General features: G+C 36.2%; 2 protein-coding genes across 3 annotated transcripts in view; one reads left to right on the top strand and one right to left on the bottom strand.

Annotated features, from left to right (window-relative positions):
* Pat1 (Protein interacting with APP tail-1) overlaps positions 1 to 14169 on the bottom strand; it is a 49136-nt gene extending 34967 nt beyond the window's left edge. For both annotated transcript variants that reach the window (XM_081770898.1, XM_081770899.1), the window contains exons 1-4: positions 13948 to 14169; positions 4151 to 4264; positions 1090 to 1213; positions 309 to 432 (exon numbers count right to left, since the gene is read on the bottom strand). In XM_081770898.1, the coding sequence (XP_081627024.1) occupies positions 309 to 432; positions 1090 to 1213; positions 4151 to 4264; positions 13948 to 14082 (497 nt within the window). In that variant the 5' untranslated portion in view covers positions 14083 to 14169. The remainder of the gene's footprint in view (positions 1 to 308; positions 433 to 1089; positions 1214 to 4150; positions 4265 to 13947) is intronic.
* A 21976-nt stretch (positions 14170 to 36145) lies between these two features.
* On the top strand, positions 36146 to 125162 carry LOC145694564 (uncharacterized). The gene is made up of 3 exons (XM_081770897.1): positions 36146 to 36265; positions 104596 to 104699; positions 123923 to 125162. The coding sequence occupies exons 2-3, from the start codon at positions 104598 to 104600 to the stop codon at positions 124346 to 124348; spliced, it is 528 nt and encodes a 175-aa protein (XP_081627023.1). The 5' UTR covers positions 36146 to 36265; positions 104596 to 104597; the 3' UTR covers positions 124349 to 125162.
* The last annotated feature ends 18645 nt before the right edge of the window (positions 125163 to 143807 follow it).

Genomic DNA, 143807 nt, shown 5'->3' with positions numbered 1-143807 from the left:
GACACGGTGTTGATGATAATGAACGAAGTGCTGATCTGCTGGAATGAAGAAAGTGGGAGCAAACAGGAATCCCATGTACACGATGTTTGTTCACCACAAGGTCTACTTCACGAGAGATGAGATCGAAGCAGGGACCTCATATACTGAAGGTGAGCGCTCTATCACTGACCCACTGCGGCCTCCTCATTCTATTCATGATGCACTTGAATAGTAAAGCATTAACTTCATTACTGACGTCCACAAATCACACTTCATCTCTAGAAATTACATCCAATCCCAGTTATGTTATTTTTCTAAAAAATACTTACTTGTGGCAACACTCCAGTATCTTCCTCCAATACAAAGGATTTTCTTCACTTTTACACAGCTCCAGGCACGCCAACAGTATTTTCTCGCTGTCAGCAAACCATCCAGCATCGCTTAAAAACCCACCTGTAATCCAAACACAACGAAGTAAAATGCACCTAAGTTTACTAATTTATCTGGCATTTACAATTCAAAAACTAGATATCTGAGGAAGAACCGAAAAAAAAAATTAAGAAAATTGTATACCTCACGCAATATTATTTAAATTTTTCAGCTGATATAAGTAAGAGTAACTTTTCTATGTCTTCTATATCACTCACTGTAGCTTTAACACCTTGCGCCCCCCGTCGTAGTACTACGAAGGTATTTAAATCGCATGTCAGGGGTACGTATACGAATGAATGCGCGACGAAGTTTAAACTTTTTTTGAAGGACCTAGCAATGATTAATTCCGTCACAAAGAAAAAAAAATCGTCGTGTGTTCATTCTTCTCAATGCCGTGCGCCGGACATATGATTTAAATGCCCTCGTAGCACTACTGCCGGCATATGTAGCGTGTTAAACTATCGATTCGATTTTACTTTTTGTTTATGAAGTGACTTCATTAATTAAAGGATTACATGATGAAATTCTAGTTGCAATATATGGGATTTGTGAAAGGGAGAAAGTGCATGCACTGGTTTATTATTATTTACTTTGTAATTCCACATACTACGGGTGTGGTCAAAGAATTACTCACTGCATATACGTATTTATAAGCTCATATTATGGCCATATACTTACCTATTCTCAAACCTATATCCGTAAGCTTTTCTTTGGCAGCTGCATCCAGGGTTGATTTGCTACATCTTCTAACATAACGTATAGCTAAATCATTTGACACGTGGGCACCATGGTCCATCAAAGCCTAGAAGGGAGAAAAAAAAGTTTGGGAAAATAGTTATTTACCAACCTTATCTAAAGAAGATATTATTAAGACTAAATTACAATGCATGCTCGAGAACAAAATTCGATATATACGGCTAGTCACAGTAGCATTGTAGGTAAGGACCCCTGAGTTCGATGCCTGGTGGGGTAGAAAACTTTTTCTTGCTACCCTTGTTCCAATGCGTCTCCCAAGTTCTTCCAGCCTCTCCAAACTGAACCTGGAGTAACCTGGATGTCCAAAAGCGTGGCGCTAACATCATCTCCTTAAGAGCCGAAGTCGCCATCTTACCCTCATCCAAGCCATTAGGGTTTGTCCTGAAAGCAACAGAACTGATACGGGCAAATTCAATTTATTGCAGGGGCCGCGGTGGCCCAGTGGTGGAGTGCTTTTTCTCTGGTGCATAGGGTCCTTGGTTCGATCCCAGCTCGCGCCAAGTGAACTTTGTGGTGGACAAACACCATGTGCGTGAGTTTTCTCGGGGTTCTCCCGTTTCCTCCCACTTTCTTCATTACACTATTTCATTCATTTCTCATCATTACCGTCTCCTTTAGCCTACCCGGCATAACCGTGGGGGCGTGAAATTTAAAGATTTCATTTATTTTTTTTTTTTCAATTTATTGCAAAAATAAGCAAATATATTTAATTTTGTTTAAAATAAGTCCCTTGTACATACAGACAGCGCTCTCAGCGATGTTTCCGTTTTTGGTATGCCTTGAACTCCAGTTGGGGAGATTCCTCATCACAACCTCTTGAACATCTTCAGCAGTCGCGAATCGGTATATTTTCATGTCTCTTTTCAGTCGACGGAACGAAAAGAAGTTGTTGGTCAGAAATTCCTTCAATCATCATCACGCTATGTGGCACACATATTTTTATGGTGCAGGATTCAGTTCTCGGAGATCACGGGACAGAAGTGAACGATGTATTTTCCGAAATCTTGCCACCATTTGGACGTAAAACGCTGCATTCACTGTCGTTCCAGGGGAGCGGGGAATAAACTCTTTGTAGACGAGCCCTTTCGAATCGTGGAATAAAATAAGTTGTTTTCATCGTAGACTTACTCGTCTGCCATTCGGAACTTTTGTGTTTTCTCTCTGGATTGTTTTCAAAGAGTTACGATTCGTCACAAAACTTGATGAAGTACCGCCGCTTGGCCGTTACATTTTTTTCTCGCGACACGTTACTTGCTTGCACAAAGGTTCACTAGATTCAAGACCCACTCACTCCCACTGTTTGGAGCTAATCGCGGTTGCTTGCAATGTTCTTCAAGATACCCCCTACACTACCCCACCATAGGTTTTCCCCCACCCATCGCGCCAAAGTTAGTTTGCTACTTACAGAACAACCCCACCATAGGTTTTCCCCCACCCATCGCGCCAAAGTCAGTTTGCTACTTACAGAACAACCCCTGTATGACATGTCCCGAAAAGAGGGAATTATTTTTTTTAAATTGCATATGTCATTCTTTTGGACACAATGAGCTTAACAAGATATAACTTTACGATAATAATATCGGACTAGCGGGGACTCAAATCCTAATTTCCAGCTTGCAGAGCGGTTGTTCATCAACTGAGCTATTACAAACATAGTAAGCCGCTTTTCATATTTTACCGCTTTATTCATTTAACTTCTACAGATAAATTATGCTAGCGATTTCCAAGAACCAATGCTACATAGTGGGCATTTCAGTTTCACAATCAAAGAAAATAAATTACAATGCATACATTGAATGACGATGCTTCCTGAACTTAAGTATTCACAGCGTTGGACTGCTATTGCAAATTGCTAGTAGATATAGGTCAGAAATAAAAGTAAACCGCCAAAATACAAAGCGAACTGTTCCATTATTAGCTCAAATCCCTGAAACAATTACCCAGTCGCACATTTTTCACTCATTAAATTAAATTCAAATTCAACTATAGTAGTAAAAGAATAAATAAAAACGTACAAAATAAATAAAAAAGAACCAAATAAAAAGTAAAAAATATCACTTGTCGCATGTATTTCTTTCTTTCCTTTTCTCTCTCTCTCTCTCTCTCTCTCTCTCTCTCTCTCTCTCTCTCTCTCTATATATATATATATATATATATATATATATATATATATATATATATATATATATATACAGGTGAGGCAAAACCTACTTGCAAACTTCAACTGTAAACAGCGGGTGCCTTACTAGTGAGGAACCCAAACGGTTGGACAAATTCTACCATTATAGATTAGAAACAACCCATTTCTAACTACTTTCCTCTCTATCCATTCTTTCGTATCTTAACTCACAACGGAGTTGGCTTATAGCTCCAGGCTTTGGATACACCCTATACATATCCAATGTAATTTCAACCCTTCAGCAGAAATAAATAAATAAATAAATAAAACAATCAACTATTGCCTGCATAAGAAATGCAGTGTGTGAAATTTGTAAGTTTTCGCAATTTAGAAGCTTTTCGATACACTAGACTCCCCAGTATCCGGTCTAATGTGGCGGAAGGGCATGCCGGTTAGGCCGAAGTTCTATGAACTCATTTATTATTATTATTATTAACATTAAGCATACCCGAAGAATAATTTACGAATACAGTACTGTACAGTTAAAATCAGGAACAGCGGCAAGTGTGCTGTATTGAGGTCAGTTACACACTGACGAAACAATGAACAAGGAGCAGAATGCTGCTCTTTTCCTGTCACAGCTTGTATTTTGCACATGACACATAGGGGGATCGTAGAAGACGCCCGCTTCCAATGACTTGGCAAAGTTGTCAATGCAACGTCTTGCCTTCCTCATTTAATTACGGTAAAAGAAAACTAGGCCGGACAGTCAGGAGCCGGATACTCGGAGTCTACTGTATTTTTATTGTCAACTTCTTCTTCTTTTAAAATATAATCAATACGATAAAGTATTCACATAGTTACCTGAAAACTGCGAAGTAATAACAATCTCTTGTTTGTAACTTTCAGTACTCGATAAAAGATGTCAACATCACTAAACTCTATTCCTAGGGGACACAACCTATTAGACTCATAGAGCTGTAACAAACAAAAGTGAAAATAGTCTTTAATTCAAGTACTTTATTTAGCATATATAGCACACAACAAATTTACAATTATAGAAATATGAAGTATGAAAAAAAATATTAAACAAATTATTATTTGTAACAAATTTAGAAATATGAAGTTCGTACAACGTTCTAGGATATTTAATAATAATAAAATAAAGAGGTTTTACAATTTTCGATAACTCTCAATGTGTCATATTTAACACAGGGAACACATAACATATCTGACAGAAATAACTAACAATTTCTGTTCCAATTTTAAACTCTTTGTAATAATTGCAATAGATGGATGAAGTACGACGTACTAACATCATTATTTGCTTCCGGTAGGTTAGAAAGAAATGTGCTATATATGGAACTTATAATAGTTATACGCACTTTTTTATTTACTGCATGTAATATTTGAAGGCTTGAGTTGGATATGGTCTCAAGTCCATTGTTTACATTTTACATGGGAGAGGATTTTCTGTTACAGGATACCTACATGTATTACAGCAATGGTATGTAGTATCTGTGAAAGGGCTGTCATACGCAATAAGCTGGGCAGATAAAATTAAATTTTGAAATGTTTATACTTCGAGATATAAATCGAAAAGTGTCAAATTTTCCCCCAAAAATGAGGGTTTACCCAAGAAAACAATAGGAAATTGCATGGACATAAGGCTTTGCCAATCAATATGTATCACATGAACATTTTCCTAAATGGCTTGTAGAAAAGCAAAGATTAGATTGGGAAGGTATGTCTTTTCCCATAAACTCAAACATCAGTAAAAAAAAAAAAAAAAAAAAAAAAAAAAAAAAAAAAAAAAAAAACTTGCATGTGTGGCTTTATCTAAAAAACCTTATGTTTTGTTTGTCACATTGGTCTCGTAACATATAGATGGGGCTTTCTCCACTGTCTGGTTTCTTATTTGAATAAGGTCTCATTATTAAGATTGCTAGATATTCACTTCAGCTTCTGTCCATAGATGAGGCCCTTCCCAAAGGTCCCAAAACTGCAAAAAAGTCATTTTCGCTAATTTTGGACATGAGGCCTTACCCAACTCAACCCTTCATTTAAGAACTATACATTTTCATAACAGAATAGTGCAAGAGAAATTCTGAGAAGGCAAGGGGATAGCAAGGAAGGTATCAGAGAACACCGGACAGTACAATTAATAGTACAATACATATCGAAGGCAGTAAATAAAAGAGTACTTTATGAATTATTATAACTATACGTCAATTCATACTTATCTCTGGATGCGCCATGCTTTTAATATTCCGCAATTTTCAAGAAGGGTTCAGTGTGGAGCGGTGACTTTGATGTGGTATCCCTGGTTCTATCCCACCTAAAGTGAGCTTTGAGCTCGACACACACCATGTATATGTGTGTGTGTGCATCTCTGGGCCCTAGCGTTTTTTCCCATTTTCTTTATTCCAACATTATCATCCATCTCATTATTACAGCGTCCCTTAGCATCGAAGCAAAATAGCAGGTGCCTTCCTCTTATCTTCTTCAGCAGCTTTGAAACTCATACTATAAACTTACATCATATTCTAGACAGAACAATGCCATTTTGTACTATTTACTGGTACTGTTCAGATGAAGAATAGTGCTGTGCCGCTAGTACTAGTTATCCATTATAATATAACAGATTACTCAACTACTAACATTGTCTCATCTTTCTTCCAATATTTCAGTGTCAGGGACGCACAATGGGAAGATCTCTTTCACAATATGATTTGCACACATTTTTTGTATCAACAGTGTTATTTTAAGACTTTCACGCAAATTTTGTTAGTACTGATTGTTACTTTCCTTTCTTAGTATACTGTACGTTACTCCCATTATTTTACTATATGCAACAATATACTATAAATATGTATGGAGGAAGATGAAGATAAATGGACAGAAAGAGTAACAAACGAAAACGTTTTAAAACGGATAGGAGAGAAGAGGACGCTTCTAGCCACCATCCTTCATAGAAAGGTCAACTGGACACATCTTGCGAAGAAATTATCTTCTTCATACCACCATAGGAGGAAAGCGAGGAGTAGGAAGAAGAAGAAGAAGAACAGAACTAATCGATGACTTAAAAAATAGAAGAAAATATTTGGAGTTAAAAGAGGAAGCTGAAAATCGAAAAACATGGAAGAAACATTTCCAGGCCCAAACTGAAATTTAAGAAAGAAAAAAAAAAAAAAAGAAGAAAAACCTTATTGGTTCCAGGACCTGCCAAACAATAAAATTAATGCACTAACCTATTGCCTATCATCTATGATCTTTTTAACACATTTTTCAAATATATTTACTAAGTTTCTTTCAACAAATAGATTCTTTTTAATTAGGTTCGTAGACCTAAACACTCGTAAGGACACTTCCGAATTTAAATCGACGTGTGCACACAATGTAGCCAGATCACACTATTATCCTACTTTTTGCAACAATGTTGATGAAAAATGATGTCAAGATTATATTGTAATAAAAGAGCCCAAGCTATTATATATCTCTGAGGACATGTGCGAGTATACATATATATGTATATATCAAGACTCAAAATATTGGAAGAAAAATTGAAGGAGTATTTTTTTTAAAGTTTCATCGACCCACGATTATACTCTGAGGCTAAAGGAAACGGTGATGATGATCATGAATGAAATAGTGGAACAAAGAAGGTGGGAGAATCTCGAGAAAACCCACGCACACTGTATCATTTCTTGAACGATGCAATCCTCATCTGAGCAGGGCAAGTAAATATCACAAGGTGGCATTATTCCATTATAGGATGTGATATAAGCTTCAAATAAGAGCTCCATCGTGGCTAAGCGGTTAGCGTATGCGCCTTTGGCGTGGGAGACCCCCGGTTCGATTCCCGACGGAAGCTTATGTGGTTCGGATTCCACGTTAATCAGTAGGTCCCGTCTCATATAGCCTCGCTGCTGAAAGAGACGTTAAACTCAAAATCACCACAACTCAACAGTAAGAGCGAACAATACAACTTGCTGAAATTATTATTACTATAAAGTGGCCATAATAATTAACTACTACAAATTTTCGTCATACCGTTGTGGTGGCCGCGGTGTAGTGTTCACCTCTGGTGTATGGGGTCCTTAGTTCGATCCCAGCTCGCGCCAAGTGAACTTTGTGGTTGATAAACACCTTGTGCGTGGGTTTTTCGGAATTGTCCCGTTTCCTCCCACTTTCCTCATTCCACCATTTTATTCATTTTTCATCATCACTGTCTCCTTTAGCCTAGCCGGCATAACCATGGGACGTAAAACTTAAAGATTTCATTTCATTTTCATACTCTCGTAATAAAGTTGTGATACATTCTGCAAGATCTTTCCCACAACCATCCTGATCTGAAGAAGACAGGAGGATAATTCTCGAAATGATCCCCGCAGAACGGTCTACAATTTCGATACAAGGGTACTTCTAAAGGATACAAGGGACTTTGATTTACATAATACACCAATTCAATTGTATTTCTAATTATACCATAAGTAGTTATTTAATTAGTGATTAATGGAAGAACAAAAAAGGAGTGCACAGTACAAATGTGAACAGCATAATCAAAAATAAGTTAACATTCTGATTGAGGTATTCATCATAAAGCTTTACCCTTTCATTACTAATTTAGAATGGAACAAATTATAAATATTCTCTCGGCTGAAAGGCTCATAAAACTGTGACAGTATCAACCACAGAAAATTTACTAATAAATAAATACATAAAAATACAGGCTATTAATTTTACTACTTTTGTCAGCTAGTGTTTTTTGCGCAATTTACATAATACGAATGTGTTTTTAATAATAACAATTACAGAACCCATTCCCCCTATAGTGATGATAGTATTTTAGGTGAGAGTTATAAAATCCCACTATTGATATAGAGGTAACTGAAACTGAATTATTTTTTTCTTGTCAGAGTAACGTACCATGTTTATGCCCTTTAGTGTAATGAAAATGAAAGTTTGTCCTTAAACTTCTGTACAATCTCACGGGAAATCGAACCTGGGACTAGGTTCACTATAAGTACATGAGCTAGCTACTAGACCAGTGAGGAGAACATGAAGAGCTAACAGATACTACACTGTGCTCTTGGGAACATAATTTAAATCTAAAAAGTAAGATGATGAGATACAGGGTTAATGTTCTTGCAATATGCTAGTTCTGTCCAGAAAAGTGATAAAGGACATAATTGTGGAAATAAGACACGACACTTTACGCAGCATATTTTACATAAAAAAGTAAAAGAAGCAAGAACAAGTTACGAAAATACTATCATAAATTGCCTAGGTACTATTCAAGAGCGTATATGAATGTACACACACATTTCGCAGAACCTCACATTAAGTGCAATGGTTTAATTTAATTTGCTTTACTTCATAATTTCTACGGATACATCACCAACTGCAGCGATAAATTAAGTATCTAGATGGTTTTAACATATGTGTATCAAAGAAATGGTAACTTGACGGTTAAAATGAATGATTACATATGAAAGAGGTGTGTATGAGATATTAACTTCTACCTGCTATGTTTCTGCACAATGTCAGAATGCCGTATTTATAATTAGATGAAGAATACAAATTTGAAACCAATACCATAATTGGCTCCTGGATTAGACCCGCATGAACCTGTTATCAACGCTGCGTTACTATTTATTTTGTCGTTATTTTAATATATATCACCTAGAATTACTTCTTTTTCCTTTCTGTGTTAACTGTTAATCATAAACTTTTTTTTTATTTCATGCTTCCTTTGTTCTGTATTAAATACGTATTCATCTGTATTGTATTACTGCGCAAAATGAATTTCTTACAAGTGTGAAGTGTTGCAAACTATACTCTTCAGAAATAACGAAAACAATGTATCATTACTTTCCCATGTTTCCAACCAACACTATAAACAACATTTTTCTATAATATTATAAAAATAAACTTTTAGAGGAACGATTGGGAGCGGAGCCCCCTACAAAATATATTTAAAAATTACAAAACGCATACGAAAATACTTCTTTTATGTACTAGTTTACCACACAAGGAGATACTTATGAAACATGACCTTTCCACTTTAGTTGTCATAGAAAGTGTTTGGTAAGAGAAGAGTTGCATTAATGGGTGCAGAAAGACTTTAGGCGGGCTAAACATAACTACAACGTGATCACATATGGCATAAAAAGTGTAGTGCATAAAACAATAATTAACTTAAACCATAAACCAACTTGTGCAAGGTGGCCATCAACAAGCACAAATGCTATCTAACAATCACAGCAGACGCGCAGCAGGGGGCCCGAGCGGTAACGAGGGGTGCATTCGTAGGGAGGAGGCGAATCAATGACGGTGAGTACACACATATAGGGGAAAAACATTTTATATGGCATAAAAACACACGCCTTGCCTGTGACACTTCTATGAACACTTTGATCATTGCATTCACACAGCACTTCTAGATTCTGTTATATTTTTCATTAGTTATAAAATAATATTTGTGAAATCACATAATTTATTTTTTCCCAGGGGTTTTTACAAATTTATGCCCCCATAAAACTGGACGACACCTGAACTTTTGCCCCATTTCGCCACATTTGATTCAAATGTAACTCACCTCTTATTAGTTTCCGCTCTAGACTTTTGTATTTCCTTGCAACATACACGTCCTAGGTTATTAATATGACAGTGGGTTTGAAATTCTGCCATATTATGTTCTATTGCCTGTTTATCTAATATCGCACCGATACGCGAACTCATGCAGTCCAGAATTTAACTTCGTTTTTCTCCCTAATTAATTACTCTACAGGGATTACCTATATTACCTTTGGGTTAAAGCCAGAGAATAGGTCAAGAAAAATGAAAAATACGTAAAATATACAGGAAAGAAATGGTAAATCGGTAACTTTTCTTGAAATTCATAGAAACAAAACAAATTTAATACGTTATTTCGACATGTTAAAAGTTGTGTCTTGATGGTACTATTTTAAGTGAGGGCATACTGACATCCGACTTAGGGTGTAATCAAGCAATTAGTTGAACGATGACAGTATCATATGATTGATGTGACATTTCGATTTTCAGTTGGTGAGGAACAGGAATTATTACGTTTTGTTAAGAGGCACGAATTATTGACATTGAGTAGAAGGAAGTCTGGCAAATGTAGGACGAAATAAACGGTGTGAAAAAAAGTGAGCACATAGAAGGTTATTTATCAAAGTACCTATTCAAGTTTTATTGCCACAACGTAAAGGCAATGAATGTGTTAAGAAAGCAACTAACCCAATGTAACCTAGAGTTTCTTGCGACATCCTCGTCTACGCGTATACACACCATTAGTAACGCGCCTGCTCCATACGGACACACCTTTTCGCTAGCATTTAGTCCTCCCATTGCGTTCCTGCCCTGAGTCGGTTAGATAGCATTCGTTATTTTTAGCGGACATCAGCACAGGTTTGTTTGTAGATTTATACTGTAGTTTCTTATGCCATATTTCCGGACGCTGCATTTACACGCAAAAAAGTAAAGTTTTCATAAAGTAAATGTGCACCAAGGGATTCTTAAGAATCATTTTCTAAAGCAGTGAATGTGAATTTCCTGATAAATGATAAAATTTTAACATTTTTACACCTGAAAATACTGGACCTACTTTGCAGCACAAAGTCCTCATTTCTTTATAAATTTTTGTAATTTGGGGTGCCATTTGTAGTAGTTAACCCCTAAAATTTTATTAAGTCGCATTAGTCCACATATATCGGTACCGGTACTCTTACATTATTTTCCTTATTGGATTGATTACAGTGTCTTATTATCACGAAATTACGAAAATTCATCGTGTATCTCCCACACGCATCTACATACACAGTAAAATACAAAAGTACACATAAGAAAACAGCAATGCAAGTAGCATTCCCATTTCCAGTTTGTGCCTTCTCTCTATGGGCGTATCCCTGCGCGAACCCCCAGCTTCACCCTGCTATAAACCGGAATGGATGGAAGTTCATTACACACAGCACAGGCTGGTGAGCGTTTTGCGCGTAAATAACAGTTTAAATTCACATTACCTATCTTTACCTAATTATTAGATCATATGCCAAGAAAGCAATCCTGCAGAAGGGTAACCTTTAGTGTTACTCCTTCGTTGTTACTGAAAATTTGGAAAATTTACAGAAGAAATGGAAACGAGGTAAAAATGGTAATTTGGAGTCCTCATATGATCTTTGGGTGTGTAAGCTGGGAAGTAAAGTTATGTTTAATATAAGAAATAATATGGAGAAGTTGATACTATTTGCAAGATGCGAAAGAATTCGATGCTTCAGCAGCAAAGTTGTCGTACAGTATGGCGAATAGGTGCATTGGATGTGATATTTCTGCGTTATATAATTCAGTTTTACTGGATTACATAATAATAATGAAAAGGATTAACTGAATTTCTGTGAGGTCACGGATTACTGAATTCGACAATACAGTACAGTGTGAATGTGAGAAGGAAGTGAAAATCAACAAGTGTAGAAGAAAATTATCGTTTTGACTATGGTGCAAAATATATGTGGAAAAAGGCGGCAATGAAGGGAACGTTTTTCGAAATGTCACTGTTACTTGTGGAGAAAGTGTTGTTCGTAGTGCTGTGTGCCTTCCAAAACGAGACAAACAGGCGTTCACAGACCATGAATTGAAGTTGTCCTCAGCAACAGTGGTTAACTGGAGTAATTCTTGTCGGGAAGTGTGCGTTGATTGAACGATAAGAAAGAAACGTTACTGAACATAATAAGGGATCGATTACTGGGAACAATCATATCACTTTTTTAAATCGTATAATTGTCTTTATTATTCAACTTTGTCCTGGAATACGCTATAAGGAAAGTCAAAGATAGCAACCAGGGCTTAGAGTTAAATGGTGTCCACCAGCGTATGCTGATGTAAATTTAATAGGGAATGATAGGACAACAATAGAAAGAAATGCAGAGGTCTTATTAAACGCTTGCAGGGACATCGGTTTAGAAGTAAATGCAGAGAAAACTAAATACATGGAAGTTCGTCGGGTCGGTATCATAATACGGAAAATTATGGATGCGTTAATAATCAAATAATTCTTTTGATAAAGTGGATACTTTCAATTATCTAGGATCAATATTAAGAGACGAAAACCACATTCACGAAGAAATTAAGTGTCGACTAAAAGCACCTCACTTCAAAAATCTCTTGTCGTCACGAGTTGTGTAGAGTAATTTGAATCTTAAAATATATAAAACGATAATCATGCCTGATGTTCTGTATGGTTGCGAAACATGGTCGCTTACTCGGAAGAACATAGATTGAAAGTATTTGAGAACAAGATCCTGAGACGAATATTCGTACCCAAGAGAAACGGGAATGGCGGAAACTTCATAACGAGGAATTACATAATTTATACGGTTTACCCAACATTGTTTGGGTTGTCGAATCTAGGAGGTCAGATGAGCAGGTCATGTAGCCAGCATGGAAGAAAGTAGGAATGTTTTCAAAGTCTTAACTGGAAGACCAACCGGAAAACGACAATTAGGAAGACCTAGGCGCAAATGGAAGGACAATACTAAGGTGGATATCGCAGAAATAGGAATACAAAGTAGATACTTGATCCAGTTGGCTAAGGACAGAAGTCAATGGAAAGCTTTTGTGAACATGGCATTGGACCTCCGAGTTCCATAGGTCACAGAATTAGTCATTATTGTCTTAATAATGAACGTTTCAGGTACTTTCGAGTGAACCAGTGTAGAATTTGTATGCACAGTAGCTAGGGGAAGTAAACGAGAAAATTTTTCGATGAGGAACAAGTGTCCGTTCACACCCTGGGAATCGAGAGCCGTTGGCGAAATATACGGTATTGCATACCTGTGATGAGAAAAAATTCAGACCACTTCGAAGGTTATTTGGCAGAATATTTGTTTAAAGAGAGGAGGCTATATCATCAGCTTGTGCACGATTTCTTCGTGGAAGAAGCGGAACTATACAAACCATACTTCTGAAGGCAATTGAAAGGTGACATCAAGTAACCAAACAATTTTTAACGTTTTAAGTACTTTTTTGTAGGTTTGAAACTGGAGGGACATCTCCAAAGTTCAGTGGAAGCTAACATAACCTAACAATTCTTAATATTTTAAAAGCCAACGCAACGTAACCTAAACTAACCTAAGAATTTTTAATGTTTTATGTGCTTTTTTCTAGGTTTAAAACTGGAGGGGCACTTCTAAAGTTAAGCCCCGCAGAATGTATTATGTTTATCTTTTAAAGCAAGAAAAAAATTAGCTTGGCAACATTCATAAAGATACACGTATTTGAAAATGCAAATATGTATAGTTCTATAAAAAGTATACGTAACTTCAGTTTCAAAAAACCTATTCATAGCCAGTTATATTTTGAGTTATGTGACAATACGAATAAATGGATAATTTATGTAAAATGAGTGGCCCACAGTGAAAGTAAGAACTTAGAAATTTTAAATAAGATGTTGATAAATACAACCTAATTACATCATAACTTCAAGTTGGCCACCGTTCGATCTACAAAGAATGTGCAACTTATAAAATATTAATACTGTACATTCAGTTTGTTTGATATATGACCAAAATAAACAGGTAGCTACTTCAACAGGATTTGCTCTACTTAATTCTATCAAGGAACTTCTAACTCATACGTGCCTTATAATATATGTCAACTTGCACAGTTGCCGGTAGAGTAGCTAATTCTTCTCTGAACCATTCGTAACACTCAACAACAGCCGAAACAGAAATATTATACAATGAGTCTACACATATCGGTCTTACTGCATTCATTTTAATTACTAAATACAAGCAATCATTTTACAATACAAACACAAGAACAGCTGTTTATGTGTAGCACAGGTTATAACCGACAGTCATATGCTTTTGTTTTCTTCTTCTACATAGAAGTCGTTGTGTACAGTTGTATTTATTTTTTACTGGTGCCTCATTCTGTAATGAAGCATCATTTTGTAAAGATTTGCGTCAAGGCAGATGCAGCAAGTAATAACTGCTATGCATACTACCAGAAACCAAAACACAAATTTTGCATTCATTGACGTAGATCGCTGAGGAATAAATTCCCTGTCAGTGGTTAAATAGGTTGGATAATAATAATAATAATAATAATAATAATAATAATAATAATAATAATAATAATAATAATAATAATAATAATAATACTGCTAGGCTTCAATTCACAATGGTATAAATGGGATAATCGGCAAGGCAGCTTGAATTGCTTATTTGATACTTGTATTGCGTTGGGATCTACAAATTTTGTGAAGACTGATAATAAATGAGACTCCAATCGGAGCATTTAAGATTTTATAATTTCGCGGAGTAACAAAAGTGTCACCAATAAAGTAGATAATACTTTTTTTTTTTTTTTTTTTTGAAGCTAGTGAAATTTCGAGACGGGTCATTTGTGTTAGATGCTTTGCAAAGAAAATTAAAAGTAATTTGGCAATTTAATATCTACATTGTTTTTTTTAAAAGCTTTATTATTGAAATGAGCTTTTTTTTTTAAAAAAAAAAATATATAATTCTTTCTTTATGATGGAAAGATTCTCTTTTCATTTCATATTTGAAGCGCTTACAGGATAAAGGTGTTATGTTGCATTTTTCGAAACGTTTAATTCTGGTTGTTCATGCATATGTTATATGTTAGTCATGCTACATAATGGGGCGTTTACACTTAGTCGATTTAGTCGCACGATTAAATCGACTCGCTGCATTTGCCACTAAATCGAAGCAACTAGGCCGAATCAGATTGATGGATGTGTTCAATTATTTCAACCACAGAAAATAGAACGTCTTTTAATTCAGTTGTCAGTCGATTAGTCGCCTTTGATCAACAAGCGATTAAGTTGAAGTCCCGTTTACACGGTCGATTAAGTTGAAAGTGACGTCAATTCAACTGAATCGAACGCAAATCGACTAAGTGTAAACGCCCCATAACACATGTAATGAGTCCTCTTCCTAGTGAAGAGATTTGGAAACAATGAAGGGTGTATGTTAACAGGCATATTTGTGAACATCAATTTTCCCGAAATATATAATTTGTTACACACCACCTTTATCCTCTAACCCAGCGTTTCCCAACCGGTGTGCCGCGAGTGGGCCGTTGGTGTGCCGCGAGGAAATTGAAACAAAATTATTAATCCTATAGCAACCAAATTGCAAGACATAGGGAAAAATGTATACTTGTATTTCACATTACTATGTACCTCTACTATGAATCTACAATTTTAAGTATCATAGTTGACTTACTTTTTTGTACATTTTTAACGTTGAAAAATGTATTTGTTATCATTGTTATGATCATTATTGCTTCTTTATTGTTGCAGACAATTTCGTAACTTGAAATTTTAAAATATCATTCAATCCTTTCGACAAAGCAAACGTGCATACAAATTACCTACATTTGTATTTTAAAAGTAAAAGAGATTTATTTGTTCGTTCATTATTTAGTGATCTTCCTTCTTTGTGAAAGGTTAGGTACAGTCTTCGAAAAAAAAATTGTATTTTTAGAAACCTGGGTCCTATATTTCATTACAATTGTTGTCAAGTTTTAAATTAGAATGGAAAATATGCATAATGATTTATCACGGTGGAAAACCAGTGATCGAGCTTTCTTCTCTGTGAGGAGATTAATAATCACAGAGAAAAAAATACCACTGTATTTTATATTTACAAATAATAATAATAATAATAATAATAATAATAATAATAATAATAATAATAATAATAATAATAATATCTACTGTATATGAGTGTGCCGCAAGAATTCAAGTTACACCTGTAGTGTGCCGCAAGTTGAAAAAGGTTGGGAAACGCTGCTCTAACCGCTTCAATTGATAAATGTCCCGTCGAAAGCCCGACTTTTCCATTTAAGTGTCTCTTTGGTTCTCAATAATACATACCAATCCACCATAGAGTAGACAGCTTATGCGTTGTGTCCAGCGTTGTATTAAGAGTCTGACTAATGAGTGATACTATAGATATATCACATTAGGCCTTATGCAGAGTCGTTTTGAGGTATGATTAGCGTCATACTTAAGGCCTAACTACTGCAGGGAACATACAGTATGTTAGTCGAACGCTTTAGTACTGTACTAATCACACTTCAGAATGACTCTGCATAAGGCCTTTGACTTGACACCTAGTCTTCTCTTCCAAGCGCTGCATCGGCTGGAGAAATTCCACTGCCTTTCGCTAAGGCTCTCTCGCTTAGCAACAGCTGAACTCTTATTGGGGCAACATGTGAGTATGTCGAGGACGTGAGCTTTACTTCGCATTTTTGACACGGCTGAGGACATTTTGGCAGCACTATAACTTCTGTATTTATAAACACGTTCATGGAGTTAATAACGATTTATATGGAAGAAGGCAAGCCACAAATTCTCCGCAGGTTTGTGTTGCACAAAGGGATGTTAAACTCTGATTAAGTAACTATTATCCTCTAAGTTGTAACAAAATTAAGAATTTAAAAGTAAAGTGTCTGAAGTGCCGCGACGGGAAATATTTATTAAGTAGGGTGCCATAACAAAATATATACAGTAAGGGGTTCATATGAATAAACTGTGTTCTGATTAGCAGGCTACTTCATTACTAGAAAATAGTTTGTTGATGGTATGTAATATTGAAGTTCTTTCAGATCAATTTGCTTATCCTAGAGTCCCGTTGATTATAGAGTTTGAAACTAGCTTTAAAAAGCATGTATTGACTTTAGAGTTACTGGCAAGCTTTGATTCACTCCCAGTTCATGTGTTCTCATTTTATTAGTTGTAGTGTAATGTTTCTCTATATTCTGTAGTTTTAGTTTTACATAACAACATTGTTATTATCATATAATTAGTTTAACAGAATAATAATAATCAACCATTTTTTCTAACGCATAGGGACCCAGACAGCATATTTGCTTGCTGCAAGCTTGCCTGTCGCTTTTATTTGATTTTATTTCGCTTTGGCTTATACACAAAAGCTTATTTCTGCTTAGCGCAAGCTGTAGTGCGGGCAACTCACGCTTCACTTGCGACACGCTTTTCTTTAGATTGAAGTAAAAAGCCAGCTCGCGTTCGATTTTCAGTTGTTCTCAAAAACCACGTGACGCTGACCTCTTAACTTTCGGCGACAAGGCAGTGTTCGCGTTGTTAGCGTCTTGTTAGCATTCAGCTTGAATAAAGGACAAACTTAATTATTTTTTTAATTGTGCCGTCTAGTACTCTAGTCCCACGTACCTATAATGTCGCCCTTTATTTCCTCATATTTCGGTAACCATGCGGCATAAATAATTGTAGTATTTATGTATAAAGCATAAATGTGAATATAGATGGCAGCAGATTTGATCCTACTTATTTCGCAAAAGATGCAGAACTGTTGCAGAACTGTTGCAGTTTATATTAACTTCAAGTTTAACTTACGGTATAAACTTTATCTGAACGCTGTGTTTAAAGTATAAACAATTTTCTGCGTTTTTATATAAAAAGGTAGAAATTTCAAGTACTCGCAGCTAATATATCAACATATTAGATATTTGTGAGAAGCAACGGCGCGTTGCAAACTCCGTTGCAAACTTCCTGGCTACCAACTAATTCGACACGATAACAACCTTCCTGCAAGACGAGCCAATGGCGGCGTAGCAATAGGATTTTCCTCTCACATACCGTACCGTATCCATTCTCCATCCCTTGCCAACATTCCTGAACATCTAATCATAACTCTTTATTACAAATCCCTATGTGTCACAGTCGCAACTATCTATGTTCGACCAGGTCATCAAATTCCTCTAGCATTCTTTCAATATATTTCTAATCATTTCCGACATTATCTGATCTTAGCTGATATTAACATACATAGCCGCTCAGACAGAGATAAGACAGCTTTTCACAATTTCATTACTACTTCTACTTCAGGCATCATCCATCCACTTCCAAAACCAACTCGTCCCGAATCGAACACTACCCCTGACATAGCTATCACATCTTCATCACTTTCCCACCGCATCATCATCGACATCCTCGATCCTCTCGGTAGTGACCATGTGCCCATTAAACTCACTCTAAAAGTTTCCTCTCCTCCTATCTCAGACTCGCCGCCTCCACGCCTAATCCCTCGCTATGATAAAGCGGACTGGTCCAACTACCGAACCTACTTAACCAATGCCCTTTCAGCAATCACTCCCCCTTCTACTGAAGATGAATTATACTCCACTCTCGCCTCTATCACCACTCATATACAACTTGCATCCGAGCAGTTCATCTCTCATACCACATATTCACCTCATCGTCCTAAACTCCCTCCTCACTACCTTCCTCTGATTAAACGTTCCCGTCAGTTTTATAAGGAATACATTCGCACTGGCAACCGTGAAGCTCTTCAGCATCATAGAGCCCTCCATCACACAGTATGTAATTACCTCCGAGCATACAAATCACGACAGTGGATTAAAACCTGCAATACCCTTTCTACCACATCGCACCCTTCGCAATATTGGAAACGTTTCAACGCATTAGCTGGTAAATTTATTAAAACCTCATATCCTATTCTAAGTCTCGATCAAGCATTACACACAGAACGCGAAAAGGCTAACGCTTTTGCTTCCTACTTACAGGAGATCTTCACACCTCTACCATCCGCCCGGCATTTTCATCATCATTCTGTAGACCATTTCAACTTCAATTCACCACATCTTCAACCCAACGAGACACACAGCCTACCCACTCATAAAGCGCTCACTGCCCCCATCACTATCACAGAAATCACTCATGTCATCAATCATAAACACAATACCGCTCCTGGAATTGACAACATTTCCTATCGACATGTTAAAGAAAGTCCACCACTTCTGCTGACTCTTCTCGCCCTCATTTACACCTTTATCCTCCGCACCGGCTATGTACCCGCTCACTGGAAAACATCCAAAATTCTCATGTTTCTTAAACCCAATAAACCTCCTGCTAACGTTTCATCCTACCGGTCGATACAACTCACTCCAGTCTTTACAAAAATCCTCGGGAAAATTCTTGTCAAACGCCTTCATGTTCATCTTTCTCATTACCATCTCTTACCACACCATCAAGCAGGCTTTCGCCCAAAGTTCAGCATCAACGATCAGCTTCTGCGTCTCCTCAACTATATCCATAATCAGTATAACACCGCTAAGCCGTCTTGTCTGGTACTCTTTGATTTAGAGAAGGCATTTGATAAAGTGTGGCATCAGGGTCTGCTTTCAAAACTGCTCAACTTTCGCCTTCCCCTCGCATATATCCGTTTTATTTATAATTTCTTGTTCGGCCGCCTTGCTTATGTTTACATAAACCAACAGTCCTCTTATCCCATCTTTCTGCACTCAGGTGTACCTCAAGGCTCCTCACTATCACCATTATTATATCTACTTTATGTAGCCGACATGCCTCCCCTCCCTCAACATGTTCACATCTTTCAATATGCTGATGATACAGCATTACTGGCAACTGGCAGCACTATACACCAAATCAACAAAGCCTTACAACCAGCAATAGACGCGTTTGTTCTCTGGTGCGATAAATGGCGACTAAAGATCAATGCCGCTAAAACACAAACTATAGCCTTTCTTCCTCCTAAGAAACGCTCCAAAATTCATCGTAATCCAAATTTACTTCAGATCACAGTTCACGACACCCGTCTTACAATCCTTAACACCGTTAAATACTTAGGATTCACCTTAGATAGGCACCTCACATGGAAAGCTCATCTCCAGGACATCACTAAGAAGGCATACAATAGACTCAATCTCTTAAAATGTCTTACTGGCACAACTTGGGGTCTTTCTGCAGAATTACTGTTAAACACTTATAAAGTCTTTCTTCGGCCGGTGCTTACTTATGGACATCCTGCTTGGGTCTCGACACCCCTCTCATATTATCGAAAACTTAAAGTCCTCGAACGTCACGCACTTAGAATTGCATACAGAATCAAACTTCCCAGTCCTACTGCAGAGCTCTATGATCGCATGACTTTTCCCCACATTTGGTTCCATTTAGAAAATCTCCGCCTCCGATATTTCCAGCAACGTCTCTCTTCCCATCATCCACTCCTCGTAGATACCATCAATGCTCACACCGATTTCGATATCGCTCACCCCATCACTCATTTCCCCCTCTCCCTTCTCTTCACAATGTATCATTATTCCTTACCACCAAATCATCCAGATCTTCCACTCACCAGAACATTTCTTCTCGATCACCCTCCATCGCATATCATACCCTCATCTTCTGCACAGTAACTCCTCTGTCACTAACAGGGCTTCCCACCGTCCATCATTAATGCTTGGAGCAGCCCCCAAGCGAGAAGAATAATCGGCATCTGTCCATTAACACTATCCTGTGTGTTGTGTCGTCTAACTGCACCTCATCTCATCACTATCTCACTCATCCCCTCATTGTCATGCAACTTAACTACAGTACTTTCACTAATGTATATAATTCATTGTGCAATTTCCTCTCCTCTACATATGATTACGATCGTAAAGATCGTAATGTCCTAATATATATATATATATATATATATATATATATATATATATATATATATATATATTTAGAAATAAAGTTATATAACATTATTGAATATCCCTTAGCCCATCTCCCATTCCTTTCCATCTGTCCCTTTACTTTACTTCCCTTTCCCCATGGAGGGCGTAACCCTCGAGCGGGTGGCTAGCCCCGGCTAGCTAAAAAAAAAACAAAAAAACGCGTTGCTTTGGAACTGGCCACCTGGAATCTCTAACCAGGTAAAAAAAAATAGGGTATCCGTAGCTGGCGGAGAAAAATAAACTAGTCACTTAGGCGTCACTTTAGGCGTTCCATCCCCATTGGTTTATTTTAGTCGCGATCTTCGCATATAGCTTGGATTACTTGCCTCTTTGAGGCTGAGGAAACAACCGTCGAATTATATTTAATACCTCCACTGAGGTTAACGCACCAAATTGATCTTTTCTGTTGACGACCTTGCTATTCCTCTTGGCTTAACGATTTATTTTGGTACTCTCCTCTTCGGAGGTAGAGATAATTGAAGGAAGAAAATAGTTGACGACTTTGGCACTTATACCAGCGAAGGATTACGTTAGTGCTTCCTCTTTGGAGGAAAGAGCACCTTAATAAACTCTAAACTTAGAGCTTTGCTCTAAGACAAGAATATACACAAGGACCGTCACTAACCCTTTTGTGGTAAGCTGGCGCCATCTCCTACGTTAACTATCAAGATGGCCTCTCAGAAGACACCGGTCAAATCTGAGAAAAAGGCACAATCAAACAAGAATCCTAGTATCAGGGGCAAAATAATACGAGCAACTTACAAACCTGAAGACTTTCTTCTGCCATTGGGTAAACCCAAGCAAACAAACGTTCCACCGAAGTCAAAATTGAAAGCTCCTACACATAAGCAGACAAGTGCTTCGCAACCATCAACGTCAAATAACACAGAAGATATGGACTTCACTGTCGTAGGGACACTAAAGCGACGTAGGTCGTCTTTGGACAATCTCAACAAAGCAGAAAAACAAATTAACAGCACTCAAGAATATTCTCCACTTCCCACCAGTAACAAGTTCGATGCTTTGTCCCCCGAACAAACAGATAATGCTAGACCCATCAATAACACTGCAGTGACGAACAAGGCCTCCATTTCCAAGCCGCCTCCAATCTTCATATACGGAATTACCAACACATATACATTTATAAAGACCCTTTCACGAGCATTGAAGGAGCCTCCCTTAGCACAGCCCAACAAAGAGCGCATTCGACTTCAAGCGGCTAACAAAGACTATTATATAACTATCAAGACATTGTGAACAAACGAACACTGAATATGCCACAGGGGTAGCAAAAACTGAAAGGCCTATTAAGGTAGTTGTTCGAAAACTACCTATTGACACCGAATTGGATGACCTGAAAGAAGAATTTATAAGATTGGGCTACAAACCGACAAGCATCCATCAAATGTCTCGCAAGAGCAAGACGGATGACAAGAAAATACTGATGCCATTGTTCTTGGTTGCTTAGGAGAGAACTGAACTGTTAAAGAGATCTATGCAATTAATAAATTGCTCCATTACAAGGTCCAAATCGAACCCTATAAGCCTCCCTCAGTGCTACAATGTTATAGGTGCCAACGATTGGGGCATTCTCAAGACACCTGTCAAGCCCACCCGCGGTGTCTTAAATGTGGGCAACTGCATTTCACAGTCATGCAGTAAACCAGATACATCCACACCCGCCACTTGTGCAAATTGTCAGGGAGATCACCTGGCTAATTACCGCGGTTGCCCGGTATTTAAATCTTACTCCTAGGCTCTAAATTTGCCAGCACAGCAACCAAAGAAACAAACAGATAAGACTAAGAAACGATCCGAAAACCCATCAGATGAGGCAATTTCCATTCCCACCATTGTCAATGTCCAACCTGTGGCTACGGATGGTGACGACGCTGAAGCTCCCACTTCATCGCACACCAACTCAGCTTCTACTCTACAACAAGAGAGCCCTAAAGAAGACCTGGATATAAAGTCCGTTCTTTCTTTCCTCAAAGAATTACCTTTCCGCAAAATATTAACACACATCAAACGTGGTATTACACGTTTCCGACAAGCAGCAGATTCAGCTTCCAAGGCTGCAGTAGTCATTGAAACAATAGCGGAAATGGTTGACGATGGCTGTTTCTAACTCCCGCGTCCTACATCACACCCTTGTCCTCGCTACGTGGAATGCAGATGGTCTCGAGGGGCAGAAACAAATGCTAATTAGATTTCTCACGCACCATAGAGTTGATGTCATGTTTGTAGAAGAAACACACTTTACTGCTTGTATCACTACTTGGCGACTACCCAATTACATTGTGTACCGACAGGATAGAGTAGGCAGACAGAAAGGAGGATTACTACTTATCATCAAAAAGACATTCCCAGTCAAGTTGATTACAATACCACCCTTACTTACTTTGGAGGCAGTTACTGTTCAATTAATAACTCCAGGCGTTCCATTAATATTGGTTACCGGGTACAGGTCCCCGGCCACACAACTAGAGCCCACAGACTTCGATGTTATTGCTAACTCAGGGCCAAAAGTCATCTTAGCTGGAGATCTCAATGCTAAACATGAAGAATGGAACTCGATTACTCCAAACACTGCTGGAGATGATTTACATCAATATCTACTTACCTCCAACTTCATCATCAGTGCTCCCCCTGACCCAACTCATCATCCAAAATTCGGTGGACAACCCGATGTTCTTGACGTCGCTCTTTGCAAAGATGTATCATTTAGTGTTCATCCTTATGTCATTTCGGATTTAGATTCTGACCACGATCCAGTCATTTTTCACATCTCGCACCGCAGCATCGCTCATCCTGCCCCTATCTTCAAGCAAATAGAAACTGACTGGCATCTTTTCAAACAAGAACTAAACACTATGATCAATCTGCGAGATCGGCCCGCCACCATTGAGGACATCGACCAAGCGGTCTCTCACATCAGAGCAGAGGCAGTGAGCTCCACCTCCATCATCTCTCCAACGCAAACCAGACAATGTGACAGTTTCCACCTACAACTCTATATACATCTAAAACGTTGGGCTAGACGTCGATGGCAGCATACACTACATCCAGCATACAAAACGCTGTGGAACAAACTGCGTGCCAAGCTCAAGTTACTGATAACGCGACAAAATCAACAATACTGGGAAAACACTTTTCAAAATGTCACAGTAAATGACCGTAAAATTTGGATATACTCCAAATCATTCCAACGTTCTACAAATGCTTCCAAAGCTAGAGTCATACAAGGACCTCAAGGACTGACACAAGATCCTCAGTCGCAAGCGAACATTTTCGCTGACTCTCTGGAAGAACAGTTCCAGCCTAACAGAACACGCCTTGATCCCTACCTCAAACAGCACATCCGAACCACACTATATAGCATAAGGACACAAAACCCAACACATGACATCACCATAGTAACACCTCGGGAAATAGAAAGACACCTAAAATGTCTGCCAGGAAAGACAGCATCTGGGCCCGATGGGATTCGATCTGAGATCCTAAAACATCCAACTAGAAAACTACTGGTCTTTTTAACCTATTTATTTAACGCCATATTTCAATTATGTTACTACCCCAAGACCTGGAAGGAAGCTCGTGTCATCACCATCCCCAAACCTGGAAAGAATCCACTGCTCCCGGAAAACTATAGACCGATAAGTCTTCTGTCGCACTTGAGTAAACTCTTTGAACGTGTGTTACTTTCGAGGCTGAAACAACATGTAGTCAATAGAGACCTCCTACCTTTCCATCAGTTTGGGTTTCGTGCCCAACATAGCACTACTACACAACTCGTACGAGTGGTGGACCACTTAACAGCGGCTTTTAACAGGAAACAACACACTCTTGGAGTCTACCTAGATGTCTCAAATGCCTTTGATAAAGTCTGGTTATCAGGACTATTATATAAGATATACACTCAAGGTTTTCCGGATCGTCTTCTACTCTTACTTCATTCATATCTCATGGGCAGAAAATTTCACGTGTCTGTTGACGGTGTCAAATCCACGTCTAGATCTATCAAAGCAGGTATTCCACAGGGTGCTGTACTCTCAACGCTCTTATATAATCTATACACAGCAGATCTCCCAACCTTACCGCATTGCTTTTTCGCAACATATGCTGATGATACTGCCTTTTTCACGACCAGTACCTCACTTGCGCAGTGTTACATCTACATGCAACGACAACTAAATGGTTTTCAGGAATGGGCAAGACGTTGGAGGATTAAAATCAATGCAGACAAAAGCTGTGCTGTCATTCACAGTAAGAGACGCATCCGCGTTCCACGAAATTCAATCTATGAGAATGCTCGTATTCCTCACGCTCTGCACGCCAAATATTTGGGTGTAACCTTAGACCGTGGTTTAACGTTCGCCGCTCATATCAGGGACATCAAACAAAGGGCCTTACGAAAAATTTCAGCGTTATACCTCATCTTTCGCTGCAGTTCACTTTCACATGAGGTTCGAGTTCACATCTTCAAGATGATAGTCCTATCTACAATCTCTTATGCATGCCCTGCCTGGCAACATGCTTCACCAAGTCATATACAAACACTCGAAAGTGTACAAACTCGGGCTGGTCGTATAATCACTGATCACGACAGATACACACGAAACAGTCAGATTCTGGAAGATTTAGAGCTACCCACTGTTAGAGAAGTTCTACGGCATTTGCACAGTAAGTTCTGGCGTACTTAACCCAGACATATTAATCCCGCCATAGCTAACATCGGCACTGAATGCACTCTCCGGAACGTCCATCGTACGCCACGTCTTTAATATCTTTCCAGAACTCGTAATGCACTCATAATCAGCTACTCTGCGACAGTTGCAGATGTAGACTTCCATCCATAACAAAACAATAGTAATTTCCAACTAACTACCAACATATCTTTATATATTTTTATACAGTCCTACTCATGGAGTCAGGGGCTTCGGCCCGATACTCTATACAAAACTACAACATTACCGTGACCGTGACCGTGACCGTTGCTTTTCCATACTTCCACTTGGCTCTCAACTCACCGGCCGAGGTACCTAGGTATCGAGTCTAGGCTTTGATCGATCCTGAGTTGTGGACGCAACCAGGCAATCATTGCTACGGGCGTAGTGGTGCGGCGAGATAGAGGGTTTCACCCGAGAGAGGCCAGTTATTTTTGGCTATTGCATCATTTCATTTTTCTCATTCAGGCTACCTTCATCTGAGTTACGCACTTTGTTGATTCATCACATCGACTTAGACGACCATGAATATCGACACCGGACAAACAATACCCTCACCTTCTGCTTCAACTGGTGCTATCAGCAAGACTGATAAACGAAAAAACAGCAAGGGTTCGCGGGCAGGTGTCCGATCTCGGTCGCGATCCCCAGCCCCAGTGCGAACTACTCGCAGTCAGCAAAAATCACCACCGCCAAAAAAGCACCACTCTGTGCAACCTCACTCTACCGAGATGAACGTACCATCTCCAGACGATGGGCAGCAATTTCCTTCTCTAGAAGATATCTCAAAGCCGACGTTCTATTCTTATCTGCTTACTAATTACGATCCGAAGTTCCAAAACGAGAAGCAAATTTTTCTTCAACTAACAAAGTATTTCACTCGAGCACAAGTCACTCAGATCACTAAAACTCGGAACGGGATCATAATTAAATCACCTGATCCTAACTTTGCTACGACTATTCGAAATAAATACTCATTTGAAATTTTTCGGAAAAACGCGAACCTGCAGAAACTAACAGATAAACATATAAAACAGCAACCTCCTCCACGCCGACAACCTGCTTTATCAGTAGTCATACGTGCAATCGAACCAAGTATAAGCGACGATGAAGTCAGCGAATAACTAAAAGCTGAAGGGCACTCCATTCTCAAGTGTTTACGCATCAAAAGCGTACATGGCGCAACTTACATGGTTCGCGTTTTGACTAGCTCTCAAGAGACCATTGATGATTTACTTTGCAATGGAGCTTTCATCTATAAAAAACGCCATAGAGTGGAGCCATCACACACCCCAGCTCCCCTTCCATTGCGTTGCGAGAAATGTCAAATTTATAACTCGCATAGCACAGCGGAATATCGTAATCCTGCTAAATGCGGATACTGCTCGCAACTTCATAACACGAAAACCTGTCCAAACCTTCAAAATCCGCCAGCGTGTAGTACTTGCGGAGATGCTCATCCCACTTTTAGCTACAGGTGCAAAGCACGGCCCCGTCCTGAACCAAGCAAGCCAGAACTAGTTGTGCCCTTAAAGGTTACGGCACCTACCGACAATCCTATGGATACGCCAACTTCTGTTTTTCAACCAATTCAAATCAACCAGTTTCTTTCCTTTCTCACCACAGCACTTCAAAATATTCTTCCCTTTCAATGGCAACAAATCTTCCAACAAATTCAGCTGGCAGCCAAATGAATCCTCAATGTTAACTTCCAAGCTACTTACTCTGGTCAAAATGTATATTTTCACTCTTCTATTCTCAACACTGACCTTACCGCTGATCCACATTGAGTTTTCAGACATGGACTCTCATATTAGTTTATTGTTTCTGAATATCAGCTCCTTACAGGAACATAGGAATTTGTTTGAACAACTTCTTTTGCAGGAAACCATTCATGCATTCTTACTAAACGAAACTCACCTTACAGCTGCACGCTCAGCAAAGTTTCAAACTATCATGTACTTCGCCATGATAACACCATACCAGCCCGCAGAGCAAATGGTGGGGTAGCTATTGGTTTCCCTCGAAGCTTACCATATCGCATCTTTCATCCTCCAATACAAAATCTGTCTGAAAACTTGGTTGTTACGCTCTATTTTTCAAACCTTTATGTAACCATTGCCACAATATACATTCGCCCTGGTCATGAGCTTTCTTATGTTTTTTTTTCAATATATTTCCAATAACTTCCGAATGTTTGTAATCATGGCTGACATCAATTTTCACAGCCGTACCGATCGTCAAAAACGCCACTTCCAGGATTTCATCACCACTCATACTACCGGCACTATTCTGCAACTACCCAAACCAACTCGACATGTTTCCAACACTACACCAGATGTAGTCATAGTTTCGAATAATCTCATAGACCGATGCACTGTGCACGTACTCGATCCGATGGGCAGTGATCACCTTCCAATTAAACTTTATATCACACGCCGAGTCTCCAAACTTTCCAATTCTATTCCATCACGTGAAGTCCCACGTTTTGATAAAGCAGACTGGGATGCATACCGCATTTCTCTTGCACACAGTCTTGAACACTTAGAAGCCCCTACTACAGAAGAAGGATTATATCATGCGCTTAACGTTATCACATCATCTATTCAGTCATCCGCAAACTCCCATATTCCCAAGTCAACTATTTCTCCTCATCATCCTCAACTCCCACCCCATTACCTTCCACTTATTCGTCGTTCCAGAGAACTCTATAGAGATTATCAACGCACCGGCAATGTCGAATCCTTAAGGCTTCATCGACAATTTCAACGGACAGTCCGGAATTACATACGGGCATATAAACAACGGCGTTGGATAGACACTTGCAATAATCTATCAGATACTGCTCACCCCACGAAATTTTGGAAAAGATTCAACATTCTAACAGGTAAAAAACCATACACCATATCCATTAATTCACCATGACAAAGCTCTTCATACCGATAAAGATAAAGCGGACGCTTTTGCCGATTATCTACAAACTATTTTCACTCCTCTACCACCTACTAATCAGTTAAAAACTCATCCAGTCGACAAAGTTAATTTTCAGTCTCCTCACCTTCAACCAAATCCATCCCACTAACTTTCCGCTAACCACCCACTTACAGCTCCTATCACCACAGTCGAAATTCAAGACACCATAGCACAAAAACCCAATACTGCCCCTGGACTAGATGAGATCACATATCGCCATATCAAAGAAGGACCGTATATCCTCCTACACCTCTTAGCTCTCATTTTTACATTTATACTCAGAACAGGTTACATACCGTCTCACTGGAAAACCTCGAAAGTTCTAATGTTTCAAAAGCCGGACAAACCTGCCAATAGCGTTGCTTCTTACAGACCAATTCAATTAACATCCATCTACAGCAAAATTCTTGAACGTATTCTCGTTCACAGGCTCCATCAACACCTCTCTGTTAAAAACCTTCTCCCGAATCATCAAGCAGGCTTTCGTCCAAATTACTGTATCAACGACCAACTTTTACGAATGCTCACTATCATAACTGATCATTACAATACCATCAAACCATCCTGCTTAGTATTATTTGATCTTGAAAAAGCATTTGATAAAGTTTGGCACCACGGTCTCATTGCTAAATTGTTGAATTTCAAACTCCCTCTCGCCTACGTCCGTTTTATTTATAATTTTCTCTCTTGCAGATTAGCCTACATCTCAATCAACAGTGCTCTTTTACATCCCATCTTTCTACATTCTGGCGTGCCTCAGGGTTCAGCACTTTCTCCTTTATTATATCTTCTATATGTTGCAGACTTACCGCCACTTCCAGAAAACATCCAACTTTTTCAATACGCAGACGATACAGCCTTCCTTGCCTTAGGGAACACAGTACATCAAATTAATACCGCTATGCAGTCTGCTATCAACTCCTTCATCAGCTGGTGCAACCAGTGGAGGCTCAAGATAAATCCAGATAAAACACAAACATTATTTCTTCTTCCTGCCGGAAAACGTAGTAAAATTCAGAAAATTCCATCTTATCTCAATTTAACCGTTGACGACACTCGCCTGAAACCCGCTAATTATGTTAAATATCTTGGTCTCACCATCGACAAACACCTTACCTGGCGTCCTCATTTAAAGACGGTTGTCGCTAAAGCTTATAATAGATTGAATCTATTACGACGCTTAACTGGAACGACTTGGGGCCTCAGATCATCTGTCGTCCTAAACACATACAAGGTTTTTCTCCGGCCAATACTAACGTATGGGTTCGTGGCTTGGATTAACGCCTCTCCTTTTTATTACGAGAAACTAAAAATTCTTGAACGCCATGCATTACGTATTGCATTCCGCATTAAATTACCCAGCCCTAAACATGAACTTTATGAGCGCCTAACTTTTCCCCATATTTTATACCACCTTGAAATACTCCGACTGAAATATATTACTAAACGGTTCGAGGAACGACATGCCCTCCTCTTAGAAACTATGAATTTTGATATAGCTTATACCCCTTCTCACCCCCTTCATCATACTTCACTTTCCCTTCTATTTTCTTTATATCATTACCTTTACCCCCTGATCATCCCGATCTTCATACCGTTGCTACTTATAAAACCGACTATTATTCACCTCTCATCTTTCCATCCTATGTTGCACAGTAGTCCTTTTGTTCTAACAGGGTTCCCACTGTCTCCATAATGGTCCTGAGCCACCCCAGGACCGGAAGATAAGCTCATTCGTCCACTAACATATCCCACGTGTTGTGATGTCCGATGCACTTCATTTTCATCTCATATATTCCCCTCATTTATGATTATAGCATTAAAGCTATAATGCCCTTCCTATGATCCCATAACCAAATAAAGGCAGTGCCATCGCTTGCAATAGTACCTACTCCCCATCCTTATGGTTATAGCATAATGCTATAATGTTTGCTGTTGTATCATACATTCACATCTATTTCTATATTTATCTTCGTAATATACCTGTTGTTTATTATTTTTTTGTTTGTTTGTTATTGAAGCTAATAAAGAATGTACTCATAGACCAGCACCATATACCTTCTATCCACAATCCTCTTCCTTCTCTTCCCATATAAAGGGCATAACCCTTTGGGGGAGCTAGCCATCTAGCTAGCACTAAAAAAAATTTAAAAAAACGTTGCTTTGATCTCCTGAAGCGTCTCACTGGTACGACCTGGGGACTCTAACCGACCGTAGTCCTTAATACACAAAGCATTCATGCGTCCAGTTCTCACTTACGGCTTCCCCGCCTGGATTTCTGCATCCGCTTCCTTTTACGAAAAGCTGCGAATTCTCGAACGACATGCTTTCCGCATAGTCCACCGTATTCAGCTACCCAGCCCTACCAGAGAACTTTATAAACTCATCAAATTCCCCAGCATCACATATCATCTTGAGTCTCTCCGACAGAAATTCATCTCAGCTCGTTACAGCTCTCAGCATCCATTACTCATGGCAAGTATGCATTTTCATGAACTTCATCCTGTCCGTCCTCGGTACGTTTACTCTCCGCTTTGTCTCCTTTTCACACTTTACTGCTACACTCTGCCTCCCGATCATCCAGACCGAGTCCTGTTACAAGAGTATCAACTTCATGCCCATCTACCTCACATTTTCCCTTCATTTACTGCACAGTAATACCTCTTGTGGCTAACAGGGCTCCCATCGTCTTCATCAGCCTAGAGATGCCCCTAGGCAGAAGATAACACTCATTCGTCTTCCTAACAAAACCCTGTGTTGTCCCGTGTATCGCACTTCATCCCATTCTTCGCCCTCATTATTTTCTGATTAATACTTTACGTATTAATTATTTTGTACGTGTTCATATCAAATCATCATTTACTGTAACATTATATTTTGCGATTACCTTAATAGTGATTGATATTGTATGTATTATGTGATAGTCGTTGTTATTATATATTTCTATTTGTGACACCAATTAATCGACATTGCAAGTTCTGGATAATAAAGTAGAATACCTTTCCCACAGTTATGATTATGGTCGCAAAGATCATAATATCCTGGTTTCAGATAAATAAGAATAATAAAGGATCCATACGGAATATCACTTAGCCCAACCAGTGTTCCCATGAAACTAAACTATCCTATCAGATCCCATACCTAAAAGAGGGTGTAGCCCTCTAAAAGGATGCTAGCCTCAGGCTAGCCTTTAAAAAAAAAAGCATTGCTTTGCCAACATGTACTCCGGAACAGATTAAATACAGCACCAGGAGCGGACACAATCACCTACCGCCAACTTTCACAAGCTCCTTCTATCTTTCATGCTCTGCTCGCTATACTGTATACTATCATCCTTACCACAGGATATATCCCTAACCAGTGGAAGCTTGCAAAAGTCCTAGTCTTTTTAAAACCACGCAAAGACCCGGCATTAGTCACATCCTACCGACCTATTAGCTTAACGTCAGTATTCAGTAAAATCCTAGAACGGATCCTTGTTAAACGGCTCCATCCTTACCTCGCCGAGCGCAATATCCTTCCTTCTACACAGGCAGGATTTCGACCCTTTCATGCCACTGGTGACTAACTCCTCAAACTCTCCTCGTTCGTAATGAATCACTTTAATAAATACTTACCATCTGTGCTAATCTCTTTCGATATCGAACGTGCATTCGATACTGTCTGGCACGAGGGACTGCTATTCAAACTAAAGCGCCTACTTCCACCTCATTACGTCCGAGTGATCGCCAATTTCCTCCATCAACGACGTGCATTTATCCAACTCCATCACGGACGTTCGCACGAATTTCTTTTAAGAGCAGGAGTCCCTCAAGGATCCGTACTCTCTCCCCTTCTCTACATCCTCTACGTAGCCGACATGCCTTGTCCGCCACCTCCAATTCATGCTCTCCAGTTCGCAGATGATATAGCCTATCTTGCTCTTGGATCCTCTGTCGAGCGCATCAATCTGCAATTACAAGCAGCATCCTCATCTCCTGGTGTCTACGCTGGAAACTTAAATTAAACCCAAACAAAACGCAAATGGCGCTTTTTGCCCGCAAGACACACAAGTACTGTCCCACACGTATCCAGAGCGTCTCCGTATTATGGTACTGGATTCAGAAATCTCACTCAGCAATAGCGTTAAATATCTTGGGGTCCATTTCGATAAACATCTCACATGGCGCACCCACTTAGCCGCTCTTGAACAAGACATCCGTCGTCGCCTCAACCTCATAAGGAACTTAAAGGGCACAACCTGGGGCTTAAATGCTGACGTCTTACTTTATACTTACAAAGTTTTCGTCCGGCCAGCTATGACATACGGGCATCTAGCTTGGCTTACAGCGCCTCCCCAATTCTATGATCGCCTACAACTCCTTGAGCGTCAGGCAATACGCATTGCATACTCTCTAACTTATCGAACCTCCAAGCCGAGCTCTATCAACGCACAGCAATGCCTCGAATCTTGGACCACCTTTATCGCTTACGCACACGATATATTACGCATCATATAACAACAATTCCCATGAAACGCTTACAGCCCTCTTAGATGAGACCCCTGCTCTCCCTCGTACTGGATATCCTCCAATCGACCATCTGCTGGCAATATATGAACGGGAAACCAATTCAGATGACTACAACCCTGAGCGTCGAATATACAAAAACCATCCTCATATCTATAGATAATACTTTAATCGCAATACATGCTTTCACAAGACATCACTGAAGAACCTCTCTACCTCACCTCACACTAACCCATCCCATGACACGTGGCACTTCCGATAATTGGACACACCATCACTATAACTGAGAAGCTTTTTGCTGGCATCTCCCCTATACTAGCAACCTGTATCCAACCACAATAATTCTCTTCAAATAGTAAAAACACCACTCTGGCCATAGAGACGACATAACCGTCTGCGGCCCGCCCATCGTTTGATGGGAATGAAAGACAGAGGGAAAAAAAGAAAGAAAAAGCGTTGCTTGTCACAACTAAACCCTAATAATTATGCTTATTTTGATGTTTTGCAGAAGTGGATCGGAGACTTGGGTGTTTTCACGGTTGTGCATTTGCTTCAATAATTGAGAAGGTGAGGGGACAATACATTGTAGCATAGATTTAGTCAGACGGTTAAATTATACGGATTTCATACTGTTTTATCTAAATTCGCTTAATGCAAGCTTCCATATAACTTGTTTGGCGTGTGTTTCGCTTGCAATAAGCTTAATAAAGCTTGCCATTGATGAGAATACGCTTATACTTGGCTTGCGTTTGAGATAATTTGACTTGTGTTTAACTTGTGAAGACAAGCTTGCCGCAAGCCTTGCCCAGATGAAACTTACTAGCTTGCCACAAGCATGCAGTAAGCTAATTGGCTTGCATAGTATAGCTTGAAGCAAGCTAATTGACCTTGCAACAGCAAGTTTGTGGCAACTTGCAGCAAGATTAAATTGTTGTCTGGGGATGAGCACGAGTCAAGCTAAAATTCGACTCGATTCGAATTCAAGTCGAGTTTCGAGTCAAGTCAAAGGTAATATCCTCGAGTCGAGTTCCGAGCCCATTCAGTTTTTCGCGTCGAGCTTCAAGTCCAGTCGAGTTTGACAAATGGCTCGTTCGTTTTAACTCGTCTTGAAATTATGGCCTGATTACACTGAAAAACGAAAGCCATGAGAAATGTAAGCTAAACAGTAATATGGAATACTTTTAGTGTTGCTCACTAGAGGGGACACTGCTCGGTTCTCGTCTCGTCTCGATAGCGAGACCACAAGACATATTTTATAACAAGCTCAGCTCGGCTTGGCTCGGCTCAACTGGGAAAATGACTCGAGCCGGCTCACTTGGGGTGAACCATCGACTCGAGCTGGCTTGGTAGGGATGAGCCGCCTGCTCGGTTCGGCTTAACTTAGCCGAGGGCTCTAGCCGAGTCGGTTCGGTGAGCTGTTGGCTCGGCTCACTTCACGGTTCGGGTCGATAGTGAATGAGCTGTGAGCCGAGCTGCTCGAGTCGTTGACAATTCTAAACCCGGGACGAACAATTTGAAGATATTTGGCCAGTGCCCTATAACTTTTAATAGTGTTTGGCTCGAGCACGAATACTCAACTTGGACCCTCAACCCAAATTCAGAAGCTCGAGAACAACGTCTTTGACTCCTAGACTTCACGACTACCGAGGTTGGCAATCAACTAGTTTTTTAGTATTCAAATACAAACCGCCTATCTTTCATTTTTATATACAGTGTTGTTATAATTAATAATAATAATAATAATAATAATAATAATAATAATAATAATAATAATAATAATAATAATAATAATAATAAGTTGTAGTAGTAGTAGTGTCATTGATAATAATTATACTGTCTATGAAAAATACTTGAAGAATGTACTCGAAACTACACATCGGATTTGGCTCGCCTCGACTCAAAACTCAACCCCAATTCGAGTCGAGTTCTCGGGTCGAGTTCAAAGATATCTGTTTCTAGTCGAATCGAGTTTCAAAGAAAACTCGCTCGTGTCCATCCCTACGAGTAACGCAGTATGGTATTTTATCAATGTTACATTATATGAAAATGTTCATATATCAAGTAAAAATTTGTCCTTGCATTTACATAAATCGATTCAGAACGCGCAGTAATAATAATAATAATAATAATAATAATAATAATAATAATAATAATAATAATAATAGCGGTAGTAATAGTAGTACGTAAAATTGAAGTTATAATTTTTTCACGTTTTTAAAGTTTCGGACCTAAAAGTAACGCGTTAGTAACGCGTTACTTTCGAAGTAAAGTAACAGTTACTTTTTTGATTCAAGTAACGTGTTACTAACGCGTTACATTTTAAGAGAAAGTAAAGTAACTTGTAACGCGTTACATTTTTACAAGTAACTTACCCAACACTGAATTAATTGAGCTCTGAATGTATACGTTCACAATTATCGGTGTGATTGTTGGACACCCATTTTAAATTATTTACAAATTATTATTATTATTATTATTATTATTATTATTATTATTATTATTATTATTATTATTATTATTATTATTATTATTATTATTATTATTATTATTTTGAAAATATAATTTTAAGGTCAAGGAAATTGGCTCTATTGTTTTTATTTATTTAAAAGAAAATATTTAAGTTTTACGTTCGACGATTTTGCCGGCTAGGATAAACGAGACGGTGATGAGAAACTAATGAAATGGTGGAATGAAGAAAGAGAGAGGAAACGAGAGAACTCCGAGAAAACCCACGCACACGGTGTTTGTCCATGACAAAGTTCACTTGACAAGAGCTTGGATCGAATAAAGGACTGTTAATTTATTTATTATTTTATATTTTACTTTTAGTACACTTTTGAATAAAAACGAGCCATTTAATTTTTAAAAAGTACCTTCTTATTATGGTAAGTAATGGAAAATCAATTACATGTCTGAACAAGTTCACTTGTTGAAAAATTGAAAAGAAAGTATTCACTTTTGTAAAGTGTTGTTTCTTTTCAATATCATAGGGGGGCGTGACAAAAAACTTGTCGTCGATAAGTGATGGTTGTTAAGGTTCCCACAGTAAATTAGTTACCTATATGTTACCATGGTAATGCATGCAGCCCGCTTTGCCTTGTGGGTAACTATGATCGTTAAAATTGCTTGGCGACAGTCAACATGTGAGACTGAAGGAGCGAACAACTGAAATTTTGCTCTGGAAGATTAGGGTGAGTGTTGATAACTTCCTTACATTTTTATTTCTTTGAGTTATGTTCGCAGGGAATTATTGATTAATTTGGATGTAGTTGAGAGTTGTTTAAACGAAGGAACGCGAGACACAAACACGCTCGTCTTGCAAATGCTGTGCCTGGATATTCAGTGTCAATGTACTTGTAGGGTATACAGCGTTACCCACGAGGCAAGAGGTGTATTTTCAAATCCGGGACGAGACGATAAATTTCAACACTTTCTAATTCAAATCTTAGTTCTCAAACACTGTTTTACTGCTACAAGATTCATAGTTTAAAGACAATAAACTGATAAATAGATTGTGTGAACATAAGGAAGAGGATTTATCAACGTTATAAGATATACAAGTCATTAGACCATATACTCCAATAAAAATATTGTTTAAATGTTATGTCACACCCTTTGTGGACTTCGTGGACTCCTTGTGACACGGAATGCAGGCCGGTAGCCAGTCCAAAAATGTAGGCGGGACCCGGCTGAAGTAAGGGGGCACGATCCAACCTTATTATAGTTCATCACCATATTATAGTTCATTTGCAAGCCTATCGTGAAAATTTTAGGGGGGACCAGCCCCCTAGACCCCCCTGGATACGGGCCTGGTGGAATAATTCGGACTTTTAGATGGAATTAACAAGAAAACCAGGGTATAAATTTTACAAAACGAGGACGAGCAAAATTTCGAAACGAGTTGAAAAAAATCCTAAAATTGAAACGAGATTGAAAAAACATTCTGAGTATCAAAACGAGATGAGAAAAAAGTATTCGCGAATCGTTATGAGACAAGAAATCGAAAAGAGTAAACGAGACGAGACGAGAAAACTTATTTCTCGTCTCGTCTTGTCTCGTGGGCCGTATACTAATGCTTTGAGTCGTCTTAAACGGTAAAGTGTTCGTGAGTCAGTACCGGCGAAACCATAGGGGCACAAGGGGCATCTTTCTCCGCTGGAGAAACTCCCGTAGCAGCGCCGTAACTTAGATTTTTTCCGGTGGGAGGCAAGCATTAATACTTGGGCCCCTTAGAATAAGTTGTTTTGGGCTCTCCCGTAAAATTAGAAAATAGGCCTCTTCTTGCCATCTTTCTCTTATTCTTTATGGACCCTCCGGCACTCTCCTGTGCCCTTTCCATACGTGACAAATTAATTAAGGGCACACTATTGACAAATCTCAAAGCCATACGAATTTTATTTCTGGGTCCACGACTTATTTCTGCTTTTTATCTTTTGTTTGCTGTTTTGTTTATGTAATGTTTCTGATGCTTCATTTATAACTTTATGTTCGTATCGTATATGGAGTAAGAAAATTTGGTCTTAAAGTGCCCCCCCTCGAACAGCGGGGAGCTTCCCTGGCTCAGTTGTCTCTTACCCCAAGTTACGGCCATGTCCCTCAGGGATCATAAGAGGTTTGTTGTAAATGAATAAATAAAATTTTAAATGTAAGGGAAATAAGCTAAACATTCTATACAAAAATTATCACTTTGCATTATGCTGTCATATGGTACTAATCACGCGTCAGAAAAACTCTGCGTATCATTATTTTTTTTTTATTTTTATTTTTATTTTTTAATCTTTTCCAGTTTCAAGCAACTGTTTAATTTGAAATCCCGTGGCAGAACTTTACATAGCTAATACCAGGTTATTTTGTATTTTTTAAAACCATACTGAAAAGAAGCAGTATGTTAGATTTTGAAAGCAATCAGAAGTAAAATCTCTCATTCTTCTTTCTCCATCAAACTTCGTCTACCAAGTACTGTTTTATTCAGTTTGCCCTGTAATCCAATTATTAAGTATTCCCAACTCCAGAAATCCCTGGAATCTCCGATTACAACTAGTATTTACACAGTTGCGTCATCGAAAATTTCGTTTAGGGTATTTAAACCTTGAAGACAATTGAGAAATGTATTTGTGTTACTAAACTTTTTAGAACAATCAATTAAATATTCGTTATTCTTATAATTATCCACACTATTTTTCAGTGTTAATCACTAAAGAAGACAAGGCAGACGTTTCGAAATGAGATACGAACAGAAACAAATATGCTTTTCGAGATGAAGCATCACTTCGCATATTTCCGAGACGAGACATCACTTTCACATTTTATCGAGACGAGATAACCCCAAATCTCATCTGTTGAGGAACATTACTGTTGTTCGTTATTTGAAGATGAATAATAGTAATTAGAATTGTTATCGAATACTTATAATAATCAGAACTATTCTTTATTAAATGAAGAATTACTTGGCTTATTCGAATAATAATCAACGCCATTGCTTGTTGTTCGAAGAATCAATTCACTTATTCGACACAGGCCGGTAACCAGCCCAAAAATGTAGGCGGGGGAGGCGGTAGAAGTTCGGGGTGCCTGATCCAACCATATTATAGTTCATTTGGAAGCCTACTGTGAAAATTTTAGGGGAGACAAAAAAATTTAGGGGGGTCCGGCCCCCCTAGACCCCCCTGAATAGAGGCCTGATTCGACATGAAATGAAATCTTTCGGTTTAACTCAGCGATTTAACTTCCCACGATTATGGCCTTTATACTAAGGGAGACGGATAAATAAGACAAGTTAATGATGGTGGAAGAAATTGTAGAATGATAATGTGGAAGGAAGCCGGAGTACCCCGAGGAAACCCACGGACACGATATTGACCACTACAAACTTATCTGGACAAGGTTCAAATCAAGGACCCCACGCTGCCATTACCTTGCTTATTCGAACAGTTATCAGCACTATTGTTTGTTATTCAAATAATTAATTCGTTTATTTGAATATATATACTCATTATTATTTATTATTCGAAAAATTACTTAGGATATTCGAATTATTATCTACAGTATTGATTATTATTCGCGGATGCAAATATTGAAGTTTCATTAAAATCAGCATCAATCACCTGACTACCTTTTCTTGTTAACTTTTTCGAATAATTATCGGAGGCTGCGCATAATCGTACCCAGGCCGGTATCCAGCCCAAAAATGTTGGGGGGGCGGTAAAAGTTAGGGGGGTTGATTCAACAATATTATAGTTAATCACCATATTACCTATAGGTATAGTTCGTTTGCAAGCCTACCGTGAAAATTTTAGGGGGATCAGCAAAAATTTAGGGCGCCATGCCACCTAGACCCGCTTGGATAGGGCCTGATCGTATCTATTCTAGAAACCGTGTGGGAGCGTTGTTGTCACCGATTTTTAGTCTGCTTTAGTAGAATACCAATATTTTAAATCATGATTTACAGAAAACAACTTTCTGGAAGAAGTACGATTATCAGTGTGATATTGCCATGTAGAGTCATTCATGACGAGTCAGAAACTCAAAATCGACCATCTTTTACTTGTGACAACATTCGTGCATCAAAACATGTATGGCGTAATGTGGGTTGCCTGTGCTGCAGGCAAAACACAGCGTCCTGACTTTGATTTTCCTCATTTCACACCAAGTTGCACTTAAGATATCAAACTATGGTCAAAATATATTATAGGTGAGTTGCTGCTGCTTCTTTGGTGGAAAGTACAAGGTGGTCACTGAAGCATAAAGCAAAAAGATTAGAATTCGAAAATTTTCGACGCGTTTTTCGATAGAAATTTGTAGGACGAAATACCTGTTTCCTGTTTCCTGTAAGGTCCTTCGAGCAAAGTATACTCTTATTTTGTTTCATCATTGTAACTCAAGTCGTTTTCGATATATATATATATATATATATATATATATATATATATATATATATATATATATATATATATATATATATATATATATATATATATATATATATATATAAACATATATATAAACATTTAAAAAAATCAACAATAACTCCAAAATTTGAAGGAATTTGAAGTTGATTTTCTAGCTAAAATTGAGGAGTTCGATGCAATAAGGACGTAAGTCTGAACCATGCAGTTGGAGAAAAACGATGTTGACAATTTAAGTAGTGTTTTTTTTTTTTTTTTTTCCTTACATAAAACAATGTAATATGCAGCATTTTATTCCGATATTGAATTGAAATGTTACCAGGAGGCTAAACAAGCACGGCAAAAGCCACAAATGCGTTTGATGCAAAAAGACCGTAAACTTGCTTACGCCCATGTTACATCAAATCCCTCAATATATTTTTGGATGGTAAATGTTACAGCGGTCTTTTGTGTAAATATCACAGCGAACCATGTAAGCGCCGATTTCTCTGTAAATTTGATTCAGATGCAGACGGCATATATATGAGGATTTTAAAACAAATTGCATTCAAATTATTCAAAATATTGTATATTCACAAATGCAATGAGAAGGCCCACATGAGCTATGGGGGGCCCGGGCCCCCTGTTCCCCCAGGATCGGCACCCCTGCATGTAAGGGCATTTTTCACCCCTTTATTCTTCTATACCCGTTTTGAATTAGGATAAAGGAGTCGTATTTAGCTCATAGGCAGAGTGTTGGATTCATCGTAAAAAGGTCGTAGGTCCGAATGGTGGTTGGGGAGCACTACACTATTTTCTGATTCAAATCTTGAAGGGGAACTTGATTCTATGTTCACTTTTATCTCCTAATTCTTTATTTCAATAATAGTAAAATTTCTTAATATCAATTCAGAAAATACCAAATATAAAGATTCGTGTAAGTTAAAGGTGTGAAGTTTGTCATCTAATCTCCTAACTAAAACCACCCGTTTCATTGTTTTCGAAATTTCCATTCCAACGGTGATGAAAATACCTATATAAAGTTCCTATTAAAAGCAAGTGGTCACACGCTCCAGCGATGCCGAAAATTCCACTTCTAGGAGAGCAATTCGAATAACGTTTCGTCAATATATAAAACTGATATCGACTTGTGTGTATCTTCATCACAGAAAAACGACTGAATCGTTTGAAATGAACTTTTGAACATAGCACTTGGCTCGAGTCGGGTTTATATCATGTCAGGCCCATATCCAAGGGGTCTAAGGAGGCCGGGCCCCCTAAATGTTTACTGGCCCCCTAAAATTTTCATGATAGGCTTGCAAATGAACTATAATATGGTGATGAACTATAATATAGTTAAATCGCCCCCCCCAAACTTCTACCGCCCCCCCTACATTTTTGGGCTGGCTACCGGCCTGTATCATGTCAGTTTCATGAAAATGCTTTTCTTAATGGAAATGGGGAGTTACTATTTATGCTGAAACAGTGTTGCCACAGTCCTAGCTCTGGAGTGGGCTGAAAAATAGTACCAAATTGAAACAAAAAGGACTGAATTCGTTATTTTATACCATTGGGGGTAAAAGTGTCGGGGAACGCGGGGGGACATCGTGTACCCACTTTCAGAAAATATCTGTGGTGTCCCCCACTTTTAAAAAATTACAATGGGCAAAGATAGGCACGGGGGACGGCGTGATGTCATACATCCCCTACTTTTTCAGATCCACTTTTACCCCTGAGTGTAATACATGAAACATGAAAGTGACAAAGGTGAAGTTCTTTAACATCCCCGCCCCCTTTTCCAAGAGTTTAAATCAAAAAAGAATTTTTTATTAAAATAATTTTTAAAAACATCCAAATAGGACGACTAAAATTTCTACCACACTGCTTCTTTCTAGTCTCCGTTATGCGCGGCGCGGATGCGCTCATCTAGTGTCATTTGTTTTCCAGTATAGTTCGAATTACGAATTTTCTACACAAAGTTCGTAGCGTTATGCAATATAACGTCACAGAAATGAATGTTCAACAGCATTTTTTAAAGAGTCCAACACACAATATGAGTAACGTGAGATGTAGGAAAAGTCTTACTGACACTTTTGAAAAGTGACAAGTATTTGTTAAATGGTGCTGAATTGGGTAGAATTGTACCAACTTTCTCACAAAAGGGGCTGAAAATGCCTGCGTGGTACCAACGGGCCGATGAATGACAAAAAGGGCTGAATTTGGTACAATTGTACCAAGTGTGGCAACACTGTGCTGAAACAAAATATCACACGAGCGTCTCAAGTTAGAAAAATGAAATTCGTTACAAAAAACCATTATTTGAAGAAGTGGCCACGTTCTGCAGAGTTTTCGAAAATTCGGCTTCTGAACGGGGTTAGGGGGGCAATTTCTAAAATATTTTAATATCCCATTTTTTATTCATAAAATAAATAAAGTGTGTAAACATTTGAATAGCTTAAAATTAGTTTTTGAACATGGTAGCATTTGAGTCGCCCTCTTTCTTTTGTTTTTATTATCAACGCACCTTGATTGAAAAAAAAATGAGAAGGAAATTAAACTCCCTTGTAGGGAATAACAGCTACATTGTATTAAATGCATTTTTGAACATAATTATCATATGAGTTGAACGCAGGGATATTTATTTTTAACTTTTACTCAAATAAATATCGTAAGGGGAAGGGTTTCCAAGTATACCTCTCAATTTTTTTTCGTATAAACGTTTCTTCCGCTTGCGAAGGACGGTCATTTCAGCTAGTGTCTATAACAATCTACTTCTATAGTGCTGCCAAAATGTCTTGAGCCGTGGCAAATATGCGAACTAAAGCTCACACCCTCGACACACCCACGCGTTGAGCCAATAAGGATTCAGTTGTTGCTAAGCGAGAGATCCTTAGCGAAAGGGAGTGGAATTCCTTCAGCCGATAGCAGCGCTCGGAAGGGAAGACTAGGTGTCAAGTCAATATGGTATATCTTTAGTACTAAGTATCATTAGTTTACGGTTTCTTCTCTAAAGTGCAGACTATTGATAGTTTGAGGGTACGGTGACTCAGTGGTGGAGTGGTTAACTCTGGTATGTGGTGTTTCTGGTTCGATCCCCGGCCATGTCTGTGGCTTTTCTCGGGGTACCCCTGTGTTTCTCCCACATTATTGTTCCACCTATTCTTCCGTCATCATTCACTTGTCTTAATTATCCGTCTCCCTTATTATAAAGGGCGTAATCATGGGACGTTAAACTGAAAGATTTTTTATAATTTTCTTCTTTAAAGCTACTTATAATTATGTCATATATATATCTTATGAGTATACCAAGCGAATAGCTTGGATTTCTAATGACAAAAATGAAATGAATTAAAATTTCTTGCTTTACGTCCCACGATTATGCCTTTTTGGCTAAAGTAGACGGATGATAAATGTAGGAAAGAGAGAGAGAGAAAGAGAGAGAGAGAGAGAGAGAGTATAGAAGAAATAGTGGATTCAGAATATGGGAGGAAACGGAAGAACTTCGAGTAAATCCACGGGTATGGAGAACAAACGAACAAGCTTTTAGCTTTATATATAATATAATATAATATAAACTATTAATTGGATTTAGCTGTTTATAGTTTTGCACTAACCGATACCAATAATTGGCGGTAAATCATAGGAAAACTAAACTGTCAACAGACAGTCGTTAGTATTTCTTGCTAATAGGTAAATACATGAAATCTGACACGCGATCATTACATGTTCTTAAAGTGACACTTAGCAGAACGGTAAAGTATTGAATTCATAACGAAAAAGTTGTTTGTTCAAATCCTGGTTTTCGGGAAACGGTATTTTTTTTTTTTCTGATGTAAATCTTGGAGGGGAAAATGTTCTCTTTATAATGCAATTCTATATGGAGACATTAGGATGCTTGAGAATATTAGTTTAAAAAAATATACTAAAATTAAAAAAAAGAGATTATTATATTGGCAATTTGAATCATATTTGCTGCTCTTTAGGACGTTTTCAAAAGTTGAGATTTTAGATTCCTCTGCTCCCACTTAACCTGCCTTGTAAATCGAGTATAGCTATTTCATAAATCAAATTGATGTTATAGACGTTATGTCTCTTTCTTTGTCTTCTCTTTACCTCGGGGCCGCAGTGGCTCAGTGGTAGCCTTTGGAATTTCAACTGTCTTCAATGTTCCTGTGTTCATGTCCCTGTTGTTTTAGGTTACTGGTGAAGTGAGTTAAACAAGTAAAAAGCGAGTAAAATTAAGAAGAAACTAGTAATAAGTAGAAAACCAGTTAATGAGGCATGTTCGGTGAAGCAGTTAACTTAAAAAAAAAAAAGTAGTAGAGCGTTCACCTCTGGTGCATGGGATCTTTGGTTGGATCCCAGCTCGCGCCAAGTGAGCTTTGAGGTAGAGAAGTACCATGTGCATGGGTTTTCTCGGGATTCTCCCGTTTTCTCCCACTTTCTTCATTCCATCATTTCATTCATTTCTCATGATCACCCCTTTAGCCTAGTCGGCATAATCGTGGGACGTAAAACTTAAAGATTTCATTTCATTTTTGCTCCCTACCTCATCTCTGGAAACGAACGTTCCGACAAATGGTATGGAGAGTCTATTTTCAAAACTAAAACATCCTTTATAAAAATTGTTGCGTGAGTACCTTAGGATTCTGAAACATGTATTTTTGGATAGCGCACAATTAGTTCCTAAGTGAAATCTTGACCTGACTACGGTAGGCCCCAGAGTTTTGGAGCTGTGGACCTTTGAATTTCATTTTTTCATATTTTCGGCAGCCTATAACTCCGAAAGGAAGCATTTGTACACCCAGGTTGGTCTATACTTTTCGTCTTATCTTTGTATCAGGGATCACCTCCGAAACGTTGTCGGTGTGGTTTTGAAACACCCTGTATAGAAACTATAAATTCATAAAATAACCGTACAAACAAAATGAAGAGCGTTTATCAACATTTAAAGATACGCAAGTTATTACACAATATAATTCAATAATAAATATAATTTAAATGTTGTTATGTCACACCTTTTGTGGGCCTCTTATGACATGGAAAGATTCTAATAACTTTCAGATGAAATTAAGAAAATAAATCATTGTATTAATTATGTATATTTTGGAAATCTCTTTACCGCCACGAAACGAGAAAAGTTTTCGAGAATCGAGTCTAGACGAGACAAAATTATTCGAGAATCGAGACGAGACAAGACAGAATTATTCTAGAATCGAGACGAGTCGAGACAGAATTATTCTAGAATCGAGACGAGTCGAGACAGAATTATTCTAGAATCGAGACGAGTCGAGACAGAATTATTCTAGAATCGAGACAGACAAAACAGAATTATTAAAGAATCGAGACGAGACGAGATAAAATTATTCGGGAATCGGAATAAGTTGTGGCAGAATTTTTAAAGAATCGAGACGAGATAGAATTATTCGAGAATCGAGACATGGTGAGACAGAATTATTCGAGAATCGAGACTAGTCGAGACAAAATTATTCTAGAATCGAGACAGACAAAACAGAATTTTCTAGAATGGAGACAGACAAGATAGAATTATTCGAGAATCGAGACGAGATGAGACAGAATTATTCGAGAATCGAGACAAGACAGAATTATTCGAAAATCGAGACTGACGATATAGAATTATTCGAGAATCGAGACAATTATTTGAGAATCGAGACAATTATTTGAGAATCGAGACAGAATTATTCGAGAATTTAGTCGAGACGAGACTTCTACAAAGCTTACGAGATGTCTTGTCTCGACAGCAACACTATTGTGATGGCATCTTGAAAAAAAAACGACTGACTATTTGAAATGAATTTTAGAATGTAGTTATTACCGTAATTAAATTGTGGGTACAAAAAAAGTTTATAATAAATGAAATCTTTCAGTTTCGCATCCTATGAGTATGCTCTTTAGGTTAAGAAAGACGATGATTTAGGCAAGTGAATGATGATGGAAGAATTGGTAGAATGAGAAAGTAAGAGGAAAGAGCAGTACTCTGAGAGAACCCACGGACACGATCTTGTCCACCGCAAGCTTACTTAGCCGGGAATCTAAGCAGGGAGCCTAGGTTCCAAACATAAGCGCTCTACCACTGACCCAGTTGATAATATATATATTTTTATAAAACCAATGCTTAAAAAATCATAATGTAAAGACAGATTTCAGAGCTGAAGCAGCCGTTTACATTCTGGTATTTTTTTTTGTATATTAATATCTTATCTGCTAAAGGGCAAATGGTATCCTGGAACCAATGCAAATAACCTTTAGCTTCTATCTTAATTTGTATGTTATTGTGTGAAGTAATCTTAATTACTAAAATATGAATTTTAATCTTATCATGTTCATAGAACATTCCTTATCGTGTTCAGAGTTAATTTGTTCCCAGGACAAAATCTAAACTCATCACATACTCATCGTTATTTAATGAATTTTAGATTAATCACTAAAAAGAAGGAAATAAAAAGAAAGGATATAAATATTTTTAAAAAGGTCATTCATTTGAGTAATATTTTGTTATAGTTTTTATTTATTTTTTTTTTTACTTGTGTTAATGTCATTGTCCATAAACTTTGGTAAACATTTCTTGTACTTTCATATGTTAGTTTAGTGTAGTGATAGACAAACTACGATCCGCGGACCAGACACGGCCTCCTGAAAAGTTCTATCCGGCCCATGATGTAACTCCTAATGTGACGAGTGAAAATATTATGATTAGAGGTCTGCGCGGATACAAAATATCGCATCCGCATTCGTACCGCATCCGCAGCATCTCTATCCGCATCCGCAGATAAAGAGGTAGCAAATATATAGAACTTACACATTTTAAAATAGTCATGATTTCAAAAATATTTTTAAATACATTTTAAATAGCTATTTCTTGTAGTTTTCTAAATCAAACGAAACAATACATTATATCAGATTCCTTGTGATCAAATACCAACTACGATAGATAAATAATTGCAATATAAACCGTGCAGATATAAATTAGAGATTAATGAACGATCTATGTACTTACCCAAGATTTTCAAATGCAGATATCGGACCAAAATGATGCCACGTAGGTAATATCCCCTCAATCGACTAATTTTAGAGCACGTCACTAAGTTTTTAAACTTCATCATTACTCATAAAAAAGAGGCATTTGTTCAAAACACAAAGGCGTAATAGAAATAATCGTTATTAAGAAATAAAAATTAATCACAGCACCGCAAACACATCCACATATACCGAATTGACACTAGCACCAGTAATTGCACTATTTTAAAAAAAGGAAGTGACGAAAGTAACAACGTAATACAATGCATGCTTTCACGACCAAGCTCCTTCGCGGCTAAGCGGTTAGCGTACGCGCCTTTGGCGTGGGAAACCCGGGTTCAATTCCCGGCGGGAGCTCATGTGGTTCGGATTCCACGTTAATCAATAGGTCCACGTCTCATTTATCCTCGCTGCTGAACGAGACGTTAAACTCAAAATCAACTCAAGCTTTCACGATCACGCTTTTACTGAAACTAGAAGTGAAAATAACTTCGAATACAAATGGGAAGTCTATACGTTTAATTTCGGTAAGAGGCAATAGAAGAAGTTTGTTGAGAATTTACTGCTTTTCTTTGCAGCCCCCACTCATTGCTGGACACATTTAGGGTAAAAGGAACAACGCATTGGTTGTTCTTTCTTTCTTTACCAGAAGCCCAGAACATACATACTAGTGCTGTCGAAATCGGTTTTTGAAGAAACCTAAAACCGGTTTTTGGCATTCTCGGTAAGACCACAAGGTTAACAGGTTCCCAACCAGTGTTGCAACGGCCTGGAAAAAAACGGAAATTTTAGATAAAAAATCAGATTTTTACCGTTTTTTTTTCGAGCTTGAAAAAAAAACGGAAAAATTGAAAAAAAAAGATTTTTTTCGAATATTTTACTACATTATGCTTTTAAAATGAAAACTATTTTCTATGTATTAATTTACAGTTAAGATCGTAGAGTAATTATGTTTCTTGTATTAGAATAGGAAAAAATTATGGCAACAAATATATTTGCACCACTCCTTCAAAGTTAGCACCGTGCTAGAATGGGGTTATGGTTACAAATATCCTAAAGTATAATCGCAGTCAGATTAATTAATATAGACGCATTTAAATTATCTTAAGTAATATAAAGTTACCTTTTATGGCAGGGAAGTGTTAAAATAACAGGGTCAGAATCATTTTAGTTAATAGCAGTATGTTAAAATCAATTATAAACCTACATTTTATGGAGATACGTATCTTCCTTGTGCTGTGTAAAATTTACGGAAATTTTGTACCCATTAGAAAAAATCTTTTGTTCGGAAATATTGGCAAAACCCGGAAAATATAATTTAAAAACTATTTCTTCGCCTGATGCTAATTTTGTTTGCTGTAATGTGTCTGCAGCATACATACAGCGTATTTCGCTAGCAGGAAAAATACTTAAAACAACAGTTTTTAATTTTACTTTTTAGTTTTCTGATTTCTGATAAAAATCCCTCATTATTATTTATAATTATTTTTTTCAAACAACTCAAGAAGAGAGATTATCTTATTTACATATACACACATACACCGCACAAGTGCATAAATTTGCGCAGCAACAAATATATTAAAGGATTTAAGAGGTAGGGATGCGCACAAGACAAGATTTGAGGCTGTCTCGACTCGAAAATGTGCTGTAAAACTGGTGTCTCGACTCGAAAAATGTATATTTTTCTATTAGAAGAGCTTTGTCTCGACTCGAATTTTGTCAGGAAAATTCTGTCTCGTCTCGTCTCGTGTGCATCCCTATTAACAGGTGAAATTTTCGTTCATTATTATGAAAGACTAGCAGACTACCCGTTTTCACACGGGGAGAATTCGTTTCAATTTGGGTATAAAGGGCACCAAAACTGTCACCAATGAACTTAGGGACCTAAAAGCTATGAATTCGACACTATTATCAGTCATTTTCAATTACTTTTACATGCCACTCTCCCTCTTTAGGAGTAACTAATGGGAACTGAATTTGGATTTAAAATTCACTAGAAATGTCACTGTTCATCTCAGCGATCCCGAAAACTTTGGATTCGATAATAATATCAGTCATTTTCGATCATTTTTTATATCACCCCCTTCCCAGTCCCTAAGTTTTGGCTTTGAATTTGGATTTAAAATTCATCGGAAATGTCACTCTTCATCTCGGCGGTACTGAAAATTATGGATTCACACTAATATCGATCATTTTTATATATATATCTCCCTCCTCCCCCAGTTCGCGGGGATAAATTTTCATTTAAACGGCATCGAAAGTGTCACTGTTCACTTCAACGACCGCGAAAACTATGGATTCGACACTGATATCGGCTATTTTCAATTATTTATATATATATATCTCCCCTTTCCTCTCCCCTAAATTACGGGCCTGAATTTTTATTTAAACAGCATCGGGTGTGTTACTGTTCATCTTAGCAACCACGAAAACTGTGGATTTGACACTAATGTCGATCATTTATGATCATTTTATGTATCTCCCCTCCCCTTCCCCAAGTTGCAGTGTTGAATTTGAATTGAAGCTTAATCGGAAATGTCACTGTTCATCTCAGCAACTCCGAAACCTATGAGTTCGACACTAAGATCAGTAATTTCCAATATATTATAACGAAATATTTTAGTTTGTATAATATTTACCTGTACCTCGGACATTTTCCTGTACCTCGGGCAGAAAGTGCTCGTACATATGCAATATACTTAGTAGAATGTTCGTTTTTAAATTAAAAAAAAAGAAGAATGTCTTTAGGATATGTAAGAGATTATTATGGGATAGTTGTGGCGATGTACATGTTTAGTTGTTCGTCTAACTAGTGAATTTATGTATTCAATGGTATAAAGGAAAAGATATTTAAGTTATGTCCAGTAATAAAGGTGAGATTATAGATATTCAAAGGTGTAAGTTAATTTTTGCACGAAGAAAAGGTATTATCGCTTCGTAACTTATATTTTAACCAGTGAACCAGGTTTACGACTTCTTTCCATAGAGTCGTTGTAAAACTTTTTGGTGCCTTTCACGCCGGGACTTTCGTAAATTCAGTTCCCGAAGAAAGGAAAGTAGGGGTGAATTTATTTGGATACTGTACTTTATGAATACGAACTTAACCGTATTACGAAGCGGTAGGGTAATCATCAGAAAAATGGATAGCGTATTAGCGCAGCATGAATCAGATACAAGTAATCAAGGTGAAAATAGTGCAACACCAAGTGTATCATCCGAGGATCGACTTTTGTTAGCTCTTCAGCAGATGACCACCGACATGAAACAAACCATGGAACAGAAGCTCAATCAATTTAACACAACCATGGAACAGAAGTTCTATGAAGCTAACCAGACCATGGAACAGAAGTTCTATGAAGCTAACCAGACCATGGAACAGAAGATAGAACAGAAATTTAATGAAGCTAACCAGACCGTGGAACAGAAGATGGAATTAAAATTTAACGAAGCTAACAAGCTATATGAAGAGTTGAGCCGACGGATAGAACTAAAATCAGACGATACGAAACAAACAATCGTCCAGGTGATGAACGACATATCTTCACAGTTTGAAGAAAAGTTACAAAGGATATCTGATGAGTGTCAAGAAAAGCACAACCACCAAGATCAAGAAATCTGTACCATAAAGAAAGATTTAACAATAATAGAATCTTCTGTTAAACAACAAAAGATCCAGGTCAGCCACAACACCAATAACATAAGTGTCAATGCACAGTTGTTAGCTGCTCTCCAAGAAGAAATTAAAACGTTACAGGCTGGAAACAACGTTTACCATAATAACCCAGGTAGTGAACACTTTGAGTTTCCTCACTCACCGGAGAGGAATTTGCCTTCGTCGAGATCTGAGGAGGATATTATATTAGAGGAAAATTGTCCGAAGATCACTGATGAACGAAATATAAATGGTATCATGACACAGCACGCTACGGACCGGAACAATTACACCACAAGAACAAGGAGTGAGAAAAGAAAGGTAAAGTTAAGTGTCAAGATGAGCGAAATCAAAGCCATGAGTAAATTTAGTGGTAAGTGCAATGAAAATGCTAGTTCTTTCTGAAATATTTTAGTTTGTATAATATTTACCTGTACCTCGGACATTTTCCTGTACCTCGGGCAGAAAGTGCTCGTACATATGCAATATACTTAGTAGAATGTTCGTTTTTAAATTAAAAAAAAAGAAGAATGTCTTTAGGATATGTAAGAGATTATTATGGGATAGTTGTGGCGATGTACATGTTTAGTTGTTCGTCTAACTAGTGAATTTATGTATTCAATGGTATAAAGGAAAAGATATTTAAGTTATGTCCAGTAATAAAGGTGAGATTATAGATATTCAAAGGTGTAAGTTAATTTTTGCACGAAGAAAAGGTATTATCGCTTCGTAACTTATATTTTAACCAGTGAACCAGGTTTACGACTTCTTTCCATAGAGTCGTTGTAATATATCAGCACTTCCTTCCTCCAAGTTTCACTTTCAAAGTGAAATGGTAAAATCCATTCCAGGCCCGAGCCTCATCTATGTTGAAATTTTTTATCGAGATCAGTCTGGTGGTTCAAGAGCTCTAAAGTTACAAGTATAGTCACTTTCACTTTTATATATGTAGATAATTTAACGCACTAGAAAACAGCTATTTGTTTACATACAAAATCTATATATATAAAAGAGAACGTACAAAATCCTTTGTCCGCTCATCACGCTAATACGGTTGAACCAATTTCTTTCATTTTTGGGGGGTTATTAGGATTTGGACCCTAGATGGTTTTTATCATATCACTTTAATTTTTAATTACCAGTGTCTTGAGATAATTGACCATTCAAGTGTCCATAACGTACAAATCCTTTGTTATTAGTTCATCATAGGTAAAAATAAACGTATTTATATGCAACCCGCATGACCGTGTCACTCGGCGGGTTAACATAAATGACAGGCGATATACAGCGGAAAATAGCTTGAATCTTCTGTTTAAAATTTTTTAATTGATTTGCTTATTTTTACAGACACTTTTACAATATGCCAGCACCGGGATGACCGCAGCGAAGCGGGGCGGGTTAACATAAATGACAGGCGATATAATGTTAAGATTTACTGCAATCTTCTATGGTTTTTATCATATCACTTGAAAGCGAAAAAGTAAAAATTATCTAAGTAACAAAGTTTATTGCGTTCCGGGGTGACCGCAGCGAAGCGGGGTGAACGCTGCTAGTTTTATACATAAAATTTATATTAAAGTCTGTATTTGAATATTAAATAATAGTAATTATATTATGCATGAGTATAAGTGAAATTTGCCTACTGCTCTTTCTTTTAAGAAGTAATTTGGTTAAAATTAACAAAATTTCACCAGATCAAAGAGCACATTAAGAACTCAGTTTCATTCAAGAGCCCTATTTGCTGCAACAGAAACGCTTCGTGATGGTAGATGTGTATGCAATTGTAAAATTTCTGTAATTAATGCACAACCAGGTGTAAACGACTAAAAGGCACATAAAGGAAATGAGTGCAGACTATTAATTTTCAAGAATAATTACAACAATTTTATTTTCGAATGCTTCTTTTTTTTTTTAAATATTCACAATATCGAAATTTCTCAACTTACATTTTTCACGCTTTGGAAAAAAAGGGTTCCATTTGTAGTAAAACTAACCTAATACGAAGATTTTTGTTATTTTCGCAATTTTTCCGGAAAGAAACAGTAAAAAAAAAAAAAAAACGTTTTTTTACCAGCCGGTTCAAAATTTCCGGAAATTTTACAACACTATTCCCAACCCAACATAAAATTGCATTTTTTTTTTAAGAACACTACGTCGGGTTACTATAAAGAAAAATATTTCAAATTTAAATGTAAAAATAAAATATAAAATACTATTCTTATTTGCACTGTTGCAAAATAAGGATGGTAAAGTATCACAAACATTGAAAAACAACAACCAAATTTTGGAGAGTTCTACAATATGGAAGTCAGATGAGCGGGAAAACGCACTCCCAAAGTATCTTAATGTCGAATACTACGTTCTTCTTGTGACGTATTTAGTACAGTAGTACTAGCAGAAAGAAGAACTAGTAGTAGTAGTAGTAGAACTAGTACTAGTAGTAGTTTGACTTTTTTCAAATGACTTTATTTCGAAAACGTGTTTAGATCATAATCGAATTACGTTAATGTTTTTTAGATAGATATAAAAATTATAATGCTGTTTACAACAATTTGATATCTTAAACCATTCGGGAGATATAAAAAATGCTAAAATTTAGAATATAATATAGCTTAAAATGGCGTATTTGTGGAATTTTTTTTAAAAAAATAATTGTTGATGTAGTTTGCTTTTATAATTGCAATAGTAAGTGTTGGTAGGTGTAATTAGAATACGCTCTTGGAATTACATTATTTTATGCACTGTCTTGCAAAATTTAACATTTTTAACCATATCTCCAAAAGAGTTTGAGATATCAAATTGCTGTAAACGGCGTTATAATCTTTACATCTATTGAAAATAATTTATGCAATTGCATGAGGTGCTTATCTAAACAGTTTATCGAAATAAAGGCTTTCTCTAAAGAAAAAAAGACCTGTTTCAAATCCCCTGTACTTTGTTTGTAATAATTCAAAATCCGTTATATCATGATCATAGTATTAGAGACCTTAAGTGCTTTGGATGTGCATTGTTTCGTCCGTCTCACTTGTGTTATTACTGAAAGATGCTGCAATTTGGATGTTTGTGGTAATGTAGCACCTTTAGTTTGCAACACTGAATAATAAATGTAATATTGTAAGTTTTCGTTTAACATATAGATTTGAAATATGTAATAACATGACCTAGTGCCACTTGAAAAATACAGCTTTATGTTAGGTTGACAACATTGCTAAGCATGTGACATCACAGAGTATTCAAAGCAATGTCCCGCTGCAGATAAGTTCAGCTTTTTCTTGTTCAGTAGTTGGAAGTTACAAGGGCGTATCAAGATAAATGGTCCATCCTGTATATATACTAATATTCTTACCATAAATACTGTCCCAAAGTTTTTAGTACATTGACACAAAATGGTTAGTGATACTTTAATATCTTAATAAGTTATTTGGATACATTACAAACCAAAATCAGTAAGTAATTAGTCAAAATGGCCACCATTAGGATGCACACAGTTCTTAAGTCTTTATAGCCACTCATCAATTGCATTGCGCAACACACCAACTGGAAAATCTGCAGCTGCCTTCCGAGGAGACTGCTTTAAATTTTCAATATTGAGATATCTCTTCTTACAAACCATTTCCTGGAGTTTGAACCATAATTTGTAATACAAAGAGTTCAGATTTGGACTTGAAAACGAAGTCTGGAACATTTGCCTTCAGCCGCTGCTGGGCTGTTCGTGCTTTGTGTGCTGAGGCGGAATCCTGCTGGAAGCTCCAGTTCTATTCATGGAAGAGGGTGTTGTAAGATTCTTGACTGGTCTCTCAAGCACTTTCTTCTGCTACACTTTGGCTGACATTTTGACCCCCTTTTCACAGAAATGGAACTCAGTTGTGCTCTCGTAGCTCACACTCTCCACACCATGACTGAGCCAGGATGCTGAGCCCCCCGGATCCTTGGAGCTTCTCTAGAGAATGTGGCATGTATTCTGTCATTTTGGGTATTCAAAGTCCCCTCAACAGTGAAAATCTTTTCATCAGTGAAAAGGATTCGACGGTGCCCATTTGCTGCGTAACGCTTAAGTAAGCGGTTTGCTTTTATGAGCCTCTGGCGCTTCAGTTCATTTGTCAGAGATATTTGAACAATCATGAGGAATATGCTATAGAGGGTATGGTGACAGGAAAAAGAGGGAAGGGGTGAAGGAGACTACGATTAATGACGATATCAAAACTGAAAAATTGTACGTGAAAATGAAGAAGTTAGCAGAAGACCGTGAAGAATGGAAGCTTCTAGTTCGTGGCAAATGACCTGCCAATCATGGTAGAATAGCTATGATGATGATGATGATAATGATGATTAGCACCAGGTTGGAATGTTAGCTGAATCTAATATTCTACATTTCATTTTCCCTTAATTGGAGCTCAACATATAGCATTTTTCTTATGTTATTAATTTTAGATGTGTGACCATAAGCCCCTGTATAATGAGAGATTAAACATCAAAGATCTGAGCTACACAGGATCAATTTAAAGAATGTCTTGTGTGTAAATAATTCATATCCAGATGTTTTGAGCTTTCTTATTTATCTAGAGTTTATATGGTTGACCTGCAGCACCAGTGCAATAATTGTAATTTATTTTCAAACTTAAAAAAGCGAATATTTTACAAAGTAGTCTTACACGTACATTACCAAGTGAATAATTATTTTCCCTTGATCATTTCTTTTTAAAATCATGTTATACAATTATTCGTATTTTAATAAAAGTTGGTAAATACACAACGTAGGACATGCAGCATTTTTTTTAAAAGGTATCTTTTGTAAAGGTACTAGTATCTGAGACCCCATAACAAGGATTCTCTAAATCAGAAGTCATTTTTCGAAAAAAAAAAAAAAATCCTAAATCTAGCATCCGTGAGACATGTATGTATGGTATCACTCTTAAGCCTAACTCATTCTGGAGCAGGCCGGTAGCCAGCCCAAAACTGTAGGGGCCGGTAGAAGTTAGGGGGCCCGATCCAACCATAATATAGTTAATCACCATATTATAGTTCATTTGCTAGCCTACCGTGAAAATTTTAGGTGGGCAGCAAAAATTTAGGGGGGCGCCTTCTAGACCTCCCGTGGATACGGGCCTGTTCTGGAGAAAATAATGCACTAGTCCAGTGGTTCTCAACCTTTTGTGACGGACGACACACTTTTACTGAACGTTCAGGACACACTTTATTATTATTATTATTATTATTATTATTATTATTATTATTATTATTATTATTATTATTATTAATAATAATAATAATAATAATAATAATAAATCTATTATAATAGTGAAACCAATTAGTTTTTATAATGACTCTATATAGCACTGAACATTGTTGCTACCACTGGAGGTGTTGACTGGTATAGTCTGTCTAATTATTATTAAATTCTTCAAGATTTTTAAATTCTAAAATTTCACGACACACTTCAGGGGACTGCGTAACACACAGATGTGTCGCGACACATCGATTGAGAACAACTGCACTAGTCCTGCACCTAAAGTAATTAGGCTAATTAGCAGGAATTTCCTAAGTGAAGTTTTTAAAATTTTACTTTGTTTATTTTGATTTGTCATAATGTTGCAATGTAGTTTGATTTATTTTTTAAAAAATTTTGATACCTACTAACCGTATTTAAATAAAACTTTGTGTTCTGTATTCACCCTAATTATGGATTATCACTTACTCACTAACGTATAGTTGCGAAAAACAAAAACAAAGAAAAAAAAAACGAAATCAATTTTCGCAGTTGTCCGATTTAACTTTACGAATTCCACTGGGCATAACCTAGTTCACGTGCCAATAGGGACAGAAAAAGTACAACATGATTAATTACAGATATTCCATTTTCTGTTATTAGTAGAGAGATGAAAAAAGAAAAGATATTAAAAGAAAATAAGCACAAAGTTGTAGGAGAAGTCAATGGAAACACACATGAATCAGGTATTGGAAAAAGCTCAGGAGGTCAAAAAAAAAAACTCCAAAAGGGAATAGAACTCAGCTGATCGACCGGAAAAGGATAGAGACATGCAAAGACCACGAACACGACCACTTCTCTTTTGCTCACGCAATGCATGAGGGAGTCACGGCAAGAGGACAATGGGAAAAAAATTAAAAATGGATTTCATTAGTTTTCTCCTGCACTGAGAAAACGTTTACACTGCGTTCAAAATACATTAAGTGTAGTACACAAACTCACCAAGATTTTGACTGAAAATAAAGTAGTTAATTTTCTACCTTATTAGCATTTAATGAAAAAAAAAAAGAATGAGACGTATTCCAATTGATAGAGCTGATTGAACTAAACAAAATGATGAGTGATTGAAAATGCTCATGCGTAGTTTTTGAGAAAATTCAGAAAAGACTAAATAATGTACAAGCAGAAAAAAATATGAGGCACCATAACCAGACCTCCTATTAAGATTAAACTGGTACTGAAATATACACTAACCAACAAAAAAAATTCAGTTTAATGTCCCATGATTAGGGTAAGTCCGGTAGATATGGACTGCCTGGGTGAGACGATCCAGGGCCATAATTCGTAAACTACCCACCAGAGTGCAGTGTGAATATTGGAGTAGTGTCATGGCAGACTACGCACTATGTTTTCCTGAAGCAGAAGTACGCACATTTCTTCAGTAGACGAGATTTTTGATTTGAGGTAGGTCAAAAGTTTCTTTTTTTTAAACCACATTTAATTGAAAACAATATTCAGCATTCTTGATATAGATTTCTTTGGTTTTGGTTTTTACTAGTGCATTTCATCATAAAATAATGTGTTAATGAAATCAAATAAGTTTTCCGCGTTCATAAACTACAAAAATAAACTACCCTTCTTATTTCTCTTTCTTGGGATAGATGAACCACTGCCATTGTGGGAGAGACGGGCCACTGCGGAGCGGATGATGCAATCGAGGCAAACATTTCATCAGTTGAAGCTGGGATCTTGAGGCAGCAGGACGTGTGCTTGTGCGATCTCTAGTGAACAAAGTGTGGTTGAGACAAGTGTTGGAAATGAAGGCGGCAGGTGTCTCGGATAACGTGTCTATTGAAGATCAGAGGTATACATGAAGATTGAAACTTTACGTGGCAACAACCCTACAGAAATTCATAGTGTGTGAAGTTTGTGGTGAGACTACAATGGACTCTCTCGTTGGGCTACTCGTTTTCTGTAGTTTTCTGTAGAAATCATCAATTGATGAAGGAACTATGCAACTTGTAGCAGATGCACTTGAGCAAGATCGCCGTGTGACATGTGAGGAATTTTCTGACATCACAGGGATTCCATCTGCGTCAGTATAACGAATTCTGACAAGTGGTTCCCCGACTTCTTGACTGCTGAACAGAAGTAGATACGTGTGGACAATGCAACGTTGCTTCAACAAAGATTCAATGTTGAAGGTGAGGACTTTCTGCGTCTCATTATTGCTATTGATGAAACGTGGATCAAACACTTTGAGTCGGACTTAAAATCACAGTCCAACGAGTGGAGAACTCCATCTTCTTCAAGACCAAAAAAGTGTCGTCGATCTCAATCAAAGGTTAAGTAAATGATAATTTTGCTTACGATAATCAAGATATTATCATAATGAACAGAGTTCTATGTGGAAGAAATGTCACAGGAGTGTATTGTTGTAATAGCTGAAACTGCGCAGAAAAAAAAAAGAACACAAAATCCGACTGCAGTTGCGCAGGGCGGGTCACTGATTCTCTACAACAACGTATGCATGGACGTGGGTTTCCGTGTGTGGAAGAGCTTTCAGCAGGCGATACCCCGAACCGTTCACCAGCTTCACAAAAATGACGTCCTTAATTGAATACAGAAATTACTCGGATGTTCAGGATTCCGTCATTATCAAGTAGGGAGATTATATTGGAAGCCTGTAAAGAGATCTTCTGCAAACAAGAAACGCGTAAGTCACAAAAATTAGTGTGCATTATTTATGAAATGACCCGCGTATGAAAATGTTTGTGATTTATGTGGCGAAGTTGTCACATATACAAAACAAGATGCAATGTATGGTACAATGTAATTACTAGCACTCATTTTTCTTCTTAAAACATGGGGCCTATGTATTCTTCCCATTTACAAATGTTTCTTTTTTAAATTTCATGTTAAAAAGAAAGTTCAATTTTAGTTTTTGTATATTTCTCTCTTAGTTTAATCAATATTAAATTATATGAAATCAACATTAAATTTAAGTAAAAACTTAGTAGGTGTGTAATACCTACTTTATTAATATAGCATATTTCCAAAACTGTTCCAATTTATTTATTGTTCAGATTCTATACATATGGTTGGGAGGTGGTACCCGAGAAAACCCACGGGCACGATGTTGACCATCACAAACTTACTTGGCCGGGGATCGAACTAAGGGTCCCAAGCACCAGAGATAAGCTCTCTACAACTGAGCCACTGTGGCCCACTAATCTTATCAAGATTTTGATTGTGACATCAATAACACAACGGATTGTATAGTCTTTGATTAATGAAATATAACCCAAAATTGCTATGAGCTTCAATATTTTATTTAACTATAACTTAATATTGTTCAAAGAAAAGACATAGATGAATTGTCCGAGAAAATGCAAAAAAAAAAAAAAAAAAAAGTAAACCTAGCAAGTAAGTTTCTTTCACAATCTGAAACTACGATAGACTTTCAAACTATACGTATTCAATACTCAAACTTCAAGTAGTACATCTATATCTACTGATTGCAATACGGTAGAGACCTGCACGGGCCGAATTTTTCCGTGCAATTCAGCCCGAATGTACCTAGGCCCGGCCCAGCCCGGGCCCGAAAATTTCTAGAGATTTTCGGCCCGAGCCCGGCTCGGCCCGATAAGTTTTTTTTAAAAATTCTTGGTCCAAGCCCGGCCCGGGCCCGATAAATTTTAAAAGTTTCATTTTGTAACATTTTTCACGGGTACACTTCTTCAACATTTGCCTTTATTCTAATTATCATTTAACGAAAGTCATAAAGAATTGCAATTAATCGGTCCCAGCCCGGCCCGACCTAAAGAGAAATCAGTGTCGGCCCGCCCAAGCCTGACCCGGCCCGGCCCTAAGCAATAACAGAGTCCGCCCGCCCAACCCGGCCCGTGCAGGTCTCTACAATACGGTAGTAAAATCAAAGATAGAACCTGTTCCTCGGACGCTGAGTCCATATTTAAAAAAATCCATTATTCGCTATCTCTCTTATTGTTTTCTTCTATGGTGATAAAGGTTGAAACTAAAAATCGTTCCGCTTTGAACAGAGAGATTAAGGGAGGAGAAAAATGGGGGAGGGGGACGCCGAATCGATTGCAAAAAAAAAAAAAAAAAGTTCTAGATATCTCAGTTTTTTCACTGTAAAATAAAATATTAAATCAATAATTATATGTAACCTAGGCTTCTTAGCTTCCACACTATACAATGAACAATTTAAAAGCAAAATTTGATGGATTAGTGCTTTTGTACTGAACCCTAAAACTCTAAATTTGACAAGGGAGACCCGGGTTCGATTCCCAGCGGGAGCTCATGTGGTTCGGATTCCACGTTAATCAGTAGGTCCACGTCTCATATAGCCTCGCTGCTGAACGGGACGCTATACTAAAATCAACTCAACTCAACTCTAAATTTGACAAAAAGAAAAAGTTAGAATGCAAACTTTCAATCATATATGATTTCATCAAATTTTAATTCTATATTCAACGAAATAATATTTTATTCAAGAAAATACGGAATTCGTATTACCTTGCATGTTCTATAGAAAGCCTAAATAATTTTAAAACCTTTTTACAATAAATAAAAAAAAAATAAAATACCTACCTTCTTTCAAAATAATGATTAGGTCTAATACAATTTATTAAAGCATTTGCATGTAGGTTTATAAGTTTATTAAGAACTATAATAGATGTTTGAAATAATACGTTAAAAGGTAGTGGTAGTGTCACAACATTTAAGAATAGCCTAAATTAACAAGTTTTTACTTATTTTTCAAATTACCATTTTTCAAATCTTTAGTGAATTTGACCTAAAACTATTTTTCATTAAAATAGTGCAGGATTCTTTCGTTTTCTTGTCGTTTCTGGTGCTATAGTGCTGCCAAAATGTCTTGAGCCGTGGCAAAAATGCGAACTAAAGCTCAAACCTACGTGTTGAACCAATAAGGGTTCAGCTGTTGCTAAGTGAGAGAGTGGTTGAAGAAAGGGAGTGAAATTCCTTCAGCCGATAGCAGCGCTTGGAACAGAAGACTAGATGTCAAGTCAATGTGGTATATCTATAACTACGATGTTTAATTTTACTTCCAAATTCATCATAATTTGTCAGTGACATTGTCACGAGCAGGGACGTACGCAGGAATTTATTTCGTGGGGGTCCAAATTCAACATGAGGATAAGTTATATTAAAATTTGTAAAAGATCACCTCTAAAATTAGACTAAATGTCTGGATTTCGGGGGAAGTGGATCCGGATCACCTGGACCCATCCCTTGTATACGTCTCTGGCATCGATTGTATACGATATTTTGATGTCTTCGATTAAACACTGTTCTATGCTAATTGAAGTTACATTTCGGACTGATTTACATATGAGGGTTAGCTAGAAACTTTCTGGCTTGACTAGGAGAGCGAAGTGGTAGCGATTTCTAATTTTATATTCGTTCTAGTTAGTCCTCTTGTATTTGAATACACTTTTCCCAGCGGTACCCAGTTCCTATAAATTATTGTAAAAAAAAAAAAAAAAAAAATCCCTAGTGAGTGTAAGCAGTGATTTACACCATTAATCTAGTCTCGTCTTTGCAGCAATTTTTCATTAGATCAATTCAAAGCCATAAGCATACAAGAGTCTCTGCCGAGCAGTGTTGCACAGCGCATTGTCATTAACAAAGATACACCACATTGCAGTTTGTCAGAGCACTTCAATTGAATCTATTTTTGTAGGCGACGCAACAGGTTTAACCAATACTCTGCATTCATAGTCTGTCATTTGAGCAGGAAATCGATTAGAACTACCTCTGTGTGCAAGAAAACTGACGTTACTTCCCTGTGCAAGGTTTGCAACGAAACTTCTTTGGCGGAGAAGAGGGGAATATTTTACTTATCCTGACTTGTTTTTATCTCTTGGTCGAAATGAATGCACCATATTTCATCCTGATTCACGAGCCTGCTCAGAAAATCTCTACCACCTATACCAGCGTTTCCCAACCTTTTTCAATTTGCGGCATACTACGGGTGTTACTTGGATTCTCGCGGCACACTTATAGATATTATTATTTGTAAAATAAAACACAGTGGTATTTTTGCTGCGATTATCGATCTCCTTCTCACAGAGAAGAAAGCTCAATCACTGTTTTTTCCCGTGGTAAATCATTATGCTTATTTTTCATTTTAATTTAAAAATAGAAAACAATTGCAATGAAATATTGCACTCAGGTTTTTAAAATTATGCTTTCTTTTTAAGAACTGTATCCAACCTTTTACTAAGAAGTAAGATCACTAAATAACGAACGAACAAACAAATCTCTCTTACTTTTAAAACACAAATTTAGGTAATCTGTCCAAAGGATTGAATGATATTTTAAATTTTCAAGTTACAAAATAGTCTGCAACAATAAAGAAGCAATAATGGTCATAACAATGATAACCATTTTTTTTATTAGTAATGTACAGAACAGTAACACGGTATGAAACTTAAAATTGTAGATTCATAGTAGAGGTTCATAGTAATGTGAAATACAAATATACATTTTTCCCTACGTTTTGCAATTTGATTGCTATAAAATTAATAATTTTGTTTCGATTCCTCGCGGCACACCAGCGGCCCATTCACGGCACACCAGTGTGCCTCGGCAAACCGGTTGGGAAACGCTGACCTATACCATCCTTTGCAGATTTGCATCTGGGAGAATCACGCATGTGGGTTTTTGCTCAATTGTCAAGTTGGAAAACACAATGCGCAGCCTCCTTGCCAATGTCCAAAGAACTGCCTAGATGCATGTCCATATTCATATTCACATTTGTATTTGCACAATCTCGGACAAAAGAATATAACTTATTTTATATACAGATTACATATAAAATATAGTATTTACTTTTGTCAATGTCTAGTTTTATAATTTGCTGTCATGTACTAATTAATTAACACAAAAGTCATGTAATGTCTGCTCACATAGATTTAGTTGTAGCATGTCATTTAAAAAGAAAACAACCTTATTGATCTAATAGAAACAGGCAAAGTTCATAGGTAAACCATATTTCATTTAGCAGTTTATATTTGCGAAGTAGACAAAAAAAATAGTCGTTCTTTTTTAGTGCATAGGATCAATACTTTTCTTATGTTACACATACAGCTGGTAGTAAGTGTTGTTTATTTTTACGTACTGCGTCAAGCAGATAAGGATAATCTAAACATTCATTTTCTTAAATCGATTGGCCATGAATGTATTTTATTCCGTCATTTGAGCCGTGGTACATAAATTTATAGTCAATATACATAAAATTTTTAATAATTACATTTGTATGCTTTATTGATTTGCAGGAGAGAGGGGAAAAGTTGTTTTTTCAAACAAATATTGTTTTAGTAAGATGGTAAGCACATCATTGCATAGCAGATAAGTCAATGACAAATTCAGTAGCACTCATATAACACCAAGTGGGGCTTTCGGAATTGTGTTCATAATCCAAGCAAGCAAAAATTCCATTCTTAGAGTTACGTTCCTTTGGTTCTCATATGACGAAATAAGCTAAATTATAAGAAATGGAAAAGCAAATAGGATAAATAATGTGACTGAGTTAATAAAAAACTTTTGCTAAGAACGTGGAAGAAAAGAAAGAAATGTTCTTATATGTCATGAAATATTGAAGAACCAAGATTCATTCGCCATCTTGCTTCATCATTAGACATCGGATTTTTATGCACTTAAAATTCATGAAATATGGATGCAACTATGCAGTTAAATGTGTTAAAATATGCATTAATAATACAAGAACAGAGTATTTTTTTTAAACATGCAGCAAAGTTGTGACAGAAATTTTGAAATATAACATCGAAAGTGTACTTTAACTTTCAAAAACCTTCTTTAGAAGTTATTGTTGTGATTCTTACAGTTAATGTACTCCTAATTTTTTAAAACAGAGATGAGAGTAGGATGAATGAAGTGATATGAGAATACAATCTCTAGTTTTTCTTCACAATTGTATTTGGAGAGCATTTACTTTACATGAAATAATATGACCCTCATTTCTATAGCTATGTTTCCACTCTACAAAAAAAAAAAAAAAAAAAAAAAAGTATTTTTAAGGATGTTTACTTTTTCTCGTAATTATCTTTACAGTATATCACGAGATGCTTCTGTACATTTTCTAGTTTGAGTTTGTCACGTTTGTCCGCTAAAATAAGTTTGTATGCAGAAAATTACCTCTCAACATCAACAGATATTACCGGACAATATTTATAAAGAGGAGGAGGTTCAGTATCTATATTTTCTGGCAACTTGAAATCTAACCCTTAATGGTATTTTTCCAAGGCTTCAAGTAATTGGAGTTCGTGGCTCGAACAACCGTCTGTTTTTTTCCACAGAGCGTCCGAATTCGCCAAAAACTGACTGGAGCTCGTGCTCAACTTTACCAGCTCGAACTGGCATCACTGGGCAACATCTCTTGAGTCTCTAGTTTGTGAAGTGTTGTCGATACGATCTTAACATGATTCTTTATCATTATCAGATATCTCTTAATGCCTTATCAGTCGAAGGGTTCATTGCTCTGCTGAATGATTTTCACATCAAAAGAGTCAAATTCTTGCACTTTTCAGTTCGTCAAAATGTTTGCAGTAAAACATTTCAGCGTTAAGCCAAGTTTCCTACCGGATAAGAATGGGTTCAAGAGAAAGAGATAATGTCAGGAAATGTTTCACGATACACGGTATACGGAGATGTTTTCACAAAAAGTTTTTTTTTTTTTTTTTTTTTTTCGTATTTGACATTAAGGAATTGACATCTGGGAACAGAGATCGGAATTATTCTGCTACTTTATGGAGTCCATTAGTCAAGTACAGTAGATCATTAGAGGATTTCAAGTACCCACCTTCAAAATGTAACTAGTAAGCATCTGATGCCAAGGCAAGAAATTTTCGTCCCTACTGCTTGCTGGCCACAAAATTTTCAAAATCGATTCATTGTTAAAACGAGCCAGGTACATAGCCAGGATTTCGTAATGGGGGGTCTGTGACGAAATACCGCGGTTATCATACTAGGGGTCGATCATTCTAAACTATCTTACTGGAAACATATATTGGTTTGTTTAGCCAGGATTTCGTAATGGGGGGGGGAGGTGAGAGGAGCATGACATGAAATACTCTGGTTACACACCAGGGGCTCGATCAATCTAAACTATTTTACTGGAAACATACATTGGTTTGTTAGGACAATAAAATGAGAATATGTTAGTATTTTAATAACGAACTATGAATAATCTCAAGTAAAAGAATATAACAAAAAGTATTGAAAAATATATTATCGTCCGAGTTTCTTCTGAGAGTCTATCTGATCGAACCGGTTTATCGATCATCATTTGTACTCCATAGGATTAGTATGGAGCTAGATGGAATTCGGAATGCTCCGTTACAATACTATACATTTTCAACTTGACCCCCTCAGTTTCCTCCACACAAAGCTCCTCATAGGAAAGAGTAACCAAACGCTTGCTGTAGCTTCATATTTTTAGCGCCGATTCTTCTTTTTCTCGTTTCTTTTTGTTTCATTATTCCTTAATTTTTTCACATTTCTGATTCCGAAGGGAGATCCGGACACCCCGGACCCACTCCTTGGATATGTGCCTGAACGAACTATTGTTCACCCTATAGCTATACAACTTTCGACGCAATAAAATAAGGTGTACCGGGTCATCTTCGCAGAGCTTCGACAATTTTTGCAACAAATCGACCGCAGGGATCGTAGTGATAGTATTGCCGTTTGGACAATTATTTCCCGTGGTGCGTACTAAAGCCAATTCCGAACAAAGGTGCCCGCTTTGGACTAACCTCACTCCAACTCACACTCACAACATCTTTTCGGCATTACGCTCACTCCAACTCACGCTGACATTATTTCAACATCACACTCACTCATGGGAGCCCGAAGTGGGCAGGGTGGGGCCCGTACCCCCTAGCTCACGAAAATTTTACGTAATATAGCAAACCACGTATATTAAATACCAGACGTAATATAGCAACCATGGAGAGGGCCCTCCCTAGAAACTTTTTCTTCGGGCGCTCCTGCACTCACTCGATCTGACGCTCACAATATCATTTCGACATCACGCTCACTCGAAATCACACTCACATCTTATCGACATCACACTCACTCGAACTCACACTAACAATGTCATCTCGACCTCATGCTCACACGATCTAACGTTCACATCATGATTTGAAACTCGCGCTCACTCAACTTCATGCTCACTTCATGAGGGTGAGGTTGAGTGAGCGTGAGTTCCTAATTCATGAGCGCCGACCTCATGAGTTCAGGCACCTTTGGTTCCGAATAAAAGTCACACCGCAAAAATCTAAGAAAACAAACTACAACTAGTATTTTAGTTTCACTTATTTAAGAAATGTTATCTTTTTAACCGACTTCAGAGAAATTAGTAGGTATTCATTTCAACTCCTTTATGTTTACGGCATGTTCTGGGTATGTTTACTCATAACTTCGTCATAGGTGCAACAATTTTGATATATATATATATATATATATATATATATATATATATATATATATATATATATATATATATTGGTTTTGTTCGAAACACTGTACCTTGTCGGTAGTCCCATGTAAAATTATTTAGGATTTGATGGTGATCTTTGAAGTTATCAAACACCCGAATGGATGCTCGGTTAATTAATTATGATAAAATAATATGCTTTTATGGCAATTATACATTCTTTAACGTGATTATGGTTGCATAACAGCACAAAGGTTGTACTACAAATTTTCGAAACACTTTCTGCTGTTCGTAACGTTTTAATCAAGTGGGTTACGTTTGTGAAATTGGTTGATTTTTTTTAAAGTTTTACAATTATTTGTGTCCTTTTATTCTAATTTGCTTCAAATGATTTAAAACAGCAAAATTACTTTGATCAGTCGAAGCTACATTTTATGTAAGCGGCAATATTCTTTTTCTAATGCCTCGTGTGTGTTTAAATTCCAAGGAACAGCTCGCAAGATAATGGAATATGAGATAAATTTTTGGGTTATCCATAAGCCCTTGGGTGTATGGGCCCCTCCTGAGATATCCATAAGACATGGATGCCCCTTGCAGCAAGTAACCTCCCAATCATGGCAGAATGCTTAGGATGATGATAACGATGACCAGGCTTTCTCTCAGGTACTTTTGTCCGGGTAGGGTACGGAAAAATCTGCGGACTTTAATACAGAGTAAGAAGACTACTGTTCTTGTGATTTTAGGTGGTAAACGAGGTATCTTGCACAAAAGTAATATATAATTTAACAATTTAACCCATCTTAGCTCAGAACGGGGGCAGTTGGCCACTTCCAGAGGTGAAGATCCTCTCCGAAAGCATTCATGGAAGGAACACTAATGATAACATCGCTAAGTGTATAGCAATAATGACGTCATAAACTGTGCACCGAAATTTCTGGTTTTTAAGAAAAGGTTCTGAAACGGTTATTTAGTTTCTTTAATAGCGTTTTGTAGTCACTTCCTGGCTAACTTTATGTATTTTCAATTGTCTTCAAGTTATTCATTAAAAAATAATAATAATAATAATGTAAGCTTAGCAAAGAGGCTTAATTATGATCGCAGATATTGCTTAAAATCTGATTCTATGTTCGTAGTTTGAAGGAAATTTTCCTAATCTAGACATTTCGTAGGTAAATTTGGGTTAAATTCCGAAGTTGGGCGTCCGTTTCCAGCAAAATTTTTAAAATTTACAGGAAAGATATGGATAATTTGATCGTTTGTGTGCTTAATAATATATAAGGGTCTCGAAAAATCTGTTTATTTGTTATATATAAGCGGTTATAAACATGGGACTATACGGCGAGCGGAGGGAACTACTTGGCACAAGGTAACCAAACAGTTGCATTGTGGGAAAGTAACGAGCATTTATGTTATCAACATGGCGAATGTATATACAAGGACAACGAACTACGTTTTTTTCATTTTTTAACATTTGTGAAGCAATACGTTGATAACGAGTAAAATCTTTTAAAAGTTTGTGAAGAACATGGATTGATGAACCTAATAACAAATTGCAGAAAATGTGGAAAGGAGATGACAGCGGACGCCCAACTTCGGAATAAATGCCGCAAATTTAGCAAAAAAGGAACTTCTAGATAAAACGTGAAAATCTAGTTAAATTCTCGCGCTGATTCTTTGACTAATATAAATGCTTAAATTTTTCTATGTTCTAGAGAAATAAACCAATACAATAGAAATAGTTTCTCTCTGTGTGTATGTTTATAGCAGTGGTTCTCAACCTTTCTTGACCGTCAATACACTTGGCTGGACGCCATCGACATCGCAACCCACTTGTTCGATTTATGATTAACAATATATAAAATATAAAACTGTAAACTGTGATATGCTGTAAGTGTAAAAGTGTATGTTGTTATACAGTAGTGAATCTACACTTAGTATTGCTGTTGTTGCTGCTGGAGACGTTGACTGAAACAGTCTGTCTCAAGATATGATTTTAACTAATCATAAATGCTTCATGATCTTTTAAATTCTAAAATTTCACCCACATTCTATGGAACTGCGCGATACACCAGTGTGTCGCGACAAAACGGTTGGAAACTACTTTTTTAAAGTAGCATAATTTGTTCTCATTGTTGGCTAAGTGTGTTTGTGTGTATTTTTTTAAAACAAAAAAATAAAAAAGGAAGCAAAAAGCAAATGAATAAAACAAATGTCCTTCCTTTAATATACCTAAATTAATCTTTTCATATAATTTCTGTCATAGTAGTAGGACATTCATCAAACTAGTTAAAATTTGATAAGAAAAAGGAAAATTTGGTGTCAGTCGAGGGAAATTTTCTTAAGGAAACCTACGAACATTGATTTGATTCTGTGTCCAACAGTTCAACTGTTACGGTTGAAAGCTTCGGTTCGGTATCAAGTTAAAAGCATTGAGTAGTTCAATATTTACTACTATCATTTAGAAAATTACTCTACTTCTGAAACAATAATAAAGCAAATTGGATATGGTAATATCTAAATAGCATAAACACCAATTGGCAAGTAGAAAACAACAATTTACTACAGCATAAACATAGCTAATAAGAACGTCCTATTATTTCAAAACATTTAATTTATTTGTTTACGTAACAGAGAAGCAGAAAAGTCGTTAGAAAATAGGATTGCAACATACGTAAGTTCATTGTTCGTCTTCTGAAAGACTGTCTTTTATTGATCCATGTACTTCGATTTATATTCATTATTAACCTACAGCTGGCATTTTGACATAACAGGAAGCATATTTGTCACATCGTTTACTTTGCTACGAAAGCAAACTAAAAATAGACCAAGCAAAATATCTTAACGAATTATACGTTCTTGTTATACAATAGAGACTGTTTGACAAAAGTATGCAATATTAGCATATTACGTACGCTACTTAGACATGAACATAATTGTACATTAATCATGGATATAATTTTTCCAGTATAAAAGATATTTCCTCGAAAATAACACCTTACCAGATGAGCCTGAGCATATCTATTTTTTTTAGATTGCTCGTAATATAATCTATATCCCAAGAACAAGCCGTATCCCTAAAACATGGTCCACTACTTGCGGGGTTCGAAATTGATTACTTTATAGTAACTTAGTTACTTCTTTTATGTTGAGTTGCCAGAAGGATACATTTTTTACATACAGGTAAAATTTTAAGTAAATTAATATTATTATGATCCAGAGGCGTCATTTGGGGAGGGCAGGAGACAATTGCCTATCCCTGAGTTTGAGGAACCATATGCTTTTTAATAAATTGTATAGTAACATACTAATAAAAAAATGTCGGTGTAGATCCGTACCACCGCCCTGACAAAACATGAAGTACTGCTATTATCCCGATAAACCACGCTTCAAATTTTGACAGGAACAGGATTATCAGATATAGGGGTGTTCCAAGAACCGGTTTCGGTTCGGTTTGTAGTCTAAACCGAATCAATCGGTTTGGACTTCAAACCGGTCCGGTTCGGTTTGGGAATGGTTCGGTTCGATTTGGGATCAGTTCGGTTCGGTTCGGTTTGGGGTCGGTTCGGTTCGGTTTCGGTTAATCGTTCCAAACCGGTTTAAGTGGCAAACCGAAACCGCGGTTTACGTTTTCAGGAACCGTCCACCCCTAATCAGATATACCGCGGTTAGCGTACGGGCCTTTGGCGTGGGAGGCCCGGGTTCAATTTCCGGCGGGAAATCATGTGGATCGGATTCCACGTTAATCAGTAGGTCCACGTCTCATATAGCCTTGCTGCTGAAAAGGGACGTTAAACTCAAACTCGAAACCCAACGCATTTTGAAGATTAAATCTGCGTTGGGTTTCCTGACGTTAAGCTGAGCTAAACACACTCTAGAGTTCGATTCCCAGAAGGAGTTAAGATAGTTTGGATTCCACGTTAAGATATATCTCCACGTCTCATCGCTGCTAAACTAGATGCTGAACTATAATTAACAAACAAACAACAGATAAACAGATCTTCTCACTGATTCGAAGCAATATATTTGTGTTTGATAATGATGTTGCAACTAAATTCTGCATTTATTTATTGTTTACAGTATTTTAAATGTGTTTCATTATGTTATTATTTTGGATGAGTGATCAGAATAAGCTTTCTTTACGCAGAAATTTGTTAGACCTATACTGTAACGCCACATATAGTGCTAAGTTCGGTAGCCCCACTACTCTTAGCATACGAGACTTGGAGTTGGAAACCCATGATTTGTGTCATTTTCAGACGACTATTGGTTAAATTCTTGTGTATTTGTCCCTAGCATTGTGGAATAGGAATTGATGTGTGATAGTGATTTGTAAGTTGGAGTGCATTATCAAATATTTTCATAACCAAATTTTTAACACGTTAATAATTGCTCTCATTAATTTTCAATTCATTGAGAACTCATAAATATGAGTAATATATTCTAGTAATATTGACTGAAACCAAATATACGAAAGCCAGTGATTTTAAGTTTTCTCGAAACTTTAAAACACCCTTTAATGCGCAGACAACAGCAGCCTTCTAAGCAGGCCCACAACCAGAGGTTTGATCCCCGGTTAAGTAAGATAGTGGTGGACAACATCAGGGTACTCCCGTTTCTTCCCCATTATAATTCCATCAATTCTTCATCATCATTCACTTGCTTTTAAATATCCATCTCCATTAGCCTAACGGTTATAATTATGGAACGTTAAACTGAAAGATTTCATTTCACTTTCACTTTCTTACAAGACGTGACTGCATTTTCACGAGACGGAACAAGATAGTGTTAAGACTTGTTTCGTGGATAAAGTGTTTGCCCTAATCCTTACTTCTACGGAGATGAATTGCTCTACCTCCACCAAAAGAAATCCAATAACATAACGTAGTTCACACTTGGCAGGCGCTTCGATTGTACTCGATATATTTTTCCACGCTCGCTGACGTCTAATAAACAACTTTGTCTTATCTTTGTTTTGCCATTTCACGTGGTTTTTCTCTAGTAGCTTAAAAGATTGAATAAAAATTCTTTTTTGCAAGTTTGTGAGCGAGAATATAACACTGTTTAAATACAAGTAATTATCCTAATATATCGACTTTTCATCTATACCTTAAAAAAAAAAAAAAATCGTGACTCTCAAGTGCGTGATTGCGTTTTGAACGCCGATCTGTAAACGACACAAGACCTAAGCTATATTGAACCTTACAAGTATTAGTTGTAAAGTGCAGAAGTCCTAACCGAAAAAAAATCCTAAAAATCATCTAGACGCACTAATGATGAGAGCCATAACTTCTAAAGAGCAAGAATACTGTAGAAGTATTGTGCATATGTAACGAACACTACTGTCTTATTGAATATTTAAGTTCATAGTTTTTATTAGAGGTCCCACAAAGGTGAATGGATTATAACCCATTGAGTATCATTGAAATTTTTAAATGGCGTTTCTAAAGCAACTTTACTGAAATGTGATGAGAAACTTTAAAAATAATTTTTAAAACAAGTATAATTAATATAAGAACAACACGTTTAATCATGCCTGCACTCAGGATTAGGCAGGAGAAAGGGGACAGACTATTGAAGTACGAGCCATGAATCAGTTTAGAGGCAATAGTTGAGTTTAACTTTTTTGAGTTTCTGTGTTTTCCATTCTTATCCAGTGTCGTAATTATTAAGAAGGACGGGTCTATTACTAACGTAGATCCGAATCACCATCAGAGCTTTAGTCCGGTGCAGTTGGAAATAAATTGCACACAATTAGAAGCTAATCATGTCTGCACTCAGGATTAGGCAGGGGAAAGGGGACAGACTATTGAGGGACGAGCCATGAATCAGTTTAGAGGCAATAATTGAGTTTAACTTTTTTGAGTTTCTGTGTTTTCCATTCTTATCCAGTGTCGTGATTATTAAGAAGGACGGGTCTATTACTAACGTAGCTCCGAATCACCATCAGAGCTTTAGTCCAGTGCAGTTGGAAATAAATTGCACACAATTAGAAGGTAATCATGTCTGCAATCAGGATTAGGCAGGGGAAAGGGGACAGACTATTGAGGTACGAGCCATGAATCAGTTTAGAGGCAATAGTTGAGTTTAACTTTTTTGAGTTTCTGTGTTTTCCATTCTTATCCAGTGTCGTGATTATTAAGAAGGACGGGTCTATTACTAACGTAGCTCCGAATCACCATCAGAGCTTTAGTCCGGTGCAGTTGGAAATAAATTGCACACAATTAGAAGGTAATCATGTTTGCACTCAGGATTAGGCAGGGGAATGGGGACAGACTATTGAGGTACGAGCCATAAATCAGTTTAGAGGCAATAGTTGAGTTTAACTTTTTTGAGTTTCTGTGTTTTCCATTCTTATCCAGTGTCGTGATTATTAAGAAGGACGGGTCTATTACTAACGTAGCTCCGAATCACCATCAGAGCTTTAGTCCGGTGCAGTTGGAAATAAATTGCACACAATTAGAAGGTAATCATGTTTGCACTCAGGATTAGGCAGGGGAATGGGGACAGACTATTGAGGTACGAGCCATAAATCAGTTTAGAGGCAATAGTTGAGTTTAACTTTTTTGAGTTTCTGTGTTTTCCATTCTTATCCAGTGTCGTGATTATTAAGAAGGACGGGTCTATTACTAACGTAGCTCCGAATCACCATCAGAGCTTTAGTCCGGTGCAGTTGGAAATAAATTGCACACAATTAGAAGGTAATCATGTCTGCAATCAGGATTAGGCAGGGGAAAGGGGACAGACTATTGAGGTACGAGCCATGAATCAGTTTAGAGGCAATAGTTGAGTTTAACTTTTTTGAGTTTCTGTGTTTTCCATTCTTATCCAGTGTCGTGATTATTAAGAAGGACGGGTCTATTACTAACGTAGCTCCGAATCACCATCAGAGCTTTAGTCCGGTGCAGTTGGAAATAAATTGCACACAATTAGAAGCTAATCATGTCTGCGCTCAGGATTAGGCAGGGGAAAGGGGACAGACTATTGAGGTACGAGCCATGAATCAGTTTAGAGGCAATAGCTCAATTGGCGGCTAAAGTGGACCCTCAATATGGTGGCTAAACTGGAGTAGAGTCCACTTTGCTAAATGTTTTCAGTAGAGTGTTTTATTGTTTGTGTTACTATTTATTACACGAATAACTTAAAATTTATGAAATTATTGTCAGTGATGCCTATGGATTCTGATGCCATATGTCAACCTTCCACGTCATCAAACTATGGATTTCGAGATCCTCCTTCCCAAGTCTTGCTACCACCACCACCACCACCACCATGTCTTCCATCTGTAACACGTGGTGGACGTGTCAGAGCTATGAGATCTGCATGTGTTATTACGTCCAGCCCTTTCAGACAACAAGTTTTAGCATCATCAACTAAACGTTTAAAATCATATCGCCGTTTAAATTTTGGACAGGAAGCAAACACTCGTTCCACTCATGCGAATGACTATCAACTTGAGAGTAATGATGCCTCTTGTGTTCTTTGTGGTGTACAGTGTTTTCAGTGGTGGCATGAAATATGCACTGGATTAGATATTGTTGAGCATTATGTTTGTGATTTGTGTAAAGAATAGATAACATATTGCCCAGCTCGGGATAGCTAAGTAGTCCTCTAATAATTCTGAATTGTTAATTGTTTTGACATAAAAGTGAATGAAGAGCTCATAGTACATTGTATTTTAGTTATTGTTCGTCTATTTTTATTACTTATGTTTTTGTAATCGAGGGTCCACTTTATCCGACCATTTTGCAAACGGGCAAAAGTCGCCATTTTTTATTTAACAAGGAATAACCGGAAACTTAACATAAGTGAAATTGTTGTGTTCAAACATTGTACAAATAAACAAAAAATTGTTTTCTTTTTAATAGTATTCAATACATGTGTATATTTATAAATTTCCAGGGTTGGCAAAAACCATGGTTTTTATTGAACAGTTTTTTTGGTTTAAACCCGTCTTTTTGGGTTTAAACAAGTTTTTTTTTTTGGTTTAAATAATTTACTGTATGTATTTATATTAGATATGGACAGAAATTAGTTTGTTTCGCCTTGATATTATTATGCAACAACAAGATTATGCTGGAAGGGGTTACATAAGCTTAAAGCGGAATCCAAACCGATTCTCGGCTTACATCCAATAGAAATTGTCTATTTCGACACGAAACCGGGGCTAATTGGTCACAAATGCGATTGCCGACTCACTCACGAAGGACTCCTGATAAAAAGACGTTTTACTGATCTTTACATAGGCCTAGTTATTAATATAATTGTTAGGAGTCATTTCAGAAAGACAAAAAGATAAACAGTTACACAAGTAAAAACATTATACAGAATTACATATAAATCGGGAAACTCCCGCCTTAGCCATTGGGAAAATCCTGTTATTACTTTAAATGTATTTGTATGTAAAATTTTAAGGTCAACGTATCATAATCACTACGCTAAAACTGAGGTATTAAATTATAAAATTTGGTATGTAGGTATCATTCAATAAAATTAAAACAAAGTCGAATCCAAGCTGATGTTGGAAGCTACGTAGGCAGTTGATAAATTTTGCCAATTTCTATCAATATATTTAAGCAACCTTAGCTTCTTTATAAAACAACAGGCATTCAGGCAAGTAGAAATATATAATTTTGTTTCGTTTCGTATGTTTAGGCTTAACATCCTTATGAAATACCAAAGTTATTACGGAGAAGACTTTCGCTTAAAGGGACACTTCGAATCGCTGCTTGGTTTACACTTGAAAGATAGGTTGTGGTTCGACCGAGAATTGAACACGGGATCCCTTGATTAAAAGGTGAAAAGTAGATAAACGTAATGCAGAGACGTCACCATGAAGTTCTTGCGATTTAAAGCTTTTTTTTGGGGGGGGGGTTAAACCATGGTTTAAACCAGCCAACCCTGCAAATTTCTGTTTAAAAATGAAAATGGAGGTCCAAATTACCCGCACTTCCTCTACATTGTAAAATTTATATTCATGTAAATGTAAAAAAAAAAAAAAAAAAAAAAAATCATACACTCACAAAACTATTTTCATAAACGATTACAGGAATAGAATATGTTGTTGTACTTCTGCTGCTGTTACTTCCGGCCTGGCCCAACTCAGAACTTCCCCAACTGTTATTTGGCTTGACATCGCAACAGCCGAGTTGTAAGATATCAAGCAAATAGTGTTTTCTTTTACAAGCGATCCCAAATAAGTTTTCCACACACAATTGCAGAAGGTTTCTGAGAGAAGCACACATATCACCTCGAGCTAGACTCCGACTTGATCCAACTGCATTAAAGACGTCCTGCTCAGTTTGAAAGTATTAAAACTGAAGCTTGTTTCTAAGTTAAATCTTTTCTACGCATATAGCTAATGCATAAAATTACCCACATTAAGACATTAAACGAAAAATCCTTTAGTGGTATGACTTCTTACATTCTATGGAGCTACATTTCATAGGATACCACAGGACCGAGTCTCAATAGTAAACAATAATATTGTAACACTAACGAAAAACAAAACTCTTTTCGGTCCAGAATCCTGGCTGCCCCCTCACTCTTCCCTAGCAAAATCAGAAAGGCACTGCTAGTTTACATGTCCAATTTTATTTTTAAAATTATTTTTTTAAAAAAAGATTTTCAAATCGAACTCTGTTTCCATATCATTCTTTAGATAATATAAATACAGTCCAAACAAAATAGAAACAAAGATTTATAAAGTCATTTGTTCGTAAACGTAATTTCAAACATTTTTAACCCTTTGAAAATTTTTGCTTTTATGAAGGTAAATTATAGACCTTAATTCAAGGAAATACAATACCATTCCTACTTATTCTAGGATCATGATTAGTACCTCATTCTCTTCAGAATAGAACGGTATCATTCACATTTCGCTATCATGTTCCTGAGACGGGAAATTTTTTAGAGAAATCGGGAATTTTTGTGAAGATTGTTTTTCCAAATTTTGAGCTCCTCTGGACACCCATGTGTTGACGCACATATCTCAAAATTATCTAAAAAAAATGCTAAAGGGTACACTAAATGTGTGTACAAACTTTCAAGCTTCTATCCTGAATAGTTAGGGTGGGAAAAATATTTACCAATGATCCCCACAATACTCCTGATAACGTCAAAAGACTCGGATGTAATATAAAAATTTCCCGAGACATCCCTGTTTATCCTAGGGTCATGTTTTGTACCTCATTCTCTTCAGAATAGAACAGCTTTCAAACAGTACCATTCACATGTCTCCATCATGTATCTGAGGCGGGAAAATCGCGAAAAAATGATGTTTTGTTAAAAATATCCCTTTTTAATTTTTGCCCCTTTGGATCTCCTTCTGTTAACACAGAGATCTAAAAAATTCCGAAAAAAACTAAGGAGTACACTGAATGTGTGTGCAAAACTTCAATCTTCTAGGTGCAAAAGCAAGCCCACCAAAAAATTATAAAAAATAGGTACAACAACAAATATATATATATTTTAAAGTTACGACGTCATCATCCCCTATGTCTCGACGCAGAAAGGCATGAAAGCACACTTTGTTCTACAATGCCTGCAGGCATAAAAACACTGAAAAAAACGAAGTAAAATTTTATTGGTACATTTTTAATCGAATAATGAATACACTACCCTATCATTTAAAAATAGGTGATAAAATTTAAAAGGGTTAAAGCTATTAGTTAGTTCCTTAATAATATAGTTATTAAAAATAATTTGTTTGTTTCTTCCATTCGAAAGTAATAAGAATTATGTGTATACCTGATTAATAATAACACTTTCTCTTAGCCAAATAGAATTAGTAAATATTTCTGTATTGGGTGTATTTCTTTGTGTGCAGAATGACAATTCCAATAAGTTATACAGAAACGCATGTCTTCAAAGTGAAATTTTGTCATTTTTAGAATGCTACGAGAATGTTTATGGAGACTGTCTCCGAGGAGTTGCCTTATTTATCTTCGTTCCTTTTAGCATGACATTTCTGTTGCTGGAAGATCAATATCTAGCATTGAACGAAGTAATATAAAAGCTGTCTCCGAATAAAACATGAAATAAATTGTATGCTTCGCTATAAAAGAACTCTTTAATTGTGTTTGACAGAAAGTTACTAGAGAGACTCAATTTCTTTTTTTCTTTTCTATTTTGTCATTTTGATCAATATTCTTGATAAATTTATATATTATGATTTTGGTTTCTACTATAAGTTGTCATTAATTAAGAAACCGTTCGGAGAAACATTGTAGCAGTGAAGAATCCATTTTTAACATAAGGAGTTGCCAAACTGTTTCTTACTAATAATGATAAAACAGAATTTTCATCACCCATTATGCTACAGGGGACGCGGTGGGTCAGTGGTAGAGCGTTCACCTCTGGTCCTTTGTTCGACCCCAGCTCGTGCCAAGTGAGCTTTGTGGTGGACAAACATCGTGTGCGTGGGCTTTCTCAGGGTTCTCCCGTTTCCCCCACTTTTCTTCATTCCACCATTTCATTCATTATTTAATCGTCATCATCTCCTTTAGCCTAGCCAGTATAAACGTGGGATGTAAAATTTAAAGATTTCATTTCCATTATGCTACAATAGGCAGTGGCGGCTCTTGAGGGCTGTCTCAAAGGTAAAAATGGACAGAGGAGAAACAAGTTACTGTTGCCAATATCTTTCAATTGTTGGATGCGGAAGCGTTGCCACAATGAATTCTTTCCCTGACTTCCCTGTGTAAATTTCCTTAAGAGCAGGCACTACAACAATGACATTTATAAAAAAATAAAAAATAAATAAATAATAAAAAAATAAAGAAAGAAAGAGCAAAACAGAAATTTTATTAAAGACAAGATAGATTTTTAGTATCCAGGAGTTTGTTTCTTTATTTGCACTATAGCTGCTGCCCCAAATCCTTCGACCATCTGTACACTATAGGTTAGAATAGTGCTTAATTAAAAGTTTTAATTCCTTACTTGTCCCAGTAACAAACAGCAAAGCACGTTTCTATTCAACATCATCATGATTTATTTTCGAATAATTGAAACAATACATTTTAAGCTGCAATTAAACCGTTACAATTTATTACTTTAGAAAGACGCAAATATTAACGCTTATGTTTAAATATGGTTAAGAAGTTTTTCTTAAATTTTAATTAAATCGACATAACATTTTTAAATTTATAAATTTCCTGTACACTAGTAGCATCTATTGACATCACACAGGCAGGTAGTGACATTTATTAACTTAATTGTGTACTATTAGAAATTAGCGTTACTCACATTCCGAGATCTTTTTATATTAGGATCGTTTAGATTCTATTTTATATTTTAAATGGGATTATTTAGATTCTGAATTGCGTACAGATATACTATAAGTAATTTATTGGCGATTAGTAAGAGTACATATGAGGCTTCTAGTATCAAAATCCCCCACATCCATTTCGCTTAGTTTCGAGTAATCTCGCAAAACGTGCAGTGAAGCTCCATAAACACACGTACAAAGTCCTACATTTGAATTAGTTTTTTAGTATCAAATATTAAGCCTTTAAACAAAATTCTGTTTCCATGGAATTCCTTTAGAGCAAACATGTAACAAGCGATATGTAACTCAATTTCGGTAATATATATATATATATATATATATATATATATATATATATATATATATATATATATATATATATATATATATATATATATATATATATATATATATATATATATGGCAGCTTTTGATACTAGGCGTCTCATATACTGTATCTGTAGTAATATTTAGAAATTAATAAATTAGCTCAATTGATTTTAAGAAGCTAGTGTAAAGCAGACCCGTAGCCAGCCCAAAAACGTAGGGAGGCCGATCCAAATATATTATAGTTAATTTGCAAACCTACCGTGAAAATTTTAGGGGGTAGTAAAAATTTACAGGGGCCTGGCCTCCACACACCCCGTGCATACATGCCTGGTGTAAAGTTAAAAACCAGTTGGGATTTAAAGTAGTGTGCAATATTTTGTGTAGAACGGTAAGACTAGGAGTGTGAACAGTAAGCTTTACTTGGCGGGGAAGGATGACTTTTCCGAGGAGACTGGACTTTTACATACTAAAACGAACCGAGAGATATTTTCAGGGTTTGGAAGTACAACGATAACGTTGTTATGTTCTTGTATATAGTATTGGCAATCTGTGCCAGCTTATAAAAAGGCGATCAGAGGCTAATTAGTGGAACAGTATTATGTGAAAAGAAAAGAAAGATACATAGAGATATATCATGAGATTATTCTTTTGTAATCGTAAATTAGAAAAAAAGAGTTGTTGCTATGGATACATAATAAATAGGTGTGTGTAGAGATAGACATCTTGTTATGTATGCTTCTCATGAGCGGATATTAAACTCAGTTAAGAAAGTGACAAAACGTATATATGAGTTATCTTATTTATGAAGTTTATTCTTCTAAAATTGGTACCTTAAACCCGGAAAATAAGTTTGTCGTTTTGAAGCACAGTAAAAACGGCCAACATTATAAGTGACCTTAGTGTGACCACTCTAAGAAGCGGAAAAGTGATACGCCGAAATAGTATCATGAGTGTCACGGATAGAAATACAACTGGAGAGCGGAATACTCATCTAGAGATTAATCCCAACGAAAATCTTACTAATATCTTAAAAGATATAGCTCAGCAAATTAGGAATCTTGACGAAAGAGAAGCTCGAAAAAATGAAGAAATAGCACAACAAATTAGGAATCTTGAAGAAAAACTAGACCGGAAAATAAGCCAACAAACAAAGGATTTTGAAGAAAAGCTAGAACAGTTAGAACAATGCAACGGAAACAAGTGGGAAGCTATTCAACGTCAACTTTCACAGATAAATCAGCATATTGTAGTCAAATTTGAGCAATATGACGAAAAGATGGAGAGAGTATCACAGAGAATCACGGAATTTCAGAACTCTGTAGATCTCATGGAGGCAACATTAAACGCCCATGATACCCACATCAAGCTATTACAGGAGGAGGTTAATCTTATAAAAGAAAATTGTGTTTCCGAAAGTGCAACGCAAGACGGTGGATATAGGAACATGGTGGGTCCTGCATTTAATACTCGTGAACCTAGTCGCCATCCTAGGACGATGTTGGAAGCTAATGAACCTTCAAGTTGTGGAGAGGAAAGTATCGATAGGGAAAGAAGAGTAAGACAGTCATCCCGGCGAAGCTCCAACAGGTATATGAAGGCTATAACAGGTAAACCCATACGATTCAGTGAAGTTAAATCACTTACCAAATTCAGTGGCATACCGGAAAATGTACCCGCTAGAGAGTTTCTTGAAAAATTTGAGAATGAGTGCGAGCTTATAGGTGTAGATGAGTCGCAGTATTTAAAATTATTGCCGCGTATATTGTTACCACCCTGTTTAACATGGTTCAAGGCTCTCAGGGGTAGTCTTCATACATATTCTGATTTTAAGAATGCTCTATTATCTAATTACGAAAATGATTTCATGACAGCGAATAGAGATGCCATCTTGAGAACAAAACATTTTAATCCAAAATTGCATAGGAGTATTACGGAATTTGTAGTATCTACATATAATGAGTTGAGATCACTAAATCCAAATCATCCGAAATCTCGTATTATAGCTTCCATTAGAATCTTATTGCCATTCCGATTACAACAACTGTTAATGTCGGCACAATGCATCAACTTTAACCATTTAATTATGCTTATTCAAAGTTATGAAAGTCAGTCAGCAATGCAGAATAATAGAATACAAGATAGAGGTCAGGGTAATTCTGGACGTAATCAGCCACAATATGCTTCTGTTCGTAATGTAAATGTACAACCTGAAAATAATTCCAATGTGCCTAGTTTTAATAATAGAATGAATACTTATAATCGTACCGGTAATCAAACACAACCCAATCACAGAAATGGTGTTAGGAATTTTAGAAACAGCAACAGAAGTTTCAGTAGAAGTAATAATTATCGCCGATTTTCACAAAATCAATTTGCAGATGGCAGGAATTCTGTAAATAGGAATCAAAATATGGTATCATCCTATGAAAGACAAGAATGTACACAAGATTGTGCTATACAATGTTGCTTATATGAGCCCTTCGAACGTATAACTTGAATTACCGTATCAAAAAGGCGTCCGATGGATTTGTATTAAATTGACCTTTGCTTACGTCTATGGTTAATATGTTCTTCAGTCGATTTATTATTAAAATGTACGTTGAAAGCATATGAAATTATGAAATATCTTGTTAAATATGTGAAAAGCAAATCATTTACGGAATATTGACGAAGTTAATTTATGGCAGTCAACTGAAAATATTATTGAATTTGTTCCTTATAGTTTTGTTGCAATTTCCTTTTATAGTATTAACTGAGGAAATGTTAATTTGTGTTTCATGCTAAGAAATCATCTAAAAGCTTTATTATAAGACGCTACTCTTGTTTTCGTGTTTTTATTCTATGCGAATTCCATGCAAATATTATAAATATTCAATAAAAGATCATAATTTTAATGTAAACGTATGAAGGTAGTGACAGATATATAAAATAGATGCAACTTATTATATGGAAAGAATATGAATAATGAATATCGAATCTCTTAATTTTTCATATGTTTATATGTTCTAATGCTTTCTGATCCTACTAACATTTAATATTTTTAAAGATCTTTATTTGTGATTAATGTTGTTTGAACATGAAGGAAACTATTAGTTAGATTTAAATTTTGAATAGGCCCATTGATGATAATTGTAAATCGACATATTAATAAATATAAAAAAAATGTAATGTTATAATATATTATATATTTGAAGAGTAAAATATTTGTATTAAAAATAATATTGAGTATATACGAGGGCTATTCAAAAGGTAGGTGTTTCATGAACTTTAACCCAGGGTTCTTTCCTTCATAGTGAAACTATTACAGAAGTCCCGTTCGGACGACATTCTACAACGATAACGTTGTTATGTTGTTGTATATAGTATTGGCAATCTGTGCCAGCTTATAAAAAGTCGATCAGAAACGAATTAGTGGAACAGTATTATGTGAAAAGAAAAGAAAGACACATAGAGATATATCAAGAGATTATTCTTTTGTAATCGTAAATTAGAAAAAAAGAGTTGTTGCTATGGATACATAATAAATAGGTGTGTGTAGAGATAGACATCTTGTTATGTACGCTTCTCATGAGTGGATATTAAACTCAGTTAAGAAAGTGACAAAACGTATATATGAGTTATCTTATTTATGAAGTTTATTCTTCTAGAAGACTAGTCTAGAAGCACTAGTAACTTACCTTGAATAAACTACACATTATTATTATTATTATTATTATTATTATTATTATTATTATTATTATTATTATTATTATTATTATTATTATTATTATTAAATTTGCAGTTGAAATATCGATTCTGATACTGTTCAAAATTAGGATCGCAGGTTGTAGGAAATGTGTCAATAAACTATTGATATTTTTTTCTGGTTCAAGTGGTTCAAATTAGCCACTTCCGGTATCTACGGTTATCACCATGGAACAAAAATAGTAATATGTATCGACAAGCGGTTTTCTGCAATGGATTCAGATCTCAAGAGTCGCAACCCGTAACACTGAAGTCCTACTAAAATGAATCTGCATATTAAAAAAAAAAAGATTGTTTAAGATACAGAGAGTCGATTTACTGAAAAAGAAGTATATAGGCTATGTAATTATTTATGTTTGGATCCGTACAATAAACCTGCACGCTTTTGTATTTATTTATTATTGTTAAAATAACCTTATTACGATAATAAATTAAAATAACATTACTACAATCATTAATTTTGTGCAATATCAAATTCTATAATCTGACAGCGAAGTTAACATGGCGACCAACCTGCGTCTTCCTAGTTATTCGTTATTTCCTTTTAAGGCAAATGATCGAACAACTGAACTTATGTACTTCCTACTACTGCCAAATCACGTTCTGTCAAAATCTGTTGCAAACATGAGATTGTCATATCGTGATTATTTATAGTGTCAAACTTCCAGAACTAAAATGTAACTGTTTGCGTGTTGTGAAAGTTTGTAACAGACCCTACGCGGATGTAAACAGAAGAATAACATGTAAATCGTCATTTGTTATTTTGTCGTCATTTTTCTTCGTTCTTCTTTTTTTAATTCAGTCTTTGCGCTGTAATTGTAATGTTTGCTGCAACAAATAAATCAAGGAAGTAATTTTCTGTTTTGCAGATCGATAAAACATGAAAACTGTATCTGCAACAAAACAAAAATTAAAACAGATGAATTCGTGTTTATTTATCTGCTGTATAACAATATAGGCAAAAAAATTAATCATTCGCAAATTAAGTTGTGAAATTTTAATATTTCAGTCTATGATAAACAAATATCTATTTTATTATTTATATCTATTACATAAATGAATGATGTTTCCTTATTAACATAATGGAAGGATCGATCAATAAATTTGTTATAGATACTGTAAAACACTATTTTTAACGATGAATTTAGGACCGTTTTAAGAAAACCCAACAAACACCATAAAATTTTACAGTAGAGTTTTTGGTTTTTAAAGTTGTATTCAATAGCCTTGATTCAAAAGATTTGAAATGAAAACTTTAGGCCTAATACTGGTCATCCATGTAAATAGGGATTGATGGAGGAATAATTGAAATTCACCACTAAGCCTAGGAAAATAGTTACAAAATTTTTACAAAACTCAACGTATCCACTGTTTCGTGCATGTTTTTTTTTATTATTATTATTAAGCTAGGAGTTCTAAATATATATTTTAAACATTTAAATTGAACTTGCTGTTAAGTATATTACATTTTGTACACAATATCAGAATAAGAAGTTAACACTGTATTAGTAAATTTATATTTTTAAGTTAACACACGAGCATAAGCTTTCACAGTAACAAAATCTGTTTCTCACATCTTAAACCTACAATTATGGAACTCATAGTCATACATTGAAATGGCAACGAAAGCAATAGTACATAATACAATGTTGAGATTTTTTAATGCTGTGTGAAAAGGAAGACAGGAACACAGTTCTCTTTTATGTAAAGGTTCTTCATAATACAGAATCGTGTCTTCAGTTTCACTAGCATTCCATTGTACACTTTTGAATAGAAGTCATTGTCAGAACTTTCTTCTGAATCATTGTCAAAATAAGACATAAACATCTTCATGTCATTAGCTTTATTTTTGCTTACATGTTTCTTTGATGGAAGTTGAGGTGATTCAAATATTATTGAAGTAGTTCTGTTTCCAGGTTTAAGCACCTCACGTCTATCGGTAAAGCAAAGTAAGTATTTTGAAAAAGGCATCGTGCCCTGTTCTCAAGTCTTCTTATATAATGGTGACTCTAGCCTCAGATATTTTAAAATCAATTTAGCTTTCTTTAAACTTTTGGAGGTTTATTTCATATCGTAAGTTACGATATGAAATAAATCTCCGTTTTCACCCCAAAATTTCCCAAAATGTCATAATGTTCTGAGGGCAGAGTGATTGTTTCGTGTTTCCTTAGTTCTTTTTCAATAAGGCCCAAAAACATGTCAGGAGGCGAAAAGCTATGCGTACGTATTGGGAAATGCTGAAATCCTGAAATGCTGAAATCCTCGACATCGTATAAAATATGGATTAGTTGAGTTATGCAGAATCTTGAAAAATTGAGATGTCGAGTTTTTCGAAAATTTGCTATATTCAGGCGACTTTTACAACGACAAATATTCAGTTTCGTATTATTGTGACCACCCAGCAAAAATATTTCGTACTAACCTATGCAGAAAAAAGTACTAGATCTGGGGAAAAATTACTAAAATTTTTATCTGCTCCCGTTTCACCATATGTATGACATTTTATAATATTAATATCTTATTAGAACATCTCCAGCAGCTCTCCCTCCCTTGTTGGTGGGGCGGTAACCCTACATTATTAAAATAACCTCCAACTTTATTTTTTATAGTCAAAATTCGATACAAACCGTGCAAACTACTGACACCCTCCCAATTTTGACTTTACACACCCAAATTAAAATCCTGGCGGAACTCCTGATTAATTGTTGCATTAGAACTAATGTAAAACCACTAAAGTAACACAAGTATGACAAATATAGAGGAGGTCGGGAGAAAACAAGAAATACCATAAAATGGGTTTATTTATGATTCATTATCTGAATAAAACATTCTATATCCTTCGCTGTTCGACATCCTATTATCTTCCCATCTAACTTCACAAACTCCTACCAAATCTAGGTTATTTTATTTCATTTCTTCTTTAAGATTTTCTAATTTTCCTCCCTGTAACATAGTACGTACGTTCCATGTCCCTATCCTAAACCTTTTGCTCTCCCCTGCCTTTCTTTCTCTGTCTGTTTTCCTCTCATTATTACTTTCTCGTACAATAGTCCTTCCCAAGCCATCTCCCTCCCGGAGATCCAAATGGGGGGATATTTTACATCCGCAATATATTTTGACCTGCGAAAGACCATTGTACCCATGTTCCCTTTTTGCTGCCAGCAAACTAGGGAAAATAGAGTGATGGTTTCCCGTTGCCTTCCACCCCGCAGTATCCCAGCTGTTAAAGTCACTCTGACCACGTCTGGGACTAAATGTCCAAGTTGTCGTACCAATCGCTATGATTTCCGCCAACTTGGCTACTGGAGAACTGCTGCCTTCTCCCAGAACACTCTTCATCTGGCTACTATATTTAGACCAATTCGGTAGGGGTGGTCCTTCTGGTAGTGAACTACCACCGACACAGCTCTAAATTTCACGGTAGCACGCATTCCTCCCCACCCGACACATAAGTGTCTTCGTAAAGGTGGTGTTTATCGGGGGGATTAAAGTACCAGAATTCGTTAAAAACATATTTTGGAAAAAAAAAAAGGCGTTTGTTGAGTTTTGTTAAAACGGTTCCCAATTATTTACTCCTAACTTTTTTAACTTGAAAATACTACATAATGTCAATGTGTGATCTTAAATCTTTTAATTTCCAAGAACATTGTACAGGACTTACAACAGTTTATGTATTGAATGAATGAATTATTGGGGTTGAATGGGGACGTTAACACAGTGGTGGATCTAGCCCAGAGCCGGGGGGCCTACGCTACTCCAGTTTTTTGAGCGACAAAAATAATTTAATCTATTATTTATATATTTTTGAAGTTTATAGTAAATTATAGTCTGAGGCCTGCCTGGCTCCCCCAGTTTTTAACTTCTAAATCCGCCTCTGTGTCAACAGTTCATTTAGTTTATCATCCCACGATGATTTACAGACAGCAATAATGAGACAGATGATAATGATGAAATTGGAAGGAAACAGGGGAAACCCATGAAAACCCACGTACACGGTGTTTATCCACCACACACTTCACTTGGCGAGAGCTGGGATCGAACCAGGAATGTCACACGCTAACTGTTCATTCAAAATTTTTGCTAAACTATGTATGATGTATATCAAGAGGAGTAGTATTAAAATGCGGGTTCTGCGCCACTGACCCTCTACCCACTTTCTCAGTCCCGCCTGAAGCAGACAACGAGTTTCCCAGTGCCGCCCGACACACTATGCCGGAAGACACAGGGAGGATACGAGAAATCGAGCACCGTACACCGTGAGCCCACGGTCTTTTACGACCTCCATTTTAGGGGTGAATTTGTTCCCTTTTACGACCTCCATTTTAGGGGGTGTACTCGTTCCCTTTTATGACCTCTATTTTAGGGGTGTACTCGTTCCCTTTTATGAGCATATTTTTCAACCCCTATTTTAACATAACAGAAATGACATAAGAATACGTAATATAGCAGGGTGAACTCGTTCCCTTTTATGAGCATATTTTCCACCCCTATTTCAACATAGCGCATCAGACAGAGACTATGAGCACACACAGCAGAACAGACTCGTTCCCTTTTATGACCTCCATTTTAAGGGTGTTACTCGTTCCCTTTTATGAGCATATTTTTCAACCCCTATTTCAACATAGGAGATAACACATAAGATTACGAACACATAAAAGAGAAGTTAACACATAAGAGTACGTAACACACAGCAGAACAGATAATACATAAGAGTACCTAACATAACAAGGGTGAACTCGTTCTACCCCTATTTTAATTACGAACACATAGAAGAGAAGATAACAGATAAGAATATGAAACACACGGCAGAACAGATAACACATAAGAGTACGTAACATAACAAGGGTGTACTCGTTTTCAACCCCTATTTTAACATAGCAGAAATTACACTGACACTACGTAACACACAGCAGAACAGATAACACATAGCACAGCTAATAAAAGAGCATGGCTTATTTTCCAACCCTTATTTTAACATAGCAGAAATTACACTGAGACTATGAACACACAACAGAACAGATAATACATAGCACAGCTAATAAAAGAACATGGCTTATTTTTTAACCCCTATTTTAACATAGCAGAAATTACACTGAGACTATGAACACACAGCAGAACAGATAATACATAGCACAGCTAATAAAAGAGCATGGCTTATTTTCCAACCCTTATTTTAACATAGCAGAAATTACACTGAGACTATGAACACAGCAGAGCATAAGAGTACGTAACACACAAGGGTGTATTCATTCTCTTTTATGAGCATATTTTCCAACCCCTATTTCAACATGACAGAGACTACGAAACATGACGGACATAGCACAGGGGGTGTATTCATTTTCTCCACTCCAAATTGAACATAGCAGAAATTACACTGATAGTACGTAACACACAAAAACCTCCATTTTAGGGGTGGACTCGTTCTCTTTTATAATTACTTTTCCAACCCCTATTTTACCATAGCAGAAATTACATAATTTTTTTTTCAACCCCTATTTTAAGACAATGAATACCTATGTAGCATAGCGATTGGATACGCTCTTTCAACCGATTTGGATGAAACTAGGCATATGGGGGTTTTCGACCATGCTGAGTACGAATATCATACCTATTTTTACCTGGGTTCTATAGTTTATGTGGCATACGCCCTTTCTATGACAATTTTAACCGATTTGGATGAAACTCGGTATATGAGGGTTTTCGGACATGCTGATTACAAATATCATACTTATTTTTATCTGGGTATGATAGTTTATGTGGGATACGCCCTTTGTATGACACTTAAAACCTAATAACTCGAAAACGGAGCCAAATATCGAAGTGGTGTTTCCACATTTAGCAATAGGTCATCAGGTACTACAAGTTCCAAAATTAGTGGTCATCGAGGTCAAAGGTCAACATACTTAAAACCTAATAACTCGAAAAACGGATCCACATATTGAGGTGCCGTTTCCACATATATCAATAGGTGATCAGCAACCACAAGTTCCAAAATTAGTGGTCATCGAGGTCAAAGGTCAAAATACTTAAAACCTAAAAACTCGAAAACGAAGCAACGTATTGAGGTGATGTTTCCAAATCTAGTAATTATTCATCAACTAGTGCAAGTTCCAAAATAATGACCATCGAGGTCAAAGGTCAACATACTTAAAACCTAATAACTCGAAAACGGAGCCAAATTTTGAGGTGCTGTTTCCAAATCTAGTAATAGGTCATCAGGTACTACAAGTTCCAAAATTAGTGACCATCGAGGTCAAAGGTCAAAGTACTTAAAACCCAATCACTCGAAAATGGATCCACATATTGAGGTGCTGTTTCCAAATCTGGTAATTGGTCATCAACTAGTACAAGTTCCAAAATAGTGACCATTGAGGTCAAAGGTCAAAATACTTAAAACCTAATAACTCGAAAACGGATCCACTTATTGAGATGGTGTTTCCAAATCTAGTAATTGGTCATCAGGTACCACAAGTTCCAAAATTAGTGGTCATCGAGGTCAAAGGTCAAAATACTTAAAACCCAATAACTCGAAAACGAAGCAACGTATTGAGGTGGTGTTTCCACATTTAGCAATAGGTCATCAGGTACCACAAGTTCCAAAAATAACGACCATCGAGGTCAAAGGTCAACGTGGGATACGCCCTTTGTATGACACTTAAAACCTAATAACTCGAAAACGGAGCCAAATATCGAAGTGGTGTTTCCACATTTAGCAATAGGTCATCAGGTACTACAAGTTCCAAAATTAGTGGTCATCGAGGTCAAAGGTCAACATACTTAAAACCTAATAACTCGAAAACGGATCCACATATTGAGGTGCCGTTTCCACATATATCAATAGGTGATCAGCAACCACAAGTTCCAAAATTAGTGGTCATCGAGGTCAAAGGTCAAAATACTTAAAACCTAAAAACTCGAAAACGAAGCAACGTATTGAGGTGATGTTTCCAAATCTAGTAATTATTCATCAACTAGTGCAAGTTCCAAAATAATGACCATCGAGGTCAAAGGTCAACATACTTAAAACCTAATAACTCGAAAACGGAGCCAAATTTTGAGGTGCTGTTTCCAAATCTAGTAATAGGTCATCAGGTACTACAAGTTCCAAAATTAGTGACCATCGAGGTCAAAGGTCAAAGTACTTAAAACCCAATCACTCGAAAATGGATCCACATATTGAGGTGCTGTTTCCAAATCTGGTAATTGGTCATCAACTAGTACAAGTTCCAAAATAGTGACCATTGAGGTCAAAGGTCAAAACTCGAAAACGGATCCACTTATTGAGATGGTGTTTCCAAATCTAGTATTGGTCATCAGGTACCACAAGTTCCAAAATTAGTGGTCATCGAGGTCAAAGGTCAAAATACTTAAAACCCAATAACTCGAAAACGAAGCAACGTATTGAGGTGGTGTTTCCACATTTAGCAATAGGTCATCAGGTACCACAAGTTCCAAAAATAACGACCATCGAGGTCAAAGGTCAACGTGGGATACGCCCTTTGTATGACACTTAAAACCTAATAACTCGAAAACGGAGCCAAATATCGAAGTGGTGTTTCCACATTTAGCAATAGGTCATCAGGTACTACAAGTTCCAAAATTAGTGGTCATCGAGGTCAAAGGTCAACATACTTAAAACCTAATAGCTCGAAAACGGATCCACATATTGAGGTGCCGTTTCCACATATATCAATAGGTGATCAGCAACCACAAGTTCCAAAATTAGTGGTCATCGAGGTCAAAGGTCAAAATACTTAAAACCTAAAAACTCGAAAACGAAGCAACGTATTGAGGTGATGTTTCCAAATCTAGTAATTATTCATCAACTAGTGCAAGTTCCAAAATAATGACCATCGAGGTCAAAGGTCAACATACTTAAAACCTAATAACTCGAAAACGGAGCCAAATTTTGAGGTGCTGTTTCCAAATCTAGTAATAGGTCATCAGGTACTACAAGTTCCAAAATTAGTGACCATCGAGGTCAAAGGTCAAAGTACTTAAAACCCAATCACTCGAAAATGGATTCACATATTGAGGTGCTGTTTCCAAATCTGGTAATTGGTCATCAACTAGTACAAGTTCCAAAATAGTGACCATTGAGGTCAAAGGTCAAAACTCGAAAACGGATCCACTTATTGAGATGGTGTTTCCAAATCTAGTAATTGGTCATCAGGTACCACAAGTTCCAAAATTAGTGGTCATCGAGGTCAAAGGTCAAAATACTTAAAACCCAATAACTCGAAAACGAAGCAACGTATTGAGGTGGTGTTTCCACATTTAGCAATAGGTCATCAGGTACCACAAGTTCCAAAAATAACGACCATCGAGGTCAAAGGTCAACATACGTAAAACCTAATAACACGAAAACTGAGCCACATATTGAGATGCCGTTTCCACATTGAGTAATAGGTCATCAGGTACCACGAGTCCCAAAATAGTGGCCATCGAGATCAAAGGTGAACATACTTAAAACCTAATAACTCTTAAATGAATCCACATATTGAAATGTTGTTTCCACATTTAGTAATTGGTCATCAGGTACTACAAGTTCCAAAATAGTGATCATCGAGGTCAAAGGTCAAAACTCAGAAACGGAGCCACATATCGAAGTGGTGTTTCCACATTTAGTAATTGGTCATCAAATACTACAAGTTCCAAAATAATGACCATCGAGGTCAAAGGTCAAAAACTCGAAAGCGGAGCCAAGTATTGAGGTGTTGCTTCTACATTTAGTAATTGGTTATCAACTACTACAAGTTCCAAAATAATGACCTTCGAGGTCAAAGGTCAAATATTTAAACGCAAATAACCCTTAAACAGAGCAACGTATTGAGGTGCTGTTTCCAAATCTAGTAATACGTCATCAACTATTACATGTTCCAAAAGTATTGACTATCGAGGTCAATGGTCAAATATTTAAGCCTTAATAACTTTAAACAAAGCCTGTGTGATCTATTCAATTTTGTACAAGTGAAGAAGGAATAAATTTGAGTGGCTTATTTACTTTTGTATTAATGAGAAAGAAATCCAATTTTAATTAGCGCAGAATTTCTGTACCCTTTTAGGCTATTCAAATGGATTAACAAGAAAGCAAGCAAAGATATGCCATATTAACTAGCTGAGAATTATATGTCATCTTGTATTATTTAAGCAAAACGAAGAAAGCAAACATGGACCATTTTACTCAAATTTGGATAGAGTATTTATCTTTGTATGAACCAGAAAAAATGAAGAAGGTCCGTTTTAACTAGTTCAATATTTCTGTACAATTTTGTACTACTCAAATAAACGAAATTTTATTTTTGTATCAATCACAAGAAAATCAAAGAAGGGTCATTTTATACCTTTTTGTGCTATTCAAATAATAGAGGGAACAAATTTCAGTGGTCTATTTTATTTTTTGTACCAATCAGAAGAAAAGCAAGATATGCCATTTTAACTATTTAAACAAAAGAAAGGATAAATTTGAGTGACCTATTCAATTTTGTACCAACGAGAAATACCATTTTGTACTACTCCAATAAACGAAGGAATACCAATAAAAAAGAAGCGAAGATTAGGTGAATTATTTTCTTTTGTACCAACTGGAAAAGAGAAGAAGAGCTACTTTAACTAGCTCAGAATTTATATACATTTTCTACTAATCAAATATACGAAAGAATAAATTTAAGTGACCTAGTCAATTTTGTACCAATGAAAAAAGTCATTTAACTGGCTCAGAATTTTACTACTCAAATAAACAATGGAGTATTTAGTTTTGCACCATTTTGGAGTATTCAAATAAACAAAGATCAATTAAACGAAGTAATGCATTTGAGTGAGGTATTTAATTTGAAAAACCGAAGCAGGATCATCTTATACCATTTTGTATTATTTCAACAAACAAAGGAATAAATTTATATTAACCAGAAAAAGCAAAAAAAGGACCATTTAAAACTAGTCTAATAAACGAAGGCATAAATATGAGTGAGCTATTTAGCTTTGTACGAACCAGAAAAAGGTGAAGAAGGTTAATTTTATACCTTTTGGTACTATTCAAATAATCGAGGGAATAAATTTAGGTGGTCTATTTTATTTTTGTACTTATTCGAAAAAAAAGCGAAGAAGGACCATTTTATACATTTTTTACCATTCCTATTTCCTTTTGTTCCAACGAGAACCATTTATAACAGGCTTAGATTTTTATGTCTTTTTTGCAATATTTCTACCAAACAGAAAAAAGCTACCCAAATAAACAAAGGAATAAATTTGTAGTAACCACAAAAAGCGAAGAAATGACATTTTAACTAGCTCAGAATTTCTAGACCATGTTGTACTATTTAAACAAACAAAGGGATAAATTTGAGTGGTTATTCAATTTTGTAGCAAGAAGAAAAAGGAAAGAACTAACATTTTGTACTAATCAAATAAATGAAGGAATAGTTAGTTTTGTACCAAGCAAAATAAGAAAAAGCAGTGAAGAACAAATAAAATTTGGATGGACTATTTTCTTATGTACCAACAAAAAAGAGAAACCGAAGGAGGGATAAATTTGGGTGACCTATTCAGTTTTGTACTACTAAAATAAACGAAGGAATAAAACGGAGAATGGCCATTTTATTTAATTTTGTAGTACTCAAATATGCAAAGATATAAATCTGTGTAACCCATTCAGTTTTGTACTAAGCAGAAAATTTGTTGGCTTTGTTTAGAAAGACCATTTTATCTTTTGTATTCAGATTTTCCGGCTACTTTTTGCGCTCTACAAATAGAGATCATTTTATGTGCCTTTCGTAACGAAGGAACAAATTTGAAGGAGGCTCATTTTAACTAATCCCCTGCTTCGAGTAGATCAATGTGGCATTATTGCGACTTTCATTTTCGAATACATACGGATTAAACAAGAGGACCAACAATTAGAAACCCACTAGTACAGGGCATCGATTCAGTAAAAGGCCGTTATGCTTTCTTCTACGGTCTTCTTCGGCATGCAAGATTAATATTCGATACTTGGAACTTGACCCAATAAGCATCTGTTAACTTTATCCATATCTTAGAATTTATGAGGTTACAGCTAGTAAAAGAAAACGAATAGATAATTTTGAGACAGTTCTATATGGGTAAATACTGTAGTAGTAGATACGATAGTTTTTTTAATTAAGTAGAGATAAAGAGAGAGTGTGAAAAAATGGATAATTAAATTTTAAATCATTATCATTATCATTTTAGAGGTCAAAGGGAAGAATAAATGAATTTGAGTGGCATATGTACGAACAAGATATGCCATTTTATTATATTAGCGTGTGCTGTTTAAACAAATGTATGGAAATGCACTACTCAAATAAACGAAGGAATTTAGTTTTGTACCAGGCAAAACAAAGGAGTGAAGAATGGAATATTTTCTTTTGTACCAGCTGGGAAAATTGAAGGAATTTAGTTTTGTACCATTGTAACAAACTGAGTATTTTGTACTATTTAGTACCACCGAGAAGGTATAGAATATTTAGTTTTGTACCAAGGCTTGTTTACTTTTGTATTAACGACTAAATACTTTAACACATACTTGGTTGTGTGAGTTACTGTTTTTTCATTTCCCTGTGGTACAACTTAATGGTCTACAATTAGATATTTTCGGTTACATAATGGTATACAGCCATGTTTTGTTGAGCATAATGCACACTATAACGATGTGGTAGACAATTATTTGATGGATAGATATTATCGTTTCTTTCGCTATGGGAGAACACAGGACACTTTGGATGAGCTACTACAGTTTTGGAATCATGGGTGCGAGTTCAGGCCATGTATCCAGATTGCAGATTTACTTGGTTGCTTTACACGTGTGGTAAAACTGGCCTTTTTGCGGTATCTCCTGATACCTATCTGTTGGACCTCGCGATATTTGGAAACTTGGTGATAAAGAATAACAAATGTTTTTTCTCACAATAAAGCTATACATACAGAATAATCCATTATGGCAAAAAAAAATACTACTTTCTCCTTATGCTTAGTTGGAGTAGACTTCGATAACAATAATTCCCCGATTAGTAGTAGGTTTTACAAGAACGATACATTGTGTAAGAATTTCCAATTAATAGCGGTATTGCACTGTACTTATAATAGTCTGTTATTGTGCAGTTTATTTTTCGAATGAGAATAGATTTTAAAGGTGTATTGTAGTCTACCAGCAATAATGATCTCTAAGAGAGTTATTAGGTAAAGATAACAATTTGCTAGTGGCGAACCAATTACACCGCCATTCTGTGAACACATTTATACAATCCAATTTCTCAGATTTAAGGCTAAATTAAATGGGCAAGAGATGTACAGTATTTTGGAGATATAACTAAGAAGTACTAGGATGTGCCAATAGAAAAATTTCAGAACTTCTATTTTAATTTTGGGGGTGGAAAAACATGCCTATTAACACTATTTGTAATGTATAACGATGATTCCGTGGGTGTAGATTGTCTCAGATAGAATAAAGGTAATTCTTCCATTAAAATTTACAAGTATCTAATTGATTTTGTTCATTGTTCAGACAAGCCTTTACAGGGTATTACGAGATGGGAAGCAATTATCTTTAACTACTATACTGATGAGTGAATCCAATTTTACACACCAAAGAATATTTTACGGATATGGATAAAGTTAACAGATGCTTATTGGGTCAAGTTCCAAGTATCGAATATTAATCTTGCATGCCGAAGAAGACCGTAGAAGAAAGCATAACGGCCTTTTACTGAATCGATGCCCTGTACTAGTGGGTTTCTAATTGTTGGTCCTCTTGTTTAATCCGTATGTATTCGAAAATGAAAGTCGCAATAATGCCACATTGATCTACTCGAAGCAGGATTAGTTAAAATGAGCCTCCTTCAAATTTGTTCCTTCGTTACGAAAGGCACATAAAATAATCTCTATTTGTAGAGCGCAAAAAGTAGCCGGAAAATCTGAATACAAAAGATAAAATGGTCTTTCTAAACAAAGCCAACAAATTTTCTGCTTAGTACAAAACTGAATGGGTTACACAGATTTATACCTTTGCATATTTGAGTACTACAAAATTAAATAAAATGGCCATTCTCCGTTTTATTCCTTTCGTTTATTTTAGTAGTACAAAACTGAATAGGTCACCCAAATTTATCCCTCCTTCGGTTTCTCTTTTATGTTGGTACATAAGAAAATAGTCCATCCAAATTTTATTTGTTCTTCACTGCTTTTTCTTATTTTGCTTGGTACAAAACTAACTATTCCTTCATTTATTTGATTAGTACAAAATGTTAGTTCTTTCCTTTTTTCTTCTTGCTACAAAATTGAATAACCACTCAAATTTATCCCTTTGTTTGTTTAAATAGTACAACATGGTCTAGAAATTCTGAGCTAGTTAAAAATGTCATTTCTTCGCTTTTTGTGGTTATTACAAATTTATTCCTTTGTTTATTTGGGTAGCTTTTTTCTGTTTGGTAGAAATATTGCAAAAAAGACATAAAAATCTAAGCCTGTTATAAATGGTTCTCGTTGGAACAAAAGGAAATAGGAATGGTAAAAAATGTATAAAATGGTCCTTCTTCGCTTTTTTTTCGAATAAGTACAAAAATAAAATAGACCACCTAAATTTATTCCCTCGATTATTTGAATAGTACCAAAAGGTATAAAATTAAACTTCTTCACCTTTTTCTGGTTCGTACAAAGCTAAATAGCTCACTCATATTTATGCCTTCGTTTATTAGACTAGTTTTAAATGGTCCTTTTTTTGCTTTTTCTGGTTAATATAAATTTATTCCTTTGTTTGTTGAAATAATACAAAATGGTATAAGATGATCCTGCTTCGGTTTTTCAAATTAAATACCTCACTCAAATGCATTACTTCGTTTAATTGATCTTTGTTTATTTGAATACTCCAAAATGGTGCAAAACTAAATACTCCATTGTTTGTTTGAGTAGTAAAATTCTGAGCCAGTTAAATGACTTTTTTCATTGGTACAAAATTGAATAGGTCACTTAAATTTATTCTTTCGTATATTTGATTAGTAGAAAATGTATATAAATTCTGAGCTAGTTAAAGTAGCTCTTCTTCTCTTTTCCAGTTGGTACAAAAGAAAATAATTCACCTAATCTTCGCTTCTTTTTTATTGGTATTCCTTCGTTTATTGGAGTAGTACAAAATGGTATTTCTCGTTGGTACAAAATTGAATAGGTCACTCAAATTTATCCTTTCTTTTGTTTAAATAGTTAAAATGGCATATCTTTGCTTTTCTTCTGATTGGTACAAAAAATAAAATAGACCACTGAAATTTGTTCCCTCTATTATTTGAATAGCACAAAAAAGGTATAAAATGACCCTTCTTTGATTTTCTTGTGATTGATACAAAAATAAAATTTCGTTTATTTGAGTAGTACAAAATTGTACAGAAATATTGAACTAGTTAAAACGGACCCTCTTCATTTTTTCTGGTTCATACAAAGATAAATACTCTATCCAAATTTGAGTAAAATGGTCCATGTTTGCTTTCTTCGTTTTGCTTAAATAATACAAGATGACATATAATTCTCAGCTAGTTAATATGGCATATCTTTGCTTGCTTTCTTGTTAATCCATTTGAATAGCCTAAAAGGGTACAGAAATTCTGCGCTAATTAAAATTGGATTTCTTTCTCATTAATACAAAAGTAAATAAGCCACTCAAATTTATTCCTTCTTCACTTGTACAAAATTGAATAGATCACACAGGCTTTGTTTAAAGTTATTAAGGCTTAAATATTTGACCATTGACCTCGATAGTCAATACTTTTGGAACATGTAATAGTTGTTGACGTATTACTAGATTTGGAAACAGCACCTCAATACGTTGCTCTGTTTAAGGGTTATTTGCGTTTAAATATTTGACCTTTGACCTCGAAGGTCATTATTTTGGAACTTGTAGTAGTTGATAACCAATTACTAAATGTAGAAGCAACACCTCAATACTTGGCTCCGCTTTCGAGTTTTTGACCTTTGACCTCGATGGTCATTATTTTGGAACTTGTAGTATTTGATGACCAATTACTAAATGTGGAAACACCACTTCGATATGTGGCTCCGTTTCTGAGTTTTGACCTTTGACCTCGATGATCACTATTTTGGAACTTGTAGTACCTGATGACCAATTACTAAATGTGGAAACAACATTTCAATATGTGGATTCATTTAAGAGTTATTAGGTTTTAAGTATGTTCACCTTTGATCTCGATGGCCACTATTTTGGGACTCGTGGTACCTGATGACCTATTACTCAATGTGGAAACGGCATCTCAATATGTGGCTCAGTTTTCGTGTTATTAGGTTTTACGTATGTTGACCTTTGACCTCGATGGTCGTTATTTTTGGAACTTGTGGTACCTGATGACCTATTGCTAAATGTGGAAACACCACCTCAATACGTTGCTTCGTTTTCGAGTTATTGGGTTTTAAGTATTTTGACCTTTGACCTCGATGACCACTAATTTTGGAACTTGTGGTACCTGATGACCAATTACTAGATTTGGAAACACCATCTCAATAAGTGGATCCGTTTTCGAGTTTTGACCTTTGACCTCAATGGTCACTATTTTGGAACTTGTACTAGTTGATGACCAATTACCAGATTTGGAAACAGCACCTCAATATGTGGATCCATTTTCGAGTGATTGGGTTTTAAGTACTTTGACCTTTGACCTCGATGGTCACTAATTTTGGAACTTGTAGTACCTGATGACCTATTACTAGATTTGGAAACAGCACCTCAAAATTTGGCTCCGTTTTCGAGTTATTAGGTTTTAAGTATGTTGACCTTTGACCTCGATGGTCATTATTTTGGAACTTGCACTAGTTGATGAATAATTACTAGATTTGGAAACATCACCTCAATACGTTGCTTCGTTTTCGAGTTTTTAGGTTTTAAGTATTTTGACCTTTGACCTCGATGACCACTAATTTTGGAACTTGTGGTTGCTGATCACCTATTGATATATGTGGAAACGGCACCTCAATATGTGGATCCGTTTTCGAGTTATTAGGTTTTAAGTATGTTGACCTTTGACCTCGATGACCACTAATTTTGGAACTTGTAGTACCTGATGACCTATTGCTAAATGTGGAAACACCACTTCGATATTTGGCTCCGTTTTCGAGTTATTAGGTTTTAAGTGTCATACAAAGGGCGTATCCCACGTTGACCTTTGACCTCGATGGTCGTTATTTTTGGAACTTGTGGTACCTGATGACCTATTGCTAAATGTGGAAACACCACCTCAATACGTTGCTTCGTTTTCGAGTTATTGGGTTTTAAGTATTTTGACCTTTGACCTCGATGACCACTAATTTTGGAACTTGTGGTACCTGATGACCAATTACTAGATTTGGAAACACCATCTCAATAAGTGGATCCGTTTTCGAGTTTTGACCTTTGACCTCAATGGTCACTATTTTGGAACTTGTACTAGTTGATGACCAATTACCAGATTTGGAAACAGCACCTCAATATGTGGATCCATTTTCGAGTGATTGGGTTTTAAGTACTTTGACCTTTGACCTCGATGGTCACTAATTTTGGAACTTGTAGTACCTGATGACCTATTACTAGATTTGGAAACAGCACCTCAAAATTTGGCTCCGTTTTCGAGTTATTAGGTTTTAAGTATGTTGACCTTTGACCTCGATGGTCATTATTTTGGAACTTGCACTAGTTGATGAATAATTACTAGATTTGGAAACATCACCTCAATACGTTGCTTCGTTTTCGAGTTTTTAGGTTTTAAGTATTTTGACCTTTGACCTCGATGACCACTAATTTTGGAACTTGTGGTTGCTGATCACCTATTGATATATGTGGAAACGGCACCTCAATATGTGGATCCGTTTTCGAGTTATTAGGTTTTAAGTATGTTGACCTTTGACCTCGATGACCACTAATTTTGGAACTTGTAGTACCTGATGACCTATTGCTAAATGTGGAAACACCACTTCGATATTTGGCTCCGTTTTCGAGTTATTAGGTTTTAAGTGTCATACAAAGGGCGTATCCCACGTTGACCTTTGACCTCGATGGTCGTTATTTTTGGAACTTGTGGTACCTGATGACCTATTGCTAAATGTGGAAACACCACCTCAATACGTTGCTTCGTTTTCGAGTTATTGGGTTTTAAGTATTTTGACCTTTGACCTCGATGACCACTAATTTTGGAACTTGTGGTACCTGATGACCAATTACTAGATTTGGAAACACCATCTCAATAAGTGGATCCGTTTTCGAGTTATTAGGTTTTAAGTATTTTGACCTTTGACCTCAATGGTCACTATTTTGGAACTTGTACTAGTTGATGACCAATTACCAGATTTGGAAACAGCACCTCAATATGTGGATCCATTTTCGAGTGATTGGGTTTTAAGTACTTTGACCTTTGACCTCGATGGTCACTAATTTTGGAACTTGTAGTACCTGATGACCTATTACTAGATTTGGAAACAGCACCTCAAAATTTGGCTCCGTTTTCGAGTTATTAGGTTTTAAGTATGTTGACCTTTGACCTCGATGGTCATTATTTTGGAACTTGCACTAGTTGATGAATAATTACTAGATTTGGTTTCAACATCACCTCAATACGTTGCTTCGTTTTCGAGTTTTTAGGTTTTAAGTATTTTGACCTTTGACCTCGATGACCACTAATTTTGGAACTTGTGGTTGCTGATCACCTATTGATATATGTGGAAACGGCACCTCAATATGTGGATCCGTTTTCGAGTTATTAGGTTTTAAGTATGTTGACCTTTGACCTCGATGACCACTAATTTTGGAACTTGTAGTACCTGATGACCTATTGCTAAATGTGGAAACACCACTTCGATATTTGGCTCCGTTTTCGAGTTATTAGGTTTTAAGTGTCATACAAAGGGCGTATCCCACATAAACTATCATACCCAGATAAAAATAAGTATGATATTTGTAATCAGCATGTCCGAAAACCCTCATATACCGAGTTTCATCCAAATCGGTTAAAATTGTCATAGAAAGGGCGTATGCCACATAAACTATAGAACCCAGGTAAAAATAGGTATGATATTCGTACTCAGCATGGTCGAAAACCCCCATATGCCTAGTTTCATCCAAATCGGTTGAAAGAGCGTATCCAATCGCTATGCTACATAGGTATTCATTGTCTTAAAATAGGGGTTGAAAAAAAATTATGTAATTTCTGCTATGGTAAAATAGGGGTTGGAAAAGTAATTATAAAAGAGAACGAGTCCACCCCTAAAATGGAGGTTTTTGTGTGTTACGTACTATCAGTGTAATTTCTGCTATGTTCAATTTGGAGTGGAGAAAATGAATACACCCCCTGTGCTATGTCCGTCATGTTTCGTAGTCTCTGTCATGTTGAAATAGGGGTTGGAAAATATGCTCATAAAAGAGAATGAATACACCCTTGTGTGTTACGTACTCTTATGCTCTGCTGTGTTCATAGTCTCAGTGTAATTTCTGCTATGTTAAAATAAGGGTTGGAAAATAAGCCATGCTCTTTTATTAGCTGTGCTATGTATTATCTGTTCTGCTGTGTGTTCATAGTCTCAGTGTAATTTCTGCTATGTTAAAATAGGGGTTAAAAAATAAGCCATGTTCTTTTATTAGCTGTGCTATGTATTATCTGTTCTGTTGTGTGTTCATAGTCTCAGTGTAATTTCTGCTATGTTAAAATAAGGGTTGGAAAATAAGCCATGCTCTTTTATTAGCTGTGCTATGTGTTATCTGTTCTGCTGTGTGTTACGTAGTGTCAGTGTAATTTCTGCTATGTTAAAATAGGGGTTGAAAACGAGTACACCCTTGTTATGTTACGTACTCTTATGTGTTATCTGTTCTGCCGTGTGTTTCATATTCTTATCTGTTATCTTCTCTTCTATGTGTTCGTAATTAAAATAGGGGTAGAACGAGTTCACCCTTGTTATGTTAGGTACTCTTATGTATTATCTGTTCTGCTGTGTGTTACGTACTCTTATGTGTTAACTTCTCTTTTATGTGTTCGTAATCTTATGTGTTATCTCCTATGTTGAAATAGGGGTTGAAAAATATGCTCATAAAAGGGAACGAGTACACCCCTTAAAATGGAGGTCATAAAAGGGAACGAGTCTGTTCTGCTGTGTGTGCTCATAGTCTCTGTCTGATGCGCTATGTTGAAATAGGGGTGGAAAATATGCTCATAAAAGGGAACGAGTTCACCCTGCTATATTACGTATTCTTATGTCATTTCTGTTATGTTAAAATAGGGGTTGAAAAATATGCTCATAAAAGGGAACGAGTACACCCCTAAAATAGAGGTCATAAAAGGGAACGAGTACACCCCCTAAAATGGAGGTCGTAAAAGGGAACAAATTCACCCCTAAAATGGAGGTCGTAAAAGGCCGTGGGTTGACGGTTCACGATGCTCGATTTCTCGTATCCTCCCTGTGTCTTCCGGCATAGTGTGTCGGGCGGCACTGGGAAACTCGTTGTCTGCTTCAGGCGGGACTGAGAAAGTGGGTAGAGGGTCAGTGGCGCAGAACCCGCATTTTAATACTACTAAGAGGCTTTATAAGAGCTTTTTCTTATTGTTACGTTAAGGACGTCACGATGCTCAAACCAGCACTTGAACCACCGCTGTCTATTGAAGTAATGTCTTAATTAACTGTCGTTGTCAGCACACATGCGCAATCAAAACACATTTTGTAATAATTAATTTTAGAGTAAAACAAGCTAGAGAAAAAAAAGTGAAAATATTGTTTTATCAGCGGATTTACGTAGAGTATCTGTACCAAAGTTTATAGGGCACAAGTTTATAAGGAAGAGACTTAAATTTAAGTTCCAAGATTTGATAATAACAAACAAACAAACAGAAGAGTACAATACTTTAATAAACGCATAAAAATAGTACTTCTACAATACACAAACGGTTATAATTTATTCAATAAATATAATGAGTTATATTTCTAGTTATATTTCTAGTTCTGAGTCAGTCATTTGGCCAGTTTAAGTATCCTATTTTAAAAGCTCATGTCTTTTATATTATCTGCTCTTTGTGAATTGCAAGTTAGTGAAAGAAAGTGAAATTATTGATCTGAAACAGACTTGGTTTTCGTTAACGTCCTTGAATTCTGGTTTAGAAGAGAAGGCTAATTCAGTATATACAAAGGTCATTCTGGAATTGGAGATGAAGCTACAGGAATATGTTTTTTTTTTTTTAAATTCCCAACTGAAAAAAAAGAAAAACATTAAAATAACAGATTTCTAGCTTTTTACTCACACCATGTAATATCACAAATATCCCAAGGATTCTCAGATGGTGATACTTTACCAAAATCATCTCCGACAGACGTCATCTTTACATAGATGCCGTGTTTACTTGTATTCACATTTATATAACTTGCCGATGCTAATAGATGGGGATAGTATCAACTCTGCGTCTACTGTCTTTGACTGCCACCTGGAAAGAATCATGGAACTATTTGATGGATTTGTAGATTAGTGGTATGACCCAACATTTATCTACCATGTTGCCACTTCATTAAAATTTGGGAAGAAATTTTGTTAAGATTTCGCTAAGAATTTACTTTAAATAAGTGTATGTCTATAGATTAAATATGTAATAATACTGCCGACCATGCGACACCTTTGGAAAGAAGTCGTCTGTATAGTTCGTGCCCTTCGGCGTCAATGAGGCATAACGACTTTTGCCTGCATGTTGGTTGTCCACGCTGCATGAACTGAGTGGTTCATACACTGTCCTCTCCTGGTACTACTACTAACACCAAACAAAGCGCGCTGCCGAATTCATGGATACACTATTTTGTTTAAAGTGTATTGTTCGTAGGACATATCCTTCTGTACAATTCTGTATAGACGCATTTCCGTCTTTCCTTGTTGGTATTGTAATTTTGACAACCAGCAGTGTCATACATGAAGTGGTTTGATACCACCGGTTCCCATATCCTATTATTAAGTTTTCTAGTATATAATGGCCACAAGATTGTGAAATGTATTAACATTTCTAATTTTATATCTGGAGGATCACGATTAAAGCCACGGACACGACATTATCCATCACAAACCCGCGTGGTAGGGAATTGAATCAGGAACCCTTGTACCTGATTTGAGCGTTCTACCACAGACCAACTGTTCCCCACACCACATGCTTGTACGTATATGCAGAATTATTATATTAACAAATAATGATGCATTGATTTTAAACCATATTTTTGAGTAAACAATGTATACCTAAGTTGGAAGTGGTGGGATAAAAATGTATAGCGCATAATTAAGTGTGGAATCAGTGGCGTAGCAGCTGCTCCCGCAACCCCCGAAGTGCGGGGGGGGGCGAGGTATAGGAGGCCCCGAAGTCTTGCTATGAATAAAGATTTAAAGAAGTAGAACTTCAATCTTACTTCTATCGGCTTTACAACTAGGGCCCCTTCTCTATAGTTTGCGGGGGGGGGGGCGCAAAAGTGTGCTACGCCACTGTGTGGAATCAAATAACAACGTTACAAAAATTCGCACTTTGGAGCAGATAATTGTGCTGTAATATATCTATTGTTTTTTTTTTTCTTTAGAACTTAATCTTTACTTTCTTTTTTTCTCTTTAATGCATACAGATTTTTCAGTAAACTTTTATGGGAAAATTCTTTATATCTTCTCTGATGAACTGAATTTTCCAGTTACCCATGTACGGTAATTTATGACTCATAAAATTAGCAGCACGCATTGGCTCTAAAATGACAGATTTATCAAATATATTATCTTATATGGATAGTTAAATGAATCACGTAGAGGAAGTATTGATTTCCAGAAGATAATAATTTATGATTATATCAGAATTATGAATCTCTAATGTATTCATCTGTTTGTGCAGTTTCATTTAAATACATCTTCTTTTTTCAGATATGAAAACGAAACAGCCACCGTCCGCCCAGAGCATTGGTGATTCTTCTATTTTGCAACGAAAGAAACCTCATACACTTCCACCTTTAGAGAAAAGGAATTCAGTAAGAGTTTTATGTTTTTAAGCTTTCAATGTATTGATTTCTGTAGCAGCACAGTTCATACGTTCTACCTAGCCTAACGTCATACTGAGTGGGGATTTTGGGAATTGCAAGAATTAAGTTGAAAAAAAAAAAAGTAGGAAAATTGCTGAAGTGCATGTTGGCCAAACAAGAATTCGCCGTCATTTAGCCGACAATTTCGACCTTGCACTCCTAATCACAGTTTCATTTGTTTTGTAGCAGTGGCGGCTTCAACAGGTAGGCTGGGTAGGCACGTGCCTACCCAAAAATTTTGAAAAAATAAATAAACGCTAAAAGATACAATAAAGAGTAAATATATTTTCCACTATTTATATTATTGGTAGATAATTATTTAAGAAATAGCATCAATCACTACTGTAAAAGAAATTTCCTAGTGTTAATCAAACGTGTAGTACATGTATCCGTAAGCGGGGGAGCGGGTCTACTCAAAATTAAAATCTTAAAGGCGCCCCTGTTCCATAGAGCAGGGACAGGCATTCCACCTCCAAATTCCCGACTTTTCTCTAAACTTAGTCTAATTTTAGGAACTATTCAACACATTTGAATATAATTTATCCTCATAATGAATTTGGACCCCCTTCCGAAATAAAGTCATGCGCACGTCACTGCAGTTAAGGTTATCTTTGATCATTGAGTTGGTTGACAAATAGTCAGGAAAGTGGCCATTCTAAAGTATGGCCAATGTTGGCTGGCCTTCCGCTTCCCACTGTTGGGCTTACTGTCTGTGGTCTTATTGTCCATCATCATCATCATCATCATAATCATATTATTATTATTATTATTATTATTATTATTATTATTATTATTATTATTATTATTATTATTATTATTATTATTATTATTATTATTATGACAAGTCAGAAAATATGTAAATGAATTTCCGGCTAAGCCATAAGATTCACTTTGTTCAAATCACTCTTCAATCACGATTCACTTTACCTCACGTTGCCAAGTTCATCGTAGAAAGTGAAGATTCGATTGTGTTGCCAATTAATTACGAAGATTAGTCAAAAAGTTAGACGCAATGCTTAAGAAAACAGAATAGGAGCGAACTTTTACAATATTTTTATTTCTACACAAAAGTCCTGTACAATTCGCAGCAAAAAACCTGCAACGTGAGCATGTAAGCTTTCTGTGAGACTACGCCTAACAGTGCTGGGAATCAACATAATATCTTCTGACACGAATCACACCAGAAGAAACATCGGTCCGCGTCCTCCCTTGCATATTTAATTTGGAGCAAAAGACTTTGTCGTTTCACAATAAACTTATATGCTCATGTTGCAGTTTTTTCTTTTCTGCGGACTCTACAAAAAGTCACTTTTCAATGTAATCACTTGTTTTATTTAAACATTTATCGAGTCGTGGCACAAGTTTTTCTATGCTTCCTGCGAAGAATTCACTTTTAACGTCCGATAACCATTGTTGGGTTCCAGCTTTCACCTTGTCATCCGAGTAATATCGTCACTTTGAAAGTTTTTTTTTTTTTTTTTTTTTTTCATGGGACCGAAAACAATGAAATCACAAGGTGCAAGATTTGGACTATAAGGGAAATGTTCCCATACTTCCCACTGAAACTTGAGCAGAACACTGCACATCAGTTTCGCTGTACGGGGCTCGTATTATCATGCAGAAGTTCAACATTCTATTTTCACCATACACTTCGTGTAACTGCCGATAAAGTTCTCTGCACTTACATCTTTTTACCCTCCCCCCCCCCCGCACACACAAAAAACTAATAATTTAACGCACTTCCCATTTGAATCCACCTGCAGCCCGAGATATGCCGCTACGAGGAGTGTTGGGAAAATCATATCTATTGCGAACTAACAACAAAACCAATGAGCTGAAAAAAAAAAAAAACATTATTTTTCAATGTAATCACCTTCCAGTTCTATACATCGTCTTCATTTTGTTCCAAGTGACTCAATGCCTTCAACATAAAAATATATCTCCTTGGAGTCAAAGAACTGTATCACAGCATGCATTACCTGCTTGTCGCTTGAAAATTGCTGGCCCCTGAGGTATTTTATTCCTTGTCACTACATGCTGGTACAATCCGCGGCAAAAAACCTGCAACATGAGGATGTAAGTTTATTGTGAAACTACGCCTAACAGCACAGGGAATGAACATAACGTCTAAATGGAACGAATCATGCCAGGATAAACCTCGGCCTCCTCCCGTGCACACTTATTTTGGAGCAAAAGACTTCTTCATTTCACAATAAACTTATATGTTCATGTTGCAGGTTTTTTGCCGCGGATTGTACAAGTAGTTATCTGCTTCCATAAAATCCAAATTTTCCTGACACATTTGCACCCGAGATTGCTTCTGAAAAATGTTAAAATTGTGAGGAACCCATCTGGAACAGAACTTTGTGAGCTGAAGGTGTTGGTGTACAATATCCCAAATACTATGACTATCAATCCTTACTTCCTCCGCTATTTCTCTGATCTATTTTCGTCGATCGGACATTAAAATATAGTTCACATTAAAATATAAATAAAATATATAGAATATAGTTCACATTTACATAACAACTTCAACTTAAATAATGATAAGAATAGAAATACATCATTATTTTCATCTGTATGAATCTCAAAGGGGCGTGGTGGCTCAGTGGTAGAGCGTTCACCTCCCGTGCTTGGGGTCTCTGGTTTGATCCCAGCTCGCGCCGTGTGGACTTTGTGGTGGACAAACACCGTGCTAGTGGGTTTTCTCGGGGTTCTTTCGTTTCCTCCCACTTTTTTCATTTCACCATTTTATTAATTTCTCATACATATAGCATAGGTATATACAGAGACTTATCAACAAACATGGCTTCTATTACTTCTTGTGATATAGATGCTCAAAAAGAAGGATTTTTTTTATTTTTCATAGAGCGTGGTAGATAAACATGCGTATTTTCAATTGTTTAAATTAAATAGCGTGATCCTACATCATTAAGTAGTCACAACACAAAATATAGAAGTTCTCAATTGTACTGACTTGACCATACATGCACTTTGTTCTGAAGTGTTTAAGGTGTATGGTTTCATACATTCTTAAAGTGTGTGATTATTGTGATAGTGTCACATTGTGACCAACCGAGAACTCTGTTTTTTTTTTTGTTTTGTTTTTTTGTTTTGTTAGCTATTCAAATAATATACGATTAAGCGGAACAGTAGTGCAAATAAGCGTTTTTTTAAAAACGGTTTTGCAACGAAGTTTGCCACACAAAATCACAGAATTGCGATGCAAACCGCGATACATCTATGATCATAATTACTACAGTGACGTATTTTTACGACAAAGACAGCATACTATAGTCTTTCCTCCATGAGAAAAGTTTTTTTTTGGTATCACATAGATATAGTTGTGGTCAGTGGAATATTTAGGGGAGTGGCTATCGGGCTCAAGCCCCCCCGAAATAGATAAATTCATATATAGTATATATAATAACTGTATACTTACATAAACCCAGTATATATACACCCACTAAGAAGAATGTGCATACTCCCCGAAACAAAATATTAAATACGCCCTGGTTGGTAATCTGAATTTTTCTGTGCTAATCTGAATATCGGATGACACAGATGAAAGTTCCTACTTTTTTGGAATATTATTGTTCAGACTAGTCCGTCAGCTAGCAACTTTGTAGAACTTTATACAGATTACCTCGCAATGTAAACAAATGACGACAATGATCAAAGTACGATCTTCGTTTGGCTAAACGTTGAAATATTCCCTCTTGTGTCAGTTTTGAAACATTGATCGAAGACTCCAAGATCGATAGAAAAATTTCACTGAGACTACTATGACGTCATTTGTTTAGATTGTTAGAGGAAGCCTGTATAAAGTTCTGCAAATGTTGCTGTTGTACCTTGGTTGTTTTTACCGGCACCACATGATCAAAACACCTCTGACTTATCGTGAATCAACCTTATACAGTAGACGTAAAACATCGTGCACTGTCTTCTGATTAGCGATCACGTTATTTTGGGTCTACTTGGGTCTACTTTAGTAATTACCTACACCATTACTTTCATTTTCGTACTTTATTGGCACTATCACATACTGAACATGATTATTATAGAACACTTTTATTCCAGAGTTAGATAGAATTATGGTATTTATGCTGGCAACAAAAATTCCATGTTAACACGGAAGCATGTGCTCCAGTGGATAATTCCAAAAACGAAGCATTTTTTCTGTTCTAAATAAACTCGATATTTGGACTAGGCAAAAGTAAATACATTCTAAAAAATGCCGTTTTTCCATTTTTGAGTTATACGAGGGCCACTATTTATATTTATATTTTGAGCCTTGGCAACACTGATTGTAGTTATGCGCTATTTTTTTTTTTTTTTTTGTTTGCGTTGATATGTTTTGACATTGTTTACCATAACTACTTCAAATGTTTTGTCATTAGCTTTATTTGTGTTGTTTACATTGATTTGAAGATTGCGAGACAACAGAAAAATTGAATTAACTCGTGAAAATTTTCGTGCGATGATTTATTACGATTTTCGATGTGGACTATTAACATAAGACTGCATCGATCAACTTACTTCCACATTTGGCGATGAGCCCCATCCTTTGCCACTGTGAAACGCTGGTATGGTATTCAAATTGTCTTTCGAATGTCTTTTTGTTCCTGAGTGAGGTTTTTCGGGACAATTTTTGCACAAACTTTTGTCATGTTTGAATTGTCATGCAAAATTTGTCTTACTGTCTCTTTGTTAATGTTCGTCATATCTGCGATCATCTGAATGTTCAGACGTCTGTCTTTCCGCACAAATTCATTAATTTTTTGAATATTTTCGTCCGTTCTTGAACTCAAAGGGCGGCCGGGTCGTTCATCATCTTCGACCTCCTCCCTACCTTCTGAAAATCGTTTGTGCCATTCGAAAACTCGCGCAATTGATATAGTATTATCACCATACACCTCTTTTAACATTGCACAACGTTCCGTCGGTGTTTTGTTTAATTTCACCAGAAATTTGATGTTAATGCGTTGTTCAACTTTACCGTTCACCATGATTCCGGCATTACTACAGAACACTGTCCTCTTCATGCAAGCCTGCAAAGAAAAGAAAAGCTTTTAGAATCATGAAACAAACAGTGGCTGCTAATGAAGGTTCAAGATCAACAACACATCATTAGCTACCTGCCCCCAATATCCTGCGCGACAGGAGGTGGGCAGTCTCCTTAATTAATTGCCACACCTCGTATGTCGAAAAACAAATCAATTTTCAATGACAAATTAGTTTTTTTTTATTGTTAGGCTCAAATATAAATAGTGGCACTCGTATAGGCCTACAAGATGTCTTAACATCCATAAAGGACCAATCAACCTGTAATTAAATATGGGCCCAGTTACAAACCAGGCCCAAGTTTCCAACGACGAAAGGACCCAACTGCCCAACATAATGAAAAAAGGGCCCAAGACCCCAACTGCTCAACATAAGGGAAAAGGCCCAGGGCACCAACTGCTCAATGTAATGAAAGAAGGGCCCCAACTGCCCAATATAATGAAAGACTGCCCTACATAATGAAAAACGGCTCAGGGCCAAAACTGCCCAACATAATGAAAAAGGGCCCTGGCCCCAACTAGAGACCTGCACGGGCCGAATTTTTCGGCCCGAGCCCAATCCAGCCCGAACGTACCTAGGGCCGGCCCAGCCCGGGCCCGAAAAGTTTTGGAGATTTTTGGCCCGAGCCCGGCCCGGCCCGATAAGTTTTTTAAAATTATTTTCCCAAGTCTGGCCTGGGCCCGATAAATTTTAAAAGCTTTTGGCCCGACACCGGCCCGATAAATTAAAAAAAAATAGCTCGAGCCCCAATCTTTCTCAAAAGTTAGTACTAAATTTGACCTAACCTCAGAAACATTTTCTAAAGTCTGGTTCACAACCTGACGCTTACCTCCCGAATGGTACCATTGCCTCCTAGAGCTTTGCCTGTCATCGAGAGAACAAAAACTCCATTCCCTGTAACAAAAATCTGACTTAATTGATTTTTAGCATAAAGTGAAGATGGTAATATTGTTTAGCGACAGGCAAAACATTCCCACCCCTTCTTGTTATATTTTGAGTTCAGTGAAGGTCAAGATCAGAGCTCAATTTACCGCATAATGCCTGCAATCCTCTATAGTGAAAGTGGAGCCGCTAAGCATCACAAACTGTAAATAGCTATTGCATTCTTTTTAACACTTTTCACGGACACACTTCTTCAACGTTTAGCTTTATTCCAATTATCGTTTAACGAAAGTCAATAATTATTAAAGAATTGCAATTGATCGGTCCCAGCGCAGCCAGACCTGAAGAGAAATCAGTGTCGGCCAGCCCAAGCTCGGCCCGACCCAAAGAAATAACAGTTTCGGCCCGCCCAAGCCCGGCCCGGCCCAAAGAAATAACAGTCGGCCCGCCCAAACCCGGCCCGCGGGCCGGGCCCGGCCCGTGCAGGTAGTGTTGTAAAAAAACGGTTTTTTTCTGTGAAGTTTTTTTTCAATAAAAAACATCGTTCTTTTTCATGTTTTTTTTCAAATGTCTGTTTTTTTCTGGCAACTATTATTTATTGATTTACGTTGCAGATTATTGAAATAATCAACAGAACTTGAGTCGAAGCCCTCGTAACTTACAAATCTTTTGTTTCTTTTTACCTATATACTAGCAAAATTGTGTGATTACTCCTTTCGGCCCGAGGTCATTTTTGGGGTTTTCCTACATTTCCAGTTAGTGACTTATTGCTCAAAAACCATTCATTCGATTGGTATTGTTAAGGCCTTGTTTTTTAGAAAATGGATGTGACTATTTTTTGGTGTAAGTTGCATTACAGTGTTGCCAATGGGTGGGAAATTATTGAGGGAAATGTAGGGGTGAAAATTTACAAAAATATCCCTAACCGAATTTTAATTTTTTTTTGTATCTAGTACCACTCCTGCTATATGGGTTCAAATCACCTAAAATAATCTTTGGTGTGTTGACAAGGTACAGTGAAATCCTGAAGTCGCTTGCTTCCATCCAAAGAGGGAAAGAAAAAATTCTGTCATACACATGAAATTTTGACACTTTTTACGCCTCACAAGCAAAAATCAAATATGCCGGGGCTACAGCTTCTCTAATTGTCCTATTGAAACTTTTTATGGTGCGTTCTGTAGGGCAAAGAGAAAGCTTTCAGGTAGTGGTGCGTTTGTTTCAATGTAGCCAGTAAGAGGGTAATAATAGAGGGGAAAAGGGAAATTTTCCGAATATTTTACGTGAAAGCGGGAATTAATTGTTTTGGCTGGAAATACTGCCATCAGACAGACGAAAACTATCTGAAAATAAACCTTAGTACTCCAAGAATATATCCTACAAGTATCATGGCGATATATAACAAAGTAAGCAAGAAATTAAAAAAAAAATCTCATTCTACCTCAGAAATTCACCATTTTCTTACCATTTACAGAACATGGTTTATTATAAACCTCAACTATACTTTCCCTAATTATTCTGGTGAAACTTTTTATGGTACGCTGTGTAGGCTAAGGATGAGGCTGTTAGACATTGTTACATTTTTTCGAATGTAGCCAACAAGAAGGAAATAATAGAAATAAAAAGGGATTTTTTTTTTCAGAATTTGCTCCTAAATTCTGGAATTAAAATTTTCTGTAGCTGGTAACACTGCTACCAGACAGACGTAAACTATCTTAAATTAAACATTGCTACACCACTAATATATCCTACAAGTATTATGACGATATTTAAGGAACAAAACTTCTAATTACCAAAAATATATTACGGTAAACAGAAAAGTAGGGAAAAACTAGAAAATCAAGGGTTAGAACCTAATTACGAATTTTTCGTGCGTTCCCTAATTACCCCATTGTAACGATCTGTACTTGCGTTTGTTACGTAAGGACAAATGTTCGATTGGCGTAAGTTGACTTGCACTCGGACGTATAGGTACGGATTTATAAACGAAAATTTCTAATTTTTTGCCCAAATTTTAGGAAAATAAAATTTCCCTAATTAGCATCACTGCGCGCAGGCCCGTCTAATTGATGTCAACAGTTAGGTATCCATCCGAGGTATCTACCTAGCAAGTCTTAAGGATGTCTTTCTACTACGAAGGAAGCTACAAGGAAAAAAGAAGTAAAGGAAATACGAAATCAGAAAATTCTCGAATTTTTGACTGGGGTGAAATTTGAGAAGGAAATTCGACACCAGAAGAAAAAAATTAATATGATAAACTACAGTTTAACCATATTTTGAAAGAATAATATCCCGATATCTTAATTAGTGTCCACACAGGAGTGGATTAAACAAATGACACACCCGTGTGTGCCACTTTGGCCACCTGGGCCACCGAGTATACATTTGATTACATTTTTTGACTACTAATTCGTGTTTTTGTTGTAGTTATAGTCTCGACTAATAATAATATCGTTGTTGTAAACAATAACTTTATAAGGAAATTTTCTCTCCTTTTTACATCTTAGTTCCAACACTGTTGGTGAGAAATGCAGGGTGTTTCAAAATGAATTTTGGGGTTTTAAGTCTTCGTAGTACAGTACTTATTACATTTTACGTACAATTATAAGCAATGCGTCAAGTAAAAGGGCACCTCAAACAGTCTTTGCTACAATTGTTCAATGTGAGATTCATTCGTCACACGGCACACATCTAGTCGATAGGTGAGAAAGGCCCATAAACTTTCCGCCATATGGCACAAAACACATTCAATTTAGGGGACTCTCGTTTCAAGTGTACCATCTCCTGAGGATTTGCTGACGGCCAGATACAAACATTATCAGTGTTCACATTAGCTCTTAGGTGAAATGTCGATTTATCACTGAAGACGACACGATCCAGAAAATTTTCATTGTTATGCAGCAATATTTCACTTGCGAAATTGGCACTTAAACCGTAGTTTGTAGGCTTTAGACCTGTAGCAATTGCAAACGATAAGGACGTAGTTGCAAGCGTCTCCTTAATATTCTTCACACAGACCGTTGCACTGTACAGATTCAGTCTTTATTAAAGCACACACACACACACACACACACACACACAAAAAAAAAAAAAAAAAACTTTCTACTCTCTAGTCTACATCTTTGCTGCTTGCTCTTTCTAACGGCAGGCAGAAGAAACAATGCACGTACATGCGTGAGTACAAAACTGTTTGAGTTGCTCTTTCATTTGGTATAATATTTATAATTGTAAGTTAATTGTAATAGATACTACAAAGTTTCAAAACCCTAATATTAATTTTGAAACACCCTGCATTACTTCAAATTGTGTCATCCTATATTCATGTCTTGTATATACATATCATCAGGGCTGGCCCTAGGCAATTTGTCGCCCCGTGCAATGGCATAATTTGCCGCCTCCCCCTTCTATAGAAAGAACAAATCTTAAAAGTCATGATTTTAATTATGCTACTCCAGCAAGAAGGGGAGGGTAAGTGCAGTTGCACTCAGAAAGGCTTAAATACTTACTAAAAATGCAATCCCATTGTGTCTGTTTTTTTCTTTAAATATTAATCTATTATGTTAGTGAAAGATAAAGCAAACACACCTGAAGAGGAAAGATGGTAATCCTTTTTATAGAATTGACTATCGAGCTTCAATCTCAATGTATCAGTTTGCAATTCCAGTGCAACTAGCTCTTTTATCTTTATTTCTTGATTTCTCTTCAATATCTGTTAACATTTTTTAAAGAACTTGTTTCTATCTTCAATGATAAGGAATTTGTTTCTGACAAAAACACGACTAGTTGTCATATCAAAACTGTGATAACTTACTAAATGGAACAGATATTCACTACTATTCGAGAATTGAATTCTTCCATTTGGCAACAATCAAGCAATTTGTGCTCGGATTTATTCGACCATTTGCTTTAGCATTGTCCATGTGGCCTTAAACTAATGCAACCTAAACATAATTTATGAATGTAGTATTCAAATAGAAGGTCAGCTTAGTAAATGTAACTACCATCATCATGAAGTCTGTTTCCAACAAGAAATATTTAATTTAAATAATATACTTATGACAGATTTTGCCGGACCATCCAAACTTGCCGCTCCACGCAAATGCACGTGTTGGATATATGGTAGAGCCGGCTCTGCATATCATATATATCTTGTCGACAAATTATTTATATATGACATTTGGAAAAATACTATTAGGCAAATTAGTATGTTTTTATCTTTAGACAAGTTATTTGAATTTTTAACTGTTCGCAGGGGTGCCCACAAGGGGGGACTATGATGCAAACTGCGTCATTGAAATATTTGGGGGGGGCTAAATCTATATAAATATGTTTGAGGGGGTGTAAAAATTAATCGAAAAGATTTTTTTTCATGGAAGAACACCTACGGATAGACAATTCAGGGGGGTGCGTCATGGACCTGAGGGGGGGTGGGCACCACTGCCATTCGTGACATTATTTTCGTACTTATTAAAGGCCTGCTTTCACGAAAAAACAAAATTTCATTTCTACTTTTATTTCTTAGTTGATATTGATGAAAACTGCTGAAACCCGAATTGTTAATAGGTATGGTATTCATGTAAATTGTAAAATATTTGTAGCGTATCAGTATCTAGCATTTAATTTATGTTGCATTTTACGGTGATTATACCCACATACAAATATTTAATACTTAAATAGACGTAAGATGCATTACAAATGACTATTTGAAAAAAAAAAAAACGAAATTTAGAAAAAAAACGAGAGACGATGTTTTTTTTTTTCTAAAAAAAACGTACATTTCTGAAAAAATACGAACGGTTTTTTTTTCTATTTACAACACTACGTGCAGGTCTCTAGCCCCAACTGCTCAATGTAATGAAAGAAGGACTTCAACTACCTAATATATTGAAAGAAGGGCCCAAGGCTCCAGACACAAAGTAAATCACAGTTTCCAATAATAAAAGACCATAGTGAAAGATGGGCCTAGCCACAAATCCAGTAACAAAAGGGCCCTATTGAAAAAGTTAACTTACTGATGGAAGAGGGGTGTGTGTTGGCAGCATAATAACCAGTGATCTACCGAATTGTTTAGCTTTCTTGTGTTTTAGTTTTTCTCTCTTTCTTTCTTTATTGTTTTCATTAACTTTCTTGAGAGGGCCTGGGCAGTCCGCCTCTGGGTCGATACCATTGTGGGGCACTGGCCCCCAATTCACTTTAGCGTCGTCACTGCGTAGGTCTAGTCGCAATTTAATTTATCCTACCTCCAGGAGGAGTGTTTGTTGGTTAACTCCGGGAAAATCCCCCGGAAATGTGCATTAAAACACTGTAGGCGTCCCAAAACATTAAAAGGTCTTGAAGATGCTTCAAAAGCGAGAAGAGACAGGACCAGCAAAAAACTATTCTTGAACTCAACATCATTGTATTATTATTATTATTATTATTATTATTATTATTATTATTATTATTATTATTTGACAGCAATCGACCCTTGAAACAAAATGTATTGAATTGAAAAATGCCACTGTTTCTTTTCAACATGCTCTTTATTTTAGCAACAACTCCATTGAAGCTTATGTACTGAACGATATATTTGTCAAAATTTTTAAAAATGTGGCCTGTAGATCGCAACCAAAAATTCGTTTTCCGCATTGCTGTAAAAAATTGTAGATTCACAGCCAAACATGTAGACCTGGCAACGCTGAGACTAGGCACCACCATTTTGTTACATAAAGTTTTTAAAATCTTGGGATCAAGCAGCAACCTTCATGAAAGCAGGTAGAAAACACACATCTATGCCATCTGTTAGAAAACGTAGGAATTCAATGTACGCAGCCGTGAATAACAGTCTCTCCTACACCAAATTCAACAGCTAGTTCAAAAATGAATCTTTGAACGACTCTCATATCGGTGCCGGAACTAATGAGCTAACTCCTGCAAAGTAACTGGTTTATCATACCACTAATATAATGAATGTTTTACACTATTTGTACAATTTTCATTGTCTCTGCTAGTTCTTGATACTAGCGCCATCTATTAACTTCGGTATAAGTTATGCTCCTGAACAGGAATAAATAAAACACTGAAATTCCCCAATAGAGGAGCAATGCACATACAGAAATTGTTAAAGAAGTGACTTGTACCGATGCTAATAGATGGGCTTGATATCAACGTCTACATACTCTGCATCTACCGGGCATAACTGCCATCTGGCAAAAGTCGATGTAATTACTACGAGTAAAATCCAAGAGAAGTGAATAAATATTAGAATTAAAAGAGTCACTTCCGGCTGGGAACTGTGGCGTGTTCCTGTAATCCAGCTCCTTGGAGGCCAGAAATTAGGGATGTATGCTGGGGAATTAGCCCTGTGGGGTGGTCTAAGGATCATTGTCGAGTCCGTGCGAGGTGCTGGAGTTGCTGCCAGCTAAGGCAATCAGAAGCAGCATGGGGTTGTTAGAGCCCATGTCTGTATCGATTGCCAATGTTAGACTCAACGGGCGAAGCAATGTGAGATAGATCAAACCCAGGGCTGGTAAATTCCAATAACCAAATACAGACCTAATTTCTTTTTCCCCCTCTTTTTTCAGTATTTGTATATTGATTCTTATATAGAAAAAGATGTAAATTACGGTTTGAAGTAAATATTGTAGTGCTGTACATTAGGAATCACGCTTGTACTCTTTAAGCTAAAGGAAATAGACTGATGGTTAATGAATGGGAATGAACACGAAATAATAATTGGTGATGTCGACAATACATAAACTTTGTGGGGGCAGATTACTGGAGGGACTCTGGTGTATGGAATATTCCCAAGAAAGCGGGAGATCTAATGGTCCTCCCCGGAAAATTAAAAAAAAAAAGTTTTCGTACATTGCATTTTAAAACATGTCTGACTTAAAAAGCAAACAAAAACTTTGCAAACAAAGCAAACTTTGTGTGTGACGGACACCAAGTGTATGTGAAAAACAAAATAATGATAAAAGGCAGTGTGAAGTGAATACTCAGAAACAACAAAGTTTTGAAAACATGTTTTAGGCCTATAATCTTACAACTAATGTAAATGAAGCCTAACAATGTATAGCTGAAAAAGTTAGTTGAATTTTTTTTTTTTTTTAAAGCTAAACTAAACTTGCTTTGCTGCTCGCTATTTAAACAGAAACAATTTGTTATTTTAAAATTTACTCCACCTTCGAAGGGGCCAAAACTCAAACTTCTTTCATACCCACTTGTCTAAAATTGTTTCGTGAACGTACAAACTATTACATGGTTGAGTCTCCTTTGCGTCGTAGTTGTATTAAGATACTTAAAATATTCGAGGGAATGGAAACCGTTTAACAAATATTGGAGAGAACACGTCCCTGGTGTCCCCCGGCGAGATTGACGCCCATGATTGGTGGAATGAGAATATGGGAGGTATCAAGATAACCCTGAGAATACTCACAAACACGATGCTGTACACTACAAACTCGCATGGCCGGGGACCGAACCAGACACCCATCGCACCAGGAGTAAACGCTGTACCTCTGAGCTATCGTGTCTCTGCTGTGCATTTGCATATTTTTATTTCGAGTTTTCATTTACCTTTATATACGCAATCTATCATGAAGAATGGAATATAACGACAGAAACATCATAAAGGTTCTTGAAATGAGGGAAGTGAATGATAAAGAGATTTAATTCAAGATCAATCCAGATACCAAATCATGAAGTACGACTAAGTGGTGGAATCTTCGTGTGCGTGGGTTTCCTCGAGGATACTTAACGTTTTTCTTCCTACAAGCTCATTCCACTAATTCATCCAGCATCATTCATTTGCCTTATTCATCCGTCTCCTTTTATTTGAAGGATATAAACGTAAGATTTTAAACTGAAACATATCATTTCATTTCATTAACAAGATACGATTTTCTGCAGTTTTCTAATTGTTTTCTTTCACATTCATGATCAGGCCCGCAACCAGGCACAGAGGTTGAGGGGGGAGGACATGGATATGTTAGGAGGGGCCAAGTCATTAAAAATTATCTTGCACATATCTAAATTGTGTTTTTTGTGTTGAGGTCTGGAGGGGCCACGAAACGTTTAGGGAAGGCTAGGCCCCCCTAGACCCCCTCCAGTTGCGGGCTGTTCATGATTATATTTTATGGTATTACTTATGAAAGAATTATAGTTTTAAACATATATTTTTAAAATCATTTTTGGGAAGGACGATCCCTAAATAGTAGAGGCCTTATCTGTAGGGCAAGGTATCCTAGGTTGGATTCTATGACAATTGAGTTTGAGGAGGACAACATTGTATCAGTGGCTCCCGTTTCCTTCCACAACCTCATTCCATCAATTCCTGTCATAATCACTGGTTTTCATTAGTTTCATCTAGCTACCTCCTTAAACTTAAAGGGCAAATTCGTAGGACGTAAGATTGGTTTAATTTTAATTTCTTAAAATCATTTTCAGAAGTATAAAGATCAGAATAATATCATTGTTCCTAACAGCACTTATCTTCTAAATATAGCGTGAGTAGTAGTTCCATTCATTATTATTATTATTATTATTATTATTATTATTATTATTATTAATAATAATAATAATAATAATAATAATAATAATAATAATAATAATAAAATGATATGGACGAGTGTAAATCCTCATATGTAAATTGCGAGAAATCCGACAAAAACAATTGTTATAAACCTTTAAAAAAATGGTGCTGTACAACAGAGATAGACTGGGTTAGTGGGTCGTGAGTCAATATTTGTGAGTAGGTTAGTGCGTTCTGAGCCGACAGGACGTGACTCACTCGGACGCACCGCCCTACTCTGCTCAGTGCATTATAGAGAGCATCTTCTGAATACTGGGGAATTTGTCTGTGTTTTACTTTCAAGGCCTCCATTTTTCTTCCTTTTTCATTTGTTTCGATTTACCTCCCTGAGATGAGTATATCTAAGTGAAAAAGGAACTTTAGGCAGTTATGGATATTGATATTTGTAATTGTGGTAACAGCAATAGGACTTAATACTTGGCTTTCGAGACAATCGAATTTTACACTGTTTCCCGCTCTCCTTTACATTGGCGTGGCTCATGACAAATACTTTACCATTTTATATTATAAAAGTCAGACCCACCGGTATTGTAACAGAGCGGTGCTTGAGCGATTGACCGTAGAAATTCAAACTCCGATTAATGATAACTTCACAAGCCATTGTTTTATTACAACTGTAAACTCTTTAGTCAGTGGAGAAGAACGTGTCAATCATGGGTCAGAGTTAATGCCGATGTGTTTTGGTGCGTGATGGGTCACAGTGGGTCACGGTGGGTAGTAGACCATGGTGGGTTGTGAGTCAGAGTGGGTCCCGGTTAGTTGTGAGTCCAGTGGGTCATAAGTCACGGTGGGTGGTGGATCAGTGGGTCATAGGTCAAGTTTTCATTGACCCACGCCATCTCTGGATGGTGTACGTTGTCTTCTACACGTGTGGCAGAAGGTGATAAAGATGGAGACGATTACATTGGAGGAATGTAACAAGTGTTCTGTGCATGAAGCCAGGTACGAATTATAACAATTGCGATTACTTTCTTTACCCAGTTCTTGTAGATAAAAAGTGCTGAAATTTTCTATAATGTGGATGTGACATTGTCTTGTTGCCAAACAAACGTAAAGTTACATTTTTCAGATTGTGTATCACGTTTATTATCCGGTTTTACGTACTAAGGACGCTACAATATTACAAACTTAAAAATTTTGAGGTCCTCTACATCAGTATTAACGCTAGTGAGACAGTCGGGACAATACAAAGACAAAGTATCTTAGTATCGAGTACTACAATGCTATCATCATCATAGGTATTCTGCCTTTATTGGCACGTTACTTGCCGCAGCTGAGAAGCTTCCATGCTCCACGGTCCTCCGCTAACCTTTTCGTCTTCGCGTCTATGATCTTTCTGTTTTAATATCATCCATTAATTGTAGTCTCTTTCGCCCCCTCCCTCTCTTTCCCGCCACCATACCCTCTAGGACGTCCCTCATGATACAATCTCTTCTTAGGCAATGTCCCAACCAGTTTCTCTTCCTCTTCCTAATAATATCTAAAAGTGTTCTTTTCTCACCCACCATTTCTAACACTCTCTCATTCGTTTTCCGCTCGACCCAACTAATTCTTTCCATTCTTCTCCACACCCACATTTCGAAGGCTTCCAGTCAATTTTCGTCACCTTTACGTAATGTCCACGTTTCCGCCCCATACAGTACAACACTCCACACGAAGCATTTTATGAGTCTTTTTCTCAACTCTTTGTTCAAGGTCCCACAAAACAGACTTTTCTTTCTTTTAAAGGCTTCTTTCGCCATTCCTATCCTTGCTTTTATTACACTTCGCATTTCATGTAATTACTAAGAACACTACCCAGGTATCGAAAACTATTCACTTGTTCTATTTTCTCCCCTCCTACTTTTATATTTGACACAGACCCCTTCGTTCCAATCACCATGGCTTTTGTCTTTCTAACATTTATTTTCATCCCATATTCTTCAAAGCCCTTTCTCATTTTTTCTAACATTTTATTGATTTTCTTTTCAGATTCTGCAACAAGCGCCATATCGTCTGCAAATCTTATGCATCTAATCATTCTACCTCCTACCGAAATGCCAACATCATCATGTAGGCTCTTTTTCACTATTTCTTCTAGATAGACATTAAATAGTGTTGGCGAGAGGCAGCATCCTTGTCGAACTCCCCTTCCAATTGCACTCTCTTCCGTCAGTTCTTCCCCTATCCTAACACTTATTTGTTGGTTCATGTATAAGTTTCTTATGAGTCTTCTATCTTTCCATTCCAACCCTATCTTTGTTAGAACTCCCAACAACAATTCCCAATTCACGCGGTCAATGCTATAGTACTTCCTTAAATTTGAGAATCTTTTCTTATGTGGTCATCGATTTTTTTAACTCAAAAACGAGATTTGGCAATTCTCACTCACAAGGAAAACAACAGTATAAATTTGAATTCTGCTTTGTAGTACAATTACCTTTACTCTTCTACCGTTTATCATGAGCAAGAATTTTACATTCTCGTTTCTACGAAACAATGTTTTTGGGTGCACAAAGTTTAAACGGTTTTTAAATACTTTTTACCATGTATGATGATAATACGATGCATGTGAATAAATAGGAACAAAGTTAGAAGAAATTCGAAATTTTACCTTAATCAAAAGGCTTTATTAAAAAAAAAAAAAAAAATGCTCAAATGAGTGTAACATCTGGTCACTTAAATGATTTTCAATAGACGTAAAGATCATGACGCAGATTATAGTAGTTGGGTATGTCAAGCCTTTGTAGAGATGTAATATTAATACTTTGCAACATGCTTATTGTGAAATTGTGAGAACTTGTGATTTTAACTACCAAAAAAATATTGCTGTAATACAGGGCAAGTCAAATTGATTGACCTGATTTCAGAAATGTATTGGGTGCGCGGTGGCTCAGTGGTAGAGCGTTCACCTCTGGTGCTTGGGGTCCCGGGTTCGATCCCAGCCCCCGCCAAGTGAACTTTGTGGTGGACAAACACCGTGCTCGTGGGTTTTCTCGGGGTTCTCCCGTTTCCTCTCACTTTCTTCATTCCACCATTTCACTCATCTCTCATAATCACCGTCTCCTTTAGCCTAACCGGCATAACCGTGGGACATAAAACTCAGAAATTTCATTTCATTTCAGAATTGTATTCTTTGACAGCTAATAAGCATACGTTATTGTGAGACACACGCTTCAGAAGGTTAACTTCCAAAGTTTAGTTTCCATGCAGTGTTTCCATTTTCTACCGCTAGGAGTCACCAGCGAACAGTTAAAGAAAATGGCGTTGACGATAACAGAGATCTTTTTGTGTGCTTGATTATCACGTAAACAAGTCTGCAACGGCATTTTTGTCTTTACTAGACATCTGGGAAAGCCATAGGGATGCGCACGAGACAAGATTTGTGGCTGTCTCGTCTCGAAAATATGCTGTGAAAGTGATGTCTAGACTCGAAAAATGTATATTTTTCTATTAGAAGAGCCGCGTCTCGACTCGAATTTTGTCAGGAAAATCCTGTCTCGACTCGTCTCGTGCGCATCCGTAGAAAGCCATTCGTAAGTGGTATGAACATTTCAAAAGATGCGGGCTGCATCTGTAAACGAAACTCGACTGGCTGGCTGTCGACTGGGGAAGAGACAGTGGAACGTAAAAAGGAAATGAAATCTTATTGAAAATCTGAAATCTAATTGAAATGAAGTTTTACGTCCCATGTTTATGCCGGTTAGGCTAAAGGAGACGGTGATGATGAGAAATGAATAAAACGCTGGAATGAAGAAAGTGGGAGGAAACGGGAGAACCCAGAGAAAACCCACGAGCACGGTGTTTGTCCACCACAAAGTCCACACGGCGCGAGCTGGGATCGAACCAGGGACCCCAAGCACCTGTACGCAAGATACTTAAATAGAACATGTGATATGTTTGAAGAAAATTTTGACAATTTACCTTTCTTTAGCACATGTCTCACAATAGCATATGTTTAGTTGCTTTCACAGAATAAATTTCTGAAATAGGATCCATCAATTTCACTTGTCCTGTATTATAGAAGCAGAGGAAGGCAATAATCAATTATAAATATCTTGATTTTCAATACGTTATTTGAAAAGAGTTTTAGCAATTTATAACCATGTTTGTTATATCTCCGCAAAGATTTGAGATATCAAATTGATGTAAACGATGATGCTTATGACCTTTAGATCTATTGAAAACCATATAAGTAATTGGATGTGATACCTAGCTAAGCAGTTTCTCAAAATAAAGTCTTCTTTGTCTTAAAAAAAAAGAAAAGAAAGAAAAGAAAAATCAAAGTTCCATTCCTTATAACTTTTTTTTTCCTATTCATTTGAAGTACGTCATATGATGACAGTAATATTCTACACTAAGGTATTCTATAACCACTAAAGGAAAATATAAAAAGGTAAGTTAAGGATGATAGTACATTAGTACATTATATGCGCATACCGTACTTTCCAATGGCGTGTAATTTCAATTCAAAGAAAACAGTTGGTGCATATGCACTTCAAGTTGACTGAAGTTGTTCCAAAAAAGTATATCTATGACTTAAAATATATTCCCTACATAGCATTGAAATTGTATGTTTCTTTTTGATGTTTATTTGCCCTACTTTTGTATGTAATACAGTTTTAGTTTCTATGTTTCTTTACATATAGTTACTGAAAGTAATATCTCTACTTCACAGGTTGATTCTAGAAGGGATTCCATTCATCCACGTGTGATAGGTAGTCCTCCTCCTCAAATTCTCGGAAAGTCCCTCGACCGTACCGCTTGGCGTCGTTATTGCGCAGAATCCGTCGAAGAAGTTCTAGAAGAAAATCAGGAACAAAATCAACCAACAATTCGGATCAACCATTGTCCTGATGTGGATATTCCTCCCCGACGTCCGAGTGATGTTCTTCTCGAAAGGAACGGAAGTGCCTTATCAACCACATCGTCACTGGCTCCTCCTCCAAGAATTCCCTCGCATAGACCAGAGGAAATAAGTTTACTCAAACAATGGTCCATTCAAAATGATGGTCATTTCGATCCACACACACGAAAGCATAGACCGTTGCATATCACTAACAAATATGCTCCTTTGGAGCCAATTAAGAGGAAAGAAAAGTGAATATATATTGACATTGATAGAAAAGACAGTATGATGCTGAAATATAGCTTCATGTTCGATCATATAGAGTACTGACAGCATTTTGATTAACGAAAACTTAACAGTGGCATTTGAAAGATATTTTCTTATAATGGCAAGAGAAGTGAATGAGTGTACTTTGCCAAATGAGTGAACTGGAAGGAGGAAGATGGTCAGAAATATCTCCAGATCTAATAGTCTATTGATATCGGAGTTGTTTGAAGGAAACAAACTTTTCACTTGCAAGCACTTCAGACAGCAATTCGTAATATTTTTGTTCTCATTTCCATAATGCAATGGTCGACTTTCAATATTACCTATGTGCAAACGTGAGCGGAGAACATTTCGTAACAATAAAAATAAGATAATGCCAAGTATTGTCATATGCTTTAAAACTTATCTTTCAAATGACAATATTTCGTTTGTCTGTGAATCATATGCTCTCAACTCTCGATATGATCAAACGTATATCGATGTTTATTACTCACCCTGTAAGTGATTTTCTATATGAGTATGCAGGGCTATAGTGAACAATTACTAATTTTTACATGGTATATACTTTACATGTTTTGTAAAAGACTGAAAGAGTTCGTTTTGTAAGAGCTTAAGCCAGATGATACAACATTTTTTTTTAAAAAAAATTTACAACTTGAAAATTTACCTGTATAAAAAAACTTTTGTGCGAAATTACTGTGGAAATAATTTCAAATTCGACCCTTCTTACATTATATTTGACTAAGATTACGAAATTTTGAAGATTACCTCTAAACGTATGTAAGTGCGTACTGCATTTTTTTTTTTTTTTTTAAAATCTTTGTAGTAGAAGTGATCATATTTTCAACACACATTAGGTTTCAACATCCTCTTTTTTTTAAAAAAAAAAAAAATAAGAAAATTTTATATCTCATAATTAAGGTTCGGATTTTTATGACCTGCTATATTTCCATCCTGACAACTTTTTACATGTCTAATTAAATAAGTAATTAAATAAAAGCATATTATTGACTCTTGTGAACTCAAAAATACAAATTTTATTTCTCATATAAATTACTATTTGAACTACATTTCAGCTTAAGATTACATTCTGACCCGAAGTGATACAAAATAATTTTTTGGTGATATTTTACGTGAGCTTCACTTATTGTTCAGAAATATATTTGCTAGCATTTAGAACGAGAAGAGAGCCATTCTTCTTTTTTCATTATCAGGTCAACAAAAAGATGTTTCAGAACCTAAAGATATTTATTCAAGACAAAATAACTTTAACTTCTTAAGAAATTACTATGCTTAGGAACTTTTGATAACTATTTATTTATTTTTCAGGGTCATTTTGTTATATTTTGGCATTTTAGGGCATAAAAGTATGTTTAAATTTGGCGAACTTCATGGATCTAAGAAATCCAAGTTCTACTAGTAACATAACTTCTGTTTGATGATTACTCCAATTATCCGGATTTCTGCATATCCGGATTTCTTCCGGAAATCATTTATTCGAATAATTGGAATTTCACTGCGTTTTGATTAATTTTGTTATAATTTGATAGATATGTTACTCACACCTGTCTCTAACTTAACGCTTCGTACAAATATTGTTTTATAGTTAACCATAAAAAGTATTTGAGCCTTATGTTGAAAATTATTTCTTCTCTGTTCGAATTTTTTTGCAAAGAGCTCTTAAGACATTTGTGATTACAGCAACACATCAAAAGTGAAAGAAAAACAAAATTATAGTGTAATAATATCAAGTGATGTTTCAAATCTTTGTTTTATGCAATTTGACTTCTGTGTGAATTTGGCTTATCGGTTGAATAATTAAAAACAAAAGTATAAGTTTGAATGATGACAAAGGAAGACAAAATGGCGTCGCAAAACTGTGCAAAATAGTTAATCTCTTTGTTTTGTTAAAATTACTGAATTCTTGAAAGATATAAACCAATTTTGAATGGTGACTATAGTATTGGTATTATAAAATTATCTGGATTACTTATTGCTTAATCAACGTTAGAGAGTTCAAGTAAATGTCGTGCGTCTTCTTCTGCTCGAGACCGAAACCATGGTGCATTATGGGTAAGTTCTGTACGATTTTGCGTGGGAAGCAACCTGATTTTGATCGGCAAATATCATTAGAACTGAAATAAATAAAATGTCATTCTTAACTAATAATTAAAGTAAAAGGATTAATAAATATTAACATTATTTACTTTTCCCCATGCTATTGGCAGTTAATACTGCAAATCTACTGCAGTAATGAACTTATGTTCCAAATTAATACAAAGATAACAACTGCATTCCAAAGATACCAACAACACTTGACTCAAAGAGGAACATACCGTATTTCACACTGCATACTTCAAACAGGAGCTGGAAATGTAGCCTTCATCTCATTTCCGCGAGTTATGTGCTATCACGGGTAACGTGATAATTAATCACGGATACAGACGGAGAAAGTGATAATTAATGTTGTTAAAAGATAGTCAATAATATTTTATTCGTATCCATTGGTTACTTTAGTATGATAGTGGAAACCTATATGCAAAGAGATCAGGGATAAAGAGTTACTTATGAGTAGATATAATAACTACACAGTAATTGCCCTAGGCTATCTCATTTTATTATGATAACTACAATACCTTGTGGATGAATCCCTCACAGGGCTATTTTAATCCAAATACGTTTGTTAATAAGTATATGGGTTATCCACAGTGAGTAAAATACTCGTGAGTTAGATAACTCAAATATATTATGAGATGTGCATGAACAGTAATAATTGACACATTGAAATGCAATGCCTTGGCCAATCACATAGAAAACTTATAACCAGTATTCTTGCGACAAAGCAATATGACAGTTGTCATTGTAACCTTTGCAATAATTAAAATTAATTGCAATAATTGAAATAATGGTAATAAATTAAGTTGACTGAACCATTGAAATACCTATAAGAATGATTAAAAGAACAATTGAAGAGGTAATTGATCCGGGTTTATCATAACCTACGGTTATGAGGTTTTAATTGATATGTGCTGTCCTGCCATAATCATATGTAAGAGTGTGACAGAAAACCATGTAATATGCAACTTACATTTTTAGATTTATTGATGTTATTTAGGAACGACGACAATATGTTCGCGTTTCTACAATGGTCAATATAATTGTACCACCGGCCCGATACTGTCCGACTTAGTAAAGCGAGTTGAGACGAGACGAAACTACGACCGAGTCTCAATTACTGAATAGAATTGAATACCCTGGTCTAGGAACCATAACAGAACCAGTGCATTCTAGACTATGAAATAATAATTTCCGTGACGTATGCGGGAAAACACTGCTTTCACATTTTTTTTTACAGACATAATGTATTTGTTATATAATTGTTTGGGTTTTTTGGTATCCTTCTTCAAGTATGTAATTATACTTATTTATGTTACTTGATTTTTCCAAGGTGATATTGTTACACATTAAAATAATATTACAATTTGATTTTCGAAATTGAAAAAATTTCGATCAAGTCCGTAATATTCCCTCACTTAAAAAAAAAAAAAAAAATATTACTGAGCAACCGTGGATGGATGCCCAAGATTCTTAATTTCGATCAAGTCCGTAATAGAGCAGACTTCACAGGGCTAACAGCTAAAATAAAATAGGAATTTTGATTTTTATACAATATTATTATAAAGAATTTCAATTACGTCATTATTATTATTATTATTATTATTATTATTATTATTATTATTATTATTATTATTATTATTATTATTATTATTATTATTAAAACTATTTGTGTAATCCAGTTCCAAGGAGTAATATTATAGATTAAGGAAAACAGGAATGCTTAATGGTGTTTACTACTTGTAATACTTATGAGCCCAAAGTAAGCTGGCGGTCAACTGTCGCATGCTTTGTCGATACTTACGCGCCTAATTCTCGGCTTCGAGTAGATAGTAAAGAAAAGCCTTTACAATCCACGAGTACTGCTGCCAGACATTACAATTAAAAACACTAGCTTTGACCACCAACTGTAGTTACACTAAGGCTGTTTTGATATTAGAGAATAACCATGATAACAGAGTTGAATGCTAAATGAACTTCCTTTAAAAATGCCTAGTTTTGAAATTATAGCTGTTTCCGGAAATCGCGGATACTAAGCTTCACCAAACTCAACTCAATAATAGTGATTGACTGATGGAAGTATGCGAAGTAGCTAGTCAAAATTTGAAGGCTGACTAATATAATAAATGATATAACATGATACAATGTTGTTATATTATGTTGTATCATGTTTGTTCCTACTAACGTAGCAGGTCTTTCCATGATGCATGCTTATTCAGATCTGAAGGAAGGGTAGTTTGATGTTTGGACAGTGATGATAGCTGGAACAGACGAAGAACAAAGGCAATGTGTTCCTAAACTTTAACAAACGTTTGTGCCATGTTGCTTTGAGATAATACTATTATTCCTGGAGATAACAATGAAAGTCGTAAATTTTGACTGTGGTTTGTAACTTGTTCGATTTTTTCTTTCAACTTTTTCGAAGATTTATTATAGACTGATGTATCAAAATTTCTACTCATTAACTACAAGAATATTAGCATGTGAACTACAAGGGTGTCAATATAGACTACGAGTAGGAATGGACAAATGACATTGGACGCACTGTTGCCAACTCGCCAGTGTGAAATGTCGCTAGTTTAGTGCTCTAAAGTCGCTAGAAATCGCTAAACGCCTCCTGCCAAGTTGCTAAAGAAGTCGCTATACAATATTACAAAGGAATTAAAATAATTAAGATATTTTTCATGTATTTTTCATGAAGACTGGAGTATTTTTTTCTTTAAAAAATGACCATCTTGACAAAACCACTGCACTATGCGCTTTCAAGAATACAAAATTAATAAATAAAGCATTAAAAGTTTGCAAATACAGTACTTGAAATTTTGGATCACTTTTTCCCATTTCTTCTTATAGAGCACGATTATATTTGTTGGAGGGGTTGGGAAATTCATGTTGCTTTCGTATTGGAACAATTCACCGAATTTACCCCACGAAATTTCTGTATAATTTATATTAAGAACAACCGCAGTTAAATTAATATATAAATTACACGCACTACACTGAACCAGAAAAGCACAACGTTCTCCAACGTCACTGTCACTGTATGCACTGTGCAATGGAAGAGGTTACCAGCTTTTACGCAACTAGTTAGATACGGGAAATTCCCGGATTTCCGAACCGCAGTGAAGAAGGGCATAATCCTCATAGCAGCGATGAATCCAACGAAGTAAGTTGCTCATAGCAGTAGTGCAACCGAGTGTGTAAAAGTAATTATTAATATCAGAAACTGCAAAATTTGAAAACTTTAATACAAATATAGAACAAAATATTTGAATTCCTAAATGTCGCTAGATTTGTCGCTAGGCGCTAAATTAAAAAAATTGTCGTTAGACACTTCCAAAAGTCGTTAGTTCTAGCGACAAAGTCGCTAAATTGGCAACATTGATTGGACGACGAATAGTACTCGGATATCCAAGTACTATCCGTCGTCCGCTATTCATCGTCCCCATAAATAAAGAAATGACAATTTTTACCAGGTAGCCTACTATCAAACATCATTTTAATATTTTATACAATGCCAGGTAACAATTCAATCGGTGAGTGCAAAAGAATATTTCGTAACAATTCACTTTTAGAAAACGGAAAACAAAATCGCTAACCGAAAATATCGTTGTTTATACAATATATATATATATATATATATATATATATATATATATATATATATATATATATATATATATATATATATATATATATATATATATGGGACATTTGAGATTTGAGGTGTAATGAGATTGAATATTTAGTGCTACAGAAATTACTATCGTGGAATGTTCTTTATTTTTAGAATATTATCCTTTTCCCATTCACCGATTCAATTATTCAAAAATATAAAATGATTTATTTATTGTATGTAACTCTTAAGACACTTCCCGAGAAAATAGATTGTAGTAGTGGTACAGTGATGTTGAAACGAGTCTAACACAATTAACGTTGTAATGTGTAAACATGTAAATTGAGTTACGTTACTTGTCACTGCAAAAACAAAAATGCTATTGGATTGTTAAGAAATTCATATAAATTTTTGTATCTGACAACAATGTACAGAACAATCTCTTTCAGGCTTCTCAAATAAAGTTTATGGTTGTTCAAATAGCCGATGTAAAATTCCGTGATATTAATCTTTACTTATTTATTTATCAGTCTAAGTCTTAAAATGGAATATCAAATTGACAAAACTGAGATCTTTCAAGAACTGCAGCATTTGTTGTTTGCTTTAAGATTTGAATGCTGCTAACTAAAGCTACAGCAAGCATTTGAAATTTTAAGGATTTATTAGCTGGACAGATTTATTTATTGTATATAACTGATAAGAGACTTCCCTAGAAAACGGAAGACTTAACAGTGAGAAACGAAAGGTTTAACAGAGGAAAACGGAAGGCTAACCAACTACCAACGTTGGCCGTACGTTGTAATCGGCTGTGCTGTCGAGTATTTGCCGAACATCTGAATTGCCAGAGTAGTAACTACAAAAGGAGTAAAATTCCAATTAGAAGTACCAGGTCGAAAACTGTTGGTTAAATGAGAACATATAGTAATGCGCCCCTATTCTCTATCTGTTCGGGATGCATTACATATTATGTATTTCTTATATTACTATTTATTTGTTCAATTTTATCTGTTTAATGTCTAATACTTTTAGTTTGAATTTAATGTAGGTAATAAGTCTGCTAATCTGTAACTGAAGATATTTTCAGTGGAAAACGAAGAAAATTAAGATTGATGCATATACTTCTATGAGATTCTATTTTGCGATTTTATTAAACGATCCTTTTGCGTTTTAAAATATTGGCGAATATAAGCGGTAAGGTCACGAATCGATTAAATACTATTTTAAAATAATTAATTAACATTTGTGCTTTGGAGTGAAATTAGACATATATGTTTATTCCTGCGTTTGCAGAATAAGAAGAAATTTTATATTACCAAGGTAACTATAGAATTATAGAAGATTTTCGTAACCAGGAGGTTAAGATGAAAGCGAGGCTGCTCTAAAAGTTTTAAGTTGGGAGAGATCTCTCTCTCTCCCATATTCTTTTGCAACCAGAAATAACCAACATTATGAATTTCTGAACATAATAAATAATTCAACAAACCTTATCCAAAATTTCATGTATCATCTTAAACAATCAATTTATAATATTTAGGCCGTTTTAGCTGTAGAATACGCATTTTAAAAATTCAAATACCAGGCAAAATATGCATCGACTATATTCTAACATAACATACATCATAGATATGTGTTTTATATTTTATATTCTGTTAAATCATCCATCTGAGAGATGTAGGATGTTATCTGTTATTTGATCAACCTGGTGTCTATATATTGAAGATGTGTTCTGTATAACCGGTACTGCTGCCATTACTAATGATTAAAAGGAAGAAAAAAATAAATATTAGACAATTATATGATGCACTAAAGCAAAATAATGAAAATATAGGAAATATAAGCATTGCTACAAAGAAACTTGGAAAGGGAACTGAAGCGAATGTATAACTACGGAATTTTAAATGATATAAAATATTTCAAATAATATATATATAGTAATAATTAAAATAATATAAAATAAGTTTGATAATAGCAATAATACTATCTAATGTGCAAAAAGAAATAAATGTGGTACTTACCGACAACAGGGCATCATCATAATCATCTATAACGAAGACATCCAGGAATTCTAAAAATAAATATTTAGAAAAGAACAACAGTAACATATCTAATATCAACTATAATATTTGAACACAAGCATATCTATGTATGAAATCTTACTATTTATCTCACGCCTAACATTTTCCAAAAGAATACTATAAATTAAATACAATACTTACCTGTTAACAAATGGCCTTCAATATTACTATGTTACGACGAGTATTATGTTATGTATGACTTGTGGTATTCTCGGGTTTCGATACCAATCAGAATACAAAATGTAAATTGAAGAATTGTATACTCAAACTTTCAGTTGTAGATTTCTAGAAAGTCATGATTAAAGGCTTTCTGTATTTATTAATTATTTTAGATTTGTATTTTTTTTTAATTATGAAAATCTTGTTTAGGATTATTTACTAATATGTACAATTATGTGTATAGTATAAACTATGTTACGTGAGGATTACACTTAAGTCTCACCTCGCGTTGTGATCTGTATTTTCCTTCCATGTACTCACGTCATTACCACGAACCGAGAATTTTCCCACATTTTAGGAAAATGGGGTGGCGTACCCAATGGGCCACAGATGCTCACTTCTTCGCGGATGGAGACTAAGCCCGAAGGACGGCACTGCATCTTCAATTTTGGCAGTTGCGCATACCTGCGATACCGACAGCTGAAGATTAAATATTTGTGATTGGGTTGCAAGTTGATGGATACAGAAAACACCGTACGGATTGACGCGCGTCTGCACCTCACAAGTAAAGACATCGGATGCTTGCTCGAACAGGAGTGTTACAATATTGTTGATTTACTAACAACTTACTCTTCAAAGTACTCGTATTTTACACTTTATTTTTCTAATTCTCAATTTCCGACCATTATCCAACGTAGGGCCTACAAGTATGCAGCTTGGGCTTAGAGAATTTACGATCTTCTATCAATATCAGTTTTGTGTCAACGAAACGCAAAATTCGCGTAGCGATATCCTATATCATATACTGATTTTGTGACAAAACGACAGAAACTCATACTTTCCGCTCTTTGGAATCAATCTTCTATCCTCCACAGATTTGTTCCGAGATTAACTCAACCAGAAGTTTTAATGAACATTTTGCTTTGCGTTGCGGGGCGCAAAATTTCCAAAGACATACGGAATGAGGCTCATATGATTCTAAAATGGTTTGAATGGTTTAAGTAGTTCAATTTTGATCTTCACGACATGAGAGATTGGAAAGATTATCAATCAATGAGAAATTTTTATACGCCTTCTCCTACAATAACTCATCAAATGGTTAAAGAAGTGGACATGAACATACGATGAGGAAATTTTCAATTATACCGTAAACTTTTTTTTTTAAAAAAAAAAAAAAAGAAACAAGCTGCTATGTGTTATGGTTTGCACCTTCCCTCAATAAACATTGCCGTGCTCAACAGTAACATCGATAATTCATCCACCCCATCATCACAGAAGATAATAAATGGTACATATATATATGTCCAGTGTTTCTTTCAGAAAGATGTTCCAGAGGGGGGCACACTTAATATTCCGGAGAGGGGCTGCTGATAAGTTACTATTTTATTTATTATTATACTATAGACCAGGGATGCAAATAATCAACATTTTACTAGCCCAAGGAAAAAATTACTAGCCCACATCCCACAATAGAAATTATTTACTTACCTTCCGTATAATATTAAATACTCGCCGGCACCGATGAACTACTCGCCCCGGGCGAGTGGTTATTTGCATCCCTGCCATAGACATATAATTTGGTCTGCTCCCGAGGGGCACTCACAGTGCTCCGGGGGAGGCAGTGCCCCCAAAAAACAGGTCTGGAGAAACACTGTATATGTCAATATTCGGCTACAGAAGGAATACTCAGGCTCTAAATTGTTAGTAACACTGCAATGCAAATTTCCCCTCTTTAAACTGTGCGAACCATTCTTAGCCGAGGACTTCATTCCTGTAATCCTCCCAATGTCTTTGTAGACGTTCCGAATGACTGATATGTTTTTATCATCTCTCGAATTTCATTAAAAACAATCAGTAATAAATGTTAGAAATGCACAGTTTTGTGAATTTGACGTTCTATTGTATCTTGGGGCTTCGAAAAATAAATAAGTAAACAAAATGACGGTTACTATCACGTTATCATAACCTTTATGTAACAAGGCCTGAAAGAGATTGTTGCACATATTATTGTAATATACCAAAAATTATCAGAAATCGCTACGAATATATGTTAGAATCTAATCTAATAAAAGAGTGTTTAATGTAAATAATTAAATGTTGTAATTTGTATAAAATCATTATGCATTTATAAAGAAAAAAACTTTGTAATTTCTGTTACGTTGGTAAAATTTATAGTTATTTGGCAATATTTTGTAACTAAATAAAAATAAAACAATAAAATTTTAAATCTCAAACTGTACTTTTATTTACAATAATAATAATAATAATAATAATAATAATAATAATAATAATAATAATAATAATAATAATAATAATAATAATTTCTTAACTTAAGGAGTGGCAAATTCCTACAATATTGATATTTACCTATTGTAGATCCATTAAATGTAGGAAGACTGTTGAATGAAGAATGATGCCAATCGGTTACTGCAGGAAATTATTAATCTTACGAATATATTCTACGTGTAGCTCATGGTGGTATTCTACGTGTGATGTATTAATGATATATTCACGCTATTTTTGATACAGACTTACAGAACTACACTAGGAACAAACATGTGATTGAACACACACACTGATCTGTCTATGGAAGCGTTTCCCAACCGGTGTGCCACAGCACAGTGGTGTGCCGCGAGGAAATCGAAACAAAATTATTAATTCTATAGCAATCAAATTGCAAGACATAGAGAAAAAGGTATATTTGCATTTCACATTACTATTGTGAATCTAAAATTTAAAGTTTTGTACTGTGTTACTTTTCTGTAGAACTTTTTTTAATTTTCTGTAGAACTTTTTTTAATTTTCTGTAGAACATTTTTCTGTACATTTCTAATCTTGAAAATAAGTATTTGTTATCATTGTTATGACCATTATTGCTTCTTTATTGTTGTAGACTATTTCCTAACTTGAAATTTTAAAATATTATTCAATACTTCCAGCAAAGTAAACATGCATACGAATTACCTACATTTGTGTTTTAAAGGTAAAAGAGATTCGTTTGTTCGTTCGTTATTTAGTGATCCTCCTTCTCAATAAAAGGTTGGATACAGTTTTTGAAAAATAAAGTGTATTTTTAACAACTTGATCCTATATCTGATTGCAGTTGTTTTCTATTTTTAAATTAAAATAAAAAATAAGCATAATGATTTACCACGGTAAAAAAGCAGTGGTCGAGCTTTTTCTCTGAGAGAAGGATGTCGGTAATCAGAAAAAAAATACTACAGTATTTTATAGTTTCAAATAATAATAATAATAATAATAATAATAATAATAATAATAATAATAATAATAATAATAATAATAATAATAATAATAATAATAATAATAATAATAATTGTGCCGCGAGAATTCAAGTTACCCTGAAGTGTGCCGCAAGTTGAAAAAGGTTGGGAAACGGTGATCTATGGGGGGGATCGAGGCAAGACAAAGTGGGATGACAAAGTCCTGAAGTATTGTTTTGGTCTCAGAAAAACGCTAGCAGATTCACATGTAGTGCTTCAAGAGGCCTAGGAGCCACGATGGCTCAATGTAGAGCGTTCACCTCTACTGTGTGGGGTCCTTGGTTCGATCCCAGCTCGCGCCAAGTGAACTTTGTGGTGGACAAACACCGTGTGCTTGGGTTTTATCGGGGTTCTCCCGTTTCCTCCCACTTTCTTCATTCCATTCATTTCTCATCATCACCGTCCCCTTTACCCTAACCTGCATAATCGTGGGACATAAAACAAAGATTTCATTTCATTTTAATTTTTCAAGAGGCCTGTGGAGAGACTGGTTTGCCAAATATATTTAACGATAAAAAAAGAAAATAATCTTCAAAGGAACGTGTGTCTGAGGCTAGTAAATGCTCTTACGGATGAAATCATCAACAGGACTGCCATAACTACGAAAGCCTTCGGAGTATTCGATGTCATGTTGTGTATCATTAACTGCCACCTACACCTTAGCAATAGAAAAAAAAAAAAAAAAACGAAATGTATTTATGCTCTCTGAGTCCCTGCAACAGTGATCATCCCATAACAAGTAAATATCCAAGCGTTCGTGTATTTGAAACTGAAATGGAATGTTGCAGGAGGAAGATGAAGACTATTCTTGCTAATGTGATAACTGTACACACGTGCCTACGTCATTTTGGCCCTGAGAGTAATAAACAGTGCTCTGTGAGGAAATTTCCCATGTCAACACGTAAACACACACACACACTTTCACACAAAACAAAAGTGGGATGTTGCAAGAAAGGTTGTGATTGTCATTAAGCTGTATACAAGGAGGACAGAGTGTACACCATTTAATTTGATACGCCCTTCGGGGTCATCGAGAAGAGTCCACGGTTCCATAATCGGTTCCCAAGTGTAATGCTCCGATTTTGATAAAATTTGGCTGGTAGATACTACATATGAAATAAACGAATACGTGTTTTTTATTTTCTGCGGTAAAACGATTTTAGGGGGCAAAATCCCCCACCTAAAATTTTGAAAGTTGACGCCCGAAAGGCAAAAACAAGTGGACCGAAGTGAACGAAATTGTGCACAGATATTGTAGACGTAAAATGAGGGAATACGTGTTTCGTATTTTCCTGAAAAAAAAAAAAAAAAGAAAGGTTAGGTGGGGCACAGACCCTTCCAATTTTTGATCACGAAATATCAAAAGTGCTAATAACAGTATGTCAGTTGTGTGTAAAGGACATGAAGAATTGCAACGAAACTTTGTGTAGGGACAATACGCCAAAAATAAAGGAATACGGGTTTTTATTTTCTGCGGAAAAACGGTTTCAGGGGACACAAATCCCTATCCAAAATTTTGGAATTTGATGCCCGAAAGGCAAGAAGAAATGGACCGAAGTGAACGAAATTGTGCACAAACATTGTAGACACAAAATGAGGAAATACGAGTTTCGTATTTTCCCGAAAAAAAAAAGTTTGCGTGGGGCATAGACCCCTCCAAAACTTTGATCATGAAATATCAAAAGTGCTAATAACAGTATGTCAGAAGTGCTTAAAGGACATGAAGAACTGGAACGAAACTTTGTGTGGTGACAATACGCAAAAACTAAACGAATACGGGTTTTATATTTTCTGCGGAGAAACGGTTTTAGGGGGAAAAAGTCCTCAACCAAAGTTTTAAAATCTGACGCCCGAAAGACAAGAAGAAGTGCGCCAAAGTGAATGAAATTGTGCACAGATATTGTAGACATAAAATGAGGTCTTACGGATTTTGTATTTTCCTGAAAAAAAGTTTGCATGGGGCACGAACCTTCTAATACGTTGATTGCGAAATATCAAAAGTACAAATAAGTATACGCGAGAAGTTCCTAAAGAATATGGAGAATTGCAACGAAACTTCGTATAGGGTCAATTTGCAAAACAATGAACTAAACGTGTTTTAATTTGTGCGGAGAAACAGTGTTGGGGCCTAGGCCCACCCGAAAAGAAAGTAAATATTACCGTAACAGCGCAGGAAGGAGTGAACCGAAGGAAATGAAAGTAAATGTAGATATTGTATATATAAAATAAGGCATTTCGTGTTTCTCAAGTGTCCGTGTCCGATTTGCTTCAAATTTGGCACATCAACAGTAAACAGGAAATAAATCGACACGTTTCTTTGTTTAGGCGGAAAAACATTGTAAGGGTAAAAGGCGCCTCCTGAAATACTATAAAATACGCTAAACTGTTTGTGCTGTTGATCTGCCAAATTTGGAGAAATCGTATGGAGACAGTTGTGAAACACGAAATGTCTTATTTTACATATCCAGTATCTAGACACAATTTCATTCGCTACGGTGAACTCCTTCCGCAATCCAACGCCCCGATCCAGCCAACATTTTTTTTTTCAGGAAATTACGAAACACGTATTCCCTCGTTTTACATCTACAATGTCAACTTTCAAAATTTTGGATGGGGGCTTTTGCCCCCCTAAAACCGTTTTCCGTAGAAAATATAAAAAAACACGTATTTGTTTATCTTATGTGTACTTGTGTTTTTTGGAAGTGTTACTTGTTAGTAACATACAACTTCGCAGTAAAAAAAAAAAAAAAAAAAAAAAAATCCTACAGTTTAGAGCTTATGTACAAGTTCTAGAATAAGTGATTCCTTCACATAGTCTCAACTATAACACTTCTTAAATTTGAGCGAATATTTCTCAAGTAAGGCAACCATTTGACCTGATTCTGAGTTCGAGAAGTAAGAAACTTGCACTTGATATTAACTAATTCCACCCTCTCAGACTAAACATTTGTCTACAATGGCGGAGCAGATGAAAAGTATCTATGTTAGTTGTGTAATTATTTGTTTATTTAATTAGTTGTTGATTATTTCTAATAGTACTATATATTAATGTCCAACTCTTCTATACAAACATATAAAAATATGATAACAAAATCGGCTTTTCTCTATTTTGGTCTAGAATTTTGAAGTTCGTGGAAGTGGATTTCATAAAATCTATATTTTGTATATCACATCCATATCTTTATATCTAAGTGTTCTGATTACTAATCCATTTGCGCTATATTTTAAATATCTTACAGTAAAATTATTGTATAGTATTAGTTTATTTTCGAATACTTAAATTAAGCGTTGTTTTTTTCGCTATTCATTCCTGAAGTGATAGTTGTATTATAACATACAGTACTTATAATATACTAGCGTTGATTACCTGCTTCGCTGGGTTGAAAGAAAAACTTTAAATGCATAACTCCTTTATATATACACTCTCCTTTTCCAAGTTGCGGGGCTGAATTTGGATTTGAACTACATCGGAAGTGTCACTGTTCGTCTCAGCGCCCCTGAAAACTATGGATTCGACACTAGTTTTTCCATCCATGATACCGATAGTAGTGTCGAATCCATAGTATTTAGAGAGAGAGAGTAGAATCGGGGAATGCCGATCGGTGGGGTAATTATTCCGATCATTGAATTACACAAACGTAACATGATCTGGTGACCCAGACTATGCTTACCCGTTTAGCAGGAGTCTCAAAATATTCAAGAAGAGGAAGAAGGATCTTTGTTCAGTTGTTCTGTACATGTGATTTCGACATTTGTGTTTTCTTGCTTTTCCCTGTAAATTTTGGTCTGCTTATTTTGCGCAGAAAGTACTTGTTATTTATCTAAGAGTCTCATAAATCTTACAATATTCCATAGCATGGTCTTTTAGCAAATTACCGCTGTATGTTTCACTCTGTGTATTTGAATGTTTAGCCTGCATAGCTTTGTTTAATATAAAATGGCGAGTCGGGGTAACTTCGATCAAAGGTGGTCGGACTTGTACTTAAGTGATCGGAATTACCCCGATATGCAATAATGTAACTACGATACGTAGAATATTTTTTAATTAGGGTACTGAGTGATAATAGTGCGTAGTTTCTACTACATATATAAGCCCTATTCTTCTTAACAGCTTGGGGGAAATTTTATGGGGAGAAAAATTTAAATAATAGAAAAGTCAAGTTTACCAACAACCAGATTCCAAACCGAAACAGGAAAATGCCTAATTAGGGACTCTGGAATATGTAAACAGACATAAAATTTGATCTCTCTATGCAATAAGGCATTAATTAAACATAGTATCATTAAATAGATTTTATTCGGAGTTTCTATAACAACGGTGTCAATTTTAAGAACCTCAGGTTCAATAGGACCCACTCCTAGTTGCCTGCTACCATTAACATGAACGTTTATTTTTAAGGTCAATAATTTTATATAGTATGCTGTTTTATAGTATGGTTTGATCACTTTTTCATCCGTAATTGAAACAGATATATTGGTAGGTGTACAATGACTGAGCAAAACTCATGCGATGTTCACATAATATCTAGTCGGGGCCCCTGCGGCCTTAGGAAGCAAGATGGCATGAAATTGAGTTTTACCCAGTGCCGACAAAGAAGGTCTACCTGAAACTCAGAACCATTCACGCCGAACTGATTCTTCCCAAGAAGACAGTTCTGTGTGTTTATGTTCCAAACAAGCTGATCATACTAACTTACGTCCACTCATGAAATCAGTGACAATCAAACAACGAGTAATATTGATCCGCACACGTCTTGTTCTTTTTACGACATTGTTCCTCTCCCTGTTGTGAACTTAGAACACAACAGTTCTTCCACACGACAAAGAAAGTCGAAATTGCGTTTCGAAATATTAACAAGAACCCCCATAAAAGAACGATTGATGCAACGAAAGAATATAAAAAGGTATTAAAAAAACTTTACAGTAAATAAAAAACAATCTGCGGGAAACGTTTAATCTCGAGCATTTCTGAAAAAGATTGGTCTTTGACTACATTATTCATGAAGTTGAAATTGAAGATATAATTGTTGATGAATGTGACATCTTTACTTTATGCGGTGATTGAGAGCGAGATCACTAACTTTGGTATAAGAGCAATGCATGCGGTAGTTGGGTTCATGCGTAATGCAGTGGAAGTAATTCTAGTTTGAATTACATTTGTGAGTTTAGCAAATAGCACGAACACGTGAACAGACTCTTTTGTCAGAAAGAAACTTCTGAAATAACGTAAGTGTTTATTTTGAAATCATTTCTCTGTGAATTATAACCTTAAAACATTTGGAATTGCAAAAAAGTGTAAAAGATAACGTCGAACTCTTTACTTCATGTTATTATAAAAGTGTATTAATCACAAGATGCTACTTTGTTTGGCGTTTTATTTTGTTCATTTTTATAATGTATACTTACTAAATGGCGATCGGAATTCCCCCAAATCGGGGAGAGTCCGATCAAACACAATTTCTGAAAACGAACGATATTGTACTTTTTTCTTTCTTGTGAGCTATATGGAAACAGTGATTTGCAGCAAAAGGTATAATATATATATATATATATATATATATATATATATATATATATATATATATATATATATATATATATATATAGATAGATAGATAGATAGATAGATAGATATACAGAGCGTTCAAAAAGTCTCTATACACCTCAATTGTCACATATTTAAAGCAACGAGAAAATTATTTTACTCAAAATTTATTATATTTTATGGCATAAAAGCACTACGTACAGGGCGTAGCATACACACACATATTTTAACACACATTTTCACAGCAAATGTTGGAAATGTCCCCCATGAGCCTCCAAACATGCTTGCACACGTTTCTTCTTGTTCTCAAATACTCTCACAAGTTGTTCATGTGGAATGCTATTAGCAAAATCTCGAAAGCTGTTTCGAGTTCTTGTAGCGTGTGGGGGTTCCCTTTATAAACAGAATTCTTTGCATAACCCCAGAAGTAAAAATATGGAGGAGACAAGTCAGGAGACCGAGGTGGCCACAATCCCTTTGAAATTATTCGATCCCAAAAAACATCTTGCAGTAATATCATGGATTGGCAAGCTGTATGTGCTGTAGCGCCATCTTCTTGCATCCAAGCATTACGAATTTCGTCTTCCGTTAGTTCTCCCATGAACTGGTGAATAATTTCACAATAACTAATTGAATCTATTATTTGTCTGAAAAATATGGGGCCGACTATTGTTCTTCTGGATATTGCAATCCACACCCCTACCTTCTGGTCATGCAAAGGAACTTCATGTTTGACATGTGGGTTTTCTGCACACCACAAACGTGAGTTCTGGGCATTGACGTAACCTGATAAATGGAACCAGGTCTCATCAGTAAAAATAATAATAAATAAAAAATAAAATAAATAAATAAACAAATAAAATAAACTTTATCCAAAACATCGTCAGATTTGTCCATAACAAACCGTGTAAACAATTCACAATACTGCACTCGTTTTACACTGTCGGGAGGAAGTAACTGCTGCACCGCTCTCACCTTATACGGGATAAGACGCAGTTTCTTACGAACCGCCTTTTGTGCCGTACCAACACTTATTGCTTCTTCCTGGGCAAGTTTTCGAAGTGGTTTATGGGGGCTACGTTGCATTGCATCCGATATGTGTAGCATTTTTTCTTCATCGAGCACTGACGGTCTACCACTTCGATCATAGTCCATTACCGTTCCAATGTCTCTAAATTTATCGATCAGTGCCCTTACAGTGTGACGATTCGGAACAGGTGTATTCGGAAACCTAGCTGCAAACTTTTTTGACTGTCTGTTTGTACTCACCTTGTTCACGAAACACATGTTCAACCAGGAATATTCGTACTTCCAAAGTTAACACTATTGTTTCAGAGACCGCTAGCTAGATGTAGCAATCACTTCAACGTCACTTTGCCGACTGGAATCTAAGAAAGGAACTTCACGCAAGGCGATAATAAAGCAGTGTTGCAAACCTTCGCATAAAATTTTATTTCATGTGACTTTGAATGCGACTTTGACTTGCCACGATTCAGATGTATAGAGACTTTTTGAACGCTCTATATATACATTAATTACTACTTAAATGATCGACATTCCTCCACTTTACTCTCTCTCTCTCTCTGTCCACCATATATATATATATATATATATATATATATATATATATATATATATATATATATATATATATATATAGGAGAGCTGTATAAAACGGGGACGGCGGTTCAAACGGGGACATGCTGGGAAAACCCTATGTTATGGATGATATACCTGGGTTCATTTGTTGCGTATCACGAGAGTGACTGGATAAATAAGGAAAGTTGTTTGATTTGGTTCAACGTTTTTCTTTAAGAATTCGCAAATCTTGCTTCTGAGAAACGTGTCCTACCTTTATTAGACGGACACAATTCACATGTTAAGAGCTTAGAACTGATCAATCTAGCAAAGAAAAGGAATGTAATTTTGCTCTGCTTTCCACCATACTCAACCCACTGATTGCAATCTCTGGATGTCAGTTTCATGGCACCTCTAAGTATTCTGAAGAAGTAAGGAAACGGTTGATAAACCATTCTGGCCAGATAGTAACAATTTATCAAGTGGAAAAACTCTTCAATGCAGCTTTTGTAAATGCAGCTTCAGTGCAAACGACAGTAAATGGCTTTAGAAAAACTGGAATATACCCCTTAAATAGAAATGTATTCGCTAATCACTTATTCGCTCCATCTGAGACGAGTGAAAGAGCATGAGGATCGACAGCTACTGCTTAGCTTTCTCAACTTTCAACCTCTGTGCACACTTGTATCCCACCACCAGCTGCTGAGCCATCTCAGCATTCAATATCTGTAGCTACAACTTCTCCAACATCTGCTGATAAGGTTTCTCAACCATCAACATCTGTGCCAACTTGAGTCCTGCCACCAACTGCTGATTCATCTCAACACTCCACATCTGCGGCTGCCACTTCTCCGATATCAAATGTTGAGCCCTCTCAACCTTCAACATTTGGAATTTATTGAAGGATTGGATGCAAGAATCAGGTAAGTCCACCTTTAGAAATTTTTCCGAAGCTGCCTGCTTCTTGACCTAACTTCACAATGAACACTGTATGTAGGTACCTCCTTTGCATTATAACACTGAATATAATCATAGGATCACATGATTCTTACACACAATGTAGAGAGATTTTTTTCCT

This window comes from Thermobia domestica, chromosome 9 (genome assembly GCF_964235325.1).
Source record: "Thermobia domestica chromosome 9, izTheDome1.hap1.1, whole genome shotgun sequence".
NCBI classification, from domain to species: domain Eukaryota; kingdom Metazoa; phylum Arthropoda; class Insecta; order Zygentoma; family Lepismatidae; genus Thermobia; species Thermobia domestica.
The sequence above is the reverse complement of the archived record's forward strand: the minus strand, read 5'-3'. Positions and strand labels throughout refer to the sequence as shown.

Excerpts from the sequence above, each read along its gene's own strand:
- LOC145694564 (XM_081770897.1), top strand. The coding sequence starts at position 104,598 with ATGAAAACGAAACAGCCACCGTCCGCCCAGAGCATTGGTGATTCTTCT. Across the intron at positions 104,700-123,922 it reads CTTTAGAGAAAAGGAATTCA|GTTGATTCTAGAAGGGATTC; the intron begins GTAAGAGTTTTA and ends TCTACTTCACAG.